Source organism: Primulina eburnea, chromosome 13 (assembly GCF_022965805.1).
Source record: "Primulina eburnea isolate SZY01 chromosome 13, ASM2296580v1, whole genome shotgun sequence".
Classification (NCBI taxonomy): Eukaryota; Viridiplantae; Streptophyta; class Magnoliopsida; order Lamiales; family Gesneriaceae; genus Primulina; species Primulina eburnea.
Window position 1 is genome coordinate 7,362,335 of NC_133113.1, and position 137,271 is coordinate 7,499,605.

The window sequence follows — 137,271 nt, forward strand, 5'->3', positions numbered from 1 at the left end:
CTCGGATCCACAAAAATACCTTCTCCAGATATGATATGTCCCAAAAACATAACCTGTCTCAGCCAGAACTCACATTTCGATAATTTAGCATATAATCTTTCATTTCTCAGCATCTGCAACACAATTCTTAAATGCTCGGCATGATCATTCTCATTTCTTGAGTATACCAAAATATCATCAATAAAAACAATAACAAACTCATCCAAATACCTCTGAAAAACATGGTTCATCAATCCCATAAACACCGCTGGTGCATTCGTTAAACCAAAAGACATGACAATAAATTCGTAATGTCCGTACCTGGTTCGGAATGCTATCTTCGGTATATCAACATCTCGAACTCTCAGCTGGTGATATCTGGATCTCAAATCAATTTTTGAATAGACGGAAGATCCATGCAACTGATCAAATAAATCATCGATGCGAGGCAATGGATATTTGTTCTTTACTGTTGCCTTATTCAGTTGCCGGTAATCAATGCACAATCTCATTCTTTCGTACAAATAGCACTGGTGCACCCCAAGGAGATACACTCGGTCTGATATATCCCTTGGCTAGAAGATCCACTAGTTGTGTCTTCAGTTCTTTCAGTTCAATAGGTGCCATTCTGTACGGAGCTCGAGATATAGGAACTGTACCTGGTATGAGATCAATGCTGAAATCAACCTCTCGAGCTGGAGGTAACCCTGGAATCTCGTCTGGGAATACATCAGCAAACTCGCGTACCACTGGCAGATCTGCCAATGCTGTGCTCGATTTCAGTAAATCTACTGAATATATAAGGAACCCCTCTGCTCCTTTCTGTAACAATCTACTCATAGTCAAAGCAGATACTAAGGGAATCCGAGATCTGGAACCCTTACCGTAGAATTTCCACTCGTCAGCCATCTCTGGTTTAAACCTGACAATCTTCTGGAAACAATCTACAGTCGCTTTGTACTTGGTTAACATATCAATCCCAACAATACAATCAAAATCAGCTATCCCAAGCACAATACAATCTAAGTCAATCTCATGACTCTCGAACTGTAGTATACAATGTCTAACCGTAGTCACAGATACAAGACCACTTCCCAACGGAGAAGAAATAGACTCTACAGTAGCTAATGCTTCAACAGGCAATGAATGTAATAATGCAAAACATTTTGATATGAATGTATGAGATGCACTTGTATATATCAAAACATAGGCAGGATAACCGCAAAGAAAACAGTTACCTGCGATCACATCGTCCGGTGCATCTTGGGCCTGCTCCTCAGTCAGTGCAAAGACCTGAGCCTGTTGTCTGGGAGGTTGGCTCACTGTCTGGCTATCTCTGGCTCTAGGCTGTGTCTGTGTAGGAGTGGGCTGAAATAAATGGACAGACAAAGCTTGCCTCTCAGGCTGAGCTACTGATGCAGATGACCCTGCACCCTGAAATCTCTGCGAACCTCTCTGTGGACAGACCTTGGCGAAATGTACCTGCTGCCTACATATGTTACATCTGCCCATCACACCCTGACACTGCTCGGTGGCATGTCTACCTCCACAAGAACTGCAATACATACCTGTATATTCTGTACTCTGGCCAGGACCTCTCTATCGTGATCCACTGGAGCTCGACGAACTGCCCCCTGATCTCTTGAACTGTTTTCCCTTTGCTTTCAGCTGATCTTTTCTCCCACTGCTGCTACCACCGCTCTCAATTCGGGGAGGGGGTTGAACTGAAGGTAGTGGCGGTCTAGGAGTCGTAGCGACATAAGGAATACTTCGTTGCCTAAGTAGTCCAGCTTCTGCTCCCTTGGCACGGTTCAATGCATCAGTAAAGTTGTTGGGCATACCGGTATTTACCAAGGTAAAGATTTCAGGATTCAAGCCATTAATAAATTGATCCGCAACGGCCTCTTCGTTCTCGGCAACATGAGGAGCTAGCAAATCTGAGCAATGACGAGAACTTGGCAACATACTCTTCGATGTTCAGCTGTCCCTGTCTTAATTGGTAAATTCAGCACCTTTGTCTTTTCGGTAGAACACGGGAAAGAATCGCTGATAAAACTCAGTCTTGAACACCTTCCAAGTAATCTGTGTGCCACGGTGCTCCAATGCTCTCTTCATAGTAATCCACCAGTTCTTTGCTATATCTTACAGTTGATGTCCAACTAATTTCACTCGTCGGTCATCAGAGTAAACCGCAGCGTAAACTGCACGCTGCCAATAGTTTCAAACTTAAGACGGCTTTCAACTTTAAAGTGTGCGTCGCAACGTGCCATGCACGCTGCGGATACCTTTCCGCGACGCATATTGCACGCCGCGGATACCCACTTTTCTTGTAAACTTATTGTTTTGATTAGGATTTATCACAAATTTCCCCTTATCTAAATCTAAATATAATAAATAAACATATATAAGGATACTTCATTTTTATTTTTATTTTTTTTATAGAATTTAATTATATATATAAACTTTAATAAATAATAGTTTACAGAATTTTTGTGTATAAATATTAATGAATTATTACTAATATCTATTATCATGTTCACTATAGTTACTTTAATTATATTTGTGTTGCCTTGAAATAAATAAAAGACAAAATATTAATGTGAGATAAATAATTGCTTTAGGAATTCAATAATTTGGAAAAGAAAAAAAAAAATTAACATTTCCACGAAAGACTCAATTACGATTTATTAGGCATCAAACTAATGGGCCAATTCTATTCTACTCCGGGAGATTTACTCCCTGTCACTAAATAATATATATATGTCTAGCATTCAAAAATAGCTACAATGATTTTATTAGTGTTTATAAATGAGTAGAACATAGAATTTCTTATAATAATTAAATTTTAAAATATTGATTTTTTACAATTTATATGATTCTAGCACAAAAATAAAAATAATAGAAATAAAAGACACAAACCTCAAACGTAAAAATTTTACTATCAAACAAAAATTTCACGTAATTTTTAAATATAAAATATTAAGTTTTAAAATTTGAGAATAATAATAATAATAATAATAATAATATAACACATGTTAATACATGAAACGAAACTAGTTTGGTTGATTTTTGGTTAAAGTAGTGTGAAATGTAATAATAATAATTAAAAAAAAGACATGTGTAAGAAAAAAAGTAAAAGGGAGTACCTCACCCGGAGTAGGATAGAATTGGCCAAACTAATGTTAAGTACTAAGTTGTGAGAAATGATTGGATTCAAAAATCTGTAATTCGAGTTTTATTGAGGATAATATTAATATTATGAATTTTTTGTTAATAATTGATTCAGCAATGGACACAAATTAATAATAAATAATAATATTTTTTAGTTGGGGTATTGAATAAATCCTTTTATGAATTTGGGTCGTAGAAACCCTAGCGTTGCGTTTGGTTTGAGGGATTAGGGGTGATAGATTAATTTATCCGGGCCAATCAAGTGTTTGGTTCAATTTTAAATAAACCTACCTTATCCCTCCTAGGTATGATTAGGTTATATTATGTAGGTTAAAATAATACCTCCTCACCCCCTAGGATTATTTATCCCACTCTTAATACCTCCTATTTTTCCGATTTTACCCTTCTCCTAAATTCAAACTCACCACCATTTCCCGCCACCGACCGCCGCGGGCCAACCACAGACGGGCCGCCGACCGCGGCGAGTACCGGCCGACCAGCGACGAACTGCCGACCACCGGAGGAAGACCGGCCGACAGAGGTTAGCGACGGTTTGTAAAAACACCGTCGCTATTAGCGACGGTTTGTGTAGAAAGGTTTGTCAAAACACCGTCGCTATTAGCGACGGTTTGTTTATATTCCGTCGCAATTAGCGACCGTTTGTTTAAAAAACGTCGCTAAATGTCTAATTTTTAGTAATTAAAATAATTCAAAACTAGATCGGCGACGGTTTATAAAACACCGTCGCTAATAGCGACGTATGATTTTCTCAAAAACCGTCGCTATGAGCGACGGATTTTGAGAATCCGTCGGTAAGTTTCCGGTCGAACGATTTCCGCCTGCCGCCGGCCGCCACTGTCGCCGTCGCGAAGGGGAAGGACAATTTCGTCTTTTCATCAAAAAATTCAAAATTATCCTACACTTAAAAATCTTACCAAACATAATATTATTTTACATCATATTTTACAATTCTATCACAATCATTTTCTTTATTATTTACGTACTAATCATTAGTTTATCCTATCCTTCCAACCAAACGCAGCCTAGGAGTTCTCTAGCGAATTTCCCCACTTAGCCGGAAATCGATCGGTTTCATAGATTGACGATGAATAAATTTTATTTTTTAGAAGATTTTAAGGGCAAGGTGTTTTGGAAAGCAATGTTGGATTATGGCCACAGCAGCTTCTTGTGTGCGGTACTCGAAAGAAGGAAACCGAAAGACATCCGGATGATCTTTTCAGAGGTGAAAGATCAGGTATGTATGTTGATGTTCGATGGGTACGGTAGCAATCTCATTGTAAAGCTCGCCAAAGTCTGCGACGAACAACAGATGAACAAGTTGGTTTCTTCGGTAACTGCTAATGTCAATTTACTGAAGGCTCTCTGTCTCGACCCTCAAGGGTATGTTTACTTACAACTGCTCCTAATTTATATGCACTGTAATAATTCGATTTCTGGATTTTCGTGTTTCTTTTCAGATCTGAGTCCATGAAGAAATTTCTCCCGTGTCTCAGGACACCTGAGCAAATATCTCGTATGATATCCGTCTTCAGTTCCCTCACCGTCCCACTCCTGAAGGATGGGTTCGGTTCTGGCGTTATCAGCTATTGCTTCCATGTCTTCCCTACAGAAGAAACTCAAGTGACCATTACTGAATTTCATTCTATTTTTTCGAATTTACCATATCTGTAACAGTACTTGTGTTTGCGCAGCCAATAGTCGATGTGATCACTGATAATTTTCTCGAAATCGCCACCAATGAAAGCGGATGCTTCCTACTCAAAGTCTTCTGTTCAAAAGGGTTTCTACTGGAATGCCGACCACGGATTCTCTCAGAAATAATATCAAATGCACATCATCTGTCTCATGATCGATTCGGGTATGCATACGGCATACACCATTCCTTTTCTTATCCCTCTTGCAAGTTTGCGTATAAAATCCAGAAGAACCCAACATTTTTCTGGTTCCAGGTCTCGTGTGTTGGTCTTCGTAATAGCATAATCTGAGATGCGGGATGTGGTTGGAGCTAGGATAGTAGCTCGACTGACGGGTGCTTTCGCTTCCCTGTCGATCAACAGATATGCATCCGCGGTAGTATTGGAATTGATGAAGCAATACAAAGAAGAATACATACCTCAAATCGTCAATGAGATAATAAGCAGTCCCGATTTCTCCAGAGTCCTACGAGATCCATATGGCAAATGTGTTCTCGAATACGCCAAGCAATACTCTACGGTACCTCATCTTTATTTCTCTATCTGCGATATGGCTAGCTTGAAATAAACTAAGTTTAGCTTTAATACAAACCTTATACAATATCGCAGGAAACCATTTGCGAGATTTTGAATCACCAGATCTCCCTACACTCTGATCACATGCATAGTCGTCATCGCCATGGAAAGAAGGTGCTTCCTAAAAGGAAAAGGCAGAGGAATGTGATACGTGTCAATGTGCCAAAACCGAATACTTGGTCAATGGAAGTTGAAGACCGCTTGGTTATTTAATTTCAGTAGTAGTTTTGTATTAGTTTCCACACGTGTACATAGTGGGGCTTAGTGGGAAGAAATGAGTGGATATTATTTTTAGACAATTTATTTGTTGTAATATGTATAAGAAGGAGTAATGGAAGAAGAAAAGTTCATGCGAGAAAAGTAAAACGATCTCTCTCTTTCTAATTCTCTCTTCTTCGTTGTCCTCCTAAAATTATTCTTATCATTTGGTGCGGTGAGCGTGGCACTCAACCATGGACACTCGAGGTAAAACAAATGCTGAATTCCGAAATGAGGTCAATGAAATTTTAGCACGACATGAGTCAAGCTTTGATCAAGTAAATGCTACCTTGCAAACCGTATTGACAGAGCTTCAAGCTCTAAGGGCCTTTCGAAATACACCATCGGGGCAACCAGAAATCAACCCTTTTGCCGTTGGATCATCATCTTCTCCATTCAACCACCTTCGCTCAAACAACTCCGACCAACAACACCAGCATCTCAAATTGTCTTTTCCTAAGTTTAATGGGGAGGATCCTACAGGTTGGATTTACAAGGCAGAACAATATTTTGAATTCCAAAATATCGCAACCGGTCAACAAGTTCAACTTGCTTCTTTTCATCTAGAAGGGGTAGCTTTACAGTGGCATCGATGGTTAGCAAGGTTTCGTGGCCCACTTACATGGGATGAGTTCACCAAGGCGATTCTTCACCGTTTTGGTCCAACCGAGTACGAAAACTCGTCAGAAGCACTATCCCGACTTAAACAAACTTCAACTGTGGCTGCCTACCAAGAAGCTTTTGAGAAGCTTTCTCACCAAGTTGACAACTTACCGGAAAATTTCCTCATTGGTTGCTTCATTGCTGGCCTTAAAGATGAGATCCGCCTAGATGTGAAAATTAAACAGCCCCGAACTTTAGCGGATACAATAGGAGTTGCTCGCTTAATTGAAGAACGAAATCAATTAACAAGGCGACCCACTCAACTTCTTCGTTCTGAAATAATACCAGCGGTACCGCATTCTGGCCCTAAATCAACTGTCGGATTGCTTGGCCCCCCACCAAACCAGAGAATGAATGTGAATTCTGGAACCACCCCAACTACAGTTCGACGAATCACCAATCAAGAGGCACGAGAACGTAGAGAGAAGGGCTTATGTTATTACTGTGATGAGAAATTTATCCCGGGCCACCGTTGTGAACGTCCACAATTATTTATGATCACAGATTCTCCACCCCCAATCTATGACAATGATAATTCTGCTCGACTAGAATCAGAGAGCAATGAAGCACTGCCTGAAATTTCTTTTCATGCGATTGCAGGAACCAATCATCCACAAACAATACGTGTCATGGGAAGGCTAAAAAATAAAAATGTAATTGTGCTCATAGATGGTGGAAGCACCCACAATTTCATCGACCAAGCGACGATTAATAAATATGGGTTACCGGTGATTCAGAACAAGAAGCTTCAAGTTACAGTGGCCAACCAAGAAAAAATAGAGTGTGGGGGTCAGTGCCAATCGCTTACCATCATTATTCAAGGTCATTCCATCACTGCGGATTACTACGTTCTTCCAGTCGCAGCATGCCAGTTGGTTTTGGGTGTACAATGGCTGGAAACGCTTGGACCTGTTGAGATGGATTATAAACAATTAACTCTGACCTTTAAGATGGGAGGAATTTCTCATACTTTGCAAGGATTGAAGAATGCAGACATGGGCCCTCTAACAGAAAGGGAATTCAACACTATTCAAGGTACTGGATTTTTCTTCCAAATGTATTCTATAGTAAGAGAGGGTGAATTCAGCCCTTATCCATCAGACGTGGCCCATCTTCTTGCTGAATTTTCTCAAGTTTTTACACCAACTACCAGTTTGCCTCCAAAGCGCTCTCATGATCACCGCATTCCCTTACAACCAAATGCGGAACCGGTGAGTGTGCGGCCATATCGATACCCGTACTACCAGAAAAGTGAAATAGAGAAAATGGTGAAGGAGTTTTTACAATCTGGTTTGGTACGACCCAGCAACAGTCCATTTTCCTCACCAGTTCTATTAGTAAAGAAGGCAAATGGGGATTGGCGATTTTGTGTTGACTATCGAGCCCTGAACAATATTACAATCAAGGATAAATATCCCATCCCAGTGATCGATGAGCTTCTTGACGAGCTTCATGGAGCAAAATTTTTCTCGAAATTGGATCTGCGGGCTGGCTATCATCAAATACGAGTGCATGAAGAAGACATCCCAAAAACCGCATTTCGGACGCATGAAGGGCATTATGAGTTTATTGTGATGCCATTTGGGCTTACTAATGCACCAGCCACCTTCCAAAGCCTTATGAATGACATATTCCGTCCCTATCTCCAATCAAAATGTAGGTTTGGAGTTTCACAGGTTAACTACTTAGGCCATGTTATTTCTGAACAAGGAGTCGCGGTTGATCCAGAAAAAATACAGACAGTTCTTCAATGGCCTACACCCACAACAAGCAAGGGTGTCCGTGGGTTCCTTGGATTAGCAGGCTACTACCGAAAATTCATCCGGAATTTTGGGTGCATTGCTGCCCCTTTGCATAAAATTTTGACTAAGGATGAATTCAAATGGGACGAAACCACTGAGTTAGCTTTCCGAAAACTAAAAGAAGCATTGACATCACCACCGATTTTGAGCCTCCCGGATTTCTCCCAGTCATTTATTATTGAATGTGATGCAAGTGGAAGTGGTATCGGTGCTATTCTATCTCAACAAAATCGTCCCATAGCCTATTTTAGTGAGGCTTTGAAGGGATCAGCTTTATCCTTGTCCACTTATGAGAAAGAAATGTTGGCTATTGTAAAATCGATTCGTAAATGGCGTCCCTACCTGCTTGGCAAACCGTTTATAGTCCGAACAGACCACCAAAGTCTCAAATATTTGCTCGAGCAGCGAATCACTACCCCAGCACAAACTCGGTGGCTTCCAAAGATAATGGGTTATGATTATGTTATCGAGTATAAGAAAGGAGCCGATAATCAAGGAGCAGATTCTTTATCTCGTATGGTGGAGTTCCAATTTTTGTCCATTTCTAAGCCACACTCAGATTGGTGGTCAACTTTACAAAAAGAAGTAGAACAAGATACTTTCTATGCTAACTTGGAAAAAAACCCATCTCACCACCAGCTGATTCAACGAGATGGTGTATGGTTCAAGAAAGGAAAAATTTATTTGAGTCCCTCTTCAACTCTGATTCAGACCATCATCACAAAATGCCACTCATCACCCATTGGGGGACATTTTGGATTTCACAAGACTCTTGCCCGCATCAAGCAAAGTTTTTCTTGGTCCAATATGCGACAACGGGTGAGAGAATTCTTACGACAGTGCGATATATGCCAGCGCTACAAAACTGATTGTATGAAGCCAGCCGGATTACTTCAACCGCTGCCTATCCCTGTCCGACTTTGGACTGAGGTTTCTATGGATTTTATTGAGGGCCTACCGCCATCCAGTGGACATACAGTTATCATGGTGGTCGTCGACCGATTAACAAAGTATGCCCACTTTGCAGCATTGAAGCATCCATTTACCGCTATGACGGTTGCCAAAACATTTGTTACTACGGTAGTTCGACTCCACGGTATTCCAACATCAATTGTCAGTGACCGAGACAAGGTGTTTACCAGCTCTTTTTGGAGAGCCTTGTTTGAGCTACAAGGAACCAAGCTTTGTATGAGTTCTAGTTATCACCCGCAGTCCGACGGACAAACTGAGGTAATGAATCGTATCTTGGAGCAATATTTAAGATGCTTTGCAGGTGAGCAGCCACGTAAATGGATTGATTGGATTCCTTGGGCTGAATTTAGTTACAACACTTCAGTCCATTCAGCTACCAAAATGACTCCTTTCGAGGCCGTCTACGGCATTCCACCACCAAACATATTGTGTTATGTTCCGGGCACCTCACGAATCCAAGCTGTTGATGAGTACCTCCGTGACCGTAACTCCATTTTATGTGAGTTACGCCGCAATCTTTTACTAGCCCAAGATCGAATGAAAAGCCATGCTGACCAACATCGCAGCGAAGTTTCTTTCAATGTAGGAGACTATGTGTATTTGAAGCTACAACCATATCGACAAACTTCAATAGCTTTTCGTAAATCATTGAAGCTTGCCCCACGTTTTTATGGTCCATATCAAATAATTGAGAAAGTGGGGGCGGTAGCTTACCGATTGGGCCTTCCCTTGGGATCTTTAATTCATAATGTTTTTCATGTTAGTTTGTTACGGAAACATTTGGGACCAATCACAACAGTAGTAGCTGAACTACCACCAGTCACAGATGCCTCTATGATTCTTCCACAGCCTGAAGCAGTCTTAGATCGTCGTATTATTCACAAAGGAAAATACCGTCCGAGGTCTGAAATATTAGTCAAATGGAAGGGGGCAGCAACTGAAGACGCAACCTGGGAAAATGAATGGCGCTTCGCTAAATCTTATCCTACTTTTTTTCCTTGAGGACAAGGAAAGTCCAGCCGGGGGGAATTGATACGTGTCAATGTGCCAAAACCGAATACTTGGTCAATGGAAGTTGAAGACCGCTTGGTTATTTAATTTCAGTAGTTGTTTTGTATTAGTTTCCACACGTGTACATAGTGGGGCTTAGTGGGAAGAAATGAGTGGATATTATTTTTAGACAATTTATTTGTTGTAATATGTATAAGAAGGAGTAATGGAAGAAGAAAAGTTCATGCGAGAAAAGTAAAACGATCTCTCTCTTTCTAATTCTCTCTTCTTCGTTGTCCTCCTAAAATTATTCTTATCAGAATGATCGTCCAGAAATATGACCTCCTTTCTGCTCGGAAACCCCCCACCCCGTTATTCATATGACCTTGTTTATTTGTTTTGTGGTGTCCTCTGGTATTTAATACTTGTAATTTTTTGTTTTAGGGTGTGGTTTTGAAGATGGAATGAGTAACCTTATTAGCACGTACGTTTGTCTTCTGTGTTTGAAGTTCCAACCCACACACATACCTTTCAATTTGACTCCAAACAGCACTCCAATTATTGACTACAATTATTTAAAACACATACCCGTTGTCAGCTCCTATACGTTCCATTTTATGTACGTAATTATAAAAGTGTTATTATTTATCTTATTATATACTAGTACAACGACGCACGCCTTGCGTGCTTGTACGATATGTTTTTATAATTTATTTGATTTATATTTAAATGAGAATCAAAATATATTTATAAGAAATAATGAGTGGCTACATTATAATTTTGATATATGAACTAAAAAATAAATTAAAAAAGACCCAAGCAAAAATTGAACCTACAACCTCATGATTAAAAAACATAGGTTTTATCCACTAAACTACATGTGACTTGCTTTTATTTTTTAACACTTTATTAATATATATAATTAGTAATGTAGAGAGTGGGGGTGAAGGGTATTTTAGGTATTTTAAAAAACAGACCAAGGAAGTTACTCTAACCTACCCAGCCTTAATAAATAGTAAGAGATTTATGTTGTGCATGTCTATACTATATTATAAATTTACGCATAATAAGACAAAAGTCAAGGGGTTATGGTATAATTTTTCAAATACCTCCTATTTACTTCAATAATTAATTTTTAAAAACTCAAGTTTTTTTTTTTACACATTTAGTGTTTTTAAAAGTTTATAAATTGAATTAATTGTTTAAAAAACTTATTAAAAATCATAGAAATTTAAATTTTATTTTTAAGTTTTAAAATTTATTATTTTTTTAACAAAAATATCTACAAAAAATCGATTATACACACACAACGTGTGCATAAAAAAATATCTACAAAAAATGGATTATACACACGCACGCACATCTGTGAAGGCACATCTATGAAATAGATACGAGACATTACAGATTTCAATTGTACATGTACAAATTAATATGTGGCTATGATAAATAAAATATATAAAATATGAATAAGATATGATAATTATTCATACATCTTTAATTAAATAAATACAGTATTTGATATTTTACACATTTGATATTTCACAATTCTAAACCACAAATTATCTAAACACGGTAAAAACAATATGACGAAGAAATATAATTATGCATATATAAATATTGCACAAACATTTATGTTGATATATATGTCCATAAATATTCTTAATTCCGCGGAAAAAAACCTTAAACAAAACTTATGATTTTCAAGATCTGAAAGCTAAATAAAATATCATTGAAACGAACTCAACCCATATTGATTTTAAACCATAGAAAACGTTCCAAAGATGATATTAAGAATATGCTTTCGATGTTGACCATAATACTCTTCAATATTAAGCTTCTGTTTGATCATTTTGACTGCGGAAGAAAACCTTCTGAAAATTACATTAGTTTTAACACAAAAACTCATTTGACGCCGTCTCATGGATGAATTCAGTTAAACGGATCTCCGACTCGACTTAACCCGCTTCGATTCATAAAAAAATATTATTCTTATTTCAGAAGTATTACTTCTCACCACATATATTTAATGTAAAACAAATAAAATTTGAATTTAAAAAATTAATTAAAGTAAATAGAAGTATTTGATCAGATACAAAAAAAATTAAAAATAAATAAACAATATAAAATTCATCAAGAAAAATCACTTAAAGTCCGTATGTGATACTTAAGCTTATAGTGATGGAAGCTGTTTGGATTTTATTGATTGACAAGTTGACTTCCAAGTCTTTCTTGACTTGATGAATCAATCTGTAGCATCCGTTCTTGTTCTTGAGTACTATAAATAAAAGAGAGCAAATATTGGAGTATAACTGCAGGAAAATAGCCATGAGAACATCCCAAATATCTTCCATCTTATTTCTTCTTCTTCTCTCTTCTCTTTTGCTGAACACTAGCTTTTCCGCAAAAACGGAAGCTGAAGCTCTCGTTCAGTGGAAGAGAACCCTGTCGCCGTCTCCTTTTACCATTCCATGGTCCCTTGATAATCTCAGTAACCTTTGTAATTGGACGGGGATTACCTGCAATGAAGGGGGCTCCGTTTCCGATATAAACTTATCATATGCCTATCTTTACGGCAGAATTGACGGGCTCGATTTCGGTTCGTTCCCAAATCTCACCAGTTTCAATATTAGTGGAAACCGCTTCAGTGGATTGATACCGTCTAGTATTGGAAATCTATCTACAGTCATTTTCTTGGACCTCAGCAACAATATCTTAGAAGGCATCATTCCACCTGAGATTGGGAATTTAACAAAGATTCGTTACATTAGTTTCCGTTACAACAATCTCATTGGTGAAGTTCCACGTCAAATTGGCAAACTTCAAAAGGTGACACATTTGGATTTTGGAGTAAATCACTTGGAGACGGCTGATTGGTCTAGAATCCTGAGCCTCCCTTTTCTGACATACCTCAGCCTTGGTCCCAATAAACTCACTTTGCAGTTTCCAAGTTTTATAATCAGGTGCCAGAGTATTACTTTTCTTGATTTGTCATTTAACAATCTCACAGGCCCAATTACCGAATCAATATTAAAAAACTTGTTACAGCTCGAATATCTTTTGCTGCATGGCAACTCATTTGGAGGAAATATATCGTCTTCTTTTGGCCAACTCGTGAACCTTAAACAACTATTTCTCACATTTAATCACCTCGATTCAACAATTCCTCCTGAGCTCGGCCAATGCACCAACCTTACCTTTTTGAACTTAGGCTGGAATTCACTTACAGGACCTTTGCCTCTATCCATGTCAAACCTGACCCAACTAACATACTTGGTGCTATCTAATAATAATCTTTCTGGTGATATCTCTCATTTTTTAAGCAATTGGACCCAACTAACATTATTTGCTCTTGAAAGCAATCGCTTCACGGGAGTGGTTTCATCTGAAATAGGTGTACTGACCAATTTATCTGCACTCGCCCGGCTAAATAACCAATTTTCAGGCTCCATCCCACTGGAGATTGGAAACCTCCGAAAATTTGCAGTATGTAGACCTTTCAAATAATCTATTCTCGAGTGCAATACCACCAACAATCACAAATCTCACAAACCTCTATATACTGCGCCTTGATGCGAACAATCTCAATGGAACTCTTCCACCAACAATTGGGAATTTAACTTCACTCCAATATTTTGATGTGAATAATAACCAATTGACCGGGAAGTTGCCTGAGAATTTTGGGAAAAATATTCCTGGATTGACCTTTGCTGATTTTTCTATAAATCACTTCTCGGGGAATCTCCCACGGGGATTATGCTGTGGATTATATGTCTACTATTTTTCAGCGAAAGAAAACGATTTACATGGGCCATTGCTGGAGTGTTTCGAAAATTGTTCGAGTTTACATACGACGGGCAATTTGAGATGGCTGAGTTATCTACTCTTGGACTCAAATAAATTAACAGGTGAAGTTCCTTTTATCACAAGGATATGAGAAAAGTTACATTCGGACGTCCATTCAAAGGTCATTTAATTTTTCGATTTTCTACCCATTAGTTTCTAAGTAATTTGTAGTTTAACAGGAGAGATTCCATCTTCCATTTGCGATATGAGTTTCCTTCAGATTCTCCATCTATCAAATAACATATTGGAAGGAAAAGTTCCACAGTGCACAAGAAACGGAAGTGCACTGATATCTCTTAAGTTGAATATCAACGATTTGGAAGGAACGGTCCCTCAGTCCTTGGCCAAGTGCCGACAGCTTCAGGTTCTTAACATCGGAAACAATAAAATCCAAGATTATTTTCCTTCTTGGATGGAAAATCTCGTGGAGCTTCGAGTTCTTGTGCTGAGATCTAATAGGTTCCATGGTACGATGCCTGCTTTAAGGAGTAATATTTCCTATCCTATGTTGCGAATCTTCGACGTCTCCGACAATCAATTCACTGGAGCTTTGTCAGACCAATATTTCAAGAATTTCAAAGCCATGATTGATGTCAAGGAAAACAAAACTGAAACAAAGAACTCAACGTTACGTTACCCTTACATGGATTCTGTAACATTGAATGTAAAAGGACTGGAGCTTCAATATCAGAGAATTCTGGAAACACTTACGACCATTGATTTGTCAAACAACATGTTTCATGGAAATATTTCAGATATAATAGGAATGCTCAAATCATTAAGGTATTTGAATTTGTCCCATAACATCCTCACGGGTCATATTCTCACACAAGTTTTTGCCAATTTAAATTGTAAGGGCTTAATTACTAAATTTAATTAGTGTTTTAATTAAACTAAAACACCTAATCATTATCCCATTTAAATACAAGAAGAGTCCTACCATATCTTATTCATTACACGGCACTCACACACACAACACACACATTACACGGCACTCACACACAAGATTAAGCCAACCATCACACCACTATACTAATTTAGCCACTTTTGAGCAAGAAAAACGCAGCACAACGCCCTCCGTTCTTCCCCGCGTCGATATTCAAAAATTCGTGCGTTTTAACGCAAATACATGTCTAAATTAATAATTTAGAGAGTGGGTCTCATGTGAGACCGTCTCACAGATATTAATCTTTGAGACGGGTCAACTTTACCTATATTCACAATAAAAAGTAATACTCTTAGCATAAAAAGTAATACTTTTTCATGGATGACCCAAATAAGAGACCCGTCTCACAAATACGACCCGTGAGACCGTCTCACACAAGTTTTTGCCAATTTAAATTGTAAGGGCTTAATTACTAAATTTAATTAGTGTTTTAATTAAACTAAAACACCTAATCATTATCCCATTTAAATACAAGAAGAGTCCTACCATATCTTATTCATTACACGTCACTCACACACACAACACACACGTTACACGGCACTCACACACAAGCTTAAGCCAACCATCACACCACTATACTAATTTAGCCACTTTCGAGCAAGAAAAACGCAGCACAACGCCTTCCGTTCTTCCCCGCGTCGATATTCAATAATTCGTGCGTTTTAACGCAAATACATGTATAAACCTTTATTTCATGGATCGATCATGTTATATTACGTACTTTGATACAAATTATGCAGGAAAATTCGTTTGGTAGGTGCCACGATTGAAAGCAAAACCATTTGGATCAATATATGAAATTTTATGTATGAATTGGTTCGTTTCTTGGTTTTCTTGATCAATCCTTTGGTTGGATCCCTCTGGACGTTGCTGCTGCTATATGGCTATGATTTGGAGTGTGTTTAGACACTGGTAGATGGTCTGGAAATGGGTAGGAGCCGCTGGTACAGCAAGAAGCCATTGGCTGGATAGACTGTGCGTTCTTCTTCATGCGGGGAGTGTGGTTGCTGTTCGGATTTGTGGTTCCAGTCAAGGGCTAGGCTAGGGCTTGGGGCAAGGGCTTGGTACATTTCTTAGGGTCCTAACTCCTAAGATGAGTCTTGTTATGATGGTTCATGGTCTGGAGTGGCAGCCATGGTTCGCCGGAACGGTTGCGGTTTTTGGAACGGCAACTACCGTTCTAGTTCTAATGTTATGTTGCGGAACGGTTGTATAAAAAAATTAACAAATTCAAAAAATTGGTAAAAAAATTTAAATATAAATTACATCATACTAAAAAATAAAATATATGAAGTTATTACAAATTAATATATCATACAAAACTATTTTACAATAATAGCACAATAAGAAATACACACTAAAAATTATAACATACCAAAGCTAATACCATGAAGAGTGACGCAGAGGAGCGAAATCATTGTTATATTATTCATCAGTATCTCGTAGATTAAATTGATTTCGAACATTTGGATATTGACGTGATTGTCCATAGGGATATTGATTAGATTGAGATGACGAAAGATCATTAGGATGGGATGACTGATTTTGTAATAGTGTTTCGTCACGACGATTATAGTATCTGAATCCACGATACACAGTAGAACTATCAGCTTTACTTGAAGATCTATACTCGTGACCATGACGTCCAACACCACGCCATATAGATGATGAAGATTCATTGTATATGTCACCAATATATTGAGACGGCCTATAATCAAATCCACGATGTCTAATTCCATGTGTACCAGATGTTGAAAAATCAAATGATCTATCAAAAGAATCGTGTCTAGAATTATAATTAGCAAAAAGTGGTCAACATGAAAGTTGTAGCCCTATGTGTTTTCTTGCATCTCCAATTAGCATCATGTCATTTGAAGGTCTGAGTAAAAAGTTATGCTAATTTTCCTAACATTTGTCAGTGCAATAACAACGATACACACGACACACTTCGGGCCACTTTTGGCTCGTCTTCCCTAATGATTTGAACAAAACTCAAAACATGAAAGTTATAGCCTTATATCTTATCTTTCTAATGGAAGTGGCCTCACAATAATTGGATTAATATACAAGACATTATACTAAAAACCACAACTACTGCCACATTTCCCGTTACGCTCCGCCGTTCCGTTCCGCATTGTCGTTTAATCGCCGCTAAAAAGTCGAAGAACAGCGCTACAAAACAATCACCGCTTTGCCCTGGAACGGCGGTCACCGTTCCCGTTCTGCAACAGCCATTCCGACCACTTAACGGCCGTTCCGGCGAACCATGGTGGCAGCTAGGTGTCTGGAACCAAAAAACTACAGCTGCACAGAATTGGTTCTCATGTGAGGGGCTGTCATGGTCTTGCTGGTTTTGGGGCAGGACTGCGGGTCTGGACAAAAAAGGCTTAACCAGGGTCATATAGGATGTCTAAGGAAGTGGTCTAGGTCATGGTTAGGGGCTGGTGTGAACCGTGGCTAGGATAGAGTCGAAGGGAGATCACGTGGGTATTTTGGTTCGAAGTGCTACATGTGTGTTCTTGATTCCAGCCGAGGAGTTGGTTTAGTGATTAATGGTGTTAGGAAGTGACCCAGGGGTTGGTCAGGGGTCCGAGTCATGGGTTAGTAAGTTGGTTTGTCATGGTTCTAGTCCCGAGTCGTTCGGTAAGTCGTAAGGTATTTTAATTAATTCGGTAATAATTTGTGTCCGAGTACATCTTCGGGGCTATGTTTGGTTAGTTAAATATTGAGGTTTTGGCAGCATTTCCAGGACGTTCCAACAAAGTCCACGATATTCGAAAATATGTATCACGTGCAAAATAATTATTTTGAGCTATGCGATTTGTCTTGTGGCCAAATTATATTTACGGGTTTGGAAACCAGAGAACGTGTCCGGGGACCTCTCCAACCTTTTCGAAGGATTATGTTATGTTAGGGAGCGGACATCCGGTCCAAGGACTGTGGTGATCCCTGCTGGCCCAGTACTGCAGTTTAGTTTGATCAATGATTTATGTTTATGAGCCACTTGCATTGAACATAACTCTACACAAAATGTTTTACCATTATGATGATTATGACGAGCACGAAAATATGATTTTTATGAAATTTTTTATGCAGAAAAGTCGCATTATACATATTTATGCTTATATTATGCTATGTACGAGCTATGTTAAAATTACATTGATTTTTATTACGTATTACTTGTTATTCACGGTTTATGCATGTTGAGTCATTAGGCTCACTAGGTTTGATCGATGCAGATGATGTAGTTGAGGAGGCTGAAGGTGGTGACCAGTGAGTAGGCTCGGACTAGCGACAGTACAAACCCGAGGACCTTGTAGTTCACTAGCATTTTAATGCACATTTTAAAACTATTTACTCTGATTTTATTGCACTGGTTTTGTTGAATAGTGTGCTAAAATTTTAATATTGTGTTGAATTTTTCAAATTATGGTGGATGTTTAACTCGGATTTTATGGTTGGGGTATTTAAGAAGGATGGAGTTTTAATTTTAACTTTATTTTAGTACGAGTGAGGACCATTATCTATTTCACGAGTTATATATTATAAATTATTTAATAAGAAAATTTTTAAATTTTTTTCAAATATTAAAATATTAGTATTTTAAGACACGGTTCATCACATTCTGTATCAGAGCACAAGGTTTCCTGATATAGAGTTTTGCCACTGCTAGTTACGAGAAGCTCAAGAAATCAAGCTTCAAGTCTGTAAGTTTTTACGGTTTTAAACGCATTAAGTGTTAAGTACGAGTTTCTTTAACTACATGTTTAAGTTTGAAACCATTTTTAGCATGATATATAAGTAGTTCGGTTATGCATGTTGATTATGTGTTGGGTTAAATTGTGAAACAGTATGCCTCTACGACTGATCTTATGGTGGCCGAGGGATGGATTAAGTCCATACAGGTGATCTTTACCTTTATGAAGCTACAAAATGCTGAAAGATTTAGATGCACCACTTATTTGCTGAAGGATGATGCTCGATTATGGTGGGAAAGAGCATTAGTGTCGGTGAATCTGTAGACCCTGACTTGGGAAGGCTTCAAGGAGGTTTTCTATTCCAAATACTTCACTGATGAGGTACGCTCCCGAATGACTAGGGAGTTTATGACGTTGAGGCAGGGAGACTACAGTGTGGCGGATTTCGTGAGGAAGTTCGAGCAGGAGTGTAACTTCGTGCCCTTGATAGCTAATGACGCCAGAGAGAAGCTGAGGCATTTATTGATGGTTTATGGCTAATCTTGCGCCGTGATGTTTGCATAGCTGGTCCTCCTATTTATGATGTTGCAATGACCAAAGCTTTAGCATCTGAACAGGTTCGGAAGGACATCGAGATTAATAGGCGTCGCGGCGACAGTTTCAGCAGCCAGCTGAGAAGCCGTTTCAAGGGCCTAACAAGGGCAAAGGACAACAACCACCACAGAAGAAGGTTGATCATAAGCTTGTTGATTATCCGGTGTGCCCAAAGTGCAGCCTCAAGCATGAAGGATAGTGTCTATGGGGTTCAGGCAAGTGCTTCAAGTGTGGATCCGCTGATCACATTTTTGAGAATTGTCCACAATGGAAGCAGCCGACACAGGGCCGAGTCTTTGCGATGCATGCCGAGGAGGCAGACCCAGACACTATACTCTTGACAGGTAATATAATTTATTTAGCACTGTATTATTTTGTTGGAATTTATTATGAATTGTTCGAATTTTTGGGAATACTAGTAGGCTATTTTCAAAATTTACATGAGAACTTTAGGATAGTGGATTCCGTTTGTCCATGTGAGATTAGGTTTAGTCCTTTATGAGAATTGTTGGGTGGAGTGTATGCTAATATTATCTCAGGGATGATCTACATAGCGGAAGTAGCCACAAATGCTCAGTAAGATTCCGGGGCTACTCATTCTTTTATATTAGACGGCTTTGTGACTTATTTGGGCTTCCCAACTAGGCTGGATGTGAGTCATTCTGTGACCGTTCCATCTGGAGAGAAACTGTCTACTTCTAGTGTGGTCAGAGACTTGAGTCTCGAGCTACAACACCACATAGTCTACGCTGACCTTATTGTATTGCCGATACCCGAGTTTGACATCATTCTAGGAATGGATCGGTTGTCAAAGAATGGAGTGCCAATCGATTTCCAACGAAATTCAGTGAGGGCAGACGATTGGGCAAGGAGGAGTTCGTATTCGAGCCAAATGGACGCAACAACACGCCGCATATGATATCATGTTTTTAGGCGAGGAAGCTTATGTTTAATGGATGCCAGGCGTTCTTAGCAAGCATTATTTCAGCCCCTGATGCTACTAGTCAGATTTTAGCAGACGCCCTAGTTGTTAGAGACTTTTCGGACGTGTTCCCAGACAACATCGCTGGTAATCCGCATTAGCGTGAGGTGGAGTTTTCCATTGATATCATGTTAGGTACCGTGCCGATCTCCAAGGCAGCGTATCGCTTAGCGCCTACAAAGATTAAAGAGCTCAAACAGCAGATATAGGAGCTACTGGATAAAGGATTCATACGACCTAGTTGTTCACCTTGGGGCGCACCAGTACTCTTCGTGAAGAAGAAAGATGAAAGCATGAGGCTTTGCATCGACTACCCGTAGCTGAATAGAGATACAATGAAGAATAAGTATCAACTGCCAAGGATCGAGGATTTATTCAATCAATTGCAAGGAGTGGCAGTGTTTTCCAAGATAGATGTTCGCTCCGGACATCATCAGCTGAGGGTGAAAGATGCAGATGTGCACAAGCATCATGTTCCATTGATTTGCAAACAAATAAATATGACAAGTTTGAACATGTTGATGAAAAATAAATATGATAAATCTATATGTTGAAAAGAATATAATAACAACTTATATATTGAATTCGATGTATCATAATGTCATGTGCAAACCGTTTAGGCCTCATACCGTTGATTTAGCAAAATTTGTCTGGTTGTTTCATAAATTGGGGATATGTCTATAATTAATGAATTGCGGTCATAATTAGTTTAATATGTGATTCTAAATTTTTTTAGTCCATCTTGAACACACAAAATTAAAATATGACATACGCACCTATTATGAAAAAATTTAAGATTTGTTGCATATTTTAATAAGATCACTCTAGAAGTTATCAAAAGAAATTGAAAAAATTTGAGAAATTAAAACATATTCTTCTAAAATAAAAACTATAAGTTAATTGTGTCATATGTGGTTTGTTAAAACATCTATACACAAGCAATTATTTTGAATGTTCCAAGAACTATAAATCAAATAACATCTAATTCTCATAGAGGAACGCTTTTTCATTGATCAATCCAAATCTTCGAATACTAAGAAACTTTAATATTTAAACGAGAAATTTTTTAATTAATTCTTTTTTGTTCAAGAAATAATTTTTTAAGTGTTTGTTTTAATGTATTTCGTGAGATACGTTTAATAGAAATATTTTTACTTGTTGAAAACAATTTTCAAAAGATAATTTATCACAAAAACTAAATTTCTTCTCTAAATTTAGAATCATAATATTTAAATAGCTGAGAATCGTACCCCTTTGAAACGAAATTGTTGGCATTTGATTTTGAGAATGGTCAATACCAATTTTCACTGTATATTTTTTCTTGGCGTACCACGTTAAAGTTCCATAATCATCTCCTTGTTGAAATTTGTAAGTTATCGAACAATATTTACATTTGGTTTGCAAATCACCGGAGGGAAGCGTCGCCTTTTCGAAATGTTTGATGAAGATATTAGATGTATGGCGAGACACCGCTCGAGTTCTAGGCATTGTCAAATTGGTCATACTTTCTTGATTTGGATGATGATATGTTTGTTCAGCCGCCTTTTGTTCTTGTTGCTCCTCATCGAAAAAATCAAGATCATAATCATAAACATTGAATGAAGAAAAATTGCGATCCTCAAACTCAGACATGATTCTCTTTCCCTTGCTTACTAGTACCAATCCACTTGAACCATCCGTTTGTATAAAAATAAAATTGGAGTAAATAGAAAAATAAATGAACAATCGATAATAATCGACAATTGAATTATGAGAATAGAGAAATAAAGTTTAAATTGAGAAATGTGTGAAAAAAATGAAAAGAGTAGGGGTGTTTAATTATAACTTAAATTCCGAATTTTTTTTTTATAAAAAAAATCAACTGTCGAGATTGTTGTGTGACCATCTATTTTTTTCTAAAAAAGTAATAATTAAATATCGCCGACCCGTCGGGTTCAAACCGTCCGACCCGGTGGGTTAAAGGGTTTTAAACCCAAAAATCGTAATAGAACCACCTTTGGTCAATTACGGTCACGGTTTCGGGTCAAACTCGTTGACATATTTAACCATCAGGGTCTGGCCCGGATTCAACCCGAACCGTGGCCAAGTCTACGTCAATTTCATATCGGTTTAAAATTATATTAATAAAAATTTAAGGAAGAACAAATTACTATCTAAAAAATCTAATTAGAAATGTTTTATATTCCAAAAATTTATCCTATCAACCTTTCATATAACCATCAAATCAAAATCTAATGTTTTGTGTTGTTATTGCGGAAATGAAAGATCAAGGTATATTTTTTTAGGCATAAATATTAATTTCGGTAATAGGTTTTCTATTTAATTTTGTTTATATATGTTGCACTGCAGTATTTCTGGAAAGTGAAATTCAGCTTCAACAAGGATCAAATTGCAATTGTATTCCTCGTCGAGAACGCTGTGGCAGTGATATCCAATGTAACTTCCTAATTTTTATTTTTATTTTTTTAAAATTAATATTAATTATATATAAAAACTAAGAAATCATATAAAAATATTTCAGGTATTTTGCATGCCTATAGTTGGACCTCTTGTTGGAGAATCCACATTGTGCTGTTTTTCACTATGTTTAATGCATTCTTAAAAAAAATATTTATAAACTTTAAATATTATTATATAAAAATATATGTCATTTGAGATAATATTCAAATAAAAATATTAATAGTACGTCGTTAAATTGATTTTTTTTTCTAAACCGAGTGGAACTGTTAACAATAAAAAGATATTAAAAAAATCATATATTTTTTGTTTATCAAAATTTTAAATAATAAATAAATATTTTTCAAAAAGTAAAAAATTTGTCGTTAATCATATGAATGAATTTTGACTAAAAATTTTAGTTATTTTTATGGCATGTTAAAAAATATAGTTCTAATCAAGATAAATAATAATAATTATATCAATTTACGAAGAATAAATATTAAAAAAATTCACGACACTCTTTTAAAAAATTGAAAAACGTTATTTTATATAAAATTATTTATATTTTATTTAATATGATAAAGAGTAGTGAGAATTAAATATGTAAAAGTAACACAAAACTATAACCAAAATTAAATAAAATTATATAATTGATGCATACAATTAAATGTGTTTTATATTTTTAGATGACCTGAAATTCAAATTTGAGTATGAAAAAAGATATTGAAAAATTTTCACATTTAGTTATGTATTATTTTTTATTTGTTTTCAAATATTACTGTGGTAGATGAATGCATTAATAATAATAAATATTTGCAAACACTGTCTTTGAAAAACAATCCCGAATTTAATTTTTTTTGTATATATATAACAATGGAAGATTGATTAATTTGCAGCTAATAGGTTTCATCCTGTGTGTGATGATAAAGCTGGTTCCCCTTTTCTCAAATAAGCACATGCATATGCAACCAACAATTAATATAATGTTGTAAGTTCATGCGAAAGATTTTACACTTTTGTTATTATCGTTATCTTCGTCTGTTCAGGTGGTCGTTCTATTGATAACATTAATCGAATTAATTAGTATCGTGAACTCGATCAGTATAAGTTGCAATTTGAAAATAGCAAAATATATCCCGTAAATTGGTATGTTTTGATTTTTGATAATTTGAATAGTTGAAGTTTGATCTCGGTTTTAACATTTAGTTAAGGTACATAAAATTACTCCCTAAAAAATTGTTAACAGGCTAATATATCCTTCGTTATACTAATTTTTTTCCAATTCTTGATTTATTATACCCCTAAACTCTTAAATTCAGTACTTCTTTAATAGATGAGCAGGTATATATATAGAGTGAGTCTCATGTGAAACCGTCTCACGGATCTTAATATGTGAGATGGGTCAACCCTACCCATATTCACAATAAAAAGTAATACTCTTAGCATAAAAAATAATATTTTTTCATGGATGACCCAAATAAGAGATCCGTCTCACAAATATGACTCGTGAGACCGTCTCACACAAGTTTTTGCCATATATATATATATATGATATGAGCGCATATGATATAAAGATTTTACAAAATATTGGTGGGAAAATTTAGGTCCGAAGAATTAAAAGAAAATTCAACCAAATAATTCTCAACTTTTTCGATGGCTTTAGAGATAAAAATAAATTAGAAGTAAAAACTTCTATAGTATATTTCACAATTAATCAAAAATATTATTTTTATTTTTTATTAATTAATAATATTTTTCGCTACTTTCAAATTTTGTGTTAATATATAATATATTTGATTTTTTAATATTTATTATATTTTATTATAGTTGAGGACATGATAGTAACTAACTAGGATATACATAAATTTTTTCTTCCAACTTTACCCTTATATGATACTAATATTATACTTTTATTTTTTATTTTTAAATTCAACACACTTTTTTTTATTTTTTTTTTATTTCAACAATTCAAATATCAATTTATTCTCTCCATAATTTGTCAAATTTCACTTCAGTCCATCGATAATAATAAAAAATACTGTACACATATGCACTGTTTGTGGATAGTAACTAGTATACTAATATGATTGATATGGTCATTTTGTGAAAACTGGATTATATATAAGGCGCTTAGGGGGGGCCCTTAAGCGAAAGCTGAAGCCGTTTACGTAGGGGTGTTCATCGGTCGGTTCGGTTTTAATTTATCTAATTTCGGTTCGGTTTTCCGGTTTTCGGTTTTTGAATTATGTCATCCGAAACCGATCAATTGTAATTCGGTTCGGTTTCGGTTTGGTAATATAATGGACCGATTTAAACGGTTCGGTTTGTTCGGTTTAATTAATAATATATCATAAAGTGAAAAAAACATAAATTTTTTCAAACATTTAATTTAGATGCTTATAAAGTCCGAGCAATGGTTTTTCTCTCTTTTCGACTCTCTTCCTTGCAGCTTCCCTAGCCTTCATGGCAGCTGCTTCCTCTTCAGATACAGCTTGAGGCTTTTCAGCTGCCTTTTTTCTCTTCCTAACGGTGACAGACGAAGGAGCACCCACTTACCTACAACATTGACTCACCATTAGAAAAGCATGAACAAAGCAGTATCTCTTTTTTAGGGTGGGGGGAGGTGGAGGGTTGAATTATTAAAAAAAAACCGAATGTCTATACCTATAGAATCTGTATAAAAAAAGCCAGAGTTTGGATCATAATAGCAATTAGTCCTTTGATTGTAATAATAGCCTGATGAACTCTCGTACTCCCAATCTGTTATTCACACATAATTAAAAAAAAGTTAGTACAGAGACATTGTTTGTTCAAGTAAAATGGCAATACATTATACAACCAAGGAAAAATATACACAAACTCAATTATGAACTAACACCGACATATATTCAAAATTCAAATCATAGCAATAAAGTAAAAAAATATGAAGGAAAAAAGCTACTGAAGATAATGCTTGATGATGGTGTCACCCAAAAGTAAAAAAAATATGAAGGAAAAATATGAAGGAAAAAAGCTACAAAAGCTACTAAAAAAAAACGCCCAAATGTTAATCATCCCACTAATTATTAAATCAACAATCAAATATGAAAGTCTATAAATCATAAATTCCTAATCTTAATAGAAAATTTTAATATAAATTAATTTATCATACCTGATTGATAGATGCATTTATATGTCAGTCATACAAGGAACACCTCTTCCCAAGTTGGCCAAATCTGGAAAAAAAATTATTTTTATCATCTAAAAAATACAATATTTGTCACATTAATATTAAAAAATTTGTAACTTTTACCATCTTCAAATTTCTCGAGCTTATCCAAGTCTTCTTCTACTGTAATATGTAAAGATTCATTACGAATCCAGTCTTGTGCACAAACAAGAGCTTGCACTAATTTAGGAGTTAACGAACTCCTAAATGGATCAAGCACACGACCTCCAGTACTAAATGCACTTTCTGACGCCACAGTAGAAATAGGAATTGCTAACACATCACGAGCCATTTCAGCAAGAAAAGGAAATCTAGGCTTGTTAACTTTCCACCAAAGCAAGATATCAAAATTTTCATTTCCAGGCTCTACTTCTTCACCAAGATATTTGTCCAACTCTGACTTAGCACCCATAATTCCACACATGGCTCTGTGCCTCAAGTATTCTTGTTGAATTAAGGTTTTTTTATGTGCGCTTCCAGAACTTGACATGTCATTGTCAATTGTTTTACTAGCTGAAGCCGATGATTTAGATTGAGATTCTTTTGAAGTTCTTATTCGATACTCATCATATAAAGATATCACATAGAGCTTTAGATCATCTCTCATTTTTCCTCCTTTCTCTTCTCCATACATACTCAAAAGAACAAAAGCAACATACTCAAATTTGAAACGAGGATCTAGCACACAAGCAACAAAAATCATCTTATTCATCTTTTCTGGAGCGCCCCAATACTTTTCAAATTTAGCTTTCATCTTCTCCGTCATACAACTCAAATCAGTATCATCACTATCCACTAACATTTTCAAAATGCAAGCAACTTCACCAATTTCATGAAAGTGAACATTTGAAGTAACATATGATGACCCTGATACTCTCAAGGTAAGTTCGTAAAAAGTTTGAAGAAACTTTACCATGTGTCTTATTTTCTTCCAGTCATCATTAACAAAAGCACCCACAATATTCCCATCTTCACAAGTGTGATTAAGAAGATTATCCAACAATCCAGGATCAAGAAAACCATATCTCACAAAGGCATTCTCAAATTCTTGTTCTGTATTCAACATCAAATAGGTCGAATTCCACCTAGTAGGGACATCCAAACACAATGATTTTTTACTCTCTATTTTTTCAATTTCACAACAATCTTTGAATCGTTTCATCCTTGCAGGAGATTGCCTAATGTATCTCAAAAGCTTGTCTCACACGTTTCACAGAATCACCAACTTCTTTCAATCCATCTTGAACAATAAGATTGATTATGTGAGCAACACATCTAACATGAAGGTGACTACCATCCATGAAATTAGTTCCCCATTTGCTTAATTGTTTGGAAAGTTCTTTCACTGCCGTATCATTTGAACTAGCATTATCAACTGTAACAGTAAACACTTTGTCCAAACCCCAATCAATCAAACACTTAGTGATTGCAATTGCCATATCATCACCTTTATGACTACTAATTGGACAAAAATTCAAGATCTTCTTGTGCAGTTTCCAATCTTTATCAATAAAATGAGCTGTGAGACACATATAATTGATTCGCTGTATTGAAGTCCATGTATCTGTTGTGAGACAAACTCTTTGATGTGTGTCTTTGAAAAACAACTTAAGTTTTTTCTTTTCTTCCAAGAAAAGTTCAAAGCAATCTCTCGTTATTGTAGCACGGGAAGGAATTCGAAATAGAGGTTGTATTAAATTAATAAAATGCTTGAACCCTTCTCTTTCAACAAGACTAAAAGGTTGTTCGTCCATAATTATCATCTGAGCTAATGATTTTCTACATGCTTCTTGATCAAATCTCCAAATATTAACTGAATTTTCACCATCTTTTGAATTTTCTTGAAATATTAATTTGGCTTGTTTAGTCCCAGCATTATGAGGATTTTGCGTACACTTTCTCAGATGATTATTTAAAGAAGATGTTTCATTGGCATTTGAATCAGCAGCATAGTTTGAACTACAATAAAGACACCTTGCTCTTTTATTCCCATCACAATCAACATACCTTTCAAAATGTTCCCACACAATTGATCTAGGCTTTACGGTTTTCCTCTTCTTTGAATCTTCAGTGGTTTTTGCAGAAGAATCAATAGGTGGCTCGTTATTTGAATTTCTACTTTCACCGAGTGTACCATCAATTTCAGCCATCTAATAATACAATAAACATAATATGAAGATTAAAATAAGAACAAATGAAAAAATCCAACAAAGATAAAGCAGTCTGTAATTAAATTATCAAACGAAAAAATTCCTACGAGACTTCTTTGAGACATCATATCATAGACAGTGGGGTGGTTTTTCTCTTTTTCAAAGGATAAGGTACATTATTTCTTTAGAAATAAAGAAAAAATCACATTCCTCTTAGGTAAGATACCAGTTAACATCGTTATTATTATTTTATTTAAATTTTGTTATTGTTATTTGTATCATCGATATTAAACCGAAATAAATTTATTTTCAAGAATGATTTAAAGCCTACTTCTTTGATTCACCAGGGAGATTATCCAAATTCCTCCGTGATCAAACAACCGATATGATAAGAATCAAATGTGTTCGAATATAGAAAGAATAGCGCCTGCCTCTCACCATCAAACTGATAATAATAATCAAATCATGAAAATACACAAAAGTGCAAATGGTTCTATTCGAAGGAACCGAATCTTACAAAAATAGCAAACCTGGCCACGAATGCTAATTTCATATACAACTTAACTTCCATTTTCCAAGCATACAAAATCAAGGGGAAGAGAGAACCACACAAAAAATGTATACAAAATATCCTTGCTCAGTAGATGTCACACTCTGTGTCAAGGGATTTCTTTGACAAACATACACCTACTGACCTACATGCCCACCGAAAAAAACACCTAATTTGACAAACATACACCTACGTACAACCAACACACAAGGAAGATTATCCATTTCACCTAAATTGAAAAAAAAATAAAGAACACCACTGTACCTGAAAAATGAAAATCAACGAACAGTCGAACACCACAGTCAAGACTCAAGAGAAGAGGAAGAGATTAAGCGCTGATTTTCTGTGCATAAGAGAGCTACTGCTAGGGCCGGCAAGTTTTTTAAATGTCAGATGTAAAAATAAATTATATTATAAATACTAAAAGGGTTGGACTAAAATCTATAAAAGCTGGAAACACTAGGGACTAAATAATAATATAACATAAAATGCGGCCGGTTCGGTTATTTCGGTTTTTAATACATAAAAACCGAAACCGAACCGGAAAACCGAAAATTTCAAAAACTAAATCCAAAACCGAACCGAAAAACCGAGAAACCGATCCAAACAAACCGAATTAAAAAATTCGGTCGGTTTTTTCGATTATATCCGAATAATGAACACCCCTACGTTTACGTGTCTAGGGCTTTCAGGATTTTTTGTTTTGGGCCTTTAAACTAAATCCCAATTTTAAATAATCTTAAAAGGCTTTCAGGATTTTTACTTTTGGGCGTTTAATTTAAAATCCTGGTATATATATATATATATAGAGTTTTGATATACTGCGCACCTACTGTGCACACCTATGTGAGCACCGATGTGGTGTCACTCACCTATTGGATGTGATGAAATATAGAAAAATTGTGCATCCAATGGGTGAGTGACACCTCATCGGTGCTTACAAAAGTGTGCACGGTAGGTGTACGTGCAGCATATCAACACTCTATATATATAGTTTTGATATCCTGCACACCTACCGTGCACACCTTTGTGAGCATTGATGATGTGTCACTCACCTATTGGATGTGATGAAAAATAGAAAAATTGTGCATCCAATGGGTGAGTGACACCTCATCGGTGCTTACAAAAGTGTGCACGGTAGGTGTGCAGGATATCAAAACTGATATGATATAGTTTTGATATCATGTACACCTACCGTGCACACCTTTGTGAGCATTGATGATGTGTCACTCACCTATTGGATGTAATGAAATATAAAAAAATTGTGCATCCAATGGGTGAGTGACACCTCATCGATGCTTACAAAAGTGTGCACGGTAGGTGTGCAGGATATCAAAACTGATATAATATATAGTTTTGATATCCTGCACACCTACCGTGCACACCTTTGTGAGCATTGATGATGTGTCACTCACCTATTGGATGTGATGAAATATAGAAAAATTGTGCATCCAATGGGTGAGTGACACCTCATCGGTGCTGACAAAAGTGTACACGGTAGGTGTGTAGGATATCAAAACTGATATAATATACAGTTTTGATATCCTGCACACCTACCGTGCACACCTTTGTGAGCATTGATGATGTGTCACTCACCTATTGGATGTGATGAAATATAGAAAAATTGTGCATCCAATGGGTGAGTGACACCTCATCGGTGCTTACAAAAGTGTGCACGGTAGGTGTGCAGGATATCAAAACTGTATATATATATATAAATCAGGCTTTTAAATTAAACGCCGAAAAGTAAAAATCCTGAAAGCCTTTTAACACCGTTTCCGAAGAGAAGAGGAGAAAATAATGGAAGTAGGCGATTAAAGAAGAGAAAGAGAAGAAAATTGCTCCTCGGCTGGTAGATGAGATCCTACCTATGTGGGTATTACCTTCACTTCAATATCATCCATCCTATCATGGGACAATGCCCACATGAGTAGGATGAAATAAACCTCCTCAGCTCCTCCCAAACCCGATTACAGAGGAATATCACTATTATGATTTATTAAATAAGGAGTTAATAGTATGTGATTTAGTAAATTGGGTCTTAAATTTAAATTTAAGATATCGCGGAATCTTCCTAGCCAGGGGCGGAGCTATGTGGGCTTGTACCCGGGCTGGCCCAATTTTGTTTGAAAAAATTTATAGGTAAATTTTGTATAATTTTAGAATAATATGATATTAACCCGGGTATATCAATATAAAATATTAAAAAATTCTAGAGTATAAAATTCTAGTCCGGACGGAGCCATATTTCTGGCTCCGCCCCTGTTCCTAGCGGTGCATAATTTCCATCTAGTGAATTTTAGAACCTTGCTAATTTAACTAACATCTAATTATGAAACCCTAAAAGTCATGTTGTCAGCATTTATTGTTGACAAGTCAAAAGTTGCAGGAGCATTTATTATTCTTGTCGGGCAAATCGACTGAATTTTCTAAATATAAAACGTGTGGGTTGGCATTCAAACAGAAGGAAATTTCGTGGAAAGTTTGAATACGCGTTTTTAACGCGTGTTCACATGGTCAAGGTGCTCTTTAAATAGAGCTCATTCCTTCATTCTGAAATCATCCCTTCTTCGAGTTTTCTCTCATCTTATAAGCATTTGAGTGCTTAGTTCTATAATATTTGTGAGGTGTTTTGTTCTCCTGTATTAAGAGAGTGTGTGTTCTCTTTGGAAACACAGTGAGTGAGTTGTACACCACAAAATATTATAGTGGAAATTCTTTTAATCTTGCCCGTGGTTTTTACCCTAATAATTTTTAGGGGTTTTCCACGTAAATCTCGGTGTCCAGTTTATTCTTTATTTTCGGGTTTTATTATCTCAAATTCCGCACGTGGGACCAACAAGTGGTATCAGAGCCTTGGTTTAAAATTTCTTAAAATTCTGAGTATGCTCTGTGGTTGCAGCCTAGACTGATCTTCCACATCAAAAAAGATTTTTTGAGATTTTTTATTTAAGACGAGATTATTTTGTCCGGTCTACTAAAATTGTTGTAGACATAATGGTGGGAAGGTACGAGATAACAAAGTTCAATGGAAGTAATTTTCCGTTGTGGAAAATAAAGATGCAAGCAATTTTAAGAAAAGAAAATTGTTTGGCGGCTATTGGAGATAGACCGAAGGAAATGACGGACGATATAAAGTGGAATGAGATGAGTGATAATGTTGTTGCCAATTTACACTTGGCCATAGCAGACGAAGTATTGTCAAGTATTTCCGAGATAAAAGCGGCAAAAGATATCTGGGATACTTTGACAAAGATGTACGAGGTCAAGTCGCTACACAATAAGATTTTCCTAAAGAGAAGGCTTTATACTCTTCGGATGGCGGAATTTTCATCGATGACCGACCATATCAACACTCTAAATACTCTATTTGCCCAACTCACCTCTATGGGGCATAAAATAGAGGAAAATGAACGTGCAGAGCTTCTACTTAAAAGTCTACCAGATTCATATGATCAACTTATCATCAACCTAACCAACAACATCCTTATGGGCTCGCTTAAATTCGATGATGTCTTAACTGCGGTTCTCGGAGAAGAAAGCAGGCGGAAGAATAAGGAAGATAGGCTGGTGACTTCGAAGCAGGCGGAGGCTTTACCGATGATAAGAGGGAGGTTTATGGAACGTGACTCCAGTGGGAGCCACAGGCACGGTAGATCAAAGTCGAGAAGTAAGAAGAAAAATATTTACTGCTTTAAATGTGACGGTAAAGGGCACTTCAAGAAAGAGTGTACGAGTAATGAAAAGGGATCTCAAGGAAATGTGGCCAGTACTTCAGGAAGTGGTGAAATATTGTTCAGCGAAGCAGCAATAGTTGCAGAAGGCAGATACAAAATTTGTGACACATGGATTGTGGATTCAGGAGCGACGTGGCACATGACGTCTCGGAGAGAATGGTTCGATCAGTATGAACCAATCTCAGGAGGATCTGTATTCATGGGCAATGATCATACCTTGGAAATCGCTGGGGTCGGTACCATCAAAATTAAAATGTTTGATGGCACCATTCGCACCATACAAGAGGTACAACATGTGAAGGGACTGACGAAAAATCTTTTGTCTTTGGGACAACTGGATGATATCGGGTGCAAAACTCGTATCGAGAACGTGATCATGAAAATCGTAAAAGGCGCGCTTGTGGTTATGAAGGCGGAAAAAGTTGCTTCAAATCTGTATGTACTTATGGGAGAAACACACAAAGAGACGAAAATAGTTGTTGCATCAAGTGGTTCGGGAGAATAATTGACAATGTTATGGCATAAGAAGCTCGGGCATATGTCAGAAACTACTATTTTTCAGGTGGAAAATAAGACGGACGAAGGTCAAGTTTCTTGTGAAGCAGTACCAGAGCACGAAGAACAAGAACATGTTGAGTATGATGTTTCCAATGTGAGGCAGTCAACTCGAGACAGAAGACCACCAGGTTGGCTTTCAGATTATGTCACTGAAATCAAAATTGCATATTGTCTATTATCAGAGGATGGTGAGCCATCGAGTTTCCACGAGGCTACTCAAAGCTCGGATGTTTCCTTATGGATGATAGCAATGCAAGAAGAGTTGGAGGCATTAGACATAAATAAAACTTGGGATCTTGTTACACTACCACAAGGGAGGAAAGCCATTGGAAACAGATGGGTCTATAAGATCAAGCGTGATGGCAATAACCAAGTGGAGCGGTATCGTGCTAGATTGGTGGTAAAAGGGTATGCTCAGAAAGAAGGTATTGACTTCAATGAGATATTTTCTCATGTGGTTCGGCTTACAACAGTCAGAGTGGTGTTGGCATTGTGTGCAGTGTTTGACCTACATCTAGAACAACTAGATGTAAAAGCGGCGTTTCTTCATGGAGATCTTGAAGAAGAAATCTATATGCTCCAGCCAGAAGGTTTTGCGGAAAAAGGCAAAGAGAACTTGGTTTGCAGGTTGAACAAATCTCTGTACGGTCTCAAACAGGCGCCGAGGTGTTGGTACAAGAGATTTGATTCCTATATCATGAGCCTTGAATACAACAGATTGAGTGCAGACCCTTGTACGTATTTCAAGAGGTCTGGTGATGATTATATCATTTTGCTGTTGTATGTGGACGACATGTTGGTAGCAGGCCCCAACAAAGATCAGGTCCAAGGATTGAAGGCACAGTTGGCTAGGGAATTTGATATGAAGGACTTGGGACCAGCAAACAAGATTCTAGGGATGCAAGTTCATCGAGACAGAAGTAACCATAAGATTTGGCTTTCCCAGAAAAATTATTTGAAGAAAGTCTTGCAATGCTTCAACATGCAAGATAGTAAGCCAATATCGACCCCTCTTCCTGTTAACTTCAAGTTATCCTCCGAGATGTGTCCTAGCAGTGAAGCAGAGAGGATGGAGATGTCTCGAGTACCGTATGCATCAGCAGTGGGAAGTTTGATGTTCGCCATGATCTGTACAAGACCGGACATTGCTCAAGCAGTGGGAACAGTTAGTCGGTATATGGCGAATCCTAGACGAGAGCATTGGAGCACTGTTAAGAGGATCCTTAGATACATTAAGGGTACCTCGAATGCTGCATTATGTTATGGATGATCGGATTTTAAACTCAGGGGCTATGTCGATTCAGATTATGCAGGTGATCCTCATAAGAGGAAATCTACTACTGGTTATGTGTTTACACTTGCGAGGGGAGCAGTAAGCTAGGTTCAAAACTGCAGACAGTTGTGGCATTATCTACAACAGAGGCAGAATACATGGCAGCTACTCAAGCTTGCATTCTGTCACGCCCCGAGCCCGCGCCTGCGTGACTGCACACAATGAGCCCCTATAACAACTACTTCGTATTCGTCCTCGCTTTTACGAAAATGATTAACCCAAGTTGCTATAGAAGTCCATTGTAGCCCTTTATAAACTCATTTTAAATCTTTAATTTTTCAGATGTGGGACAAGGGTATCACAATCACCCCTCCTTCAGAACGCGACGTCCTCGTCGCGGCCTGACCACTCGATCCACCAGCACCGAGAATCTAGAGGTGGCTCCTACAGGTTCAAGAGATGGCTCCCGTCATGTAGCACTTTGCCCCGCAGGTTCAAGAGGTGGCTCCCATGCACGTAGCACTTTGCCCCGCATAGCACTTATTTCTCGGTGTTCCATGCCGGTGACCGGCTCTGATACCATTCTGTCACGCCCCGAGCCCGCGCCTGCGTGACTGCACACAATGAGCCCCTATAACAACTACTTCGTATTCGTCCTCGCTTTTACGAAAATGATTAACCCAAGTTGCTATAGAAGTCCATTGTAGCCCTTTATAAACTCATTTTAAATCTTTAATTTTCCAGATGTGGGACAAGGGTATCACAATATGGATTAAAAGGTTATTGGAGGAGATCGTGCACAAACAAGAGAATGTTCCTTTGTTCTGTGACAATCAGAGTGCCTTGCACATCGCAAGGAATCCAGCCTTTCATTCCAGAACTAAACACATTGGAGTACAATTTCACTTTGTGCGGGAAGTAGTAGAAGAAGGAAGCGTGGATATGCAGAAGATCCATAAGAAAGAAAACATAGCTGATTTTTTGACCAAGCCAGTGAACACTGAAAAGTTTGAGTGATGTAGATCCTCAAGTGGTCTAGCAGAAACGTAAGCAGCAACAAATGACAAGATTGAAAGGATGTGTGGAGATGTGTTTGATTCTCAATCAAATCTCCAAATGGGAGAAATGTTGACAAGTCAAAAGTGGCAGGAGCATTTATTATTCTTGTCGGGCAAATCGACTGAATTTGCTAAATATAAAACGTGTGGGTTGGCATTCAAACAGAAGGAAATTTCGTGGAAAGTTTGAATACGCGTTTTTAACGCTTGTTCACCCGGTCAAGGTGCTCTATAAATAGAGCTCATTCCTTCATTCTGAAATCATTCCTTCTTCGAGTTTTCTCTCATCTTATAAGCATTTGAGTCCTTAGTTCTATAATATTTGTGAGGTGTTTTGTTCTCCTGTATTAAGAGAGTGTGTGTTCTCTTTGGAAACACAGTGAGTGAGTTGTACACCACAAAATATTATAGTGGAAATTCTTTTCATCTTGCCCGTGATTTTTACCCTAATAATTTTTAGGGGTTTTCCACGTAAATCTCGGTATCCAGTTTATTCTTTATTTTCGGGTTTTATTATCTCAAATTCCGCATGTGGGACCAACATTTATTATTATGTAACGCATAGTTCCTCCAAGGTTAGTGCGTTTGGTTGCAGAAGTCAATTTTCTAAAAACACTTTTCTCAAAAATATATAAAATACTCTTTTCTCAAAAATATAGTTTTTGGTTACAAAAACTGTTTTAAAATAACACTTAAAAAGTGTTTTTTTTAAAGCTAAAATTTATGAACGTTTGTCTTCTATTCTACTTCTATTCAAAATAAATAAACAAAAAAATTCAATATTTATTCAGACGTCAAAATCTCTTCTGTTTTTTCAATAAAAACAGTTTGAAAAATTGGTTTTAAACTTGCCACTCTCGTTCTCTCAATATCAATCATTCATTAAATCATATTCATATGATTATGAAATCGGACCACTTGTATCCAGGGATGGGGCACCCACCCTATTTGTCTTGTATGGGTAAGTTAAATGAACGATCGGTATTGATTTTCCTAGCCATGACAAATTTAATTCCGATAATGGGTTTTGTAGGATTCTATATACCCGAACCCAACATTTAGAAAATATATTATATTACATCATTTAACAAATCACGAAAACTCATATAAGACTGTCTCACACATCAATTTTGTATAACGGATCTCCGACCAAATCCGACTCATAAAAAAATATTATTTTTCACTAACGGTATAGAAAGGTCGATCCGTTTCATATATATATATATATATATATATATATATATATATATATATTTATGAAACCGTCTCACAACATCCCTATTCTTGACAAATATATGAAATATGGGTAAAGAAACAATACCACCCATTCTATTTTTATGACATTTTATTAAACTATACTATTTATTAAAAAAACTTTACCTAATTCTTTTGTACAATTGTTGGTCTACTCTAATATTCCATGAGAAGAAGAATTTATTGGAAAACATCCTGATAAGAAAAGAACTCAACTTTACTATTCATAGAAAATGTATAAACCTTATATATTCTTTACGTAATTTATTTTAATTCAAGCGTTTGGTTCAAATTAAACATTAGCATAAATAACAGAAGGCAAAAACTTGTGTGAGACGGTCTCACCGGTCGTATTTTGTGAGACGGATCTCTTATTTTGGTCATCCATGAAAAAGTATTACTTTTTTATGCTAAGAGTATTACTTTTTATTATTAATATCGGTAGGATTGATCCGTCTCATAGATAAAGATTCGTGAGACCGTCTCACAAAAGACCTACTCATAATAAAAACGAGAAAAATGAAATTTATATATATTAACGAGAGTATCAAAGAATTAAAGATTAATAATTTTATTCCATTAGATTAATTTGATATCTCCAATATTGTTCATTTTGATAAAATTGGAGACAAAAATAGCCATATTTACCTTTTAAATCCTTTTGATAAATTCAAAACAAACATTTTTTTAGTAAGTAGAAACGACATATAATATATAGAAACAGAAAACAAATTAAAGGTCAGTAACATATATAGATAATAACTCATGCAACCCACCACCCTGGGAAGTCACGAGGATAGGGATGTAAACGATCCAAACCAAACCAAACAGTATCAGGCTTGAGCTTGGTTTGTTTAAAACTGTTTGAGGCTCGAGCTCGAGCTCGATTCGAGCTTCTATTATCAGGCTCGAGCTTGGTTTGTATTGAAATTACTGAGCTTGGTTCGTTAAAAGCTCGTTTAGCATGTTAATCAAGCCAGGCTCGAGCTTGATTATTTAATAGCTCGTTTAACATGTTTAACAAGCCTGGCTGGAGCTCGTCTCGTTTTCGAGCTCGATAAGCATAGAATTGAGATCGAATTTGATTTGAATCGAGCTTGTTAAAAATTAAATATATCTATAAACTAATTTTAAATCAGACATAAAAATATAAATTCATTCATAAATAACCAAAACGGCACAAATAAGAGCAAAAAAAACATAAATAAGTATATTATTGAACATTCCAAAATCATGTTTGCGAGCCACCTGAAAAAAAAACATAAATAAGTATATTATTGAACATTCCAAATCATGTTTGCGAGCCACCTAAACGAGCCGAGCTCGAGCTCGAGTACGAGCCGAGCTCGAGCTCGAGCTCGCGAGCCTATTATCAAACATGTTTGCGAGCTCACGAGCTGAATATCCTTAGGCTTGAGCTTGGTTTGATTAAATTTTCGAGCTCAAAATCGAGCTTGGGCTTGATTTGATATGATTAACAAACAAACTCAAACGAGCTTTTTATCGAGCCGAGCTTCGAATAGCTCGCAAACCGTCTGGTTCATTTACATCCCTACACGAGGATCTTGCGAAGGGGCCTTGTTAGAACTTTTTTGTAGAAAAACTCACAATTAGGAAAAAGAGTAGTCCACATTTAAAGAAACAAAGAGGTAGTAAGAAAAAATATAGGGCAACTTGGGATTCAGTACCCAATTTTTATCAACTTTGGTTTTGATACCTCATTCCCCAAAATACCCCTCAATCCTTTATTTTAAATAATTGATTTTCTTTTCAATTAATGGCCCATCATACTTCCGTAAAATAAATTAAATCTTATACCTTTTTGACCGGAGTGCCACCGGGTTATATCCACCGTATTTTACGAACTGCTCCTCACAGTCCAACCACGCGATCGCAACCGATGGTTACTGACGTAGATTCCTTCAGCAGCACTTGGCACAACCTTAATTCGTTTCCTACCTTAAGGTGTACAGTATAAGATAAAATTTTGAAAATAATACATGAGAGGGGCTGAGAGCAAAGATCTCTTTTATTCAAACACAAACATTTATTTATTACATAGTAACCTCCTGTAGAGGAGGAGAAACTTGTTTAGCTACTCACAGTAGCTGAACTCACTACACTCATAAACTTGAAAGAGAAAATATTACCAATAGATTTGAAGAAAAATGAAGAGTTTGATCGATGCCTTCATCTTCCTTCTGCTTCTTTATTTATAGAAGGCTTCCTTCGGATTTGAAACTCGGACTTCAAATCTTCATATGCCTTTATAGCTTGCCTGTGGACCATGCGGTGGTTGAGTGGTCCTTTCTTGTCTTTTCTAGATTATTAATCTAGAAATTAACTTTTCATCCTCTTTTATCTCCTTGAGATACCATTGACGATGAGTATATAGGATGTCTGCTGTAATTTCGTCTTCCTTTTCCTGGAAACGATTTACTAGACATTTTAGAGCTTCTGCCTCCTTTCTCTTGTAGCTTATTCTCTTTTTCAAAACTTTTAGATATAGCCTATACATCTTTAAGTTTTGTTTGGGGTGTATTTCACTGGTTCCATTCGTTCTTATTTATAGATAAGATTTCGGGACCAGTTGTCTTGATTTTGTTCATTGGATTCCATTTTTGAATTAGGTATTTCAATGATTCTTGTCCTTTTCCACCGATTATTGGTGGTCCTTTCCTTCCACTCACATGATTTTTCACATGGTGATCCTTCTTTTAGCTAGTGGGTGAGTCACATGTCCACTATTAATTTTGTCGAGGAATCTTTGGCTTTCGCTGTCCTCGAGGAAAATGTGATTGTGGTCTATCCCCACTTGTGCTTGTGTCGGTAAAGTGTTTCCGATCAGATCTCGGCTTGAATCCTTTACCAAATTCCGGTTCCTTCTGGTTTTGGCATTCTGGACAGATGTTTTCAGACCATCTTCCTACATGTGCCATATTACAGAATTTCCGACGAGTTTCTTTACTTGCCGGCAGCTTGCTATTCCACAAAAGATTTCTCTTTTTCTCGAATAAATCTTCTGCAAAACTTGTGGTTTTCCTTGTCATGGTATTTAACAGGAATGATCCGTTCACTGAATGATTATAAAATTTGAACGGAAACTTGACTTTGTCCATCTCAGTGAGACAGACCCATAGACCCCAAGCTCTTCTGGTAGACATATCATCTTCAGAAATTGAAGCAACCAGGGGTGTTTCTTCTGTCGGAGGGTCCTTGATAAATCTTTGAACATTTGTATCCGGCCTCTTTAACTTAATGAAATGAAAGGCTTCATGGGAGCCTTTTCCTGCAGGTTCTGGTGCTGCAATAAAAAATTCATTTTGGTAATCCTGATATTTCCGGAAAGCTGGGTGATGTAGTATAAACTGAGGCAAGAGCCCCGAATTCATACCATGCCTTGACCTCCTTTGGATATGAATTTTGTTTCATCCATACCCTTGGATATTTTCCTGAAACATCAACCCTGTTGGTAGCTGGGTTAATGCCAATTCTTGTTTTTAATTTCTCCCAATTCTGTTGGTACACCTGAAATGGAGAAATTACACCTTCATTAGTACCAACCTTAGCTTTGCCTTTGTCAATCCGAGGCCTAAGGTTGATCTCTCCCTCTTCAATCCCCGAGGTGAAGGGTTGACTTGAGGACTCAAGATAAGGATCAGGAGTTTCAATTTTTGTTTCAGCCGACTCATCTCTTGATGATCCCGACTTAACACTTGTGCAAGGGGTATTTGAATCCCCCGCTACAGGTATAGAGTCCTGTACTCGAAAACTCTCCATTTGGGAAACCAGTGGTTTCTCAATGCCTTGGAGGATAAACCTTTGCATTACAGACCATAACTGAGTATATGCCTGTAAACATCCTGTAATTCGATCAGAGACAATTCTTTTATCAGCTTGTTGTAGCCTTCCCGCAACTTCTGCGTTAACGGCCAACTTGTTGAACTCGGTTTGAAGCATTTCAAGGTGTTCACTCAAATGCCTCTGCATCTTGATAATAGCATCTATATCAATGTTGTCCATCTCTTGTTAAAAAATCTGCAAGAATATTTTCATGAGATTTAATTATCATAATATCAAAAATATAATTTTGACATAGTGCTTGCCATCGTAATAATCTAGCCTTCTCAGGTTTAGACTCAATTCTATTCCTTAAAAAAGCTTTAACTTGTGTGTTATCAACTTTCAAAGTGAATTTCTTTGCAAGTAGAAATAATGACCATTTTTCAAAAGCCCTTTTTACTGCATAGAATTCCTTTTCGTTGATATGCCATCTAATGGCTTCTGCATCTGAGAATAACCCACTACAATATCTGCATGGTTGTTCTCCTTCTGGGGTGAGCTTAGTAAGAACTGCTGCCCACCAATGATCACTGGCATCGGTATACAATACCAGATTATCTTCATCTTGAGGAATAGCCATTTTCGGAAGATTTTTGCAAACCTCCTTTAAATGGATAAGTCCTTTTGTGTGTTCGTCTGTCCATATAAATCTAGCATCTTTTTTCAACAATGGACTGAACACCTTTCTGTGTTTTGCTAGGTTTTTGATAAACATCCCAGCAAAATTAACAACTCCTAAGAAACTTTGAAGTTGTTTCTTGTCTTTGAGACTTTCTGGAAAATTCTGCACCTTTTCGACTATGTGGTCTTGCAGAATTATTCCTGACTCGTCGATTTCAATTCCAAGGAATTCAATCTTTCTTGTAGCAATGACTGCTTTCTTTTCAGATAAAACCAGTCCTTCTTTCTTGCAAACATTAGAGAAAATCTCCAAATGCTTGACATGTTCATTCATATCTTTATATGCTATTAAAACATCATCAATATAAACAAACATAAACTTAAAATAATCTTTGAAAAGATTATCCATTTTCCTTTGAAATATCTGTGGTGAATTAGCCAATCCCATTGGTAATACCTCCCAGATATAATGTCCTTGAGGTGTTGAGAAAGCTGTGAATTTCTTGCTTCCTTCCTCCATCCGAATCTGATAAAATCCGGACTTACAATCAAATTTAGAGAATATCTTTGCATTGCGTATGCAACTAATTAGATGTTCTCTGCTTGGTATAAAATACCCATAAAACTCCAGAATCTTATTAATTTCTTGATAATTAATAACTAATCTAGGTTTCCCTCGTTTAATTTCACCATGATTTCTTACCAGGAAACCTGGACTGCTATATGGTGACATACCTGCCTTGATCAAACCAAGGTCCAGATGTTCCTTGATTATAATCTGCATATCCCTTTGATCAATGATGTTCATTGGGATGGGTTTGCAACGGACAAATTCATACTCTTTGCCTTCCTTGATCTTAAGGCAAGCTTTGAGTTGATTTTTGTTCCGCCATGCCAAGGGATCCTCATTGTAATTTTCTTTGATCTTTTTCTTGACATCTTCCAATGATACCTCAGCTTCAAACTCTACTTCATTTGTATGTAGAGTTATCTTAAGACATTCTATGTCTTCTGGTTGGAGTTCTTTATATGCTCTCAACTGGAGCATTGTTTCTCCAAACCGTCTAGAATCCTTCATTTTTGGGTTCAGAAGTTTTCCTGAATCACCACGCTTGCTGCGAAACTGGATTGGCAATTTTCTGTAAAATGCTTCCCTAAGTCTCTGGACTATGATTTTGTGAGCACATGGTGTTGTGAACACTAATCTTCTAGTCTCATTTTCTTGTGTATAGGACTTGAACATTTGTAGGAAATTATTTCCTAACAATATGTCAGCTCCTGTATCATGAAAATAAATTGGTGGTGTCTTTACCTTGTACCAAGGTGTTTGTCCAGCACCGCCAATCATAATTTCAGTTATCTTAATCCCTTTACATAAGATTAAGATTCTTCTGGAAAAATCTCTTCCAGCAATCTTGGGTAACTCTTCTTCCAAATTATTTGGAAAAACTCCTCTTTTTGCTGTACATATTCTAGCACCTGAATCAATATATGCAACAAAGTATTCTGCCTTATATTGTTCATACAACATTTATGGGGACCCGGACGCTGATCATTCTTATCAATCATCTTTGGGATTTAATTATCAATTAAGATAAAACAGGGTCTAAATTTTTTTTTTCTTTTAAAATACAAGTGCGGAAGGTAATGGCATCTAAATCATATACATATCTGTATGAAAGTACAATAATGTACAACAGTCTTTCAACTAATGTAAGGTTCAATTACTAAAGTTCAAGTAATAAAACCAAGCCTACAATAAGTCCGGAATCACCACGCTAAACTCGTCTTCTCTTATCATCTTCTCGACCCTGATCCTGCCCCACCTGTTGTCATGCACACATACAAAACAAGACAACAGCCGGATAACTCCGGTGAGAATAAATCCCAGTATAAAACATGGTAAACATGCATATACACCCAGTAAATCATGGAACATTCTATCATGAATAAACTTAAAAATAATAGATTTCATAATCTATGAAATCAAATCAAAATAAGCATGCAGCTCCAATCAGATAAACATGCAATTCAAATCAAATCATATAAACATGCTATCATACTGAAAGCAATAATTATGGGTTTCATAGTCTATGAAACCACATCTCTAAACACATGCAGTTCTAGTCAAATCATGTCTAGACTCGACTCAACTATAACTCTAGGGATCCCGTGATGAATAAGACGTCAATGGCTGTTACCTACTCAACCGATCGTGGTAACTGTACGTCTTATTCCTAGACTTCGGCCATGGCTGTATCGTGGTGCTACAATCGGAGGGTGTCTGCTCCTATGTACGATACACCGAACGTCTAGAAGTCTGACTATCTGTCAAACTTTCCTATCTCAAATGCAATGTATAACAATCTGTAAACAAAGCATGCTCATTTCCAAAAGATTTGAATATAAAGTCTATAAACAAATCATAATCATATCAAAAGACAAACAATAATCAAGTATGTGATTTTATTGGGAAACTCAAATGAGATCTGATTTGAGTTATATCTTCCCAGATATCACATGAATTATACCTTTGTCGTCCCGGTCTGACGATGACGAAGACTGGTATTCAAATCTGTCCATCTCGAATCTGAAATGACAATATTGAACACGCTGTATCAGTAAATAACTCAATATACAATATGTTCTGATCAATACTCAATCCAGTATATAATCTGATCAATGTCTGAACAAGATATAATCTGAGTCATATCAATAATATCACAATCTAGTCGAAATCATATCTGAATCTGATCAATCTAAATCAACTGATGTTTCGACGGCATAACAATACAATCTGAATACCCCGTCATTCTGAACACCACAGATATAATACCACGAGTCATAATCGGTATTAATACAATTTATAATCTCAACGATAACACAAATCTGATATCGAATCTCAGTCAAATCGACTCTGAAAATCATAACAATTACATAACCAGTCCGTTCTTCCGTCTGACTCCAACTATACGATGTCTACTGTATCAGAAACACCATATCTTACTCTTATTCAATTCTGACAATAGTCTAATTTCAAAACATGTCAAAACGTAGAAAAACTTACGTCCAGTTGTAGCTGTCGTGGCTAGAAACACGATACCGAAGTCGGATTCAAAATCAGACGGACGGATTTCACGAACTCACGATTTTTCCCTCGGAAGAACTTGGAGCTTCCTTTCTCTAATTATTTTCCTTCATTCTGAAGGAAAATCGGTGATTGTATATATATATATACACATTCCCGCATGTAAGGCAAGTGGCTTAACCTTCTTACTGCACGTCTCTCGCTAGGGCGGTCAAAACCTACCGCTAGGGCGAGGCAGTTTCGGTCGAGATCCTCGGCTGAACATCTCCTAGCGCTCGGGCGGTGCATTTCTACCGCTCGGGCGGTGCATTTCTACCGCTCGGGCGCGAGATGTTCGGTCTAACATCTTGAGATGTTCGGTTCAACATCTTGGTTTAAAATAAACCACGCCCGGCTTCGTCATTTGAGTTCCTATAACCTCAATTATGTCAATTAATCAACATCTGATTACAGTAATTAAATCTCGGGCATTACATTTCTCCCCCTCTTAGATCTGAGTTCGTCCTCGAACTCACAACAATCAATTCAGATATATCAGAAGAAATGCGTACAGAGTTTAAACCAAAACTCAAATATCTGATTCCAGTCTGGAATAAGAATTCACGAAGTATAATGTCATAATACCCCTCAAACTAGTTCTGACAAAATCAATCTCATCATACTGGCTATACAACATCCGTATAAACCAATCTACAGCTTATCACATATCAGTATCATCAGCTGTTAACAAATCTGTTTACCTCAAACAAAGACATAAACAATCTTTAGCTTCAACTACCAATCGTCATCATCCGACGTTGGTTTCTTAAATCTGTCCATTCTGAACTATCTGCATCTTCCTTCGAATTGTCTTCAAAAGAAATCTGTAGTACTCATCGTATACTGTCTTGTCTATACTATCTCATTACCCCTCTGATAAGCTGATAGCTATTGCCACACAGTAATGCTGAATCATATCAATTAGTGCTAACATCTAGCACTCTATAACTCTACCAAAGTCTTCCAATATCTTGGATAATACATTCTGACTGTCTGTCAATCTATAAAACAATCTCAGAGAGAGTTCATGTTATACTCTATCACGAATACAAATTCAAGCAAAATCACAATTTGATATAATCTACTTAAATTTTCTGTTCCATCTGAACCTTTCTTTGACATCGATCTATGTCATCTAGTTCTGTTTGTACGTAATCTGGTACAAACTGATAGAATAGATTGAGTAATCTGTCAATCATAATCATATCATATAACAATCTGTAGAAAATTGCGGTAATTTCATTACGAAAGCCATAGAAATGTACTCCCATTTCTATTTAGAACTATACAATTCTGTAATTAGTCTGCTGATTGCTATCTTTCTGTCTTTTCTGTTAGCAATTTAGACATATCAGTACAATTTCTGCCAACATTTAATACAATTCTGTTATAACTGATTTCATCTTTCTATATCAAAACTATCTGTTCGAATACAATACATTCTCAATCATCAGACTGAACCCTGAATCCATGGCTGTAAGCTTCTGACAATATTTGTTCTTTCTGATTCGAACTATTTGATATAAACAATTCAGTTAATAACATAAATTAAAAAGGAAATACCTACCTGGTATTTGACTCTGACTATCAATGTCAATTCTGTTATACAATTCTGAAACATTCTGATACATTCTGATCTCATTTCTAAACTGTCGTAACTCTTGACATTAACTCTGATACAATTGAACGGTATATAATCTTAACAATTCACCCCCATCTGTATCATATACGGCTTCAAAACACAGTAATATCAAATCAAAAACGAAATATCAATATCCTATACAGATCTAGTGAGTTCAATGAACTCATAAACAAGGATTTCTGATAAACATCTTCATGTCATTCTGATCAACTGATATATCTCATCTGCCAATAAAATATGCTCCTCAAAACAATATAGGATGTCTCAAATACTGATTTAGAGCAATAATAATACTCAGCAGATATAAAGCAACCATCGTATAACATAATCTGCCAAATCAGACAAAATATATCTCTGACAATTCTGACATTTCTGAACTTTCTGGTCTTTCTGATATCGGTATCTTATCAATCACTGATCACAATCTCAACTGTAACGAAATCAATCTGTATACTAACCTCAGATATCGCATATTCTGAATACAATCTGTTTCAAGCGGGATTCTTATCTGAATAATTTCTGTATACAATCCTTACAGTTCTCAGAATATTCAATACAATCTGCAGATTTTCTATTCAATCAATCAAATGCTGCCATTATATCAAAATCTCCTAGATACAATGAGCATAAAATCATCAGAACATCTCTGAATATACTGAAACATGCCAAAGAGCAACACTAAATCAGATGTAACTCTTGGTCGGTACTCTTCTACTGATCTTTCAATTCATTCTGTATCATTCCGTACTGAATCTAACATACAATCAATGTCTGATCTCAATTCAATTCTGAACTCTATCTTTCTGATATAACACACAAATCTAAATTCTTATCTAGGCAAACATCTGCCAACTCGTACATTATTGACAAATCTGTCAATGCTAGGCTCGATTTCAGTAGATCTACTGAATACATAAGGATACCATCTGTTCCTTTCTGTATTAATCGAGTCATAGACAATACAGATATCAAAGGAATTCTAAATCTAGAATCCTTGTCGTGGTATCTCCACTGATCAGTCATCTCTGATCTAACTCTTACCATTTCTGGAAAATTTCTACAGTATGTCTGTACTTGTTCAGCATATACACATCAATAATGCGTTCAAATCAGAAAACACAAGTACATCATAATCTATTTCTATTTCATTCACATCTTGCTGTAATATACAATCTATACAGAAATCTCTGATATTAACATTTCCTTAACAAGCAAGGACATCAATACTACAGTACATACAGACCCAACAGATACAGCATATCTCCATGCAACTCAGTCAAAGATATTCTTAACAAATGCATTAGTATATATCAATACATATGCAATAGAATCATAAAGAATAGTACCTGTTGTGAATTCTGGATTTGTTTCTCGATTCTGTTCCCTAAAATCTTCGGGAACCGTTTTTGGCGACAAACTTTAGCAAAATGCCCCAGCTGTTTACAGATATTGCATCTACCAAGCACTCTTTGGCATTTCTCTGTGGAATGCCTCCCTCCACAATTTCTGCAATATACTCCTGTATAGCTCGGGCTGGAACCACTGGAACTAGAGGAACCACTTCCTAATTTCTTGAACGGTTTCTTTTGAGCTTTCAATGGTTCTTTCTTTTTATCACTGTTGCTGCCAATATCGACTCTAGAAGGCAGTTGTTGTGGGTTCGAAGCTGGACGATCATACGATGCTTCCTGTTGTCCTGTCAGAACTGTTTCTGCTCTTGTGGCCCTATTCAAGGTATCAGTAAAACTACTTGATTGCTTCACATTCACCAATGTACGTATTTCTGGATTCAATCCTTGAATAAACTGACTAGAAATAGCATCATCATTTCTAGCCACAAGAGGGGCAAAACGTAACAAGGTGAAAAACCGTGCCAAGTACTCATCAATACTCATCTGATTCTGTCTTAGGTTTGTAAACTCTGAACTTCTGTCCTGTCTATATGATGTAGGGAAGAATCTTTGATAAAATTCAAATCTAAAGGTCTTCCACAGAATCATTAAACTATGCCGTTCTAAGTTTTCCTTGGTTACCATCCACCAACTCTTTGCGATATCCTGTAGCTGATTACCAATCAGTGTAATTCTACACTCATCTGTAAAGCCAAGGAATTCAAATAACATCTCTATATCTTCAAGCCAATTCTCACAATCTGTTGGCGTCTCAGTACCCTTTAAAATCGGTGGTTTGTACGACTGAAACTTCTTCATCTGTGTTTCTATCTGATTTTCTGATCTATCTATCTGAGTTTCTGGTATATCTGTCTGATCATACGAAGTACTACCCCTTTCTGGAATTCTCCGATGCGGTATATCTGAATATCAAACAAATCAATACACAGTCTGTATAATCTGTCTCAGCCCTCCTCTGATCATATACCTCTGATTCAGACTCGGTTATGATCCAGGCTTAGTAATTACATGCTGCAATCAACTCAGATAACAAGCAACATGTAACAGGGAAAGCGATAAATCATGCTAGCACACACAATGTAAATCAACATTGAAATAAATCTCATGCTAGCAATCACATGCAAGGAAAGAAAATTCAATCTACCCCGCTCATTCTCTTCTATCTCAGTCTAACTCAGTCTAAAAGATCTATCAGTTCTGACTATCTCAATCTAAAGTATCTATCGCTCTGATACCACCTGTTGTGGGGACCCGGACGCTGATCTTTCTTATCAATCATCTTTGGGATTTAATTATCAATTAAGATAAAACAGGGTCTAAATTTTTTTTTCTTTTAAAATACAAGTGCGGAAGGTAATGGCATCTAAATCATATACATATCTGTATGAAAGTACAATAATGTACAACAGTCTTTCAACTAATCTAAGGTTCAATTACTAAAGTTCAAGTAATAAAACCAAGCCTACAATAAGTCCGGAATCACCACGCTAAACTCGTCTTCTCTTATCATCTTCTCGACCCTGATCCTGCCCCACCTGTTGTCATGCACACTTACAAAACAAGAAAAAAGCCGGATAACTCCGGTGAGAATAAATCCCAGTATAAAACATGGTAAACATGCATATACACCCAGTAAATCATGAAACATTCTATCATGAATAAACTTAAAAATAATAGATTTCATAATCTATGAAATCAAATCAAAATAAGCATGCAGCTCCAATCAGATAAACATTCAATTCAAATCAAATCATATAAACATGCTATCATACTGAAAGCAATAATTATGGGTTTCATAGTCTATGAAACCACATCTCTAAACACATGCAGTTCTAGTCAAATCATGTCTAGACTCGACTCAACTATAACTCTAGGGATCCCGTGATGAATAAGACGTCAATGGCTGTTACCTACTCAACCGATCGTGGTAACTGTACGTCTTATTCCTAGACTTCGGCCATGGCTGTATCGTGGTGCTACAATCGGAGGGTGTCTGCTCCTATGTACGATACACCGAACGTCTAGAAGTCTGACTATCTGTCAAACTTTCCTATCTCAAATGCAATGTATAACAATCTGTAAACAAAGCATGCTCATTTCCAAAAGATTTGAATATAAAGTCTATAAACAAATCATAATCATATCAAAAGACAAACAATAATCAAGTATGTGATTTTATTGGGAAACTCAAATGAGATCTGATTTGAGTTATATCTTCCCAGATATCACATGAATTATACCTTTGTCGTCCCGGTCTGACGATGACGAAGACTGGTATTCAAATCTGTCCATCTCGAATCTGAAATGACAATATTGAACACGCTGTATCAGTAAATAACTCAATATACAATCTGTTCTGATCAATACTCAATCCAGTATATAATCTGATCAATGTCTGAACAAGATATAATCTGAGTCATATCAATAATATCACAATCTAGTCGAAATCATATCTGAATCTGATCAATCTAAATCAACTGATGTTTCGACGGCATAACAATACAATCTGAATACCCCGTCATTCTGAACACCACAGATATAATACCACGAGTCATAATCGGTATTAATACAATTTATAATCTCAACGATAACACAAATCTGATATCGAATCTCAGTCAAATCGACTCTGAAAATCATAACAATTACATAACCAGTCCGTTCTTCCGTCTGACTCCAACTATACGATGTCTACTGTATCAGAAACACCATATCTTACTCTTATTCAATTCTGACAATAGTCTAATTTCAAAACATGTCAAAACGTAGAAAAACTTACGTCCAGTTGTAGCTGTCGTGGCTAGAAACACGATACCGAAGTCGGATTCAAAATCAGACGGACGGATTTCACGAACTCACGATTTTTCCCTCGGAATAACTTGGAGCTTCCTTTCTCTAATTATTTTCCTTCATTCTGAAGGAAAATCGGTGATTGTATATATATATATATACACATTCCCGCATGTAAGGCAAGTGGCTTATCCTTCTTACTGCACGTCTCTCGCTAGGGCGGTCAAAACCTACCGCTAGGGCGAGGCAGTTTCGGTCGAGATCCTCGGCTGAACATCTCCTAGCGCTCGGGCGGTCAAAATTTTCCGCCCGGGCGAGCAATTCTCGGCCCTCTGCAATTAAACAATCGCGCTCGGCGGTGCATTTCTACCGCTCGGGCGCGAGATGTTCGGTCTAACATCTTGAGATGTTCGGTTCAACATCTTGGTTTAAAATAAACCACGCCCGACTTCGTCATTTGAGTTCCTATAACCTCAATTATGTCAATTAATCAACATCTGATTACAGTAATTAAATCTCGGGCATTACAACATTCCTACTGGAATGTATATGGAGAATGGACTTGTGGTCATTGGATTTTCCACATTTTATCTTCTGCCATAAACTCCATTCCATACTCTAGACGTTTCCAAGGTTTGTAGTCCTCGAGAAACTCTAGTCCAAGAATCAGTTGATCTGATTCTTTTCCTGGAATCCCTTGGATACGGACTTCCAATTATCCGATGTTAATCAGTCTTTGGTAAGTTCCTATCATCGGTTGTTCCAAATAGTATATTGAATTACAAGGAAATTGATTCCTTTGTTTTGTAATATCAAATACTATTTCTACTTCCTTCCAACTTTCTGGGCATCTGAGCTTTCCTATTGTAGAAAAACTTTTCAGCTCATGTTGGGTTTCTATGACAGACTTTTTATCCCATCTGTAACTTGTAATTCTATCTCCTTGAAAAGATAGTCTTCTTGATTCCAGTCTAAGACTTTGATTCCTTTGTAGAATCGGTTTGTCTTGGATCTAGATATCTGTTTCCTGTATCAAAGGAAACTCGACTCTTTCTGGATAAATTGCCTGAGCAACTTTTCCAAATATCTCAGGGATTTCAATAAACTCATTTCTAATAAACAATTCAGAATGATGTGTATTAGATAGAGCATATGAAATTTGATAGGTAATAGAGTATGGCATATTACCTTCTTTCATCAGCCTTTTTTCCTTGAAGTTCTGATGCAATGTCAAGACTCGGCTGAAATCTCGATCTGCCAGGTTGTAGGCTATCCTTGGATAGATTACTCCTACAATCTTTCCTGCACAGAGATTTCTTGAGATTGTTCCCAGTACTGAATCTTGTAGATTCCCCATTCTTTTATCGCAAATAGCAATATCAATAGGTGAATCTATCCCTTCTTTGAAAGTAGCCTTTATCATAATTTGGATTGCTCCAATATGAATCCAGGACATGGTCCTTGCTACTTCTATCTTGAGTTTTTGTAATTCTTCCTTAATTTCTTCGGAAGGAATTAACTGCATCTCCATTCTATTTCCTGTAAGTTCCATCGGGATTGCCATTTCCCTTTTAGAAACTTTATAGATTAGATGATGCTTTCTGTTTCTTAGGCCAAGACTTCCTAAGAACTTTTCTACCTGTCCTGCAGAGAAACCTTGATATCTCTGTAGACTCGGATTTTCTCTCATGATTCTTTGAACCATGTTATGAGATATGGTTGTCTGGCTGAAAAATCCAGACAGATCTTCATGTGTCTCGTGTCGAAACACCTCGTCTTCAATTAGATTCCGATTCTGTTCCATCAGATTCTTCCTGACTTAAGACTTCTTCTTCTTCATATATACTCTCATCTGAGGCGATGTCCTCAAACCGGTATACTTGAATAAGATCTTGGTAGTAAACTGCTTCTTCAATATCCGGGGTAGGATCAAAGCGTTTAATACCTCTTTTTTCATTTTCTAAACAGTTGGTAGAGATATGACCTCTGGCTCCACATGTCCAGCAATTGCAATCCTTGAAACTTTCATTTGCTCGGGTATGAGCCCTTCTGAAAGTTTTCTTCGTAGGTGTTCTTCCTGTGCTTCGAGATGAACTCGATGCCTGGGATGATATCCTACTTCTTGATGGTCCACTTCTTTGTCCAGATTTGTAGGATCTGGCTTTCTGTCTAGACCATACGGTTCTTGGTTTCCAAGAACTTCTTCCACTTCGTGCATAAGGATGAGTCCTGAAACTTTTCCTTTTATGCTTCTGTGGTTTACTCCCAATAATTGTTGGAAGATCATTTTCCTTACAACACAAAGGAGTTCTTTTGTTGATACCCCTTAGGCGTTTGTAATTCTTTTGTAATGCTGCCATGTGACACCATTCTGCCAATTTTCCTTTAAGGTAAGAGGCTCTTCTTGCCAATGTATCTGGATTATCAGGTACATATTCCCTTATGAGCATTTCTCTCCAAGGGCTTGGCATTTTTGCGAAGAAAAGCTGCATAGCTATATCTTCTTCGACTCTTGAAATCCATCTATATTTAGTGAATAACATAATGTATTCATCCACCAAACATATGTCATGTAATTCAAGACTATACAGAGCTTGAGTGTATTTCTTCTTCTTCTCTGTATCTTGACTATTGAAATAGTCTACCCCTATAAAATGTGCTTTAAATAGGGTAGCCATTTTTCCAGCAATCTCACTAAGAGATTCACCAGCTAGGACTGACTCTTTCATGTCTATTGAAGTCATGTCCCAAGCAATTTTTACTGATCTCATAAGACTCATTTCCAAAAGTTTAATGAATCCTTCTTTGTTAAGATCGAGTGTTCCTGCTGCAATTCTCATAGCAGATGTCCAATCATCTATGAGATCTTCTCTGTTTTTGAAGTCTAATACATCAAGGTTAAGCATAATCCCGTAAGGATGTATAGGATCCAAAACAGTTTTCCCATAGGGTGTTTGGTGCAAAGGAATTTGATTTCTCCTTGCCCTTGTCCCCGCTGGGTGTGATCCTCCACCAGTATGGAAATCAGTTTGAGATTCTCTCATATTTACATTATGAGATCCCATACTTTCCCTTGATGGTTCTTGTGAAGATGACCAGGTTATAGCAGGTGGTGTTTCACCCACTGATGTGGTCATCTTTAGATCTACTACTTTGAGATTTGCGAAAGATTTCGCAAGCTCTTGTAGATCTTCCAGACCAATCTTTTCTAAAGTTGTCATCAGATTAATTTCTTTTCTGAGACAGACTTAATTAGATTGATCATCTTTTCTTTTTCAGTTAAAGGTTTTGACACCACTCTGGCCTTCCCTTGTTGATGTAACAAAGGTTCAGTACCAAAAGATGGTGGTAACCAACCTCCTGAAGTTCTTCTACTAGAACTTGGTTGTTGTTCCAGTTTCTGAATTCTTGTTTGAATATCATTTAAGGTTACAAGAATTTCTTCTTGTTTCTCTAGGATTTTCTCAACTCGTTGAGGTACATAATATAGCAAAGTGCCATAGCTTTGTACCGTTTTTTGGATTTCTCTAAGATCTGACGAAAGCTTAGAGGAATCGGGTGTTATTTCCAGAAACTTATTGTTCTGTATCATAACTTTACCTGAAATTTTACCTGAGGGTGCTGAAGCTTCCCTTTCTGGTTCTGATATCTAACAATAGTTAGATGACCTTGTTTATATTCCAAAATATTGGAATATTCCTTGTAAATTAATTTCCTTGAACCGAAGTTCAGATTCATAATTTTTTCGAAATTCTCCTTCTCATACAATTAGTTACTAGTAATAATAAAATTTGTGTTTGAAATAAATCAACCTAAGGCTCTGATACCATTTGAGAAAGCGCGGGATCAATTAAAATCAAATAGGGAAGGAGGGTATTTTTGGCATTTTAAAATAAATTTTTTCTCTCCAGGTACTAAAACCCAACTTCATTTTGAAAGTGTACTGATACACAATTTACCCAAAAATATATAGGTCCTGCCCCACATTTCAAAATAAACATTTGACCTAAACTCAATAAATAAAATCTAATTTACCACAATATTTATAATCAACTTTCAAATTTAGTATATATTACTTAAATTTATCAAATTATATAAAAATTATTTTTTTGATTGTTCATAAAATTTATTTTTAAAAAATTGTTACAAATAATATACATTAGAAGGCTCCGTTTGGTTGAGAGTATTAAATAAGGAAAGATTAATAGTCAAATATTTATCGTTAAGATTTTAAGATGTTTTAATAATCATTTTGACCAGGTTTAAAATCCAATTTTATGGATAACTATTTGATGAATAAAATTAGATTTTAAACCGGGTCAAAATGATTATTAAAAGATCTTAAAATTTTAATGATAAATATTTGACTATTAATCTATCCTTATTTAATCCACTCAACCAAACATACTAATAGTTAAATTAAATATTGTAAAAATACTAATGTTAATAAAAATATAATAGTATTTTAAATTATATTTGAATAAATATTAAGTTCATGAATAATATATTTAAAATAATACACACACACACATATATATATATATATTTATATAGCTATATATAATAAATATAAATTTTTATAATTATTATCAAATTAACGTACGGAAATAAATACACTATAACATATGCTATATTAACTAGTTAGATCTAACATAAAATTAAATAGTACATAAATTAAATAATCTAATATAAAACATGTTTGAATCGTGGACTTTGAAAGTTGAAATCGGGAACCAAATTTGCAAAATTAAACAAAAACTCTAATTATAGTAATCAAAAAGCATGAAATTTGGAGGGAAAAAAAGGCAAGAACTCGTCTATATCAGAGAAAAAAGACGAAAATCAGTGAAAAAAATGAATGAGAAGGAGGGTATATATATGTGATTAGCGACGTCGACGGTTTTTGATTTAAAAATTTGAATACGATTTTCAAAATGTAAAATTGCGAAGAAATTTAATTTAAAAAATTTCATCACAATTAGCGACATAATTATTTAAAAAACTGTTTCTATGTAATTAGTGCGATGGTTTTAATACTATGTCACTAACATTGCTACGGAATATTAAAACCTTCGCTACTTTTAGCGATAGATTTTTTGAAACACCTCTAATATTACCACAATTATAAAAAACCGTGGTTATATTGCCCATGATTGTCTTAAAACCATAGGCAAATTCAATTTAACAATGAAATTCACAATACCGTCGCTAAATTTAGCAACGGTGTCTTGAAAACCGTCACTAAATTAGCGATTTTTTGAGTGAAGGCCATCGATTTCAAAATAATCCAAATACAAAGCGCCATACCACAACACCCTCGTGTTCTTTGTTTTTTTCTAAAAATAAACTAAATTTAAAATATATCAACTTACAAAATCAAAATCTTATTTTTTCATATTAAATATTTAAAAAGTTAAATTCGAAATTTATAACTTTATCTCAAATTTATTTTATTAAATTAAATATATTATTATTTTAAATCCAACTTAAATATTTTAATAATTAAATATATATATATATAGTTTTGATATGTTGTACACCTACCGTGCACACCTATGTGAGCACCGATGAAGTGTCACTCACCAATTGGATGAGCAATTTCTCTATATTTCATCACATCCAATTGGTGAGTGACACCTCATCGGTGCTCACATAGGTGTGCACGGTAGGTGTACAGATATATATATATATATATCATATTCAATCTTTCAATCCAAGTAAAAAACGGCCGTACCGTACCGAGAACTAAATGGCTGATTCACTTCATTTTCTTACTACTCGTGTCTTAGTCATCTAGCTGGTCTGTTTGGGCTGTCCAACTACCACCATTAATAGGCGCAGAGACTTGGCCAGTTACTTAACTTGGAATAATATAAATCGACTTTCTAATTTCTATGTTAAAATTAGAAACTGGATTGAATGGAATTAAATTTTTGTTTGAAAATAATGATTTAGCCAACCTCCCAGCATTTATTAGTTTTAATGGCCAATTTTTCCTTACAGAAATTTATTTGTATTATTTAGCCAACTTCCCAACTATGTTATGATTCATTGAGAGTATCAGGATTTTCATTGTTATTGAATGCGAAATCAGTATGATGAATGTCGGAAAATTTTAATAGGTCTCTTGTGAGACGATCTCGTGGATATTTATTAGTGAGACTGTAATGCCCGGAAATTTAATCCTAGTAATCTATAATTATTGATATATAATTTGATATGATTATAAAAAGATTAATCGGGACACGAAAATAAGACGACATGTAAAATCCGAGAAAGTTGGGCAGAGAGTGTGGCGCTCGAGCGGTGGTTTTTGACCGCCCGAGCGCCAATGTTCAACAGAAATGTGTCTCGGGCAGAAGATGTGGCGCCCGAGCGGTAGAATATTACCGCCCGAGCGCCAAGGGTGCAAGTGAAAATGCTTGGGCACAAACTTCCGCGCTCGGGCGGTAGTTTCTTACCGCCCGAGCGCGAGTCATGCAACATGAAAAATTGCCACTTGGTCTGTATATGAGCGACGTGTATATATATACATATATCATACATATCAAACTTTGGTAAGAAGGGAAAAAGGGAGAAACGAAGAAACCGAGAGAACGTGAATTCTAAATTAAATTGCGAACGATCCGTCCGTCTGATTTTGAATCTGACTTCAGTACTGGGATCCTATCGTTGACAGCTACAACTGGACGTAAGTTTTGTTACGTTTAGATACGATTTGAAAATATGATATTGTCAGAATTGAATAGAATTCATATATGATGTTCTTGTCATGTTAGACATCATAGAATTGAAGTCAGATTAAAGAACGGACTGGTCATGTAATTGTTATGATTTTTGGATTCGATTTGATTGAGAATTCATATCAGATATGTATTGTTATTGAGATTATGACTGGTATCGACATTGATTATGAGTTCGGGTATTATATCGGTGATGTTCGGACTGACGGGGTTATCGATACTGTATTGTTATACCGTCGAGACATCAGTTGATTGATATTGATCAGATTTATAGTGATTTCGATTATATCGTGATATCATCGATATGGATTAGATTGTATGTCGATTGACATTAATCAGAATACATTTTGATTTGAGTATTGATCAGAACAGGTATTGAATTGAGTTCTGTATTGATATTATATCTGTTCGATATTGTTATTACCAGATTGGGAATGGACCGAGATAGAGTCGGGACTTCTTCTTCTTCTGAGCGAGAAGATAAAGGTATAAATTAATTTTGAGTTGGGATTACACAACTCGAGTACGGTTTGGCTCGAGTTTCCCTAAATCACATACTTGATTTTATTGCATTGACATTTGCAATGAATTGATTGATATACTTGTTCTCTTGAAATATAGATGACAGGTGTTAGACGAGTAGTCTTATGACAGAAGTGCCTGATAGTGGTGGGATCACCACGGGCACATTGCACGATGTCATGAGATATTGTATTGGCGGAAGTGCCATAGTCTGTCACTGGATAATTGGCTATCGATGTGGATAGGGTTATAGCTCCTTCTATTACTGGTGATCAGTACTGTATCGATGTGGATAGAATTATAACTTCTTCTATTACTGTTGATCGATGTTATATCGATGTGGATAGAAACGGAGTTTCTTCTATTACTGGTGATCGATACTATACTGATGTGGATAGAAACAGAGCTTCTTCTATTACTGTTGATCGATGTTATATCGATGTGGATAGAAACGGAGTTTCTTCTATTACTGGTGATCGATACTATATCGACGTGGATAGAACTGGAGTCTTTTCTATTACTGTTGGTCGATATGAAATGCCAATGTCTGGAAACCGGGATCCCTAGGCTAGGACTGAGTCTAGTCTAAAACGTGGAGTCACGAGTCTGAGTGACAATTATATGGATTTATATTTATTGATGTTGAGTATGTTCCTGAATATGGTTCATGTTCCTTGCTGTTCCTGATATTGGTACAGGTTTAGAATAGGAGTTATTCTTGATATTGATTATGTTCCGGATTAGGGTACATGTTTAGAATATGATTTATTCTGGTTATCATTTCATGTCATGATTTTGATATGGGATATGATTTTCTGTTATATGCTTTTATATTGTTTATATGATTGCATGTATACATGATTTATACTGGGATATTTATATCTCACCGGAGTTATCCGGCTGTTGTCTTGTTTGTATGTGTGCATGACAACAGGTGGGACAGGATAAGAGTCAGGAAGAGAACGAGGCTGGACTAGATAGCGTGGAGATCCGGGCTTCAGAAGCAACTTAGGATTCAGTACTGATATGTAATTGAACCTAGTTGAATTATTGTAGATAACATCAGATTTGTATGTTTATGTTTAATATGTAATTTGAATTTAATTACATTACATTTCCGCTGTGTATTTTAGGAAAAAAAAATTAGACCCTGTTTATACTAATTGATTAATTAGTCCCAATGACGATTAAGAACTGGATTAGCTTCCGGGTCCCCACAACAGGTGGTATCAGAGCTGTAGGTCCTTGAACTGTAGGTTCCTTAGCACTGAGATAGAAAAGAGTGAGCGGGGTAGATTGAGTTTCTTACATGCGTTTGATTGCTAGCATGTGACTGATTATAATGTTGAATTACATTGTGTATGCTAGCATGATATTATGATTTACTGCCTGGATTTACATGGCATATGATTGAATATAATGTTGAAATTACATTGTATATGCTAAGATTTCAGTATGTTTTTACTGTATATCAAGCTACATGTTACCTGAATATATGAGTTGATTTGGTAATATGTATTATTTGAAACTGGATCAGAACCAATTCTTGATCAGAGGTAAGCTGATCAGGATTGGGATTGAGACGGATTTGTCTCTTGTTACTACTAACGTCTGTGATTATCAGATATTCCTCCTAGAAGGATTCCAGAAAGGGGTAGTACATCGTATGATCAGATGGATGTGTCTGAAACTCTGATGGAAACACAGATGATAAGGTTTCAGTCGTTTCAACCACCGAGTTTGAAGGGTGTTGAGGCACCAGCTGATTGTGAGACTTGGCTGGAGGAGATTGAGATGCTGTTTGAATTTCTGGAATTCACAGATGAGTGCAGAATTAAATTGGTTGGGAATCAACTACGGGAAGTCGCTAGGAGTTGGTGGCTGATAACCCGGGAAGCCATAGCACAGCGTGGTTTCACGATTACGTGGAAACTTTTCAAAGTGGAATTTTATCAAAGGTTTGTACCTCTATCATATCGAGAGGACAAAAGTGCAGAATTTGCAAATTTGAGGCAGGGTCCATTGAAGATTGATGAATATTTGGCTCATTTCTTCACCTTGTTAAAATTTGGTCCGCAAGTGGCTAGAAATGATACAGCTGTAGCTGATCAGTTTATCAAGGGCTTGAATCCAGAAATACGCACCTTGGTAACGGTGAAACAACCGAGTAATTTTACTGATACTCGGAATCGAGCCAGAAGGGCAGAAACCGTTCTAATGAGACAAAAGGAAGCTTCATATGTTCTTCCAACACCGATACCACAACAACTGCCTTCCAGAATCGAGATTGGCAGTAGCAGTGGTGGAAAGAAAGAGATGTTGAAAGTTCAAAAGAAGCAATTCAAGAAGTTTGGGAGCGGTTCATCTAGCTCCAGTGGCTCTAGTCCGAATTATACTGGAGTTTATTGCAGGAATTGCGGTGGAAGACATTCCCTGGAGCTATGCCATGGAGTGACTGGTCGGTGCAACTTCTGTAAACAGCAAGGACACTTTGCTAGAGTCTGTCCACATAAGGGTTCCCGAAGATTTCAGGGAGCAGAATCCTCTGGTGGGAGGGATCGAGAAACAGACCCAGGACACACTTGATGATACCGTGACAGGTACTGATTTTTATGATTATGATGCATATGTATTGATATATACTAATGCATTATTTACGATTATCTTTGACTGAGTTGCATTGATATACGGTGTACCTGTTGGTTCTGTATTACTGAGGTATTTACTTTTATACCTTTTGGGGAAAGAATTTGATATCAGTGATATTCTGTGAGATATTGTATACTGCAGTAAGTTGAGAATAAGATTAAATTAGACTAGCTTGTACTTGTATTGTCTGATGATGACTGCGTGATTGATATTGATATATATCGAACAAGTACAGAGCTAATATAGAGTCTTGCCAGGAAATGGTAAGATTCGGACCTGAAATGGCCAAAGAATGAATGATATACGGTAAGGATTCTTGATTTTGAATTCCTTGATATCCGTATTATATATATATGATTCGATGATTATCGAAAGGAATGGAGTAATTCCTTATGTATTCAGTTGATGACTGAAGATGAGCCTATCAGGGAGTGAATTACTAGTAGCAGGAAGTTTGCTATAGTCTTGCAGATGAGATTTCAGGTTGGTCCTGTATCAGGAAGAATGACTTCGACCTTGATGTGATTCCAGGTATTGATTTCATTTTAGAATTTCTTATAGACTGATATTGATTGAATTGAGAGAATTGAGATATCAGTTGAAAGATTTATTGCTTGAAGAGTTAGAGTTACATCTGATTATGTGTTTCTCTGGAAAATCCTTCAGTTCTGGTTATGGGTTGATAAATCCTGTACTCGGAAGGGTTCTGATGATTTTATGCTCAGTCTATCTATGATATTTTGATATATTCGCAGCATATGATTGATTGAATCGAACAGTTGACATTTTTATCGAGTATTCTAGGTACTGAGATTGTTATATACGGAATTGTTCGGATATGAATCGAGATCAAGAACTGGGATATCTGAAGATAGTATACTGATTGATTGTGCACAGTAAGACTGTGATCAGTGGCTGAGAACGATATTGAATATAGCAGAATTTTCGAAATGTCAGAAATTGCGTTCTATGCAGTTATTAGATCAGTATTGCGTATTGATATTCTGAATCTGATCTGATATTGTTATCATTCTGAGTCCGTGTTTGATACCGATTGATATGAACCGTTGAGATGATATACAGTTCAGTTGAATCAGAACTGATTTTGAATATTAAAGCAGTTCAGAAGTTTGATCAGACTGTTCAAAACTTGATTTTGATAATCAGAACCGAATACCAGGTAGGTATTTTTTTTAAAGTTATATTATTAGCTGATCTGTTTGTGGAAGATATTCGAATCTGAATTGACAGGTGTTGTCAGATGCACACGGTAGTAGATTCAGTATCATTCTGGTAACAGAAAATGTGTGATAATTCGAATAGACAGTTTTGATATAAACAGATGAAATCAGTTATGTCAGAATTTGTATTGAAATGTCTACATTGTTGACAGATGAAGACAGGAAAATAGAAACCTTTAGATTATTGATCTTGATTATTGATTTCTAAATAGAAATGGAAGTACATTTCTATGGATTGTGTGATGACACTACTGTAATCCTGCCAAGATAGTGGTTATGAGTGAACGATTGTTCAAATCTGCCTCTGTTATATTGTACAGGATGATGTACAAATATAATCAGATGACTAAAAGGTATGTCAGAAACGAGAGTCAGATGGTATTGAATGCCAAAGTTGATTTTATCAGACTGTGATTTTCGTTTGATTTTATATTTTTGGCTGAATGTATAACATGATTTTCATCTATGATGTATAGATTGACGGATAGTCGGGTGAACTATCCTGATACTGGAGGATATCCAGGAAATGTAGTGCTGGATTTTAGCACTAATTGACATGATTCATTGTCACTTGTGAAACATTGTACAATAATAGCTACTAGATGAGTATCGAAATAGCTTTAAGCAAAGTATTGTACAGTGAGAACTGCGAATTTCCTTCGTATGGGAATGATATTGCGGTGATACCTGAGATAGGATCAGAAATATGATAAGAAAATGAAACTGATTCAGAAGAAAATGAAAACAACTCAAAATTAATAGACTAAATATGCTAACGTCGGACGATGATTGTTAGTATTTGAAGCCGAAGATTGAGTATGTCTTTGACTGGAATTAACAGATAAGGATATTGATTGTGATGAGTTGATTGATGGGTATATACGGATGTGGTATTGCCATGATTCTGAGGTTGATTCTATCACGAGTGATTTCGTTGATATGAGATTATTGTCGTTTCGAGATGTCTCCTTCTTGTATTCGATTTGAGATATGATATGATTATCTGTATAACACGAGTTGAGTGTTTGTGATTTCGGGAACGAAATCATATCTTAGAGGGGGAGAAATGTAACGCCCGGAAATTTAATCCTAGTAATCTATAATTATTGATATATAATTTGATATGATTATGAAAGGATTAATCGGGACACGAAAATAAGACGACGTGTAAAATCCGAGGAAGTTGGGCAGAGAGTGTGGCGCCCGAGCGGTGGTTTTTGACCGCCCGAGCGCCAATGTTCAACAGAAATGTGTCTCGGGCAGAAGATGTGGCGCCCGAGCGGTAGAATATTACCGCCCGAGCGCCAAGGGTGCAAGTGAAAATGCTTGGGCAGAAACTTCCGCGCTCGAGCGGTAGTTTCTTACCGCCCGAGCGCGAGTCATGCAACATGAAAAATTGCCACTTGGTCTGTATATGCGCGACGTGTATATATATACATATATCATACATATCAAACTTTGGTAAGAAGGGAAAAAGGGAGAAACGAAGAAACCGAGAGAACGTGAATTCTAAATTAAATTGCGAACGATCCGTCCGTCTGATTTTGAATCTGACTTCAGTACTGGGATCCTATCGTTGACAGCTACAACTGGACGTAAGTTTTGTTACGTTTAGATACGATTTGAAAATATGATATTGTCAGAATTGAATAGAATGCATATATGATGTTCTTGTCATGTTAGACATCATAGAATTGAAGTCAGATTAAAGAACGGACTGGTCATGTAATTGTTATGATTTTTGGATTCGATTTGATTGAGAATTCATATCAGATATGTATTGTTATTGAGATTATGACTGGTATCGACATTGATTATGAGTTCTGGTATTATATCGGTGATGTTCGGACTGACGGGGTTATCGAGACTGTATTGTTATACCGTCGAGACATCAGTTGATTGATATTGATCAGATTTAGTAGTGATTTCGATTATATCGTGATATCATCGATATGGATTAGATCGTATGTCGATTGACATTAATCAGAATACATTTTGATTTGAGTATTGATCAGAACATGTATTGAATTGAGTTCTGTATTGATATTATATCTGTTCGATATTGTTATTACCAGATTGGGAATGGACCGAGATAGAGTCGGGACTTCTTCTTCTTCTGAGCGAGAAGATAAAGGTATAAATTAATGTTGAGTTGGGATTGCACAACTCGAGTACGGTTTGGCTCGAGTTTCCCTAAATCACATACTTGATTTTATTGCATTGACATTTGCAATGAATTGATTGATATACTTGTTCTCTTGAAATATAGATGACATGTGTTAGACGAGTAGTCTTATGACAGAAGTGCCTGATAGTGGTGGGATCACCACGGGCACATTGCACGATGTCATGAGATATTGTATTGGCGGAAGTGCCATAGTCTGTCACTGGATAATTGGCTATCGATGTGGATAGGGTTATAGCTCCTTCTATTACTGGTGATCAGTACTGTATCGATGTGGATAGAATTATAACTTCTTCTATTACTGTTGATCGATGTTATATCGATGTGGATAAAAACGGAGTTTCTTCTATTACTGGTGATCGATACTATATCGACGTGGATAGAACTGGAGTCTTTTCTATTACTGTTGGTCGATATGAAATGCCAATGTCTGGAAACCGGGATCCCTAGGCTAGGACTGAGTCTAGTCTAAAACGTGGAGTCACGAGTCTGAGTGACAATTATATGGATTTATATTTATTGATGTTGAGTATGTTCCTGAATATGGTTCATGTTCCTTGCTGTTCCTGATATTGGTACAAGTTTAGAATAGGAGTTATTCTTGATATTGATTATGTTCCGGAATAGGGTACATGTTTAGAATATGATTTATTCTGGTTATCATTTCATGTCATGATTTTGATATGGGATATGATTTTCTGTTATATGCTTTTATATTGTTTATATGATTGCATGTATACATGATTTATACTGGGATATTTATATCTCACCGGAGTTATCCGGCTGTTGTCTTGTTTGTATGTGTGCATGACAACAGGTGGAACATGATAAGGGTCAGGAAGAGAACGAGGCTGGACTAGATAGCGTGGAGATCCGGGCTTCAGAAGCAACTTAGGATTCAGTACTGATATGTAATTGAACCTAGTTGAATTATTGTAGATAACATCAGATTTGTATGTTTATGTTTAATATGTAATTTGAATTTAATTACATTACATTTCCGCTGTGTATTTTAGGAAAAAAAAAATTAGACCCTGTTTATACTAATTGATTAATTAGTCCCAATGACGATTAAGAACTGGATTAGCTTCCGGGTCCCCACAGAGACAGTTCACCACTGTTCATATTTACAATAAAAGGTAATATTTTTTTTCATGGATGATCCAAAACACCATTTCTTCCTCCATCGATTACGGTAAGATATTTCAAGGGTAATTTAGGTATAACATTGAATATTTTTTAATTTATGGAATCTAAAAAAATCATATCAAACATTATATTATTTTATCATCATATATATTATATATATTACATTTTCTTATCTATCATTTTTTTTATCACTTATTTACTAATAATTAATAGTTTCATCTTTCGAACCAAGTGCGCGTAGCCTAAAGATGCATCTAAGGGTGTCAATTCTGGTGGGTTGGATCGGGTTGAGCAATAGTACTATTAAAAAATTATTCAACTCGAACCCGAGACAGCCCGAACCTGAACCTGATTAACCCGATTTTAATTTTTTTTAAGAAAATTAAATAAATTTTTTTTAAAAATATTTTAATTTAAACACATAATAACAAAATCTCCCTCATATATATGATTTAAATTTGAAAGTATAATTGTACAAAAATAAAATAAATTTACTAAATCAAATAAACAATTGTTTAAAAAATAAAAAAAATGTTCAAACTAAATATTAAATTATGAAAATTTATGATATAAATATACAATAAATATTTTTTCAGACATACAATATATAAAAATATAGACAATATTATTAATTATATTTTTTAAAAAAAATTAAAATTTTCGAGTCAACTCAGGTCAACCCAGATTAACCCAAACCCAACCCAACCCGATCATTTTTTCGGGTCACTATCGGGTCCAACCCGAATCCGAAAACCCCAGACCCAAATTTGATTTTTTTCGGGTTGAACTGTGTCGGATTGGTGGGTCGTGTATGATTTTGACACCCCTAGATGCAACCCAGTGTAGACTGTGGACATTTATCTTTCATGATCTACACTTATCCTTATATATGGAACTCGCATGTGAGCATAAAGATGATCGCCATTGGATGTATGATTGAAGCAATCTAAGGATAACATCTCATTAATAGACAACTACCTATATAAGAAAAAGATGGTATCTATTATTTAATTACTTTTAATTAAATATGTGTGACTTTTAATAACTAAATAAATTCATAATCGAACATTGATTGATTAAAATTAAAACCCTTTTTTTCCAACGTGAAGTATAACTTTTCACCTTCCCAATATCTATCCAATTAGTCTCATTTACCCGAATTAATTTCAAGAAATTTAGTAATACAACGTTAACTCATCCACTGATGACAAAGATCACTCGTTTAGTTTGTGTTTGAAACCATGAATTTTAAATGTATTTTTATTATTCAGAGAAGTTAGACCAATAATTTCAAATCTACAAGAAATTTAATTAAATTATTGATTCAATTCGGGTGAAATCCTATATATATCTTGAAAACAGAAACAAACAATCCTTTTCGGCTTTTAATAATCTTTTCTTTTTTCCCTTATGGACCATGATGAAACTTCTAAAATTTTGAGTGATAGAAAAGGTACAGGTAGGGTTTGTTTAGTGTTAGGAGATTATACAACCCTCACTACTCTCACGACACACACCATAAACAGATGGAGGGGGAGTGCGCAAGACTGAGCCACCTATTTGTGACGGTGTTCCTGTTCAGTTTCCAATCATATATGGTCATTCCCACCATCGCAGATGTCACCGTCGGCGCAGTGTGTGGCGGTAGAGATGAGTGCTCTCTCGCCATTTACCTCACCGGTTTCCAGCAGGCTGTACGTATTCATATATATTGATATATGATCGTATGATTCATATCTACACTTTTTGCTTTTTTTTTTTTGTCTTTGGCAGATTTCAGGGTTAGGTTCTGTGGTGATGATGCCACTTCTGGGTAATCTTTCGGATTCTTACGGCAGGAAAAAGTTACTAGCAATTCCGATGTCTCTTGCTATTATGCCGCTAGGTATATATATATGTTGTTTTGCTGGCTTTTTATTGCCTGAACTTACTGAAAAATCCCGTAATTTTGGCAATGAATGCATATAAATAAACAGTAATCTTGGCATTGAAGAGAACGAAGAATTGGGTTCTTGCATACTACGCATTCAAGACTTTGACTGCCATGGTTACAGATGGGGGTGTTTTATGCCTTTCTTTTGGTTCCTTGGTAACTTAAATACCCAAATTTGATATGCAATTAGCTGTTGTTATAGATATAACTAAACGTGCATGGCTGCAGGCAGAGAGTGTGTCGGAAGAGAAGCGCGTGGCAGTGTTTTCAGTTCTGTATGGAGTTGTCTCCTCTGCAAATGTTCTCGGTAACTTAGGCGCTCGCTTCCTCTCCACTTCTCAAATATTTCAGGTCCTGCATGCTTAAATTCAATTATACAGCATTAGTTTAATCTGTCCAGACAATTATACAAAGAATTGAAACCCGCAGGTTGGGGCATTTGTATCCATTCTGGCATTGGTTTACTTGAGAATATTTGTCAAGGATTCGAGCAACAGATGTAGTAGTAGTATCATCGACACTCCTTTGACGTCGGAGGAAAGCACAGAAAGTTGTAATAATGTAGGGTTTCTTGGAACTCCATCGCCAAAGGATATATTTCGTTTGTTCAACACCAGGTTAATCACGTATATTCCCAACTAGTTTGATATTCTATAATAATTTACTACACTAACTAGCTAGCAAGATTTTACAGCATTACATTTGCACTAGCTGCATCTGTTACATTGTTTGGCAGCCTGGCTGATGCCGGAGCTCAAACTTTCTTACCGGTACCGATCCCCTCTAATCTTACAAACTTCTTTTTCTCTAAAACATCAACTTCTTTGGATTATTATAATTTCGATTACACTCCACTCCAAACTTGCCATTATATATATATATATATATATATATATATATATATCTTCTATAATCAAAATATCTAATTTATTATTCCCTAAAACAAAATATTTAGAAAATTAAAGCTATATTTGGGTTTCAACTAAATATTTTCTTATTTTTAACTTGAGGATATTAGTCAAAATTAAATTTGAAGGTGTTTTTAGAATATATTAATTCATCATTTTTTATTATTATTAAATTTATGCAGTATTTCTTGAAAGCCCGGTTCGGTTTCAACAAAGACCAGTTTGCAGTCATATTCCTCATTATCAACATCGGGGCAGCGCTATCAAATGTATCTATCTATATATATATATTCACAATTAATTAAATCAATTGTCTTTATGAATATTTAAGAATTTTAATGTGGCAATGCAGGTGGTATTCATGCCTAAGTTGGGACCTCTTTTTGGAGAAATTACATTGCTTTATTTCGCACTGTTCATCGCGTTCTTAAATGTATGTTATGTCATGTTACATTATATTACATACAACCTTTATTTATTTATATATATACGTGATCGATCATATTCCAACCAACACAAGGTGGTTAATTCCCTTTATGAGTAAGTTTTATGATCAGTAATAAGGAAAATATTTATTTGTTTTTTTAATTTTATTCTTAATTATATTATATATATTTTTGCAGATGCTGCTCAATAGCCTATCATGGGCCCCATGGGTGAGGTCTTATATATATATATATATATATATATATATATATATATATATATATATAACACACACAAAATTATAATACTTTACATATTTAAAAAAAAATATTTTTGCATGCATGCATGAGTTTAGCTGATTATATATGCATGCAGGTACCTTATGCAGCTGCATCCTTGGGGATATTCTTTACTATATGGTCCTCATGTGTGAGTTGTTTTTTCTTCGGAATATTAGTTTAGTCGAGTTACACGCACGCACGCATATATATATATATATATATATATATATATATATATATATATATATATATATATATATATATATATTTGAAAAAAGAAAAGTAATTAATGTCGAATACAACAGGCAAGGAGCATTGCTTCGAAACAAGTCGGGCTTAGTGAACAGGTGTGTTAAATTTTTGTGCAAAGTATATTTAAATGCACGTCTGCACTTCTAGATAACCAGTAGTCTATTTTGTAACGAAGTCATTACGAGGTTATTACATAAAATGAAATGAAAATTCTTATACTTGTTCACAAAACTCGTCTTATATAGATATATATACACACACACTCTTAATAATATATCCTTGTAGGAGTGAAAAAAACATGTCAATAGTCTAGGTATAGATTATTTTTTTATTTTATTTATATTTGAGTACATGAATTTGATATTAAACCAGATAATTAATTCGGAAAAAAATTTCAAAGTTATATATATATATATATATATATATATATATATATATATTTCAAATCATGCAAATATTAGATTTCAGAAACGCTTATGTCAGATAAAGAGTAGATTCAAAATTCATTCAGAAAAACATAATAATTAAATTGGAAATCGATGAACCAATTATTTTGTACTAATGCGAATGTGTCAGGGGATTGCACAAGGATGTATGATGGGCATAATATCATTGGCCAACGTCGCTTCTCCTTTAATTTTTAGTCCTTTGTCTGGTAATTTCAAAGATTTAAACAATGACTATTATATTGTATTGTTTCTTCAATAATATATGATTCTTTATCGAACTTCATGTAAATGGACAAAACAAACAAAATGTTCTTTGAAAAAGTTTTAAAAATTAACATTTTTTTCTCTCTTTTGGCAGCTTTATTTCTGTCTGAGGAAGCACCCTTTCATTTCTCTGGGTTCTGCGTGCTTTGCATTGGACTTTGTTATGTAAGGTTCATTTCATCCTTGTGTTTTTTTTTTAAAAAAAAACACATACACACACACAAACAATATATGCTGATCACTATTTATATCAACCATTGGCAGCTGATGGCTTTCATTCTGAGCATGATCATAAAACTCATTCCCAGTTCCTCAAGAGAACTGAGTTAGCAAGCAGAATTGTGTAGTACTGGCGTAAATCGAATTTGTGCTCAAATTAAATTTTATTGTGAAATATAGCACTTGTACGTCAAGGTTCCCTCAAATTATAGAGAACTTATTGCTTATTAATTATCATGCGATTGCTTGTTAAATAATGGAGAGTAGTAATTAATTAAACTAGAATTTGTTGAATTCTTTTGGAATTTTCTTGAATTACGTTGAATGTTGGCCGCGGTAATCTCATTAAGAACTATCATAATAACATATTTGTTCTCAAACAGATCGATTGAGTTTTACAAATTACTAAGAATGAAGCTTACGGCCTTCTAAATTTTCTCACTCTCAGTGTTTAATTTGTTCATTCTATATTCCATGGAATTATGACATTTTTTATATTAATTTTCAGACATCAGATAGATTCAGGCTAACACTCTGTTTCTTGATGAGGGATATACCTTTATTAGTATACTCAGAAAGAAACCTGCAAGCTGCACAAGATTATATATACTTAGATCAGATTAACCTACATTAGTCATTTGGGGCATATGCTGTGTGTGACAAGTTGTTCTTACCCAAGCAAGTCCAACACAAAGGATACCGAAACCTTGGAAGTGGAATGGAGCCTTCTCAGACAAAAATAAAGCTGTGACAAAGATATTGTTCAAAGGTTGAGTGATGCATATGAAATATCATACTTAATATGTCATGTCCTGTCCCTATACGCAAGAGAATAAAATTTTGTATAACCTGACAAAGGGCTGTAAATTAACGGGGAGATCAGATTTGCTAACGATGTGATGCCCAAAATGCATCCTTGAGCAAGCCCCTACAAACCGAAGAGGCAACAGAAGCGAGTAGTTAACGATAAAATCATTCCATAAAATGTCAGCACAAAAAAATCTAAGATTTGGATGACCATTATATAATCACATCCCACAAGGCATTAAGGCATTGATTATCATCTCCCATGATTTCAACTACAATATAGCATGCACACCTGTTGGTTGGGTCCAACTTGTTTTGAAACTATGCTTCTTACCTGTATAGTTCAGAAGCGAACCACATATCAACAAATAGTAACGAAAACCGAACAGAACTTAATTTTGGCTACAGTGAACTCACAATCGGGCTCGACAAAAAGAGGAATAGACCCATCAAGGCAGCAGCGTAGGGTACCTAAAACACAAATTTTGAAGGAAAAAAAAAGATTTTGTTTACTGTGTATTCCTTCACTGACTTGGCACTTGCACAAGCAGCACAAGATATAAGGATTTTCATTTGCACTCCCAAGTAGAGTTTCAAGTGCATGATAATCATTGAATATTAAAGAGGATACCCAAGTTGCCCATGCGATGCTGTCAAAGAACATCTGCACCAAACCAGAACCAATTTTTAATAATGTAACTGATACATCGATATCTTCATGTATAACAGTATAAGCAACGGTTTTATGTATGAAAGGTGACTGAACAACACAAACATTTAAGAATCCGGCAAAAAGTGCTATAGATAGCAATGTCTCCTCTCCAATTGCAGGACCAAATATAGGCATGAAGATCATCTGAACAAGTTTTTCATTTTAGTATGCAGTAGGGGCCACAATTAAGTAAAAAAAAAAGCTACAAATAGCATTAGAAGAAGGAAAATAGCTAATGGGACAGAAAATACATTTGATAGGGCTGCTCCAATGTATGCAATAAGTAAAAGGTCTGCAAATTGATCTTTCCCGAAGTGGAAGCGTGCCTTTAGGAAATTCTGCAATAAAGTGTGCACGTTGAGAAACTTGCTCGCTAAACACCCACCAATCAAATGGAAAAAGGAACATAGGATACCAGTAAGCAAGTTTGAAGTCCACCCTCTGCAAGGCTATAGAAGAAAGCAACAAATGCTGCTAATGAAAAAGTAAAGCTGCAACACGAGGATCAAGTCATTCAGTAAAGGGAGAAGAAAGGGGGCCCGGTCAATTTTTGATCTCTATGTAAGCTTAAAAGCTTTTTAGTGCATGTCATGTTAAAGAAACTGCTGGGCAATCAGAGACTCGAAGTGCCACCATTCACGTGTAGAAAATTTTTAGTCTGACACAGTGGAATTTTCGTAACAAATTACATGTCATGTCAACATTATGATCCATTAAAGTTTCATTTCCAAACGAGATCAGATATTTCTTCAATGTAGTAGGTTACAAAGCAAACCAATATGATCAGAGGAGACACAAATGCCCTGATTTACATAGACATCGAGAAAGTTTTGGAATTTGTGAGTTACTGTTCTTCATTCCTAAAACCTCTATTTATCTGATCCAAATATACTAGCAACAAAACAATTTTTAAACAGCTATTATCTTCTTATTGTGCATGCAGTATAGTCTGCATCGAGTTCATTTATTCTGGAAGAAATTCCTAGGATCATCATGACCAGAAGAGAGAAAAATACAATTATAGGAAAATATTAAGTTTCCAAAAAATTCAAGCATTATACCTGCTTTTTAGCAAACAAAATATATCCTTTGGTGATGGAATTTTCCTACTGAAGTCCATCTTCTCCAACGCTTTGACACTGTCTTCATTGCTTTCTATTTCCTTCAAAATTGGCTGTTCCAAAGCATCAGAGGGGAGTTTTGTATCCGCAAGAAAAACTGTCATGTAAATTGCTGCAGCTATTGTTGGATCTGGTTTTCTATACGCCCAAACACAGCGGGAGATTTAAAAATTTTTATTTTATTTTGAAAAAAAAAATAATTTTGCTTTAGGCGTTCGTATGATTTAACATAACATACATAGGATGTTAGAAAATTATACCTATTGTGAATAAATCACTGGACTCCAACTAATCCGGTATAAACGGATTAGCTCTTGTTGATTCCCACGAACTTTCTTCGATGAAATCCTTCTATCAAGTCCACGACTAGACAGTATGTTCCTCTCAAATTGCACTAGAGAATGAGAAAGAGATTTTTGCGTAGGAGAGAAAATTGAGAGACGGCACACTATTTGCTTTTCAAAACCAAGTGGCCGAAAAATTTTCTTTTTGGAAGTGGAGGCTCACGTAAATTGTGAGGTAGTGGCTAGGGTTTAGTTTTTGTTTGCATGTATTATTTATAATAAATTAAACCTTAATTACATAATTAACATTAATGGGTTTGATTTAATTAATTGGACTAGTCCAACTAGTTTAATTAATTTAATCAAAGCCCATTAAAACTTTAATTATTTATTATGTTGGACTTGTACTCCTACAAGCCCATTAAACATATTACCCACCATATTTAATTTATGAATTAATCAACTCAACTCTTGAGGTTAATAAATTAAATACATTATAAATTCAACATTTGAATTTATTATTTAAATTATAAATTCAACTCTTTGAATTTTTATCACCTCCAAAATTTAATATTTAATAAACCCAGCATTTGAGTTTAATAAATTAAATTCTCAAATTTTATAAATTCAACTCCTTGAATTTATTCTCTCAAAATTTAATTATCATAAATTCAACTCCTTGAATTTACTATATAATTTAAATTCAACTTTTGAATTTATTCTCTCAACGGGAACAAACAATCCAGTACTTGTGTGACCCTCAATGGTTCAGGGATACAGCTAGCCGTGGGTTCACAACTCTTTGTGATTCAGGACATAATCCTTTATTCGGGCTTACCCTAGTTAGCCCCATTCTTTTCATCAACACCTTGATCAAGAATGTCAGAACTCATTTCTGATAGTACCCATCGGATCATGGTAAGAGCGTCTAGTAGCATCGCCCCATGATCCCCTAGGTATCACTGATAGTGCCTGCAAGAACCAGTCGATTATGATTAACGTACAGTACGGTCTCTTCATCTCATATATCCCGATCGAATCTGCAACCATTGGTTCATCGAGGGTTGCATATTAATTCGATAACTATGTGATAACTATAATAGTGGCATCGCGTGTACTATTTAGAGAACTCATTCTCCAACCTACATCTCGTACTCTGGCCAGAGATTCCATGCACTATTATTTCATTAGATCACATAGGATATCCACACCCGTAGGTGAGCGGTGAATCCCCGACTACAATGCACTGGCTCCTATATGTGTCGCAACTGTACCCAACCTCGCCACCTGATGACTCTCCTGGAGCCGGTAAACGAGTCAAAGCACAGCCCTAGCATATAGAGCCTCAGTGTTGTCCCGGGTCGTAAGGACTAATGGTGTACAATCATAACCACGGACTTATCCTCTCGATGAATGATAACCACTGGAAAGTCTGAGGGAGGGTTGTTCGATATAATCATCATATGACTACCCATCTGCATGTTTGGACATCTCTATGACCTTACTATGAAACACAGTACACAACATCACAGATGATAGTCTCGAGCTCAAGCGACCTTTATCCATGTTTTAGGCTGCTGAATCGACTAGGAACGAATTTAGATCATACAGTATTTACAAACGAGTTTCAACATCGAATTACGATTCATTTGTATTAAAGTATAATCAAGGTCTTTATCTATGTTTGATAACATGGGTATACAGATAAAGAAATAACAAACCATGAAATAATGAATTATATTAAAATAAACATTTTTTATTACACTTGAGTCAATCAAATCTCTAGTCAACAGTTGACTTGTACGGCATCTTCTCTAACAATCTCCCACTCGCCCTAGAGCCAACTACCCATAAACTTTAATCCCATTGCTTCGCGATGCTTCTCAAACAATGGTCCTGGCAAGGGCTTCGTAAGTGGATCGGCAACGTTATCTGCAGAGGGGACTCTTTCGACTGATATGTCTCCCCTTCCCACAATCTCCCGGATGATGTGGAATTTCCTCAGTACATGTTTGGATCGCTGATAAGACCTTGGTTCCTTTGCTTGCGCAACGGCACCAGTGTTGTCGCAGTACATCGGGACTGGATCAACTCCATTAGGAATAACGCCCAACTCTTGGACAAAATTCCTCATCCAAACTGCCTCTTTCGCTGCAGCAGATGCAGCAATGTATTTAGCTTCAGTGGTGGAATCCGCAACGGTGTCTTGCTTGGAACTTTTCCAAGAGACAGCCGCACCATTAAGCATGAATACAAAACCAGAGGTCGATTTCGAATCATCTACATCACATTGGAAGCTAGAATCAGTATAGCCTTCCAATTTTAATTCTCCACCCCCATAAACCATGAACAAATTCTTAGTCCTTCTTAAGTACTTAAGAATGTCTTTCACGGCCTTCCAATGCATTGGACCAGGGTTCGCCTGATATCTGCTTGTAACACTCAAAGCATAAGCAATGTCAGGACGTGTCGATATCATACCATACATGATAATACCAATGGATGAAGCATGTGGAATTCGTGTCATCATCTCTATCTCTTCATCAGTTTTGGGACACATCGCTTTAGATAGAGTAATACCATGACACATTGGTAAGTATCCTCTCTTGGACTCTTCCATAGAGAATCGTTTTATAATGGTATCGATATATGTGGCTTGGGTGAGTCCCAGCATCCTTTTCGATCTATCTCTATAGATCTGTATTCCCAATACATAAGATGCTTCACCCATGTCCTTCATGGAGAATTTACTGGCCAACCACGCTTTAGTTGATTGCAGTAATCCTACATCATTCCCAATGAGCAGGATATCATCAACATAAAGTACTAGGAATGCCACTGCACTCCCACTAACTTTCTTGTACACACACGGTTCCTCAGGATTCTTAGCAAAACCAAACTCTTTGATAGTGCTATCAAATCTGAGGTTCCAACTCCTTGATGCCTGCTTGAGACCATATATTGATCTCTGAAGTTTGCATACCTTATGCTCACTTCCTACTGATGTGTATCCCTCGGGTTGAGACATATAAATTTCTTCTTTGATGTCTCCATTGAGGAATGCAGTCTTTACATCCATTTGTCATATCTCATAGTCATACCATGCTGCTATGGCTAGTAGTATTCTAATGGACTTAAACATAGCAACTGGTAAAAAAGTTTCCTCATAGTTAACTCCTTGCCTTTGAGTATAACCTTTTGCAACAAGTCTTGCTTTGAAGGTCGCTACCTTCCCATCCGCCCCAAGCTTTCTTTTGTAGATCAATTTGCATCCTATGGGAACGATTCCCTCAGGTGGATCCACTAATGTCCAGACTTGGTTTGAATACATAGAGTCCATTTCTGACTGCATGGCTTCAAGCCATTTGGTTGAATCAGTATCAGATAATGCTTCTTTGAAATTCATTGGATCACATCCAACACAAGACTCATCATGGCCTTGTTCATGAAGAAGCGTATATCTTGCAGGTGGTCTAATAACCCTATCAGACCTTCTAGAAGCTTGTACTTCAACTACTGGTTCTTGGGAAATGGGTTCAACTTCTATAGTTGATGAAGTATCTTGAATTTCTTCAAGTTCTATCATCTTGTCTTTTCTATCTAATAGAATTTCCTTTTCCAAAAAGGTGGCATTTCTTGAAACAAACACTTTTGCTTCATTTGGATGATAGAAATAATATCCAATAGAATTCTTTGGATATCCTACAAAGTAGCACAAAGTGGATCTACTATCCAATTTGTTTCCCACTGTCTGCTTCACATAAGCAGGACATCCCCATATTCTCATGTAAGAATATTTGGGAGTTTTTCCCATCCATATCTCATATGGTGTTTTATCCACTGCTTTTGTATGGACATTATTCAACAACATTGCCGTAGTTTCGAGCGCAAAGCCCCAAAACAATATAGGCAATTCAGTGAATCCCATCATAGATCGAACCATGTCCATCAAGGTTCGATTTCGACGTTCAGAAACACCATTCAATTGTGGTGTTGCTGGTGGAGTCCACTGTGAGAGAATCCCATTCTCTTTTAGATAACCCAAAAATTCAGCACTTAAGTATTCTCCACCTCGATCATATCGAAGTGCCTTAATACTTCTTTCTAGCGATTTTCTACTTCAGATCTGAATTCTTTGAACTTTTCAAATGCTTCGGATTTGTGTTTCATCAAATAAACGTACCCATACCTCGAATGGTCATCAGTAAAGGTAATGAAGTAGGAATGCCCAAATTTTGTGCTAACACTTAGCGGGCCACAAACGTCCGTGTGGATCAAATCCAGTAGACCATGCGCACGTTCCACGTTTCCATTGAATGAAGTTTTAGTCATTTTTCCTTTTAGACAGGACTCACAAGTTGGTAGAGAATTTATGTCTGACAAATCAAACATGCCTTCTCCCGCTAGCTTGTGCATCCTTCTTTGAGAAATATGACCTAGTCTAGCGTGCCATATTTGTGCGGGATTTGGATCTTCTATTTTTCTTTTGTTTGTTGTTGTTTTTGTATGCGTTTGGATATTGTTTAACGGAATATCTTTCAATTTTAAGTTATAGAGATCGTTTGTCAATTTTCCAGTTCCAATCAAACATCCATTCTTGTATAAATTGCAAACACCTTTAGCAAAAACACAAGAATAACCATCCCTATCAAGCATAGAAATAGAAATAATGTTTTTAACCAATTCAGGAACAAATAAAACGTCTCTCAAAAACAACTTAAAATTATTGTCCAAAATTAAAGTAACGTCTCCAATGGCAGTGGCAGCAACTCTTGCTCCATTTCCTAGTCTTAGAAAGGTCTCACCATCTCTAAGCCTCCTGCTTCTTCCCATCACCTGCAAATCATTGCATAGATGAGAACCACATCCGGTATCCAATACCCAAGAAGAGGAATTAATAGAAACATTAACTTCAATATAAAACATACCATGGCCAGAACGCTTCTGGGCAAGATACTCCTCGCAATTACGCCTCCAATGTCCAGGCTTGTTGCAGTGGAAACAGACTTGTTCTGACTTGTCAGGCTTTGAGGGCCCCGGATTTGCTTTCTTGTATGGCTTTTTGTTGGGCTTGTTCTTCTTTGGAGGGGCAGAACGCTTCTTGCCTTTATTTGGGGCTCCCATTTTCGTACCATACAAAGAACCCACTAGAAGAACAGGCTTTTCATTTTTAATTGTGGCTTCATAATTAGTAAGCATATTGACCAACTCTTCAAGGGTGGCCTCAAGCTTATTCATATTAAAATTAACCACAAATCCATCGAACGAGGCAGGCAAAGATAACAAGAGAATATCAGTCGAGAGCTCACTAGGAATAACCAAGTCGAGTCCCACCAACTTCTCAATGAGCCCAATCATCCTAACACCATGCTCATGGACCGAAGTCCCCTCTCGCAAGCGTGTAGTCATGAGTTCTTTAACAGTCGCATGTCTTTCTGAACGAGTTTGTACAGCATACAATTCTTTCAGATGAAGGTGAATGTCAGCAGCATTCACCGCCTCCTCGAACCTCCTCTGAAGTTCATTCGACATCGAAGCCAACATGTAGCTCTTAGCTTGGAGATCAGATAAAGGTTACTAATAATTTTAAAATAATTCTAAGATATAAAATATGGATTTCATTTTATAAATTACCCTCCCACTATTTTGACATTTTTACCACCCTCTGATGAAAAAGGGAAATCGTATTTCCTTAGTAGGCACGTAGAGTCCAATTAGCCAATTATAATCCTGAATAATATCAGCCAATTATAATTTCTAAAAAGTAGAGTCCAATTGCATCCCTATGCAACCTCCGTGTGTTTTGCCTCACGTTTAATAAGGGCCCAATAATATGACGCCGTTTATTTTCACGTGTCAAACCAACCCATCAATATTGAATTGTAGTGGACGGTCGCCATGAGTTCCCCCAATAATATGAGCCGAAGTCATGGGAGTTTCACTCAATTCACATCATATGTCCGGTGGAAGTCACAGCTTTCCGGCGTACAGGCCTCCCCAATAATATGAGCCAGACACTGTCCGCGGGTAGCGATCAACATGCAACCACGGTTGATGGAAGGCAAGGAAAAATTAAACTCCTTTAAATTTTACTTTTTCGGTTTGATATAAATTTTGAATCTTATTCAAAATGAGGGATTTTAATTTTAAAATGGTCTCATCATTTTAATTTAAAAATCGCGTGCCACGAGTTTGTATGTTTGTCAGATTCATGCAACTATATTATATAATAATATACATACATGCAAACTACTATATATCACATATGTCATAATATGACATTCAACAATAAATAAGGATGATCGATCGCCAACACTATTAGATCCATGTGAGCCAAACATGGATCCAGGTCCAAACCTAGGTGAATGCAGGGATGCAAATTCAACTTATTACAAAAGCTTCCAATATTTTACATGTCTTCATCTTGATCATCGGGCCCACCATCTTCCAGTCTTGATCTCCCACTATTTCTAATTATTACATTTGAATAGCCATGGCACATAAGAGATACATCTCATGGGGGTGGGAACAGGCCATAAACCAGGCCCACTTTAATAATATCAAATATTATAAAATTGAATAAAAACAGTAAAATATCCTAACATACACCAATCACATTGGTCAAGGCTCTCGATCATCCTTCATGCATTTAATATCAAATATGCACATCAATTTAATTAAACAATTTAATTAATTGATCAATCATATATCTAATAATTATATCACTAACCACCACAATTATTAAAGAATTTAATAAATTAAATAAACTCCTTTATTTAATTTCCAATTAAATCAATAATAATTGATTTCTTATAAAAACTCATTTTTACCATAAATAATTAAAATCATATTCTAATTATTTATTTTACAAGAAAATTATTAATTTCCCAAAATTAATTTTCCAAAATAAAATTGAACAAATTTTCAAAAATATTAATTTTACCCAAAATTTTGAAAAATCAGAAAATTGCACCATGGGCCCAAACAATTCAAGCCCACCAATCAGAACGCTTCCCGAGACGATCCCGGGCAGTCGCCCCCGCTGCCCGAACGTTTCGGGCAGTGGCAGCAACCTGTGCGCGCAAGCGCGCACATGTGCGCGCAACGCTGCCCGTAGCATGCAGACGCTCCGCACGATGCGCCGCTTTGTGCGCCACACAAGGCGGCGCACAGCGTACGGAAGTTCCGCACGCTGCGCCGCTCCACGCGCGCACGCCGCGCGCGCGCAGCTCTGCGCGCGGTCTGCCCGGAACAATTCCGGGCAGATCGCGAATTTTTTTTTTTTTTTATTTTCCGAAAAATAATTTTATGGTGCATCGATTTTTCTGAAAATTTTCTTGTGTGGTTAGAAACAAATTATTCAATATAATTTAAATCATACGATTCAGAAAACCTGGCTCTGATACCACTGTTGGATCTGGTTTTCTATACGCCCAAACGCAGCGGAAGATTTAAAAATTTTATTTTATTTTGAAAAACAAAATAATTTTGCTTTAGGCGTTCGTATGATTTAACATAACATACATAGGATGTTAGAAAATTATACCTATTGTGAATAAATCACTGGACTCCAACTAATCCGGTACAAACGGATTAGCTCTTGTTGATTCCCACGAACTTTCTTCGATGAAATCCTTCTATCAAGTCCACGACTAGACATTATGTTCCTCTTTCAAATTGCACTAGAGAATGGGAAAGAGATTTTTGCGTAGGAGAGAAAATTGAGAGACGGCACACTATTTTCTTTTCAAAACCAAGTGGCCGAAAAATTTTCTTTTTGGAAGTGGAGGCTCACGTAAATTGTGAGGTAGTGGCTAGGGTTTAGTTTTTGTTTGCATGTATTATTTATAATAAATTAAACCCTAATTACATAATTAACATTAATGGGTTTGATTTAATTAATTAGACTAGTCCAACTAGTTTAATTAATTTAATCAAAGCCCATTAAAACTTTAATTACTTATTATGTTGGACTTGTACTCCTACAAGGCCATTAAACATATTACCCACCATATTTAATTTATGAATTAATCAACTCAACTCTCGAGATTAATAAATTAAATACATTATAAATTCAACATTTGAATTTATTATTTAAATTATAAATTCAACTCTTTGAATTTTTATCACCTCCAAAATTTAATATTTAATAAACCCAACATTTGAGTTTAATAAATTAAATTCTCAAATTTTATAAATTCAACTCCTTGAATTTATTCTCTCAAAATTTAATTATCATAAATTAAACTCCTTGAATTTACTATATAATATAAATTCAACTTTTGAATTTATTCTCTCAACGGGAACAAACAATCCAGTACTTGTGTGACCCTCAATGGTTCAGGGATACAGCTAGCCGTGTGTTCACAACTCTTTGTGATTCAGGACATAATCCTTTATTCGGGCTTACCCTAGTTAGCCCCATTCTTTTCATCAACACCTTGATCAAGAATGTCAGAACTCATTTCTGATAATACCCATCGGATCATGGTAAGAGCGTCTAGTAGCATCGCCCCATGATCCCCTAGGTATCACTGATAGTGCCTGCAAGAACCAGTCGATTATGATTAACTTACAGTACGGTCCCTTAATCTCATATATCCCGATCGAATCTGCAACCATTGGTTCATCGAGGGTTGCATATTAATTCGATAACTATGTGATAACTATAATAGTGGCATCGCGTGTACTATTTGGAGAACTCATTCTCCAACGTACATCTCGTACTCTGGCCAGAGATTAAATGCACTATTATTTCATTAGATCACATAGGATATCCACACCCGTAGGTGAGCGGTGAATCCCCGACTACAATGCACTAGCTCCTATATGTGTCGTAACTGTACCCAACCTCGCCACCTGATGACTCTCCTGGAGCCGGTAAACGAGCAAAGCACAGCCCTAGCATATAGAGCCTCAGTGTTGTCACGGGTCGTAAGGACTAATGGTGTACAATCATAACCACGGACTTATCCTCTCGATGAATGATAACCACTGGAAAGTCCGAGGGAGGGTTGTTCGATATAATCATCATATGACTACCCATCTGCATGTTTGGACATCTCTATGCCCTTACTAAGAAACGCAGTACACAACATCACAGATGCTAGTCTCGAGCTCAAGCGACCTTTATCCATGTTTTAGGCGGCTGAATCGACTAGGAACGAATTTAGATCATACAGTATTTACAAACGAGTTTCAACATCGAATTACGATTCATTTGTATTAAAGTATAATCAAGGTCTTTATCTATGTTTGATAACATGGGTATACAACCCTAGGTTTCGAAACAATAAGATTCAAAATTAGGAATGGAATAATGCATGATTTGGTGGGATACAACCCTAGGTTTCGAAATTCTCATTAAGGCATAGGATTCACTATTGTTATGGATAGTTACATAGATAATTGAAAGCAAATCCCTCCAACTAGACACCATATTTTCGAAAATATTGAGGTAGGAAGCAAGGATTTAAATCTCATGGAATTGGAAGATAATCTCACCAATTTAGTAGCTGAATTTTCGATTTTGGCAAGGAGAATTGAAGGCAAATATTGAGAGATTGAGGCAATATTGAGCATGATTTAGATGCCATACTTAGCCCCAACCCTCTCCCCTATAAATACTACATCAAACCATAGCATTCCTCAAGCCAATTTTCGAGAATCCCTTGCTGAATTTTTCGAATTCCAGCAGCTCTTCCCTAGCCAAAAATCCACTCAAAATTCGTCCAAGTAAAATTGCGCCGAAGTGCCGCCGAAGTGAGGATCAAGGAGCGACCTATTCTCTAAGCCAATCATCCACGTTTTAGTATCAATACACGCTGTAAGTGGGCTATTTTTAAACTTTAAAATCTCGAATTTATGCATACATGTTTTCGATTTTTACAAGAAAAACAAATGGTCGAGTACAATTTTCTTTCTACTCCTTTCTTGTATTGCCATACGATTTTAAATGCACTGTGAGGAGTCGACTGTATACGGGTGGGAATCCCAACCACGACGTACCCTTACGCGGTGGGGGACATAACCGCTATACGGCCTCGCCCCCTTAGAGGAGTAAAAATTAGGGACTGACGTCAGTAAACCGTAGAAAGTAGATGAGTCGCAGTGCCGGGTCAATATTATGCATGTTTACGAAGTACGTATGGAACTCATGTTTTATGTTCGAAATTTATGCATGTTGTATTTATTGTACTCGATATTTCCCCCACTTGCTGAGTATTCCCCAAATACTCACCCCCTTACGACCCTCCCCAGATAAGCCCGAAGAACAGATTGAGGAGGAAGAATCCGAGCAGTTTTGGGGATGGTGAACGTTCGAGAAAATTGATTATGTTTAAGTTATTTTTATTTCAGTGTTTACGTTTCCGCATTTAAAACTCTGTCGTCTTATTTATTTCGGTGATTGTAAAGACAATTGTTACGTTTTGAGATTATGATATATAAACTGGTTTCGGTTTAAACTTTACTACGAAAGGCTTGTTGTTTTCAATTGTTTGATTGTCAACGACGCCGATGTCCATCCCGAGTTTCGGGGCGTGACATTTAACTGGTATCAGAGCCGCCAGGTTCATAGTCCGGTTGGGAAAAAAATCGATTTTCAAAAAAAAAAAACCCTAAAAATTTTCGGTGGAATTTTAACTCGAGGCCGATGCTACCCCCTCCGAAACGGCCCAACGATCAAGGCTCACGACCTTAAAGTCGTGAGCACCACCCTGGAATCGCGAAAATCCTCCGTTTAGGCCCCCGAAACGTCGTTTTTGCCGTTTTAGGAAAGTTTTGTAACCCTTATAACTTTTCGTAGGAAACTCCGAATTCGATTCCGTCAATTGTCCCGGAATCCTCTCGACATATGCTTCGAACCCATATGTCTAATTCCAAACTTTCCATTTTTGGAAAAATATATATATATATATTTATTTATTTAAATTTCGAAAATTTCATATATATTGCATATTCTCACTTGTTATATACTGTCTATTTCGGATTCTGAGCATTTCCATTTTTGATTTCAGGAAATGGCTCCATCTACTCCCATGCGACCCCGTACTCGTGTCCAAGCTGCCCTTCATTTGAAGGAGCTTGCCCTTCACCATCAGTCCCGTCAGATTCAACGACTTAGAGCCCGATTGAGTGAGAGGAGGAGTGAGGTCGAAACCTTAACCGCTGAGAAAGAAGAGACTCAAGTCCGCCTTAATCAGTCTATCTATCAAGGTGATCTAGTTAGGGGAGATAACATGGACCTACGGGACGTCATAGAGCAGTGCAAATATCAAAATGGAAAGTTGCGAGAGGATGTGGAGCGCTATCGCAAGGAATTGGAAGAAGAAAAACAGCAGAATGCCAGGGGCAAAAAGAGATTGGAAAATTTGAGTGAGGGTATAAGCTGCATTGCCAAGGTGAACTATCAGCTGACTCAACATGGAGAAGCACTGAAGAACAAGATCAAGGAGAACAAGAAGGGGTACGAACTGCGCCATCAGTGTACCGTAGATCTGTTGGATGAGGCAGAGGCAGATGTTCAGGAGTGGAAGGCACAGGTGGCCCAACTTAATTCAGAGAATGCTCAGCTTACTACAGAGAATGCCCAACTCACCCACATGGTGGAGATACTGCAAGAGGAAGAGCCGGAGGAGGAGCCGGAAGAAGAAGCACCTGTTGAGATAGATGAGCCTATAGCTGCCATAGGAGATGGAGAGATAGACGATTAGAGTTCCTTAGTTACCTTTCCTTATTACTAGGAGTTTATCTGTCCATTGTTGCTATTTTATTTTCAGTCAGCATGACTTATTTCCATTCAGTACGCTTTGTTCATTCAGTTGTTTCTTTAAATTCGAAAATTAATAAAATATGATTATTATTTATCTCAGTCGTGCATATATATTCAAGTTATGTTTGTTTATTTATCTATTCAATCTTGTCGATTTGTACAACAAATTCTTAGAAGCGTTTAACTTGTAGGAAATGGTCGGTAAACCACCGAGGCAGAACCGCAACCCCCGTTATGCTAACAACAACAACAACACTAATGAAGAAGGCAACGTACCTCCACCTCAGTTCAGCCTTAATCAAGCAGATTTGATGGCTATAGCCACGATCGTGGCAACAACACTCCAAGGGTTAGTGAACCCGAATTCTAATCAACAGCCCCCACCTCCACCACAGCATGGGGTCAAGTTTCATTACGAGTCACTGCGCAAAAACAGGTGCCCAACTTTCAGTGGCGCTGCCGACCCCGAAGTTAGCCCGAGTTGGCTAAAAAGCGTGGAAACTCAGTTGATACTGTTGGAAGTCCCGGATGCACTAAAAGTAGACGTGATAGTGCCCTTCTTGGAAGACAAGGCAGCTAAATGGTGGGAAGCAGTCTCGCCAGCCATGACCGCTGCTGGACCAATCACATGGCGAATCTTCCGGGAAACATTTCTGAAACAGTACTACCCGGCAGAAGTCAGACTGCAGAAGCTAAGTGAGTTTGAGAATCTCAGTCAGGCCCCAGATATGTCAGTAGTGGAATACACCTCTCAGTTCAATGCCCTAGGATCATATGCTCCAGCGATTATGGCGGATGAAGTCCTAAAATTGCACCGCTTTAAGAAGGGGTTGAACAGCAGGATCCAATCAGCTCTAGCAGTCTACCAACCTGCCAACTTCTCAGATTTGATGGGTGCGGCTATCCGAGCCGAAGCTGATATTCGTCGGAGAGAAGGGGAAAACAGGAACAAGCGACCCCCTGTCAACCAGCCTTCTCAAGGCAGACCAATGTTCAAGAGGCCCAATCAGTCGGGTGGACCTCCCTCAGGGAAATTCCCCGCCAATAACTACCAAGGACTCAAGCCATGCTCAACATGTGGCTTCAAGCACTCTGGGGAATGCCGAAGGGCAAGCGGTGTGTGTTTTGGATGTGGGAAAGCGGGGCACCGAATTGCAGAATGTCCTACCGCGGCCAACCGACCAGCAGGGCCAAACAGAGGAATTGGGCCAAATACGGGAGCAGGCCCTAGTAAACCAAAGGAGGACAAACCCAATGCTAGGATCTTTGCCATGACTCAGGAAGAGGCTGACGACGCAACTGAAGTCCTGTCAGGTACCATTCTAATTCAATCAGTACCTGCCTATGCATTATTTGACTGTGGTGCTACCCATTCCTTTATGTCTAAGAGATTTGCTAAGAAGTTAGGACGTAGGCCGGATAAGCTAACTGAACCTTTTCGAATAGCCACACCTACGAGTAGAGCTATTGAAACTGAGGAGATTTACAGAGAGTGCGAAATCAGTATCAATAATCATACTTTTAGCGCCGACTTGATACAGTTGATCATGGTCGATTTCGACATCATCTTAGGGATGGATTGGTTAGAAAGAAACAATGCAGTAGTAGATTGTAAGGGAAAGGAAGTCAAACTCCGAACCCCAAATCAGGAAGAAGTCGTGTTTCACGGTAAATCCAAGGGACGAAAATCACTATTATCCGCATCTCAAGCTTGGAAAGCCATGAAATCCGGAGAAGACATCTACCTAGCAATGGTCAGTGAGGTAAAAGAAGAAGTCGAACTGAATCTGGAAGACATCCCGATAGCAAGAGAGTTCCCAGATGTTTTTCCAGAAGAACTCTCAGGTACGGTCCCGGACCGCGAAGTGGAGTTCGAAATCAACCTGATTCCCGGTGTGGCACCAATCTCTAAGGCACCGTACAGAATGGCACCAGCCGAACTCAAGGAGCTGAAGGAACAACTCCAAGAATTGCTAGATAAAAGGCAGATTCGACCGAGTGTGTCTCCATGGAGAGCTCCAGTACTCTTCGTAAAGAAGAAGGACGGTAGTATGAGATTATGCATCGACTACAGAGAATTAAACAAGATCACAATCAAGAACAGGTACCCTCTACCTCGGATAGACGATCTGCTTGATCAATTAAAGGAGCCGCCGTCTTTTCTAAACTGGATCTGAGGACAGGTTACCATCAGTTGAAGGTCAGGGCTAAAGATATCCCCAAGACAGCCTTTCGAACCAGGTATGGGCATTATGAATTCACGGTGATGCCTTTTGGTCTGACCAATGCACCAGCAGCATTCATGGACCTTATGAACAGAGTGTTCAAGCCACTTCTGGATCAGTGCATAGTGGTATTCATCGACGATATCCTCGTCTATTCTCCTGACGAGAAGAGCCATGAAGAACACCTTCACCTTGCTCTGCAAATCTTAAGAGAGAATAAGCTCTATGCTAAGTTTAGCAAGTGTGAATTCTGGCTAAGAAGTGTGGCATTTCTAGGACACGTGATCTCGAGAACAGGAGTGTCAGTGGATCCAAGGAAAGTAGAGGCAATTACAGAGTGGCCGAGACCAAAGAACGCCACCGATATCAGAAGCTTCCTTGGATTGGCAGGGTATTACCGAAAATTCGTCGAAGGGTTCTCCTCGATAGCCGTGCCACTGACGAAGCTCACACAGAAAAATTCTAAATTCACCTGGAGTGAGGATTGCGAGAAAAGTTTCCAGACACTGAAAGAGAAACTCGCATCCACACCAGTGCTGATCTTGCCAGCAGAGAATAAAGATTTCACTATTTACAGTGACGCCTCTAAGGACGGCCTAGGGTGCGTACTCATGCAAGAAGGAAGAGTGATCGCCTATGCGTCAAGACAGTTGAAACCGCACGAGCAGAATTATCCTACTCATGACCTGGAGCTAGCAGCGGTTGTCTTCGCCTTAAAGATTTGGAGGCACTATCTCTATGGTGCTAAATGTGAAATCTTCACAGACCATCAGAGCCTCAAGTACTTGTTCACCCAGAAGGAACTTAACATGAGGCAAAGGCGATGGATCGAACTCCTGAAGGACTATGACTTGACCATAAGCTACCATCCGGGTAAGGCAAACAAAGTGGCTGATGCGCTAAGTCGAAAGGGCCCAGGCAAGATAACTCTAGCGTCCCTCTCTGCCCAGCCATGCCTACAGGATACCGTCAAGTTAAACCAGGATCGAGACCCGGTACTTACTAAAATTAAGGAGCAGGTCAGAGAAGGGAATTCTCAGGAGCATCAGATTGATGACAAGGGAATCTTGTGGATGAAAGGAAGACTGTGTGTGCCCGACAGTGATAACCTTCGCCAAGAGATAATGGCAGAGGCGCACAAGTCCAAATTCTCAGTCCATCCAGGCAGTACGAAAATGTACAGGGACCTCAAGAACAGTTTCTGGTGGAATGGCATGAAGAGAGATGTAGCTGAATTCGTCTCCAGATGTCAGGTATGCCAGCAGGTCAAAGCAGAACACCAGCGACCTGGAGGAATACTGCAACCTCTGGAGATTCTCGAATGGAAATGGGAACATATTTCGATGGACTTTGTAGTAGGATTTCCAAGGTCTAGGCAAAGCCACGACGGTATATGGGTGATCGTGGACAGACTCACAAAGACTGTGCACTTCCTACCCGTCGGCATGAATTACAATCTCGATAAGTTGGCTTCTCTATATATGGACAACATTGTGAGGCTGCATGGAGTACCAGTGAGCATTCTATCCGATAGAGATCCGAGGTTTGTCTCGCGCTTTTGGAAGAGCTTTCAAGAGGCCATGGGGACGAAAGTGACCCTAAGTACGGCCTATCATCCTCAAACCGATGGGCAAACGGAGAGAACCATACAGACCTTAGAAGATATGCTGCGAGCATGCGCTCTTGAATTCAGTAGCAATTGGAGCACCCATTTGCCCTTAATTGAGTTTGCTTATAACAACAGCTATCACAGCAACATCGGAATGGCTCCGTACGAAGCCCTTTATGGAAGGAAATGCAGGTCACCACTTTACTGGGATGAAGTGGGAGAAAAAGCCGTGGTGGGACCCGAGCTAGTATAGATGACAGTGGATAAGGTTAAAATTGTCCGAGAAAAGCTCAAGGCAGCTCAAGACCGACAGAAGAGCTGGGCAGATCTTAAAAGAAGACCTGTAGAGTTCAGCGTGGGCGAGAAAGCTTATGTGAAAGTATCGCCTATGAGAGGAGTTGTCCGATTCAGCAAGGCCGGGAAATTGAACCCTCGATATGTTGGACCCTTTGAAATCTTGGAAAAAGTGGGCACGCTAGCATGCAGGCTGGCACTGCCACCCAACATGTCAAGGATACACAACGTGTTCCATGTGTCCCTACTAAGAAGGTACATTCCAGACCCGAGTCACGTGTTGGAGGTAGAACCACTCATAATTGAAGGGAACTTGGGGGAAGAACTGAAATACAAAGAAGTCCCCATTAGGATCGTGGACACCAAGGAACAAGTCCTCAGACGACGCATCATCCCCTATGTCAAAGTTCAGTGGTCTAACCATACTGAGAAAGAAGCAACTTGGGAAGTGGAAGAGAAAATGCGAAAGGATTATCCCTACCTATTTGGAGACCAAGCCAACTCCAGTTTCGAGGACGAAACTTCTCATAAGGAGGGAGGGATGTGAGAACCGAAAAAAAAATCCCCATATTGTATTTAATGATTTGTAAGGAAATTTTAAGATTTGATTTTTGGTGTATAATAATAAATCGTGCACCTTGGGGAAATAATTTTTGGGAAATGATTTATATCAAGATAACATCTACACCAAAGCATGATTATTCTCGAAATTTGGAAGAGAATTGGTGGGATATATATTTCAAGTCAACAATAGGCATATTAAGGCATGCAAAGATTCAAAATTAGGAATGAAATAATGCATGATTTGGTGGGATACAACCCTAGGTTTCGAAATTCTCACTAATGCATAGGATTCACTATTGTTATGGATAGTTACATAGATAATTGAAAGAAAATCCCTCCAACTAGACACCATATTTTCGAAAATATTGAGGTAGGAAGCGAGGATTTAAATCTCATGGAATTGGAAGATAATCTCACCAATTTAGTAGCTGAATTTTCGATTTTGGCAAGGAGAATTGAAGGCAAATATTGAGAGATTGAGGCAATATTGAGCATGATTTAGATGCCATACTTAGCCCCAACCCTCTCCCCTATAAATACTACATCAAACCATAGCATTCCTCAAGCCAATTTTCGAGAATCCCTTGCTGAAGTTTTCGAATTCCAGCAGCTCTTCCCTAGCCAAAAATCCACTCAAAATTCGTCCAAGTAAAGTTGCGCCAAAGTGCCGCCGAAGTGAGGATCAAGGAGCGACCTATTCTCTAAGCCAATCATCCACGTTTTAGTATCAATACACGCTGTAAGTGGGCTATTTTTAAACTTTAAAATCTCGAATTTATGCATACATGTTTTCGATTTTTACAAGAAAAACAAATGGTCGAGTACAATTTTCTTTCTACTCCTTTCTTGTATTGTCATACGATTTTAAATGCACTGTGAGGAGTCGACTGTATACGGGTGGGAATCCCAACCACGACGTACCCTTACGCGGTGGGGGACATAACCGCTATACGGCCTCGCCCCCTTAGAGGAGTAAAAATTAGGGACTGACGTCAGTAAACCGTAGAAAGTAGATGAGTCGCAGTGCCGGGTCAATATTATGCATGTTTACGAAGTACGTATGGAACTCATGTTTTATGTTCGAAATTTATGCATGTTGTATTTATTGTACTCGATATTTCCCCCACTTGCTGAGTATTCCCCAAATACTCACCCCCTTACGACCCTCCCCAGATAAGCCCGAAGAACAGATTGAGGAGGAAGAATCCGAGCAGTTTTGGGGATGGTGAACGTTCGAGAAAATTGATTATGTTTAAGTTATTTTTATTTCAGTGTTTACGTTTCCGCATTTAAAACTCTGTCGTCTTATTTATTTCGGTGATTGTAAAGACAATTGTTACGTTTTGAGATTATGATATATAAACTGGTTTCGGTTTAAACTGTACTACGAAAGGCTTGTTGTTTTCAATTGTGTGATTGTCAACGACGCCGGTGTCAATCCCGAGTTTCGGGGCGTGACAGATAGAGGATTTTTCCAGTAAAAATTATGTACATCTCTGGCCGACAAATAACAAGTTGAATGCTTTTGGTATGGTCTGCCACAATACCAAATTAAAAACATTTAGCTAAATTTGAAGGAATTCCACTAGATACTCTGACACATGCTTTTTGCTAGGATATCAATTACAGTAGTAAACTTAGCAAATGAACTAAAGGCACACCTCTCTTGTTACAGCCCACAGCAGTGTCATTTCTTTTTCTTGGCAAGTCTCGGAGTTTAATAAATAAATAAATAAAATGGGAAAGTGATCAATTGCATATAGTGGAATTTATAGCGCCAAACCAGATAATTATTACGGAAGTAAGATGAAGTTACCGCATAAGCGAGAGCAAGGCACACGCCACTTTGGGTAAACATGGCAGTTATAGTCCTAATGGCATAGTATGCGTAAAGGAAGCTTTTTTCCCTCTTCGAGGCCAACACAACTGCACATATTAACACGGCCAAATATAACCCAAGAAACGCATCATCGCTGAAAAACGTATAAAGATTATTTTTATCAGACCCTACTTCGAGGCCAACACAACTGTAACAGTACTTGTGTTTGCGCAGCCAATAGACGATGTGATCACTGATAATTTTCTCAAAATCGCCACCAATGAAAACGGATCCTTTCTACTCAAAGTCTTCTGTTCAAAAGGGTTTCTACTGGAATGCCGACCACGGATTCTATCAGAAATAATATCAAATGCACATCATCTGTCTCATGATCGATTCGGGTATGCATACGGCATACACCATTCCTTTTCTTATCCCTCTTGCAAGTTTGCGTATAAAATCCAGAAGAACCCAACATTTTTTCTGGTTCCAGGTCTCGTGTGTTGGTCTTCGTAATAGCATCATCTGAGATGCGGGATGTGGTTGGAGCTAGGATAGTAGCTCGACTGACGGGTGCTTTCGCTTCCCTGTCGATCAACAGATATGCATCCGCGGTAGTATTGGAATTGATGAAGCAATACAAAGAAGAATACATACCTCAAATCGTCAATGAGATAATAAGCAGTCCTGATTTCTCCAGAGTCCTACGAGATCCATATGGCAAATGTGTTCTCGAATACGCCAAGCAATACTCTACGTACTTCATCTTTATTTCTCTATCTGCGATATGGCTAGCTTGAAATAAACTAAGTTTAGCTTTAATACAAACCTTATACAATATCGCAGGAAACCATTTGCGAGATTTTGAATCACCAGATCTCCCTACACTCTGATCACATGCATAGTCGTCATCGCCATGGAAAGAAGGTGCTTCCTAAAAGGAAAAGGCAGAGGAATGATCATCGAGAAATATGACGTTTGTCTTCTGTGTTTGAAGTTCCAACCCATCTCAAGATAGATTTCCTCTCTTTGATTATTTGAATCTTTTATGTCCATTAATTTCGATGTTCACTTGTTTGATAATCTTAAAGTGCTTCTCAGTTATGATTGTAGTTATTTATATATACTAACACGATCCATATGTGTTGCACTAATATCAATTATATTATTAAAATTAAAAAAAAATGAAACAATTTGAATCATTTTGTTATTTATCTGAGCTTACCTCCTAAAGAATTTTTTACTTTTTATTTTTACAATTCTATATCATTGATAATAAATTGTATACATCAATCTTTCGTAGACTAACATTGATGATTATTAATTTCTTGTTAAATAAGTTTTAAAATAATAAATAAATCGACATATGTAAATAAATGCACGTTCAAATAAGATTATCTGGTAAATATCAAATAAATTCTTAAATATAGATTTTAAACTATTGATATGATTTTTATCATTAAAATTTGAAATATAAGAAAAGAAATAAACTTTCATAAAAAAATGTTATTTTTGTAACTATTGAATTAATTAGTTTGATTTCAAAATAATTAAATAAAGATATTAAATATCATATGTAAAAATTCTGATACTTTGACAAAAACTAATCAATGATCATTATAATTATATTTATTACAAGGATTGTATCATATATTGTTTTATGATAGAAAATAACTTAAAGTCTTTTTATTGCTCATTAAATATCTTTTCATGAATTACATATTCAAAGTTTTGATTGATATTGATTTTACAAGCACATGGATTGCTGAACTTTCTCATAACTAATGACAGAAGGTAATCGAGTTCAAAATAATCGCGTGTCTTTGAAAATTGCAAATAATCACCTATTGTTGCAGTTGCTACTGCTTCAGCTATTGTATGTAATCTTTTGGGTTCTTTACCCTGAAAAAAGTTATGCTCCCAAATTTGATCATACCTCAATGCTTTAAGGAAACAAGATCCCGTGAGATTGAGCATGAAGCGGAAGTTAAAGTACAAACAAGCAGTAAAATTTTGTTTGATTGTATTAAGCACGTTTGATGACACAATTACTAAATATTAATATTAGAATAATTTTTATTTTCAAAAAGACAATATTTTTAACCACTCAGCGTCAAGAACACGCTGAGTGGTAAAAAGCATGTGCAACAAATCACAAAAATTGGAAAAAGGTATATTACTAGAAAAATTGGTCATCTGTCTATCAAGAGATGAGTATCAGCAGAGCAATCTTTGAAGCTACAGGCCTAGGAGTTCGCACTGGCCAAGTTTGCAATAAGTATGCTTATTATATTGAAACTCAAGCTCAGTGACAATGTCTGACAGAAGAACACTGAATGCATTAGTGATGTTATCCTAATCTATTAAGACAAGAGTTCAAATCAATAAACTTCGAGTATTTCTTCTGCAATGAAAAAGACAACAGGATATTCATATGCGCCTACCGTGCAGTTTGGCAAGGGACCAAACCTTCAATGAATACTGACTGACCAGCAAGCACAGTGTAGGTTATTTTCCTCATAGCATCAGGTGGAAGTGCAACATGATGTTGCATCAAACTGTTCTCAAATACAGTTTGCAAAGACATTACTGAAAAATATATTAAAAAAAAGGCTAATTAACTTATCAATAGAATTTCGTCGGGATAATATTCAGTTTCTACAGACAATATTTCAGTCAAATTCACCGCATACAAGTCACCACATGTCAAAAGATCTCACTCTCCTGCAGTCAAGTGTACCAGACTAGATTATCGAGGATGCATCAAGAAACAAAAATTTTACTTGTGCATCAAAACAATTTTGAATCTAAAATAAAATAATAAAAGCCACATAAATAACAAAGCCCTATTTTCTCAGGCTGAAATTCCCAAAGAGTATCTTTGTCAAGTGCAGGGACAAATACACCACGAGGAATATAAACATCACAAGATTTTAGAGCGATTGTTTTTATAGGCCTCTGCATTGAGTGTTTGACCCCAAGAAATGAACGAGACACCATTAGGTGACATTCACAGACAGAACGATAATGAACAACTGCTCTTTAAGAGATCCACACTTTGAAATTGGAAAAAGTTCACAAACCTAGATACCATCAACTATATTTCCCAAAATTTCTAGGCCATAGTTGTTAGTGCGCAAACCAAGGTGCAAAGGGCTCTTGGAACCTTAGGCGCAAGGCGAGGTGTGCCTTATTGAAGAAAGGCGCATGATTAATTTTTAAAAAACATATTTATACACTATATCATTATATGACAAAAATATTACTTTTGAAATAATTACGCTTACCAGAGTGAAAATTCATCAATAAAAATGATTCTTTGTTTGTTTGATGATTTGGAGACCCTTCGTTGTCGTTGTTGCGCTTCTTCTTCTTCTTCTTCTTCAGGTTGCTTGCTGGTGTTGGGGCTTTGATCGTTGCTGCCTTGCTTCTTATTTTTTACGCTTATGCTCGGGGCTTTTTTTTTCTAAATCAACATTCAGCTCTAGGATTTACAGCCCATTTTTGTTTAAAAATAGAGAGGTTGGGCCAGCCTTCAATCAAAATACAGAAGGGTGGTTACCAAGGAGCGTAGGCACATGTTTTCTACAACTATGTTCTAGACTCAATTCCATAGATTAAGGCTGTATAAAATTTATGGGTGAAGCTTTGGCAAGTTGATAGAAAAACAAACAAACATCTTAAAATCTAGGAGTTAGTCATTCGACATTATTCAAAGAACAAGATCATTCACCATTAGTCCAGCTGTTTCCTCGTATACTGAAATATGACAACACCAAGCAATAATAATCACACCACAAAAATTTAATTTGTATTTGGTAACCTTGATAATGAGAAAATGGAGAAGATGCACTTTACCTTTTCCTCATTTGACTTGATGAGTTGTTAGGGGGTTAGCATAGTGTGGCCTATCAGTTAACAAACGAAGGGTGCTGTATGACAAATTAATGCAACAAAGAGAAAACAAAAAAAGCCAATAGGAAGAAGAGAATATATATAGAACTAAAAACATAGAAGCCTTGAATAGTAGCAGCTCCTCTATAATCCAATTCCATCAAGAAAAGCCACAGGGAAAAAAATAAAATGTAATCTTACAACACCAATTTCAAAAATAAAATTCACATCATATGGGAATCTCTCCTCTTAATAAGCTATTCAAATCCCATGTAGTTGATATGATCGAAGGATTATAGAGACGATTATTTTCTCGGCACGCTATCATAACTTTGTACTTCTTCTTGTACAGTGTCTCCAGGACATGCATGAAATCACTATCTCCTGACATGAGTAGGTAAGTCGCAGGAGTGGGATTTTCATATGCCCAAAATATCATATCAATCATCATACGTTTGACGGCATCATCTCCCCCTAAGTTAAATTAGGGAATAAATAAACAACTATATCACCAATAAATCCACTTTAAAAAAATACACTTACCAGGAGTCACATGCATAAGTTGCACCCCATTGGAGGTCATCGCCATTTGAAATTTGGGGGACAACTCAGCACAATTTCCATACAAGTATATGGAGATTTCTCCCTGATGACCCAACTTCTTTAGGGCTAGCATGATATTACAAGTAATAATATATAGACCGGAGGATTTTATGGCTTTGGGGACATGACAATTTTCAATATCCCACCAGACGGATAGTTTGCCCAACTGATAATCCTCTTCCAACATAATCGACGACACTTTACGGGCTTGGGTACGACGGACTCTTGTGCGACGACGAGTTCCTCTGCGAGCCATTTTTCAAATCTGCAAAATTAGAAAATTAGGGATTTTCTAGTGGTTTTAGTTTTAAATTAGCCTATTAAGATTCAATCTTACTGCATTATAATAAATCAAAAAATTGATTAAAAGATTCGGAATTTAACACGTCATGTTGAGCTAATTTGGTTGCGTAATGATAATCATGAACTTGTACAAAAAGAAAACATAAGTTGGAGAACCCTAATTCAATTCACTACCTGAATTACTCGACGAAACTGCATAAATCAAAGTCATATATTGAAAAAATGGCAGAACACTGTGTGAATTTACAGTACAATGAAAATTTTGCTCAACAGATGGGCAAGACGAGAGATTTGGCCAAAGAACTAAGAAGGAAAAATTTACTCACTAGAATCGTTATGTCCACCTCGATCACCGCAGAGACTTCCCTTCCCGTTTCTAGGTTTTGGCAATTTCTATTTCAATATAAATTATATTATTATAAAAGGACAGAATAAAATTAAAAAACTTTGTTTAAACTCATTAAAATAATAAAATTGACAAAAATACTAAAACATCTAATACTAAAATACTAATAATTTTTTTTTAAACAATTACTAATGCTGACCGAAAATACACACACATATATATATATACAATTCGAACCATACACTAACATAAAACCCCTACCAAGCTGCTGGAAATTCTGCACCAAAAACCAAAAACCCTAACTACATGTTCAAGCCAAAAACTCGACCCTACACCGAATCAGCCCAGACCAGACCCAAACCAGACCTTCCTAGACCACGACTGAACCCTCCTGGACTGATCTAACTTGGTCCTCAGCCCCATGAACACGGGCGTGCATGATTCACCCAAAACAATCAAAACCGAGCCACGACCACCCCTAGATCATTTTATCTGCCCGTGGACCACGACCAGCCGTGCACGAGCAACCTTAGGCCACGTCTCACAAAGGCACAACATAAGATAAGATACGGCACTAAAAAAATTGTCCATGGACAAAAAAACATTTACAAGTAGAGAGATGCTAAAGAGCAGCTTCGGTTTAAATTAAATCAACCATATCCAAAAACAAGTCGGTTCCATCGATTTATTTTCTGACAGACCCCGAAAATTCATTTTTACGGAATACAAATGAAAAAAAAATTCGTCATCATATATAAACAAAACCAGCTGCCGAAGTGTAATATTTAACTCGTTATAATCCCTCATCACAAAAAAATAAAAGATTTAACTTCCGAGAACGGAGAGCGAACAAATCAACAAAAATGACATAACCAGGATAGTTAATTACAATAAAAATAAATGAATGAATTCAAATGTGTACTTTTATCTTGAAAAATGCAGAATAACACCGACCAGAAGAATTCGTATAATGAAAACAAAGCTTTGAATCGAACCTGGTGGCGACGCAGCGGCTCGACTCCTGCGAGGTATGAAGAAGCAAGCTCGGGTTTGAAGGATTTATACTGGATCGATTTTTGTTTTATAAAATTTTCACTATTGGGCCAGACTATTTAGTTACGCCCTTAATTCAATGGCAAAAGCTCGTGTGAGATAGTTTCACGGATCGTATTTGTGAGACGGATATCTTATTTGGGTTATCCATGAAAAAGTATTGTTTTTTATGCTATTATTGTGAATATGGGTAGGATTGACCCGTGTCACATTTTAGGATCCGTGAGACGGTCTCACATAAAACTCACTCTAATTCAATTCACTACATGAATTACTCGACGAAACTGCATAAATCAAAGTCATATATTGAAAAATGACAGAACACTGTGTGAACTGTGTGAATTTATATTATAGTACACTGAAAATTTTGCTCACCAGATGGGCAAGACAAGAGATTTGGCCAAAGAATTAAAAAAGAAAAATTTACTCACCAGAATCGTTATGTCCTCCTCGGTAACTGCAGAAACTTCCTTTCACGTTTCTAGGTTTTCGCAATTTCAATTTCAATATAAATTATATGATTATAAAAGGATAAATTTAGAATAAATTTAAAAAAACTTTGTTTAAATTCCTTAAAATAATAAAAACTTTGTTAGAGAAAATATTATTATTTATTATTAATTTGTGTGCCTTGCCGAATCAATTATTAACAAAAAATTCATAATATTAATATTATCCTCAATAAAACTCGAATTGAATCCAATCATTTCTCACAACTTAGTACTTAACATTAGGGCAAAAACTTGTGTGAGACGGTCTCACGGGTCGTATTTTGTGAGACGGATCTTTATTTGGATAATTCATGAAAAAATATTACTTTTTATGCTAAGAGTATTATTTTTTATTATGAATATGGGCAGGGTTGACCCGCAGATTGAGATCCGTGAGAAGGTCTCATATGAGACCTACTCTAACATTAGTTTGATGCCTAATAAATCGTAATTGAGTCTTTCGTGTAAATGTTAATTTTTTTTTTTTACTTTTCCAATTTATTGAATTCCTAAAGCAATTATTTATCTCACATTAACATTTTGTCTTTTATTTATTTCAAGGCAACACAAATATAATTAAAGTAACTATAGTGAACATGATAATAGATATTAGTAATAATTCATTAATATTTATACACAAAAATTCTGTAACCTATTATTTATTAAAGTTCATATATATAATTAAATTCTATACAAAAAATAGAGTATCGTTATATATTTTTGTTTATTATAGTTAGATAATTAAATTATAAAGAGAGGAATGACCCTCCTTTATATATATATATATTATATGTATATATATATATATATACACACACACATATATATATACATATATAAGTTTAGATATAAGTTGTTATACTATATTTATTTAATATAAAATACACATTTAGATATGTTTTATGCACGCTTCAAAGTTTAAGAACATTTATAAGTCTTAAATTAGCACTTTTAAAAACCGAATAAAAATGAAGAAAAACACCCTTCCCAAATCCCATAGTTCACGTGAAGAAAAAGAAATTCAGAAAAATAAAGAGGAGAGGTAATTTAGGGTTTGGGTGAGGAGAGGGTTGATTGTGCATTTGTGCTCATGGTATCACTCTATAGCCAGGATCAATCTATTAGGCTAACATATCTTACTCAATATTTGTTCAGTCTTGCCATTTCATTGTAATCTTCTCATTTAGGATAGTTAGAACAATTAGCGACCGTTTGATATGCATGATTGCTTAAACCGAGGATATGATGTATTATTGATAGTAAGACTTAATATATGGATTACCACACTGCAAATTATGTGTTATAGTGTTTGGTAAAGTAGGACAATATTTGATGTCAAATACACATAAACCCAACAAAAAAAAAATATTCAATCGTAATTACTAAAACGCCCTTGCACACTTTTCGAACACATTGTACAGTTCATTTACCACTTTCCCCATTTCTCTCCAGAAAGCAATTTCCCATTCACGAATTCAGTTGTTCAACCTTGTACTTCACCTTCTATTTCTCCTTCTCCTACAACCATTACATCAGATCAGCCTGTCAATCAACAATAGTGGTGGAGAAAAGTGTGGGCTCCCAACTTGCAACTTCATTTTGTTGATTTTCTTCGCAGCATTTTAGTGTGGCTTTCGACATCAATCTACGTTTTTCAAGTTTGTGTTTTTGTTATAGATCTTGAAGCATTTTCTCCTTCTTTAATTACAATTTATTTTTTCACTCGGTTATGTTTCTTGTTTAATATTTTTTTTTTACAGAACATTTTCGCACTGTTGTCCCTGATTTTATTTTAAAATTTGATTAAGGGATCACATAATTTGGACGATATTCGTAACTGTGTCTTAATATTGGCAATTTATCGTTAAGCTATGTTCAGCGTACAGATGTTTACGACCAGTATGTCCACAATGAGTCCACCAAACTTTTTTCTGTGAAAAATTGCGTCATTCACACACTGTTGTTGAGCTTCTCAGTGAAGAATCAATTTCGGAAACAACCAAGTTTGATTATTTTGTTTAGTCCAGAGTTGCAGTTCACTACACTTTTCTTCAATGCAACTTTCCTGGTACATGATTTTGAACCTTTACTGTGCAGTTTGCTATGGACCTACGAAATCCACCCCAATGTCAGTGCGGGCATGGGTTAATGATTCTAAGGCAGGCTTAGAATTTGCTACCCGTCCCAGGAACTTTTATTATATTTGTACGGAATCTTTGAAGCATCCAAACAAATTTATATGGTATGATGAATACTGTAACGAACCGTATTCTACACTAGTTAAAATTTGCGGAAAAATTAAAAATTTTCTTAAATAAAAACATTCATACGGTCGTCACTCAACATCCATAAAAATAAATCTCACAATCATCCGTCACCAATAAAATTTTGCTAAAAGAAACTGTCTCAAAACGTCTCACGTTCAAATCAAAACATCAGAGTATTTTAAAAATTTGCATAAACATAAACTTGCGGTCCTCGGGTTTAGCCTGCCACTCAGCCCAAGCCTGCCCCTTGGTCATCACCTCCTGTCTCCTCAACATAGTCACCTGCATCGATCAAGTCTAGTGAGTCTAAAGACTCAACACGTATAAACTGGAATAACGAGTACTACATAATAAGGTCGCATGCAACTTTAAAATAGGACATACATAATTTGAAACTTGAACTTGCGCATTAAAACTTGAACATACGTATATACATACTTCGACGTGCCATAACTTAAACTTTCATAAACATACATAACTTCATCATTTTGCGTAGAGGCATGTTTCAAAGCGAGTGACCCATAACGTAAAAGAGCCTGATCAGACTATACCACAGTACTGGGCTGACAGGGACGTATCCACTGCCGCATACATAAGATCCCTGTTCATAATTTAACAGGCCAGTTGATCCACGTTCATAATTTAACGCTTCACAACCACGATCTAACCCGTTCATAATTTAACGGGCGGATTGGTCCCTGTTCATAATTTAACGCTTTCCAATCCTAACATAACTTGGTCACAAGACATTTAGCATACCTCAAAAACTTAACATATTTCCTTGCACGTCATACATACTTACTTGGCGTTGAGGGATTCGTTGGACTTCGATCGGGGCCGTTGCTGCAACATACTAACATAAACTTGTATGCTCAACTCACATAACTTAACGTAGAAATCATACTTACTCTCGAGTTCGATCATTACTTAGGACGTTCTAAAATTTCTCATGACACGACCTCGATAATCCTTGCCCTAAATCATGACATCAACCTCAAAACAAACTATATTATTTTTCCCAAAAAAAATAGAAGGACACGGATCCCGTACCTACATCCGTGCATGGGTCCGTGTAGGTACTGGAAGTAGACACCGAAAGGAAGCAAAGGCACGGACCCCGTGTCAGGGTCCGGGTGAGGGTCCGTGTAGGTACTGGAAAAAAGACATTAAGTGAAACCCAAAGGCACGGATCCCGTGCCCTCATCCGTGTAGGGGTCCGTGTAGATACTGGAAAAAGACGCCGAGGAGAAAACAAAGGCACGGACCCCGTGTCAGGGTCCGTGTACTGGTCCGTGTACCCACTGTGATCGCGAACTTACGAAAATTCTGAACACCCAATGCTTATTCTTCTAGACTCGATTATACGGGCCAAGCACCGACCCCTCGAGACTCATCCTAGCATACCATAACAAAATCCAAATTGTACAAACATTTCAACACAACAATGTTCGCTCTATGACACCCACGACCCAAAATACGGCAATTGACATCAAACTGTTTCCTACGACTTCTCATTAGTTCGAGTGCCTATCGACATGAAACGTAACCTCAAAAACACTCTTAACATCGTTACTAACATACCCGTACGCAGCAACAATCGCCCGTCGATTTCCAACGAAGTCTGCAACTTAAAACTTCAAGAAACGTATCAATAACATAATTTTCTGAAAATTTCAGTTTGCGCAGTCGCACGGAAAATATCATAACTCACTCATTTTTCGTCCAAAAATTTCGAATCATATATCAAATCGAAGGTATCAAAGAGTTCTACGTTTTTGCCGTTGAACGTTTTCCCAAAATATGAACATAAAAATCGCAGTTTTGACATGAACAGTAAAAACGAGTTTTAGATCTAAAAATTTTCCTTCGAAATTGATCCGATTCATGATCCGCTCAAACTACTATCATCATACATAACTTTTACGCATAAAAACAACGCAATACAATATATGACTTGATCGACACAGCAAGAACAGATTATACGTGCCTTTAAGATGATAACGTTACCGAAAGACGACACCGAAGCGGAGATAGAGAGAGGCTTGATCCGGGACGAACGTGGCACCGTTTTTCTCGAAATAAAATCACGAAAATCTTGCTGGAAAATGAAGGGAAGGGGGCGGCTGCTATAGGCTTTAGAACCCTAGGTTTTGCTCTTTGAAAATAATAAAAGTCTAGAATGAACTTGTGTGTGTGTTTGTGCGTGTCTAGGTGTGTGTAAAAGTGTGTTTGTGTGTGTGCGTGTGTTTTAAATATTTAGGAGACTAACTTTTGGTTTACTAAAATAATTGTCTACTAATTAAAACACTAACTCACACTTAACTTTTAAATAAAACTCTTCAATTAAAATATAACACATCATACTAGACTTTAAAAGTTCTAAAATCATAAACTCACAAAATAGTTATTTTAGGATTCAAAATGCTAACATCTCACTAAATTATTTAAAATGCCCCCAAACTCAACTTAAAATAAAATACCATCTCTAAAATTGCCAAAAATCGTCACCGGGTCTTTTCCTCAATCCCGCCTCGAATGATCGCCTGAAACATGAAACTCGAAAGACATTTTAACGTGCATCACATAAACATAAATAATTTAAAATAATGCATTTAAATAAATCATGCATCGCCAAAACTCATTTAAAATTAATTTAAATGATTTAATAATTAAATGAATGCATGGGTTATACGTGTATTAAATTTGAGCACTACAGTTCCTCCCCCACTTATAAAAATTTCGTCCTCGAAATTAAGTCTTACCGAACAACTCCGGGTAACGAAGTCTCATGTCGGCCTCTGACTCCCACGTGGCTTCTTCCACCGATTGATTCAGCCATTGAACTTTGACCAACTTAGTCGTCTTGTTCCGAAGTCTGCGCTCCTGTCTGTCTAGGATTTGGACTGGTTTCTCCTCGTAAGACAGGTCTGGAGTCAACTGCAGCGGCTCATAACTCAGAACATGAGAAGGATTAGCCAAATATTTTCTCAGCATCGAGACATGGAACACATTGTGCACCCCGGCCAGATTCGGCGGAAGGGCTACACGATACGCTAGCGTCCCAACTCTGTCCAAGATCTCAAACGGTCCAATAAACCTCGGACTCAACTTGCCTCTCTTTCCAAATCTCATAACACCCTTCATAGGTGCTATCTTGATAAAAACGTGATCTCCTACGGCAAACTCGAGATCTCTCCTCCTTTTATCTGCATAGCTCTTCTGACGGCTCTGGGCGGTCTTCATTCTGTCACGAATCTTGACCACCACGTCTGCAGTCTGCTGAACTATTTCTGGACCAAGATCTGTCCTCTCACCAACTTCATCCCAATGAACTGGTGATCTGCACTTCCTCCCGTACAACGCCTCATAGGGAGCCATACCAATAGATGCTTGGAAGCTGTTGTTGTACGTGAACTCCACTAGAGGTAGTCTAGACTCCCAAGTCCCTTGAAAATCAATCATGCACGCCCTTAGCAAGTCCTCTAAAACTTGAATCACTCGCTCAGACTGGCCATCTGTCTGCGGGTGAAAAGCTGTACTGAAAAGCAACTTCGTCCCCATGGCTGCATGTAAGCTCTTCCAGAAGGACGATGTAAACCTCGGGTCCCTGTCGGACACAATAGAGACTGGAAATCCATGCAAACGAACTATCTCTCTGAGATAAAGCTCCGCATACTGCGTCATAGAGAAAGTCGTCTTCACTGGCAGAAAATGCGCTGACTTAGTGAGTCGGTCCACTATAACCCAAATGGAATTCGATCCTCTGACTGATCTCGGCAACCCAACAACAAAATCCATAGTAATGTTCTCCCACTTCCACTCGGGGATGGGGAGTGACTTTACCAACCCTGCTGGTCTCTGATGTTCAGCTTTTACTTGCTGACAAGTGATACATTCTGATACGAACCTACGGATGTCTCGCTTCATCCCTGGCCACCAATACAATAACTGAAGGTCTTTGTACATCTTGGTGCCTCCTAGGTGAATGGAATACGGAGATGCGTGTGCCTCTGTCAAAATATCCTGTCTGATCGAACCAACACTAGGCACCCACATTCTACCTCTGTATCTCACAATGCCGTCTGAAACTGTGTACAGCACACTGCCCTTGGCTTCGTCTTTCAGTCTCCATTTCTGTAACTGCTCATCTGAAGGCTGGCCTGCTCGGATTCGGTCTAGCAAATCAGATTTGACTGTCAGATTAGACAGCCTAGGAGCCTTGCCATCACGATAAATCTCTAGACCAAACTTCTGAATCTCCGACTGTAGTGGTCTCTGAGCTGTCAATTGAGCTACCACTGCCACTTTTCTGCTCAAGGCGTCTGCGACAACATTAGCTTTTCCCGGATGGTAGCTAATCTCGCAGTCGTAATCTTTCACAAGTTCTAACCACCGTCTCTGTCTCATATTCAACTCTTTCTGCGTGAAGAAGTATTTGAGACTCTTGTGGTCGGTGAAGATCTGACATTTCTCGCCGTATAAGTAATGTCTCCAAATCTTCAATGCAAAGACAACGGCGGCTAATTCAAGATCGTGCGTCGGGTAGTTCTTCTCGTGCACCTTTAACTGTCTGGAAGCATAAGCTATGACCCGACCATGCTGCATCAACACTGCGCCTAATCCGAGCTTAGATGCATCGGTATAAAGCACAAACTCGCCTTGCCCTGTCGGCATGGCTAGCACTGGCGCTGAAATAAGAGCTTGCTTCAAGGTGTCGAAGCTCTTCTGGCATTCCTCGCTCCACACAAACTTTGCATTTTTCTTGGTTAGTGAGGTGAGCGGCACTGCTATGGACGAAAATCCCTTAATAAACTTACGGTAGTAGCCTGCTAAACCCAAAAAGCTACGGATTTCAGATGCATTCTTCGGCTCAAACCATTCCTTGACAGCCGCTACTTTCGCTGGATCCACCTCGATTCCTCTGCTAGATACTATATGCCCCAAAAATGCTACATTTTCTAACCAAAATTCACACTTACTGAATTTCGAAAATAACTTGCAACTCTGCAATGTCTGTAATACTGTCCTCAAGTGCTGGTTGTGCTCCTCATGGCTCTTCGAGTATATTAGAATGTCGTCAATGAATACTATGACGAATTGATCGAGGAACGGCTGAAATACTCGGTTCATGAGATCCATGAAAATTGCTGGAGCATTGGTCAATCCAAACGGCATTACTAAGAACTCGTAATGCCTGTATCTGGTCCTGAAAGCTGTCTTATGAACATCTGCATCCTTAACTTTCAGCTGATGATACCCTGATCGAAGATCTATCTTAGAGAACACGGTAGCTCCCTGCAACTGATCGAACAAGTCTTCGATTCTAGGCAACGGGTATTTGTTCTTGATCGTTACCTTGTTTAGTTCACGGTAATCGATGCACAACCTCATGCTCCCATCCTTCTTCTTTACAAAAAGCACTGGTGCGCCCCACGGCGAGAAACTAGGGCGGATAAATCCTTTGTCGAGGAGCTCCTGAATTTGCTGCTTGAGCTCTAACATCTCCGCTGGAGCTAATCGGTACGGTGCTTTAGAGATTGGCGCTGTGCCTGGCACGAGGTCGATTGCAAACTCCACCTCTCTCTCTGGTGGAAGGCCGGTGACGTCATCAGGAAAGACGTCTGGAAATTCTTCGACTACAGGTACCTCTGACAGAGATGGAGTGGGCACGTCAGGCGCTGAAATAATACTAGCCAAAAAGGCCTGACATCCCTTGGAGATCAAACTCCTCGCCTGCATGCATGAAATCATGCGAGGAAAGCTCCTCCATCTGGCTGGCTCAAAAAGAAATTGCTCCATGCCCGGCGGTCTAACTAAAACTGACCTCTTCTGAAAATCTATCAGAACTCTATTCTTAGTCAGCCAGTCCATGCCCAAGATAATGTCGAATTCTGGCATCGGCAATATGATTAAATCTGCATACACTAGGTGGCCATGCAGTTCTAGGTCGATATCTCTGACCACACTGGTAGCTAACAGCTCTTCCCCTGATGGGACTACTACCGAAAAATTCACGTCTAGGCCAATGGACTTGAGGTCTAAATGATTGGCAAACGTCTCTGATATGAAGGAGTGAGTGGCTCCCGAGTCTATCAGTGCAGTTGTGGATAATCTCTTAATAAAAATGTTTCCTGAGATGCGTTAGCACAACACAAAACTTATATTCCCAAACTTACTAACATACCTCCAGTAAAATAGAACTCAATAACTCTAGGCACACAAAGTTTCTAGCACGCCAATAGTCCCAAATAAAATTTCACATGCAAGGCGGCGAAATGTCGAGCTTAGGTAGAAAGGTTACCTGTCAGTAAAGTAGTGTCTGGATCCGCCTCCTGAGCATGCATGGCGAATACCCTGCCCTGGGTTGGTTGCTTCCACTGTGGGCACTCTTTCAGCATGTGGTCCGTAGCTCCACATTTAAAACACTTGCCTGACCCATATAGGCACTGTCCCGGGTGCTGACGATTTCATTTAGGACACACGGGAAAAACAACTGGTCTTTGTGGCGCCCCTTGCGGCTGAATGGGACCCTTGCCCTTAGGTGGTCCCTGATACGGTTTCTTCCCAGGTGGCCCCTGATACTGCTTCTTAAACTGGGGTCGTTGATTCTGCTGCTGCTGGTGCTGCGGTGGTGCTTGATAGGGCCTCTTGCCCTGTCTGTCAGCCTCAATATCTCGTTGGTCCTGCTCTGCCGCCAAAGCTCAGGACACGGCGACTGCATAAGAAGTGGGACCAGCTACTCGGACGTCGCGGCGCAAGATCGGCCGCAAACCATTCAAGAAATGTCTCAGTTTTGCCTGTGCATCATTCGCAATAAGGGGCACGAAGTGACACCCCCTCTCGAACTTTCTCACAAACTCTGCCACGCTACTATCTCCTTGTTGCAGCGTCATAAACTCGTTGGTGAGTCTAGTTCGTACTTCCTCAGTGAAGTACTTGGAGTAGAAAACCTCTTTAAAACCATTCCAAGGCAGCACTTGCAAGTTGACTGCCATAGATGCACTTTCCCACCACAACCTAGCGTCTCCAGTTAATAAGAATATAGCACATCTGACCCTGTCAGCGTCCGTCAGCTCCATGAAGTCAAATATCACCTCGATGGACTTGATCCATCCCTCCGCCACCATCGGGTCAGTAGTACCCGAGAACTCCTTCGGGTTCATCCTCCGGAACCTCTCATATACTGCCTCCGGTCTAGGCCTCTCCTCGTGGCCTGCAACAGTCTGGTTCCTCGCAAATTGTGCGAAGAATTGCGTCATGCCGGCAAGCATCTGTGCCTGCATATCTGGTGGTGGAGGTGGAGGAGGATTGGCCCTCTCCTCATCTCGATGTTCCCTGTCCTCTACTCGGTGCTCTCTGTTCTCATCCCTTGTTTCACGGTCAATCACACGTCTAGGAGGCATACTGTTCCAATAAATTACCCAACACGTAAACCCAACATGCATGAACATATATCAATATTTTATGATGCACGTAAATTGAACTTAAAACATAGACATGCTGAAATCATGACTTAATGCGTAATACATAGCATAGCTCAAAACTTTAAAACTTACAGACTTGAGGTGTGACTTCGTGAGCTTCTTGCGACTGGCAGTAGGCATAACCCTTTACAAGAACACCGCTCTGATACCAACTGTAATGAACCGTATTCTACACTACTTAAAATTTGCGGAAAAATTAAAAATTTTCTTAAATAAAAACATTCATACGGTCGTCACTCAACATCCATAAAAATAAATCTCACAATCATCCGTCACCAATAAAATTTTGCTAAAAGAAACTGTCTCAAAACGTCTCACGTTCAAATCAAAACATCAGAGTATTTTAAAAATTTGCATAAACATAAACTTGCGGTCCTCGGGTTTAGCCTGCCACTCAGCCCAAGCCTGCCCCTTGGTCATCACCTCCTGTCTCCTCAACATAGTCACCTGCATCGATCAAGTCTAGTGAGTCTAAAGACTCAACACGTATAAACTGGAATAACGAGTACTACATAATAAGGTCGCATGCAACTTTAAAATAGGACATACATAATTTGAAACTTGAACTTGCGCATTAAAACTTGAACATACGTACATACATACTTCGACGTGCCATAACTTAAACTTTCATAAACATACATAACTTCATCATTTTGCGTAGAGGCATGTTTCAAAGCGAGTGACCCATAACGTAAAAGAGCCTGATCAGACTATACCACAGTACTTGGCTGACAGGGACGTATCCACTGCCGCATACATAAGATCCCTGTTCATAATTTAACAGGCCAGTTGATCCACGTTCATAATTTAACGCTTCACAACCACGATCTAACCCGTTCATAATTTAACGGGCGGATTGGTCCCCGTTCATAATTTAACGCTTTCCAATCCTAACATAACTTGGTCACAAGACATTTAGCATACCTCAAAAACTTAACATATTTCCTTGCACGTCATACATACTTACTTGGCGTTGAGGGATTCGTTGGACTTCGATCGGGGCCGTTGCTGCAACATACTAACATAAACTTGTATGCTCAACTCACATAACTTAACGTAGAAATCATACTTACTCTCGAGTTCGATCATTACTTAGGACGTTCTAAAATTTCCCATGACACGACCTCGATAATCCTTGCCCTAAATCATGACATCAACCTCAAAACAAACTATATTATTTTTCCCAAAAAAAATAGAAGGACACGGATCCCGTACCTACATCCGTGCATGGGTCCGTGTAGGTACTGGAAGTAGACACCGAAAGGAAGCAAAGGCACGGACCCCGTGTCAGGGTCCGTGTAGGTACTGGAAAAAAGACATTAAGTGAAACCCAAAGGCACGGACCCCGTGCCCTCATCCATGTAGGGGTCCGTGTAGATACTGGAAAAAGACGCCGAGGAGAAAACAAAGGCACGGACCCCGTGTCAGGGTCCGTGTACTGGTCCGTGTACCCACTGTGATCGCGAACTTACGAAAATTCTGAACACCCAATGCTTATTCTTCTAGACTCGATTATACGGGCCAAGCACCGACCCCTCGAGACTCATCCTAGCATACCATAACAAAATCCAAATTGTACAAACGTTTCAACACAACAATGTTCGCTCTATGACACCCACGACCCAAAATACGGCAATTGACATCAAACTGTTTCCTACGACTTCTCATTAGTTCGAGTGCCTATCGACATGAAACGTAACCTCAAAAACACTCTTAACATCGTTACTAACATACCCGTACGCAGCAACAATCGCCCGTCGATTTCCAACGAAGCCTGCAACTTAAAACTTCAAGAAACGTATCAATAACATAATTTTCTGAAAATTTCAGTTTGCGCAGTCGCACGGAAAATATCATAACTCACTCATTTTTCGTCCAAAAATTTCGAATCATATATCAAATCGAAGGTATCGAAGAGTTATACGTTTTTGCCGTTGAAAGTTTTCCCAAAATATGAACAGAAAAATCGCAGTTTTGACATGAACAGTAAAAACGAGTTTTAGATCTAAAAATTTTCCTTCGAAATTGATCCGATTCATGATCCGCTCAAACTACTATCATCATACATAACTTTTACGCATAAAAATAACGCAATACAATATATGACTTGATCGACACAGCAAGAACAGATTATACGTGCCTTTAAGATGATAACGTTACCGAAAGACGACACCGAAGCGGAGATAGAGAGAGGCTTGATCCGGGACGAACGTGGCACCGTTTTTCTCGAAATAAAATCACGAAAATCTTGCTGGAAAATGAAGGGAAGGGGGCGGCTGCTATAGGCTTTAGAACCCTAGGTTTTGCTCTTTGAAAATAATAAAAGTCTAGAATGAACTTGTGTGTGTGTTTGTGCGTGTCTAGGTATGTGTAAAAGTGTGTTTGTGTGTGTGCGTGTGTTTTAAATATTTAGGAGACTAACTTTTGGTTTACTAAAATAATTGTCTACTAATTAAAACACTAACTCACACTTAACTTTTAAATAAAACTCTTCAATTAAAATATAACACACGATACTAGACTTTAAAAGTTCTAAAATCATAAACTCACAAAATAGTTATTTTAGGATTCAAAATGCCAACATCTCACTAAATTATTTAAAATGCCCCCAAACTCAACTTAAAATAAAATACCATCTCTAAAATTGCCAAAAATCGTCACCGGGTCTTTTCCTCAATCCCGCCTCGAATGATCGCCTGAAACATGAAACTCGAAAGACATTTTAACGTGCATCACATAAACATAAATAATTTAAAATAATGCATTTAAATAAATCATGCATCGCCAAAACTCATTTAAAATTAATTTAAATGATTTAATAATTAAATGAATGCATGGGTTATACGTGTATTAAATTTGGGCACTACAAATACCATGGACTCGGAAGCATGCCGAGTATGGAACCAACTTTTAACGGAAGTGTGTCAACTGGTGCACCGTCAAGCAACTTTGGTAATAGAAAAAACGTGCGGAATGAGCCTCCCGTGAATGAGTCGTCAGACAAAGCTGAGTCATCGACGTCGAACATCGAACACAGATCAATCTCGCCCTCAAACATTCACAAGCATGTCCGACCACCCCCAAAATTAACTGGAGAGCAAATATGTTGTTGTTTTGGTTGCTTCTCCTCATTGCTTTGTGTCATCCTTTTAGCAATATTACTTTTAATTGTCTCCAAGTAAGATGCATGTCTCAAATCGCCTCTGTATTAGATTGCTATGCAGTGGGATCATTTAAGATGCTAATGTTTTGGGATCATTGTCGTCGGTTTGTTTTTGGTCTGTCGTGTTTCTTACGTGAGTCGTCACATTTTTGTTCCTGGTAAAAAAATTTAACTTTATTGTAACAATCTTTGTACTTCAGTCAGGTTAATGCAAGATATCTACATTTGGTTACATCCAGCGACGTTGACACTTGATTTTAATGCAAATTACTAATATATCTTACATTTTAATTCGGTGTACTAATGCATTGTGATTTCCGACGTACAATTGTAATTGATCTTAAGCACCAACTACCATATTTTGTTCAGGTATTGTATATCCTTCTTCAGATGTCATGTATTTGTCATTATTACTGCAGAACATCAAATTGAATGCATTATTCCTTTTTGTTAATTTATTTTAATGTGTCTACTTTCCTATATCTGATCTTTGTACATTGCAAATCACTCATTTTTCCCATGACAGATACTCTGTTCGAGTAGCTTTTGTATAAATGAAGAATATTTGTAATTATTATATGCATTAACATTACCCAACCACCAAAAGATTTGATGTTGTTGTGCTACAGGATTGCATATTCATTTCGTGCAGAATTCTATTACTCACTGCATTAACGCAATTTATTTGTAGTCTGACTGTTTGGTTTGGGCTGGAATTAATGAGTTAGTTGGCTGTAAAAATTATTTATATAAAGCTTATCACCATATGACATAAAGTGCACATAAAAGAACTAATAGAAGATCTTAATTTCAATCTTCCTCGTCTACTTCAACGTGAGAATGAGTAAGAAAAAGGCACAAGGTTCTGATGAAAGTATTACAAATAGTTGGAAATACCTCATGCCCAGTTACTGGAAAGAAGACTTCGGGTATATTTATCTCACTTCAGACGACGAAGTTGAGATTCTACCATCACCTCCTAAACGTCACAAATCCAGTTGTGTCGAAGATGTAAATGTTTCTTGTGCAGATCCAAAATCCACATGTGGTAAGGAGAGGCAGCTTGCAAAGACTGATGTGCCTCTCAATGTCGAAGCTGTCGGCTGTAGCAGGATCAAGAGTTTGGATTGCTTCAATGGTCCAAGCATGGTCGAAAGCGGAGGTAAGGTGTGGGATGAAGAACAAACTGATATCCAAAGCTCACAGTCTAGTTGCTCACCTGTTAAAAACCGTGGCTGACAGTCTACTTGGATATTGAATTTACTGGTGTGCATGACAGCATGACCTTTTTTTTGTCTTTTGTTGCTTCTCAACAATGTATATTTGTTATCGTACTTAGATGGCACTAGTTAGAATGATGTGCTCCTTTTGTCAGAATGTTGTGAAGCTTATGGTCATGTTTGCTCACACCTTAGTAATGGTTAATTATTGTTGGGATGCAACCAAAGTCCCACATTGGAAGATCTAGAGAAAGATCATGGGTTAATAAAGATGGAATGATATCTCCATTGGTATGAGGCCTTTTGGGTGGTTCCAAAAGCAAAACTATGAGGGTTAAAACCCAAAGTGGACAATATCATACCAGTGTGGAGATATCCGAATTCCATTGGTCCTAACAAGTGGTATCAGAGCCATGGTCTAGATCGAGCCATGTGGGTGGAATCCTCGATACCTAAACGAAGGAGGTAAGAGCTCCCGGTAAAAATCCTTGATTAAACTCTCGGGGTGGTTTATGCTCCCAGTATTCATGTGAGGCGTGCGTTCCAACGCAGTGAAGTGGAGTAACCTCGATTGGAGGACGAATAAGGCTTGAGGGGAGGCTCGAACTATGAGAATAATAGTGGAACTTCGTTTGAGGGGAGGATTGTTGGGATGCAACCAAAGTCCCACATTGGAAGATCTAGAGAAAGATCATGGGTTAATAAAGATGGAATGATATCTCTATTGGTATGAGGCCTTTTGGGTGGTTCCAAAAGCAAAACCATGAGGGTTAAAACCCAAAGTGGACAATATCATACCAGTGTGGAGATATCCTGATTCCATTGGTCCTAACAATTATAAATGTATTTGATGTTATGTTTGTTTAGCATTTATCAGTATTAACGCTTTTTATTTGTCAGTATGTGCGATTTCATTCTTGAAGTTAAAATTTATGACGGAGACAAAAACAACTGATTCAGAAGACTACAGTTATACAATTAAATGCAGTGCTTTAAAGTTTATTCTTCTTCTGTTAATTTAAATCTTCCTAACCACATTGAGAAGCACAATTGGCAGAAATAGTACATCGTAAGCCTGAATGTTTGCTTACGATGGACATAAAGTTTGATGGGAACAACACTTCAAATTAGCACGTCTAAGTCAATGCATTAAGGATCCCTAAACAAAATAAATAAAAAAATGAGGAAAGGTAAACAAATATTAGTAAATACAAAGCACGTGAAAATTATATCAACCACCCATTAATATGGAATACCATATCACATATCTTACCCAAATAAGTCCATACATATGTTGAACAAAAGTGGAAGACACATAGCATGAAGTAGCAAAGTTACTTCCACAAAGCAAAATACATATCCTGTAATACCACATCAACAAAATGGTCAAGTAACATAGACAGAAACAAGCTATTACCAACACAGCATTTTCAGATTGTTTTACTAATCCTTCGCACAAACGATAATTTGTCATCATCGTGAAGACTGAAGAACAATGCTAACTTCTTTGGTTTCTCTATCAATATCTCTGCTGCAATTTGCTTCTCATCCTGCTCAGTCCAGGAATCTTTTCTAACACATCGAGTACATCCTTTGAGACAGGCGTCGCGATCTCATAGTCGTGACTGAGACGTTTACCAAGCTCAGCTATTGCCTCTTTCGTCATAGCAGTAAAGTTGTTGATGGCATCAACAAATAATTCTTCACCTTGCGTTGCTTGTTTTCGTTTCTTTCTAGTAACCTTTAGGTTATCCGATGCTTTGAACGAAGATGTATGTGCAACAGAATTCGTTTCACCACCACCCCTCCATGTTAAGCGGTATGTCTTCGAATCCTATATTCATTTCCGGTCCTACGACATCGGCAACGTTTAGAACCTGTTGAACTGCAGTTGCGAAAGATGATGTTCTTCCCCCTGTTGCACGATCAGACCCAAATATTTCACACCAATCTGTAAAATGTGGCCATGACTTGAATCGCCATGTCTTGACACTACTATCCATCTATCAATTTCATTTTCAATAACATACATATTTTTTTCCAAATTTAATATATTGTAGAGAAAATATGTAATGAAAAATAAAAAAGTTAACAATTTTGGTACTTTCAACTTAACATTACCTTCACAAATGCGTCCCACGCTTCATCCGATGCCTCGATCATTTTTTGCGTGTCATTCCACCCCATTCCGCTTCTACTCAACATGGTAACCAATGTGCCATTATTTTTTTCCAAACATGTATTTTCGAGTTGATGTGTGGAAAGCCTCGTAAGTCGGTCCCTGGGAATATTTTCATTATTGCCTTCTCAAGGAAATTCAGGTAGCCACACTTGAAACCGTTCTCACTTTTTCAGCCATTTGCAATTGCTTCTTTCAATGATTGTATCAATACTTCATCTTCACGAGCACTCCACACCCGCCGACTTTTTTCAGATTTCTTCACCTTGTTAGCCAGTGTACTGCTACATGTTCCAATGTCCATATTCACTTGTGTTGATGTAGTACCTGACAGTAAGAAACATACTCACCAGTTAAAGTAGCACGGTGTTTCAGACTAACAAAAACAGAAACAGATACACAGTGAAACTAAACACAAAATTATCAAACGCTCGTGTCGTAGGGAGTGCAATAACTCAACTACATCAAATTCAAGTTTATTTGATAACAAGCAACACAAAAAATAATCAGAGTTGCTGGTGCACGTAATTGCATTACAATCAAATAAAGTTTATGGTCCTGATTTCGTACGATACTTAATTATTAAACATCGACATTGCAAGGTTATCTCTCCACAAATCCCAAGTCGGGGAAGACTCAATATTGTCAATAAATTCCTCTTCACAAGCTTCTGTTGTGACAGTAGTTTCGTCATCAATCCCTTCTAGTGGGTCTTCAGGCATTTCAAAACGGCTGAAATTATGTAGCAGCATACATGCCAATATGATATGGTTCTGAACTTGCAAAGGATAAAATGTTGGATTGCGTAGTACTGCCAACCGTCTCTTTAATAGACCAAACGCTCTTTCAATAACATTACGTGCACGACAATGTTTTGAGTTGAAATACTCTTTGAAGTTCTGTGGACCTCTAGCTCCAACTGCCCAGTCGTCCATATGGTACCTTGTCCTCCTGTAAGGTGTTAAAAATCCATCGACGTTTGCATAACCATTATCACATAGATAGTAGCAACCTGCAAAGTTTCCCAAAGTTAGGAATGATTTGGAGTATGATAGACACTGGTCGTTAACCATTTCGGGTCATTAATCGTATTGTATACAAAATGAGATGATACAGTATTATAAGTAAAAAAAAATTGATGTCATACCTCGCGGAACCTTTAGACCATCTGCTCGGTGAATTGCATCTCTCAGAACCCTGGCATCTGCCGCCGATCCTTCCCACCCTGTTAGTGCGTAAATGAAATTCATGTTACAGTCACACACGGCCAATACGTTCACAGCTGTTGTTCCTTTCCTTGTTCGGTATCTTGGCTTGTCTTTTTTAAGTACCTGAACATTCACGTACGTACCATCCAATGCTCCAAGACAACCCTACAGAGATTGTGAAAACACATAATGGACCACAATTCAAATAGCTAACGACAATAGGTGTAGTTTCAAAACAGAGGAAAGGACACGTATCTAAAAAATGTTTAAATAAACGAGTATTTTTCATTGTACCTTAAAATATTTCGAAGCCTCGTTGGAGCAGTCTTCTGTCACTGGAGCTGGCTTCACGAGAAGTAATGGGTGTAGTTTCAAAACACATCTAAGCACTTCGTGGAAATGATTGCTAACAGTATGCCCACTACGTAGGTAGTCATGACCAATAACTCTATTTTTCTTGTGATGTGCTAAAATAGACAAAAACATGACAACCTTCTCCTCAACTCGTATGTACCTAGATTCCACTAGGCCACCCACATGGGTTAGGAGATAGCATAGACGTGCGAATGCATTACGAGTCATTCGCAAATTGACAATACATTGGACATCTCCTAAGTCAATAATCCTACGTAAGTGGTTCACTTGAGCATTTATTCTTTCGGGATCATCATGCCTTACACGTCTTCTACGTTGCCTACGCTTTGTTATGGATAAAAATTTGGTGTAGAAACGCGACACAATGGTGACGAACACAAAGGAAGATATAAGAATTTGTTGCAACACTAGAAACTCTTGTGTGTATCCATCTTCTTCACCCATGACAGATAGATGTCTTCCACATCATAAATTAGTATTATTAAGTTTGTACGTAATCCAAAAAAATGTCAAAATATGATTAACCATGCATTAAAATGAAGAAGTCATGGTCCACATCGTTATATACGAAAATGTACAAAAATTATACCTGACCGTGGAGTTTAAGTATGCGGCACATAAGCAAGAACACAACTGGTTGTACATTCATGATGCGGAAGACTTAAGGAAAAAACGGTACACGAAAATAAGAAAAGGTTTCAACAGGGAGGATGGACTTTCAATTGAAGCGAAATAAACCATTCTCTATCTGAAACAATACAAAATCGTAGCAGTAAAAGTTGTTTGTTGCTCTGAAATATGATAATCTCACCAGTATTCTTGACAAGAAAAGTTGTATTTCAACAATGCCTTGTTCGACAGCGTGTGGGTCCGTCCACCCGGTTATCGGAAATCGATTGAATCTTCTTCTTGCCTCACTCTAATTCATACTTGTCTGTCCCCATTCTTTGTTCTTGAGCTTTCTCCTTCGCCGACAAGCTTCATGATGTAGGGTTCTTTCCCTATTTGAATCTGCTGTTCTTTTCTCCTACGTAAATTTAGTATGATTAATGGGGGCAGTTTGGGTATAGTTCAAGAAAATCTACAATACTGTAGCAGACGTGAGAACACATCTCAAGTGTGTAATGTGATATCTTCTACTCAGATTTCAGTCTTCAATGTCGGGCCCATGGATTTTTTATTTATCTCAATAAGACAAAGGAACATGGGATGAGAGAGTATGTGTCATCTAATCACATACTCATCCACCGAGACAAACAGGCGCTTAGAATATTTACTATATATTCTTGTAATCTTCTAATTAGGTAGTTAACTATTTTAAAATTCTATAGGTGTATATATTCGTATATCATTCAATTGATGGAATACGATTCGTTTCAGTATCTTTATGGTATCAGAACATCAAGCTCAAGCTCCAATTAAATCCCCAATTAAATTTTAACAACCACATCTTGTCACTGTTGCACCACACACAAAACCCACATCCTCTCTTTTGCTTTCTTCTACAGCCCAACAGCTCATATGATGTCTTCACCGCCTCATGACTCTTTTTTTGAAGTCACTCACACTGTCAGTACAAATTCTAATATTACAACAACACATCCAATCATATCGTTTAATGTTGCTGCACAAGCTCCATTGAAGTTGATAGCCTCAAATTACCTCTCATGGCGGCTACAGTTTACTAATCTTCTCACCGGGTACGATCTGCTCGGATTAGTTGATGGCACTCACCCGTGTCCCGAGCAGATTTTCACGGTCAATGGTGTTGCCACTGCCAACCCATCACATCTTGCATGGATATGTCAAGATCAACTCATCTTGAATGCTATTATCGGTTCGTTATCTCCTTCATTAATACCGTTCATCGTGACTGCCCGGACATCCTCAGATGCTTGGTCCACTTTTGCTCACACCTATGGCAAACCAACTCGTGGTCGTGTAACTCAACTGAAAACACAAATCAGCCACCCGATAAAAGGATTCCAGACTATCATTGAATTTTTGCAAAATGTCAATACAAAAGCAGATGAACTTGCCTTGATGAATGCTCACGTCGATATTGAAGATCTTACTATTAAAAATTCTTGAGGGCCTTGATGATGAATACAGAGGACTAGCCAGAGCCATACAAGCACGAGAGACAACCATTTCTTTTGAAGAACTATATGAAAAACTTCTCAATCATGAAGCTTTTCTCGCTGCAAAAAAGGACGCACACACCCATCTTCCGGTCACTGCCAACACTGTCGCAAAGGCTGCCACATCGCACAAGCCTAACTACCGCGCTTCCAACCAGTCTCACACGACTCACTTTCGATCTCCGGGTGCATGGACTCCTCGCCCATCGCAGCTACCAACTCAACGTCCTCCTCGCCCTTACCTCCGGCGCTGTCAATTGTTTGACGAGCAAGGACACTCTGCCAAGAGATGTCCCAATCTAAAATACTTTATGTGGCAAAATTCTGCACCATTGCAGCCTCCATCCAAGATGTCACATGCTTGTCATCAATCCAATGCTGCCGCCCACCCCTCAGCTTCATCTGACTGGATTCTAGACTCAGGCGCAACACATCACGTGACCACAGATCTTGATAACCTTTCTCTTCACTCTCCTTATATTGTGTCTGACGATGTAGTAGTTGGTGATGGAGCAGGTTTGCAAATAACACACACTGGTTCTCTTCATCTTAATGCTATCCATGTTACCATCTTCTCTACCCCCATCGTCGTACCTCCCACGTAAAGCCTCTCGTTTACCTCTCCTGAATCCTCTATCACGCTTGTTCTCCCCCAATTTTCATTTTGCCTTTCACCATCGCCTCCCAAAGGATCTATCACGCTCGTTCTCCCCCAATTTTCATTCTGACTTTCACCATCGCCTCCCAAATCATATTCATCCTTGTCTTATCCTCTACCCATATTATTAGACTTAGATTTGTTCCCGCTAGTACTAATTTCAAGTTTACTCATCCTCTCATGTAATGGCTCCAATTCGAATCTCATCATTCTAGTGATGTGAGCAAATAACACCTTCATATGAACCTTAGAAAGTCCTTGGTTCGAGCCATCACCCACTTCCTTCTCAGTTTTTCGTTCAAACATCGTACCTGCAAGAAACTTTAGTAGAAATAAAAAAAATTTCCTCACCCAAATTCCCACAATCATTCCAAAGAAAAAATCACTTGTTCTCAAGTGTTTCACTCAAGTTTGAAATTTCTCTAGAATGTTCACTTAAGCTTTGTAGCTTGTATGTATCAAACTTACTGTTCAACTTGTAGACACTTGCAACTGTCTCAATTTAACTGTACGAAACCGGATTCTGTTCCGGTGCCTCTTTTGTACGATGTGCGTGCGGATGTTGTCTTCTTGGTCATTTAACACTTGAATGATTTTTCAATGCCCTCCAATTTGGTTGGCATGCTCCCGGAACCCTTCCAATCTTGACGACATGTTTGTAGACCCTTCTTGGTAGCTCACAATTAGTCCTTTAAGAGCTTTCTAAAACTTCTTGTTTCTCCCTCTTGTTATTGGTCCTCCAACAACTTTAACAGATCTAATGCTTTCTTAGGAGCTTGATTATCTATGATCGCATCACAACTCATGAACTTAGCTGATACAAAGATAAGTGATAAATACCCAATTTTCTCGATTCGAGAAATTTTTTCATATATAACATGGTTTAATTTTAACAGCCCTGATCTATATATATTTTACATGATGCATCATATCATCTCACAAAATTCAAACAGTGCCTTGGTGTATTCTCATCCCTTAAATGGGATAGCAACCCTAATCTTGAGGTGGGTTTTAACCCAAAACAGGGAATTGGGATGGTGTTTTTTTGGGTATGACATGGTAACTACATACTAGCCAGCCATTAAATCGTCCGCGCAGACCAAATAATAATTATTTGGATAAGGAAATATATTAAAATATAGGAATCATTGTTAGATGCGGCATCATGCGCTTGGAAATGTCATATTATATGATAAGAAACCAATTTTGGTTTCTTTAATTCAATCCCTTCTTACCTTCCTTTTCTCGAAGGGGACATCTTTAGGCACCACGTGTGTGCAATTGGCCCAACAGCGTTACTAGCCACTACCGTTCAAATTCTTGTATTTTTTCCAAAAAAAATTTAATAAATTATACTATAAACAATAAAATATTCCTCCAATTCACACATCATATACATGCCATATCTCTGTGAAGTGCTCAAGCGATACTTCAAAAATACCGCGAGGCTATGCAAATGGCTGTTCTGAGTTCACCCTTGAATCTTAGCCTGGAAAGAGCTCGGATTTTTTTGGGTTGGCGGCTGTGTACAATACTCCATTGTGACGTGATTCCAGCTTTCTATAAGATAAACATGATCTCTCGCAGCAATGCCCTCTGGCTCAGCTGGTGAGCATCCTCAGAATATCCCCAATCTAGAGCTTATTACCAACAAAATGCATTGTAACCTAAGAAACTCCCAACTTCATACGCTCTTCTCCATTCTTCTTTTGGTCCAACATCCAATATCATAGAATCTCATCTCATCAGATCAGCGATCGAGCCACCAAACCTTGCAATCGGTGGCATAACCTTCAATGACAACAATATCTCCAGTTTCAGAATTATTACACTTGTATGCCTTGTTAACGTGCAATCCCGGGATTCTTATGTCTAGATTATACTTTTGGTCAAATTTTAGAACACCAGTCTCACTACGTTAGCACACATATGACTATTTTCTGCAATCAATGATACATACAAGGCAGGAATCCTTTATATATAGAACTAACACCATTTCATAATATAACGATTCAGCAAGGCAGGAACATGACAGCTTCTCGTGGTGTTGTTTATAAGTCAACAAAATTTGACATGATGTTTCGAGTTGTGGGGGTGTTTTGGACGATGAACAAGACTGACCTTTCACGAAGGCACACTTTCATGAGCTTGTAAATGAGAAGTGTCAGCGCTCCAGCGCATCTTTCCACATTCTTGAGAACTTGGCTGCTAAAGAAGTGTGTGGGGAATCTGGAGGAGAAAACAATAGAATAGTGAGTATATATGATAAAATCATCAAATGGTAAATTGACTGATTGAAATTTCTAACTCATAAATCACATCGAGCCAAAGCAATCCAAAAAAAAAAATTTAAGCATTTTGAACACAAAAGAAAATTATCTTCCGTAAACAGAAGAACGCACCACCACCTCTTGTGAAGAAGAATTTTTCGGGAGGCCCAGGTGGCTTAGTACATAAATGCAGAAATGTGACAAAATAGTTGAGGGATTTACAAGGGACTGAGTATTTTGTAAAACTGTAGTCGATGAACTTAGATTAAATTCTCAACTAATATAATTACGATGGTTCATTGTAGAGGTAATGAACTTATTGACAAATAAAATGTGGATGCCTATTGAAATAAATGTCAGACTATATTTTTAAATTCATAGTGCAGTTTAAAAGCAGTCCACGAGAACCCATAGAGAATCAGCAACAAATATGCTTTCTTTAAAACCTTAAAAAAATTGATTTTCGGCCTATAGAGTTTGCAAGAAAAATACAATATGGCCCATAGAAACCATAGTTTCATATTCACCAAATTAGGCAAGCACAACATAAGATAACCACTAAAAGCACAAGACATGTTAACCATCAAAACCTCCTTGTATCATAAACACAAGGACAGATGTGGATACTTTACCTTCAGAATCTTTAAGAACTGAAGCATTACTTTGGAGGTATAATCTATCACACTGATGTAATTCTAAGCCTTCCATCTTAGCAAGCTCGTCCAACATATGACCTATAAATTGATAGGCGACCATACTCACGGCATCACAAGCTCCCTGCACCTCAAGGTATTGATTAACACTCCTGCTCTGCTCAGGTAAGGGGATTTTCTGTTCAACTGGTGAATCAGAAAATTCTAATTTCGAGGTGGAAAATGAGAATTTTGTCGTCTTTCCACCACTAATTTCATTGTGGCTGCTGTCAGGCGAGTTAGAAGGAGAAAATAGTTTTTTCTTGATTGTCGCTTTAAGAATATCAGGATAAGCCAATCCACATTCCCCAAAGCATCCTGGTAGGTGATGTTTCGTATCTGTGAATGAACAATCTAGTACTTTTAAGTCCCCACATTTTGCGGAAGGAACAAAACTATGGTTTTTATCTGGATCCATTTCTGTGGTACGAAAAGACATTAGAGGTACATCCAACTTACCGCTTGAGGACGGAAGAGGGGAAAAGAAATTTGATTTAGCCGTTGATACAGGTGATGTAAAGTGAGTGTCTCACAAGTTGGCATCTTGATCCTAGCCAAATCGGTGTATGGGTGTCTGTTATAGACAACGGCTAATTGGGATAACAAACCAACTGCCATGCATAACAGAAAGGCTACTGAATCGGTGGTAGGCTGGAATATAAAAGGGAGATGGAAGGCTTGAGAGAAAGGACACTCGGAAGAGAAAGGAATTACAGAGGAGCGATCCAAGAGGAAGAGAAGAGAGATCCGAAATTCATAAAAGATTGTATTCTTGTTCTTGAGCAGAAGCTCTGTAATTGTAATTGTAATCGAGTACCTTGGTTCATTCAATAAAAGATTGGTTGCTCTCCCGTGGACGTAGGCACTTCTTTGCCGAACCACGTAAATCTCTTTGCATGTGTTTTATACTGCTATGTGTGTGTGAGTTGCTGTAATTCCGTATTCATTAAGAACGAATCCTAACAAGTGGCGCCGTCTGTGGGAATCTACGAGGATGGGTTCGTTAAAATTCGACATTGAAAAATTCTCAGGCAAAAATGATTTTGGCTTGTGGAGGATCAAGATGCGTGCGATCTTGGTGCAACAAGGACTTGTCGAAGCCCTGAACGGAGAAGCGAATATGGCTACAACCTTGAAGGACACAGAAAAGGAAACAATTCTGGAGAAGGCTCATAGTGCAATCATTCTCAGCCTCGGAGATAAAGTCCTTCGTGAAGTTTCGAAGGAGAAATCTGCCGAAGATATATGGAAGAAGCTGGAAAAGTTGTACATGGCCAAATCTTTGGCCAATCGCCTATACATGAAGCAACGCTTGTACTCCTTCAAGATCAGAGATGAGAAAAATCTCCTGGATGAAATCGATGAATTCAACAAGATCTTGAATGATCTGGATAATGTGGACATCAAACTTGAAGAGGAGGACAAGGCTCTGTTTCTGCTGAATGCACTCCCTCATGCATATGACAATTTCAGAGAAGCTATGTTGTATGGAAGAGAAAAGACAATCTCGCTTGAAGAGGTCTTATCAGCCATTCAAGCGAAGGAACTTCAGAGGAACCATCAAACAACAAAAGAACCTCAAGGTGAGATATTTCATGTTCGAGGAAGAACAGAAAAGAGATCGCAAAAGGGACCAAGAAATCGATCCAGATCAAAGAGTCTAACAAAGTATAAATGCTTCAATTGCCATCGTGAAGGACACTTTAAAAGAGATTGTCCAGAAAAGAAAAGAAGATACCAAGAAAGGCCCAAACAAAATGATGAAGTAGCAGATGTAGCCGATGGATACGAATCAGCAGAAGCTCTCATGATCTCAGATCAAGATTCTAATAATGACTGGATTCTTGATTCGGGATGCACTTTCCACATGTGCCCTATGAAATCTTGGTTTGAAAGCTTCACAGAATCTGATGAAGGATTAGTGCTACTGGGAAATAATAAGCCATGCAGAATTAAAGGTACTGGCTCTATCAGATTGAGAATGCACGATGGACAAGACAGGCTGCTAAACCAAGTGAGGTATGTTCCTGAATTAAAAAGGAATTTGATCTCACTAGGGACCCTTGACAGTGATGGTTTCATGTTCAAATCTGAAAATGGAACTATGAAAGTGATGAAGGGTTCATTAGTTGTCATGAAAGCTGTAAAGAGGAACTCACTGTATGTGCTTCAAGGAAATACAGTGGTAGGTGGGGCTGCTATGGCACAAATGACAGCCAATAATGCAAGTCTTTGGCATTTAAGGCTTGGCCATGTGGGGGAAAAGGGGTTGATTGAATTATCAAGACAAGACCTGTTGTGTGGGGACAAAATTCAAAGCTTAAAATTTTGTGAGAACTGCATATTTGGAAAAGCAAAAAGGGTGCACTTCGGATGTGGTAAACACACAACAAACAAGCCACTAGACTATGTTCATGCTGACCTTTGGGGCCCCTCAAGGACAGCAACTCATGGAGGAGGCAGATATTTTTTGTCCATAGTAGATGACTATACCAGGAGACTATGGGTTTACATATTGAAAACAAAGGATGAAGCAGCACTGAAATTCAAAGAATGGTTGCAGGCAACAGAGAATAAACTGGACAGAAAATTGAAGCATCTTCGAACAGATAATGGATTAGAATTCTTTTCTGAATCATTCAAGGAACTCTGCAAGTCAAAGGGAATCACAAGACACAGGACTGTTGCTGGAAACCCACAACAAAATGGGGTAGCAGAAAGGATGAATCGTACACTGTTAGAACGAGTGAGATGCATGATAATAAGTGCTGGTTTACCTAAATCTTTCTGGGGAGAAGCGATACATACAGCATGCTACTTGATAAACCGATGCCCTTCAAGTGCTATCAATTTTAAAACACCAATGGAATTGTGGAAAGGAAGCCCAAGTGAATACTCACATCTTAGAGTATTTGGTTGCTTGGCATATGCCCATATCAAGCAAGATAAACTAGGAGCAAGGGCTTTAAGATGCATCTTTATTGGTTATCCTGATGGAGTCAAAGGATATAAAGTATGGAACTTGGAAGCCACTGGTCCTAAATGCTTTAATACAAGGGATATCACTTTTGATGAAAGCAAGATGGGCTATGGATGGATAGAAGGGTGCACTGTGATGAGAAAAACAGGTTATCAAGAAACACCAATTGAGGTGGAGCCAATTCACAATACCCCACAAGAGTCTGTGGTAGAAGAAGGAGATGAAGTGTCCACAGATATTACAGATCATCATGCTACTGACCAAGATCAACAGACACACATTTTAGCAAGAGACAGGCCGAGAAGAGAAGTGAGACCCCCTAAGAGGTATGCACATGCAGACTTAACATGGTATGCACTTTCTGTAGCTGAAGAGGTGGAGTTCCATGAGCCAGCAACCTATGAGGAAGCTATCACTTGCAGCAAAAGAAAAGAATGGCAAGGAGCAATGGATGATGAGCTTCAATCCCTACTGAAAAATAATACGTGGCAGCTGGTAAACAAACCCAAGGGGCAGAGGATACTAGGATGTAAATGGTTGTATAAAGTTAAAGAAGGGCTGACAGAAGCAGAAAAATTTAAGTACAAAGCGAGGTTGGTGGCGAAAGGCTATTCTCAAATGGAAGAATTAGACTTCAATGAGATTTTCTCCCCGGTTGTCAAACACTGCTCTATAAGAATAATACTCGCTTTAGTAGCCCACTTGGACATGGAGCTTGAACAACTCGATGTAAAAACCGCATTCCTCCATGGAGAGCTCGAAGAAACCATTTATATGGAAAAGCCCAAAGGATTTGAGCCAAAAGGGTCTGAACAGAAAGTTTGTCTTCTTAAAAATTCTCTCTATGGACTTAAACAAAGTCCTAGACAATGGTATAAGAGGTTCGATGTGTTTATGCTAAAGATCAACTTCGAAAGGAGTAATTATGATAGTTGTGTCTACTTTAAACTCGGAGACAATGGAGTGATGACTTACCTCTTACTGTATGTGGATGATATGCTCATTGCAAGTGTGAGCAAATCTGAAATACAAGCTTTGAAACAGCTGCTCAGTTCAGAATTCGAAATGAAAGACTTGGGAAAGGCCAAGAGGATATTAGGGATGGAAATCACAAGGAAAAGGGACCACAAGATTCTGTTTTTGAGCCAAGAGACATATATAAAGAAAGTGCTAAAACGTTTCAATATGCATGATGCTAAAACAGTAAGCACACCATTAGGACACCACTTCAAACTCTCCCTGGCACAGTCACCAACAAGTGAAGAGGAGAGGATGAAAATGATGAATGTTCCATATGCTAGTGGTGTGGGAAGCATCATGTATGGGATGGTTTGTAGTCGACCGGACTTAGCCCACTCAATAAGTTTGATTTCCAGGTTCATGGCCGATCCGGGGCAGCCTCATTGGGAAGCACTGAAATGGACTCTAAGATACTTAAGGGGCACAGTGAATGTGGGATTAATGTTCAATAATCAACCTGAAATCACAAAACAACCACTTGAGGGTTTTGTGGACTCTGATTTTGCAGGGAACATAGACACAAGAAAGTCCATAACAGGTTATGTCTTTACCTTATTTGGTACAGCTATTAGCTGGAAAGCTACGTTACAGTCAGTAGTAGCTCTATCTACTACCGAAGCGGAGTTTATAGCTGTCACGGAGGCAATTAAGGAGGCAATCTGGCTGAAAGGACTCCTAGCTGAGCTTGGAATAAAACAAGAACAGGTGGTGGTAAATTGTGATAATCAAAGTGCGATCCATCTGTCAAAGCACCTTGTATTCCACGAACGATCAAAGCATATCGATGTCAAGCTGCATTTTGTAAGGGACATCATCTCTAAGGGAGAAATCAAACTTGAGAAGATAGCAACTGAAAACAACCCCGCAGATATGCTAACAAAGTCACTGCCTCAAGTCAAGTTCAAGTCCTGCTTGCACTTGATTAATACAGTGACTGCTGAATAGATCAAGGTGGAAAATGGAGAGTAGCCAAGCTTGGAGACAAGGTGGAGATTTGTAAAGTGAGTGTCTCACAAGTTGGCATCTTGATCCTAGCCAAATCGGTGTATGGGTGTCTGTTATAGACAACGGCTAATTGGGATAACAAACCAACTGCCATGCATAACAGAAAGGCTACTGAATCGGTGGTAGGCTGGAATATAAAAGGGAGATGGAAGGCTTGAGAGAAAGGACACTCGGAAGAGAAAGGAATTACAGAGGAGCGATCCAAGAGGAAGAGAAGAGAGATCTGAAATTCATAAAAGATTGTATTCTTGTTCTTGAGCAGAAGCTCTGTAATTGTAATTGTAATCGAGTACCTTGGTTCATTCAATAAAAGATTGGTTGCTCTCCCGTGGACGTAGGCACTTCTTTGCCGAACCACGTAAATCTCTTTGCATGTGTTTTATACTGCTATGTGTGTGTGAGTTGCTGTAATTCCGTATTCATTAAGAACGAATCCTAACAGGTGAAGTTTCACAAATGCTTTCTGATCCACAATATGAATCATGAGAATAATGTCCACCATACTGAGGGTTCTCTCTTACTTGTTCATCGTCATCTGATATATAAAGGATATCACTTTTTTCTAAATCCTCCATGTATGCGTTAGAAAAATCTCGATCAAATGCATACTCAGGTAGAATGTTCCATATAACTTCTTTTTCTTGAGCACTGACAATTAATACATATTCTACCTCTTTTTGTATTTCCTCCTCCACTAACTCTTTGGTATGAATCCCTGAAGAGGGCGATCTTCTGAGACGTGGACGTCGAGATCTATTATTGATGATAATGTCAAGAGTTTCCAGTAAACAATTTGGGACCTTGTCCATATCGCTGCACTCAAAAAGATATTCAGTCAATAAATTCCTTACAGCCCTGCGTAAACTTCTGATCGACATCTCAACATTAGGAGACAGTAAAACATTCACTCTTCTGACTTCTATCAAGCTTACTCTCTTCGGATCATTTATGAAGAAAATAGCCCTTGCGATGTCATTTTGTAATGCTTCGATTTCTAGTGAAAATTTCCTAAATTCTATTACAGCAGGCTGGTTAAGCATCAGCTTTAATGTCAAGCCAGCAACTCCCAAAGCCCCAGCTAACGATTCTACAGGTTCATTACCATTACTAAGATCCAAGAGCATCTTCATGCACTCTTTCCTAATTACATTGATTAAACCATCACGGCTCCATCCAGATTTTGCTGACTGCAGGGTTGGGGTGTATCCCCTAACTCCTCTCACCTTCCTATGCATAGCGCTTAACGCTCTAAAAGGGAAGTCCTCAAGCCCATCCAGTATCTTCATACCTGCAGCGCAATAAGATTCAGAAGGAGTTGGACAAACCGCCTGATACCCACGAAAAATTGTCATATCTTTCAGTAGTTGAAAAATATGTTTCAATCTTGTTTTGGAAATGTCACTCTTATCAGCAAGAAATTCAGGAAGAAACTCTCTAATTATCTTCTTCATACACCAATTGGTTTTTTCGTATTTAACTAATCCCCCCGTGAGTATCTCAACGAAAGAATATAATCCTTTGTTTGTCATGTCATCAAGAAGGAAGAATACATCTTTGAGATCATCGTGGGAATTAAAAATTTGTAAACCCTCTAGAACACCATGGTTTTCCATTTTGCAGTTATATGCATTATATCCCCTTTCTACGCAACTTCTTATGTCATCATAGTTCACCTGGAATGAAACATCAAATTTCCAGAACATCAGACAAAATAACCTCCATATGCAGAATGTAAATTCACGCATGTGTTCAAAGTATGCAATTAAACCACTACACGAAGCATGTGATAAAAGGACCAGTGCAATTCTCTTAAAAAAAAATAAGATATTTCATAATTTCATAGTAGTCAACGCAAGTCAGGACATATGATCTAAGTTATGTCAGGACGTATGATCTTATTTCCCTAATAAAAATCAAGTTTGCAGGTAGAGGAGATGAAGTTCAAGAGGCATATAGTGCTAAAAAATCAAAATCGAAATAGAGATTGAGTAATTTATTTTCTAAATACTATTGAAGTTTCTCGAGATTTTGTTGTGTGATCTCTCCTTGAATGCTTAGAGGATTATAAAGTAATTCCAAAATATCCAAGTCATACTTAGTCTTTTTCTTTCACTTCATCGCTGCTACTTTCCACAGAAACTTCAGTTTCACCCAGAATATCACCTAATAAGGATGTCCTATAGAGAAGTAATGAGAATGTCAATGCCTCAACCCTACACCCCTATGCTCACACAGAAAGAGATGAAGGGACTGAGTGCAAACCATTAAAATAATCCAAAATCAATTAATCAAGTGTTATAACACAGTATAGTCAGAAAACTCACATCGTCCTCTCTAACTAATGACTCAGGTAGAATCCTGCCAAAAAAAAAGATTAAAAACACTTCACCACTATTATTCACTCAAAAATCAGTGTTTCCAAAAAACCCTGAACCGCATTTATCAAAACATCAAAGACAATAATATCATCAAGGAAAAAACGAAAAATCCCCTAATATGCCAAACTTTAAAGCACAAATGCAATGTGTGGCCATAAATTATTAGGAAATAAGTATAATCCTAATTTAAAATATAAATGCATTGATTGATTAATAAAATGATGATAAATGATAAAATATGACCATGTGGGAAAGTATGTAATATTATTTTAAAAATAAATATATTATGGAGATGAAGCATATGGTTACACATATAGAAAAGGTTTCACAAATAACTATAATAACAAAACCCTTTTCTGGAAAAAATACAAAATATTTCAAGTTCATAACATACACCCGAAGGCTTAATGCACATTGACAATTTTTTAAAAAGACAATAACACAGCCCTAATATCAAAATAAAGCAACAAACTGTCACATAGCAAACTCAAGTTTTTTTAGAAAAAATAATGCACAAAAAAATTTATATATCATGTTGATCATACCATGGGGTCATTGACAACAATTTTTTTTTATTTTCTTGTTTTTAAAAATATTCCTCATAGTTGGTAAGTAATATAAGAACATAAAATTAAAATTCATTCCGAACATCATGATTATTTGTGTAACCTCATATCCGAACCTCAACTCCCAACCTTGTCCAACCCCACTTCCCAGTCACATCCCGACTTCACCATCTACATTTAACGTGTTATAATTCCCTTCAAAATATAACCACCATTTTGACACAGATCTTCAAACTCATTGCTATATGTTAACCATGGAGTAAAACCATATTCAAACGTCAAACTCATTGCTATATGTTAACCATGGAGTAAAACCATATTCAAACGTTAATATTGATTTATTTAGAATTCAACCTTCTTCGAAACAACTCAATAAACCAAGGAAAAAAACATACAAGGGCATATTAGTTTTTCATATTTCTCTTATGAACTCAAGCAAATTAATCAGCATGCTTAACATGAAGTAACATATCCAAAACTAGCAGTTCGTTGCTCACGCAATGCACGTGATAAAATATGAAATAAGTATAATCCAAATTTAAAATACAAATGCATTGATTGAGGAATTGATATGACGATAAATGACAGAATATGATTATGCGGGAAAATTATAAAATATTATTTTAAAAATAGGTAAGGTTTCACATGAAAATAATAACAAACTTTAGAAAAAAATGTAAACGCAAAATATTTCAATATCATAAACATATTCCCGAAAGCTTAATGGAACACATTGACAATTTATTTTTATCTTTTTAAATGACAAAATTAACACATCCCTAATGTCAAAATGAATCAACAAATTTTCACATAGAAAACTCGGGTCTTTTTACAAAAATAATCAAAAACTTCTATTAATCATATTGATTTTACAGTGGGGTTATTAATAATAATTTTTTATTATTTTCTTGTTTTTTGAAAATATTCCTCCAAGTCGGCAAGTAATATAAGAACATAATTTAAAATACATTCCAATTAAAAACATTGTGGTTGTTTTGTGTTACCTCCTACCCAAACCCAACCTTGTCCAAACCTACTTCAGTCGCATCATCCCTACTTCAGTCATCTACAAATTAAGTCTTATAATTCCTTTAAAAGTATCACCACTATCACAGTACACATCAAATATTTTGATAGTGAAAACTTCATACTCATTGCTATGTGTTAATCATGGAGTAAACCATACTCAAACTCTCTTTAAAGCCAAACCTTTAGAAACTCTCTTTAAAGCCAAACCTTTAGAGATTTAAAGGATTACCTTCAAAGCCAGTACAGTTTCTCTTTAGAAACGTGATCGTACGGCTTTATTAAAGTTATCATAACAGGGAGTCTGAATTTTTCACCATCAAAACATATATTTATCTAAAGTTCAACCTATTTCTAAGCAATTCAATTTACACAGAAAAAAAAATATAGAGACATAGTTCATACATCAAGTTTTTCACATTTATGCAATGAATTTTTACCAATTAATCAACATGTTTAACATAAAGCAACATGTAATAATAAAAGGATATAGAAAACAAAAATTATACAAAAAAGAAAGAAAATCTATACTAGGAATTTCCTACATAATTAAAGATGAGTATTATATGGACGAAAGAATTACTAGCGTTTTCCATAAAATGTGTGTGGGACACTCTACATATTGGAGTAGCACAAATCGAAAGTCATAGTTGTTTTAGGGTGACAATATCATAAGTACTTGACCTTAAAATATTTCATCTACAAATTTTTTAAAAAAGTCCGCAACAATTCTTAGGAGGCTGTAAGCTCGAAAGAAGACACCAAGCCCATTAAACTAGATTTCTAGGTAGATGAGCTTTTCTAGACATGTTAGCCACACCACAATTTCTTGCTGATCCAGTATGGGATTCTTAGAGGCTGATTCTAAACAGTGTTCTTTTCTCGATCAATAATGACACCCAAAACTAGAATTCTCCACCGTGATCGCACACACTGAAAAAAGGTTTAAAAAAATACACACATGAAAACAAAAACAAAAGAAAAACAAAATTTTGTGCATACTTATCATTGGGTGGCAGTAGTTCTTCAGCACGTTCTTGTTCTCTTTTGGGCAAGGATAGACCCATCAAACATCTACAAAGTAATTTTCCAGATTTAATTACAAAACATGCTTCAAAAGAATGAACATAAAAAATATAATTAAGAGACAAAAGGAATGGAAGGAAAAGTGGTTGGAAGAATTAATTACCGGCGCTTAAGTCTAAGAAGAGACTCACGCTCCTTAAGTTGAGATGTCAAAGCTTTAAAATCTTCCTTGTGCCATCCTCTTTCAGTCAGTCCTTCAAAATTCTCTTCCATAGAGTCGAGTTGTGAAGGAAGCTTAAAAAATAAAATTGCCGAAATAGGAGTTAGAAAAATTCCCCGTAATTACCAGTAGCAACTTTCTGCGAAGCTCAAGCAAATTAAAATCAGCAACTTTTAAATAAATACGAGCATTATATTTAGTTTTATTGCCAACGCTGTGGCAGATAATTTATTTCAACGATTAATCATCAACCTTAATTTCAATCATCAACCTTAATTTCAATCAACAACTTGGGCTTTATAAAATTTCAGAAAATTACGACTTTCAACTAAAATGCCCAAGCTCATATATTTTAGTTTAAATCGCACAAATTACTAAAATTCACTATATTAATATTCTTGGCTAGAATATTCGCAACACGATTGCATAATTTTCGAAATATCGTTAAAGATAATTGCATTACTAGTTCAATAATAATTTATAGGTTCGCCGGAATATACCAAGAAGTCGATCAACTCTTTTAACTATGATCTTAAGTCTTAACCCAATAATTAACCAATAATGTTGTGATATTTGAGCCAAAATTAATTTAAATTGAGTCAATAAAATTCCTCACCCCAGGCACCTTCTATAATTGAACAATAAGCTGGAATCGATCTTCAAAATCGCCAAGAACTAAAACAAAATTTCAGCAAGGTGCAATGTTGGTGGTCACAAGGCAAAAGAGTTGACGAGAGAAATTCGGTTCACGGCTGGCTCAAAGTGAAAAAGGTCGGGTTGGTCGGAAAGTGTTCTAAAGTTTGAGTACCACCTTCCTTATGTCAGAACCCAAGCACAACACTAGCTTTAACCACTGTCTAATTGGTGTTTTCCGACAAAAAAATGAATATTATGGCGTTCGATTGACCAAAATAACTAAAATTCAGAAGTTATTGCACAAAAACCAAAAATTGAAAAGTTGATGGAATAAAAAATAGAGAAGGAACAAGCCACTAAACCAAAAGTTATTTTTACTTTTTGTTTGTCCTTTTAACTTGTCAAGATTGAGTACTAGAGTTTGATTATGAATGTCTTTTGTTAGTTATAGTTTTATTTCATCTTAGTGCGACGTGTCATTTGACAAACTCGCTAGTTTTTCAGTATCACATTATTATTTTCTGATATCACGTCATTATTTTTCAGTGTTACACCATCACTTTGACGACGTAAGACAAAAACCTAACAAAAAACAAAGTTCCATGAGACTCATTTTAACAAGTTATAGGTTGAAAATAGAAAACTTGACATTTTACATGATGAGTATGACAACTTTTTATAATCTCGGGCGTAACTTGAGTTTTGACTGTAATACGCAAAGCTTTTTTAAATAATATATATATATATATATATATATATATATATTTATTTATTTATCTAATTTTTTAAACATGTAATAAGAGAATCTTGGGTTATATAAAAAAACAGATTGCTTCCATATATTTGAGATTTCTATCAGACAGGATGACATAAGAGTTTTAAGTTAATTTAACTACAATATTTCATCTTACACAATAACTCTTGTAAGACGATCTCACGGATCAATTTCGTGATACGGGTCTCTTATTTGGGTCACCCATGAAAAAATACTACTTTTTATGCTAAGAGTATTGCTTTTTTTATTGTGATATCGATATGGATGACTCATCACACAGATAATGATTCGTGAGACCGTATCATAAAAGACCTACTCCTCATCTTATTAAACAATACTTATAATATATTTTCAAAGTTGAGGGCTTAGAATAACTAATTTTAATGTTTTGGTTTGTTTTTTTTCTCAAATTTTAAATTTTTATTTAATGAAAAAAGCGAAATAACCTATTTTAGCTAATAATATATCTTATCTAAAACTATCATATTCTAGTAAATTATATTTTATCTGTATCTATATTTTTTAATTTTAAAAGAATCATATCATCGAAAAAAAATTATTATCAATAATTCAAAGAAAACATTCGACAAATTTATGAAATTTCACATCAGAAATCGTTGCTAAGGCAACCCAAGAATCAAAACCTTTCGAAAATCTTGCACGTGTTGATCTAATTAAAACTTATTAAGTCGGGCTGGCATGGCCGGCCACTAAAATTTAGATTAGATTCAAATAGATGATAAGTTGATAAATTTATGATAATATATTTTTTCTTTTGAAGAACGAATTTTTAAAAAGTATATATATAGATTTTGTAATGAATAAAACGATAGAACATCACACCAAAGTTTAATAGTATAAGGATTTGAAGTTTATAATACAACAAATGAGGATAAATAAGAACAATTGTTATTTCCAGATATGTTTAAGAAACTAAATTAAAATTACAAAATCTCTATGTCAGCTTTTAATGGAAATTGAACGTATAACATTATATGAATGTGTGTGTGGTCTTGTTAAAAAAATTAGAAATTTATTTGGAAAGAATAAATATCGAATTTATTTTTTTCTAAATTTTTAAATTTAATTTTTAGACAGATAATAAATTTTCAAAATCACCAATAATCAATAAATTTCCATATATACATCTAAGATTTGTACTAGACTACTACATACGTTGACATGGGAGGAGTTTTAGTTTAATTCAACTACAGTACTTCGATCTTATTTAAACAATATTCACAATTCCGTGTTCTCATCTAATTAGTGCAGGAGACTTGGGGATAGCGGAGCTCACTAGTCATGGTGACTTAGACTCCCGCGTGATCTTGATAGCGGGGATGCAAACTAAAATAAGGTTTTAAATTAGAAAAATGTGAGAATTGGTTAAATTATGCCATACAAATTTGAATGTTAAGAAATGATCTCATTCATCACAATAAGTATAATATATATATATATATATATATATATATATATATATATATATATATATATATATATATATATATATATATGGTCGGCTGACGGTGAGATGGCCGACGACAAGGCGAACGGCCGGCCGGCAGGAGGAGGGGGTGGTCGGATGCGGCGGCAGCAGCGGCAGCGGTCGGCCGGCTGGAGGAGGGGGTGGTCGGCAGCAGAGGCGGCAGCGGAGGGCGACGGCCGGCGGTTGTAGAAATATTTTTAATAAGAATAAAAGTTGTGTTTTAACAAACTCCCGAATTGCATATTGCAACATCAAACAATCTGTAATTTCTCTTCATAAATGATATGAAATAGTGATCTTCCATTTAATTCTCAATACTGATTTTGGATTACATTGATCGAACTCTTCTTTATTGCATATTTGTTGTGGCCAATATCAATTAAAAGGGTAGTCAATATCAATCAAAGGAACAAAAAAGGAAACTACAATTCGGTTGCTTGTAGGACTTTTAAAAGGAGATGTGTTTAATAAAGGAAGTGAGCTTTGTTCTATAACTTTCCTCCAATTTAATTCACTCAACCACTCTTCATTTTTATTTTGTTGGCTTTTGATCAAATATACATACATTATATGTTTCCAAGAGTTTTTTTTGAAACAACTATATGTGTACGTGAAGGTTTTAGTGATTTGTTTTGTTTGAGAGGATTGGAGCTTGCGTCTCGATATCGTCTTTCAGGTCTGCTTACTGTTTTATATTTACACAGAAAAATAATTTCGAATAGTGTTTGTTGAGTTTTCATATTTTTTTGGGTTAATAATGTTCTTAGGCTAAGTTTGGTTGGAGAATAAAATTATGAAATGATTAAGACATAAATGATAAAAAGAATAATTGAAGTAGATAATGATAAAATAATATTATGTTTGGTATGATTGTTAAGAATGAGATAATTAATAATCTTTTGATGAATTGACAAAATTGCCCTTCCACTTTAATGGCGGTAGTGGTCGGCCGGCGGTGAGATGGCCGACGGTGAGGCGATCGGCCGGCCGGAGGCGACGGCCAGCAGGAGGAGGGGGTGGTCGGATGCGACGGCAGCAGCGGCAGCGGCAGCAGTCAGCCGGCTGGAGGAGGGGGTGGTCGGCAGCAGACGGCGTGCGGCTGTCGGCCGGCGGTCTGAGGGGGTGGTCGGCAGTAGAGGCGGCAGCGTCGGGCGACGGCCGGCGGTTGTAGAAATATTTTTAATAAGAATAAAATTGTGTTTGAACAAACTCCCGAATTACATATTGCAACATCAAACAATCTGTAATTTCTCTTCATAAATGATATGAAATAGTGATCTTCCATTTAATTCTCAATACTGATTTTGGATTACATGAATAACTCATTTTTTATAATGGTAGTTTAAAGCTAGCATTCTTTACGCAGCTTTACTCAGCAGGCATATTAATTGGGTCAAACATTGAACGAACTCTTCTTTATTGCATATTTGTTGTAGCCAATATCAATTAAAAGGGTAGTCAATATCAATCGAAGGAAAAAAATTGGAAACTACAATTCGGTTGCTTGTAGGACTTTTAAAAGGAGATGTGTTTAATAAAGGAAGTGAGCTTTGTTCTACAACTTTCCTCCAATTTAATTCACTCAACCACTCTTCATTTTTATTTTGTTGGCTTTTGATCAAATATACATACATTATATGTTTCCAAGAGTTTTTTTGAAACAACTATATATGTACGTGAAGGTTTGAGTGATTTGTTTTGTTTGGGAGGATTGGAGCTTGCGTCTCGATATCGTCTTTCAGGTCTGCTTACTGTTTTATATTTACATAGAAAAATAATTTCGAATAGTGTTTGTTGAGTTTTCATATTTTTTTTGGGTTAATAATGTTCATAGGCTAAGTTTGGTTGGAGGATAAAATTAATGATAAAATAATATTATGTTTGGTATGATTGTTAAGAATGAGATAATTAATAATCTTTTGATTGATTGACAAAATTGCCCTTCCACTTTAACGGCGGTGGTGGTCGGCCGACGGTAAGGCGATCGGCCGGCAGGAGGAGGGGGTGGTCGGATGCAGCGGAAGCGGTCGGCCGGCTGAAGGAGGGGGTGGCGTGCGGCTGTCGGCCGGCGGACTGAGGGGGTGGTCGGCAGCGCCGGGCGACGGTCGGCAGTTGTAGAAATATTTGTTGAAATATTTTAATAAGAATAAAAGTTTTGTTTAAACAAACTCCCGAATTGCATATTGCAACATCAAACAATTTGCAATTTCTCTTCATAATGATATGAAATAGTGATCTTCCATTTAATTCTCAATACTGTTTTTGGATTACATGAATAACTCATTTTTTATAATGGTAGTTTAAAGCTAGCATTCTTTACGCAGCTTTACTCAGCAGGCATATTAATTGGGTCAAACATTGAACGAACTCTTCTTTATTGCATATTTGTTGTAGCCAATATCAATTAAAAGGGTAGTCAATATCAATCGAAGGAAAAAAATTGGAAACTACAATTCGGTTGCTTGTAGGAGTTTTAAAAGGAGGTGTGTTTAATAATGGAAGTGAGCTTTGTTCTACAACTTTCCTCCAATTTAATTCACTCAACCACTCTTCATTTTTATTTTGTTGGCTTTTGATCAAATATACATACATTATATGTTTCCAAGAGTTTTTTTGAAACAACTATATATGTACGTGAAGGTTTGAGTGATTTGTTTTGTTTGGGAGGATTGGAGCTTGCGTCTCGATATCGTCTTTCAGGTCTTCTTACTGTTTATATTTACATAGAAAAATAATTTCGAATAGTGTTTGTTGAGTTTTCATATTTTTTTGGGTTAATAATGTTCTTAGGCTAAGTTTGGTTGGAGGATAAAATTACGAAATGATTAAGACATAAATGATAAAAAGAATGATTGAAGTAGATAATGATAAAATAATATTATGTTTGGTGTGATTGTTAAGAATGAGATAATTAATAATCTTTTGATTCATTGACAAAATTGCCCTTCCACTTTAACGGCGGTGGTGGTCGGCCGGCGGTGAGATGGCCGAAGCTGAGGCGATCGGCGGGCCGGAGGCGACAGATGGCAGGAGGAGGGGGTGGTCGGATGCGACGGCAGCAGCGGCAGCGGTCGGCCGGCTGGAGGAGGGGGTGGCGTGCGGCTGTCGGCCGGCGGTCTGAGGGGGTGGTCGGCAGCAGAGGCGGCAGCGCCGGGCGACGGCCGGCGGTGGTAGAAATATTTTTAATAAGAATAAAAGTTGTGTTTGAACAAACTCCCGAATTGCATATTGCAACATCAAACAATCTGTAATTTCTCTTCATAAATGATATGAAATAGTGATCTTCCATTTAATTCTAAATACTGATTTTGGATTACATGAATAACTCATTTTTTATAATGGTAGTTTAAAGCTAGCATTCTTTACGCAGTTTTACCCAGCAGGCATATTAATTGGGTCAAACACTGATCGAACTCTTCTTTATTGCCAGAAAAACAAACAAACATCTTAAAATCTAAGAGTTAGTAACTTGAAACTATTCAAAGAACAAGATCATTTACCATTTGTCCAGCTGTTTCCTCATATA

At 37.2% G+C, this 137,271-nt stretch overlaps 7 protein-coding genes and 1 long non-coding RNA gene across 15 annotated transcripts; 3 read left to right on the top strand and 5 right to left on the bottom strand.

Moving 5' to 3' along the window:
• Window positions 1–4,255: 4,255 nt before the first annotated feature.
• Window positions 4,256–91,285, top strand: LOC140808580 (pumilio homolog 12-like). Of its 3 annotated transcripts, XM_073165650.1 has the most exons (5): window positions 4,256–4,551; window positions 4,629–4,791; window positions 90,512–90,678; window positions 90,771–91,034; window positions 91,123–91,285. In XM_073165650.1, exons 1-5 carry the CDS (start codon window positions 4,256–4,258, stop codon window positions 91,250–91,252), a joined length of 1,020 nt encoding a protein of 339 aa, XP_073021751.1. In that variant the 3' UTR covers window positions 91,253–91,285. The 3 variants fall into 3 exon arrangements, 2 of the variants coding, with proteins under 2 accessions (XP_073021751.1, XP_073021752.1); XM_073165651.1 differs by lacking the exons at window positions 90,512–90,678; window positions 90,771–91,034; window positions 91,123–91,285 and adding exons at window positions 4,863–5,029; window positions 5,121–5,358; XR_012112984.1 differs by lacking the exons at window positions 90,512–90,678; window positions 90,771–91,034; window positions 91,123–91,285 and adding exons at window positions 5,121–5,385; window positions 5,475–5,587 and having other exon boundaries at window positions 4,412–4,551; window positions 4,629–5,029.
• Window positions 12,350–14,849, top strand: LOC140809057 (uncharacterized). The gene is given in 3 exon segments (XM_073166523.1): window positions 12,350–13,597; window positions 13,599–14,031; window positions 14,149–14,849. Coding segments are annotated over 3 exon segments (2,280 nt in total). The 5' UTR covers window positions 12,350–12,451.
• Window positions 65,794–69,307, top strand: LOC140808579 (uncharacterized). 4 transcript variants are annotated; one of them, XM_073165648.1, is made up of 14 exons: window positions 65,794–66,031; window positions 66,111–66,150; window positions 66,314–66,426; window positions 66,499–66,621; window positions 66,700–66,887; window positions 66,965–67,040; window positions 67,361–67,447; window positions 67,531–67,611; window positions 67,802–67,834; window positions 67,980–68,033; window positions 68,191–68,232; window positions 68,714–68,792; window positions 68,945–69,015; window positions 69,115–69,307. In XM_073165648.1, exons 1-14 carry the CDS (start codon window positions 65,864–65,866, stop codon window positions 69,178–69,180), a joined length of 1,221 nt encoding a protein of 406 aa, XP_073021749.1. In that variant the 5' UTR covers window positions 65,794–65,863; the 3' UTR covers window positions 69,181–69,307. The 4 variants fall into 4 exon arrangements, with proteins under 4 accessions (XP_073021749.1, XP_073021747.1, XP_073021748.1 ...); XM_073165646.1 differs by having other exon boundaries at window positions 65,799–66,031; window positions 66,111–66,222; window positions 69,115–69,304; XM_073165647.1 differs by having other exon boundaries at window positions 65,799–66,031; window positions 66,111–66,222; window positions 68,945–69,020; window positions 69,115–69,133.
• On the bottom strand, window positions 69,395–71,836 carry LOC140808581 (uncharacterized). The gene is made up of 10 exons (XM_073165652.1): window positions 71,650–71,836; window positions 71,004–71,079; window positions 70,840–70,926; window positions 70,652–70,732; window positions 70,508–70,540; window positions 70,294–70,347; window positions 70,169–70,210; window positions 69,919–69,997; window positions 69,744–69,814; window positions 69,395–69,659 (listed from the first exon to the last, which is right to left on the bottom strand). The coding sequence occupies exons 1-10, from the start codon at window positions 71,811–71,813 to the stop codon at window positions 69,591–69,593; spliced, it is 756 nt and encodes a 251-aa protein (XP_073021753.1). The 5' UTR covers window positions 71,814–71,836; the 3' UTR covers window positions 69,395–69,590.
• Window positions 91,286–92,443: 1,158 nt separating the features above from the next.
• LOC140810027 (uncharacterized) lies at window positions 92,444–96,533 on the bottom strand. Of its 3 annotated transcripts, XR_012113226.1 has the most exons (4): window positions 96,419–96,533; window positions 95,404–95,951; window positions 94,715–95,019; window positions 92,444–94,645 (listed from the first exon to the last, which is right to left on the bottom strand). It is a non-coding gene; the product is annotated as an uncharacterized lncRNA (long non-coding RNA). The 3 variants fall into 3 exon arrangements; XR_012113225.1 differs by having other exon boundaries at window positions 94,715–95,039; window positions 95,404–96,469; XR_012113224.1 differs by having other exon boundaries at window positions 95,404–96,468.
• A 17,260-nt stretch (window positions 96,534–113,793) lies between these two features.
• LOC140810183 (uncharacterized) lies at window positions 113,794–116,020 on the bottom strand. Its single transcript, XM_073168048.1, has 4 exons — window positions 115,453–116,020; window positions 114,783–115,320; window positions 114,428–114,653; window positions 113,794–114,292 (listed from the first exon to the last, which is right to left on the bottom strand). The coding sequence occupies exons 1-4, from the start codon at window positions 115,506–115,508 to the stop codon at window positions 113,856–113,858; spliced, it is 1,257 nt and encodes a 418-aa protein (XP_073024149.1). The 5' UTR covers window positions 115,509–116,020; the 3' UTR covers window positions 113,794–113,855.
• Window positions 116,021–119,459: 3,439 nt separating this feature from the next.
• LOC140810256 (uncharacterized) lies at window positions 119,460–121,451 on the bottom strand. Its single transcript, XM_073168128.1, has 4 exons — window positions 121,442–121,451; window positions 121,084–121,152; window positions 120,565–120,963; window positions 119,460–119,891 (listed from the first exon to the last, which is right to left on the bottom strand). Exons 1-4 carry the CDS (start codon window positions 121,449–121,451, stop codon window positions 119,827–119,829), a joined length of 543 nt encoding a protein of 180 aa, XP_073024229.1. The 3' UTR covers window positions 119,460–119,826.
• Window positions 121,452–126,051: 4,600 nt separating this feature from the next.
• On the bottom strand, window positions 126,052–131,678 carry LOC140810257 (uncharacterized). The gene is made up of 5 exons (XM_073168129.1): window positions 131,462–131,678; window positions 130,789–130,919; window positions 130,602–130,673; window positions 127,954–127,987; window positions 126,052–127,302 (listed from the first exon to the last, which is right to left on the bottom strand). Exons 2-5 carry the CDS (start codon window positions 130,896–130,898, stop codon window positions 126,052–126,054), a joined length of 1,467 nt encoding a protein of 488 aa, XP_073024230.1. The 5' UTR covers window positions 130,899–130,919; window positions 131,462–131,678.
• Between the last annotated feature and the right edge of the window lie 5,593 nt (window positions 131,679–137,271).

What these genes read in the sequence shown, in the direction of transcription:
- LOC140810183 (XM_073168048.1), bottom strand. Translation starts at nt 115,508, where the DNA reads ATGTACAACCAGTTGTGTTCTTGCTTATGTGCCGCATACTTAAACTCC. An exon ending in AGGCTTCGAAATATTTTAAG is followed by an intron (nt 114,654 to 114,782) that starts GTACAATGAAAA and finishes CAATCTCTGTAG; the next exon opens with GGTTGTCTTGGAGCATTGGA. An exon ending in TGGTCTAAAGGTTCCGCGAG is followed by an intron (nt 114,293 to 114,427) that starts GTATGACATCAA and finishes GAAACTTTGCAG; the next exon opens with GTTGCTACTATCTATGTGAT.
- LOC140808579 (XM_073165646.1), top strand. Translation starts at nt 65,864, where the DNA reads ATGGAGGGGGAGTGCGCAAGACTGAGCCACCTATTTGTGACGGTGTTC. An exon ending in GCCTTTCTTTTGGTTCCTTG is followed by an intron (nt 66,427 to 66,498) that starts GTAACTTAAATA and finishes GCATGGCTGCAG; the next exon opens with GCAGAGAGTGTGTCGGAAGA. An exon ending in AATTTTTAGTCCTTTGTCTG is followed by an intron (nt 68,793 to 68,944) that starts GTAATTTCAAAG and finishes CTCTTTTGGCAG; the next exon opens with CTTTATTTCTGTCTGAGGAA.
- LOC140808580 (XM_073165650.1), top strand. Translation starts at nt 4,256, where the DNA reads ATGAATAAATTTTATTTTTTAGAAGATTTTAAGGGCAAGGTGTTTTGG. An exon ending in CTCTGTCTCGACCCTCAAGG is followed by an intron (nt 4,552 to 4,628) that starts GTATGTTTACTT and finishes GTTTCTTTTCAG; the next exon opens with ATCTGAGTCCATGAAGAAAT. An exon ending in TACGCCAAGCAATACTCTAC is followed by an intron (nt 91,035 to 91,122) that starts GTACTTCATCTT and finishes TACAATATCGCA; the next exon opens with GGAAACCATTTGCGAGATTT.
- LOC140810257 (XM_073168129.1), bottom strand. Translation starts at nt 130,898, where the DNA reads ATGGAAGAGAATTTTGAAGGACTGACTGAAAGAGGATGGCACAAGGAA. An exon ending in CTTCTTAGACTTAAGCGCCG is followed by an intron (nt 130,674 to 130,788) that starts GTAATTAATTCT and finishes ATTACTTTGTAG; the next exon opens with ATGTTTGATGGGTCTATCCT. An exon ending in CATTAGTTAGAGAGGACGAT is followed by an intron (nt 127,303 to 127,953) that starts GTGAGTTTTCTG and finishes GTTTCATTCCAG; the next exon opens with GTGAACTATGATGACATAAG.
- LOC140810256 (XM_073168128.1), bottom strand. An exon ending in CCCTCTTCCGTCCTCAAGCG is followed by an intron (nt 120,964 to 121,083) that starts GTAAGTTGGATG and finishes GTTCATTCACAG; the next exon opens with ATACGAAACATCACCTACCA. An exon ending in AGTTCTTAAAGATTCTGAAG is followed by an intron (nt 119,892 to 120,564) that starts GTAAAGTATCCA and finishes TTTCTCCTCCAG; the next exon opens with ATTCCCCACACACTTCTTTA.
- LOC140808581 (XM_073165652.1), bottom strand. Translation starts at nt 71,813, where the DNA reads ATGACAGTTTTTCTTGCGGATACAAAACTCCCCTCTGATGCTTTGGAA. An exon ending in GACTTCAAACTTGCTTACTG is followed by an intron (nt 70,927 to 71,003) that starts GTATCCTATGTT and finishes ACTTTATTGCAG; the next exon opens with AATTTCCTAAAGGCACGCTT. An exon ending in TTGGAGCAGCCCTATCAAAT is followed by an intron (nt 70,733 to 70,839) that starts GTATTTTCTGTC and finishes AAACTTGTTCAG; the next exon opens with ATGATCTTCATGCCTATATT.